This window comes from Gastrolobium bilobum, unplaced genomic scaffold (assembly GCF_033153095.1).
Source record: "Gastrolobium bilobum isolate Gb01-03AN ecotype WA unplaced genomic scaffold, APGP_CSIRO_Gbil_v1 utg2182, whole genome shotgun sequence".
NCBI lineage: Eukaryota > Viridiplantae > Streptophyta > Magnoliopsida > Fabales > Fabaceae > Gastrolobium > Gastrolobium bilobum.
In genome coordinates, this window is record NW_026899651.1 from 666293 (window position 1) to 775318 (window position 109026).

A 109026-nucleotide genomic window follows, 5' to 3' on the forward strand; every position below is an offset into this window, starting at 1 on the left:
TGTAAGAATAATAAATCTTACACCAAATCTTAACCGTTGATTTCCGTGCATCTAACGGTTGAGATTTATTGGGAATTAAAAATTAATTAATGAGTGACACCTAATAAATCTTAACCGCTAGATGCAGAAAATCAATGGTTAAGATTTGGTGTAAGACGTATTATTCTTACACCGGTGTAAGATGATCCTGCCCCTATATATATATATATATATATATATATATATATATATATATATATATATATATATTTTTTTTTTTTTTTTTGGCAATGAGATATGAAACTCTTCAAAGATGAAATTTTGTTGATGGGATGTGACTATATTTTTTCTTGGTTTAATGGGTCTTGGGTTTAGAAATTTTTAGGCTATGATTAGAAAAAAAAACCCAAGTAAGTAGAAGGGAATTAATATATTGGATCAGTTTGATTGGATCGATTTTCTTCAAACCATCTAAAAACCGATCCAATCCAATTAAAATTTGCGATTTTTTTTTTTGTTTTTGATTTTTTGATTTTCGGTTTATTCGGTTATCGGTTTTTCGATTCGATCACTGCGGTTTGAATTGGTTTGAATCGGTTGATGAACACCCCTAGTATATATACGGTAAATATTTGACTATTGCACGTATAACAACTGCGAAAATGAAAATTCTATATATATATATAGGGGCAGGTTATATTTACAAACTTTTTTGTTTACAAACTCTTACAAACTAAACTATGTAGGACCGGTCCTACATTAATCACACAGTGTACGACCGGTCCTACATTAGTGTAATTGCAAAAAAAGTTTGTAAACGGATCCTATCCCATATATATATATATAGGTTTGTTTTTTCTAAAATTACTTTAGATAACTTTATCTAATGTTCATCGAAACGACGTCGTTTTGGGACGGAAATCATGGTGTTTTTGTAATTTTAATTTATTTCTGGGTTATAATAGTCTTTATCATTATATTTTTTTAATTTTTCAATCCCAAAACGACGTCGTTTCGATAAATATTAGACAAAATGGTTTAAAGTAATATCGGAAACTTTTTCCCTATATATATATATATATATATACACATATATATATAGGGAAAAACTACTCTTATGCTACATGTGATAAATTTCTCTCCTATACATCCTTCGATAGTTGTGCCATTTTTTTATTTTCTTTTTATTTTTCAAATGGTGGAGCTCATAAATTTATCTATATGACATGAGATAACTTATCTTCTTTAACATGAGATTAATAAAAGGGAAAAATATTTCTACAGCCACTTTAAATAGGGTTATCTACTGCTACCATTTTTAACTATGTTCTCCCGGGAGAACATAGTTATAACATTAAAGTTGCTTTTTTTTGTCTCTCTACGTCTCAGCAATCAGGTTATGAAAAGTAACTAAGGGGAGAGAGAAAAAAAAATAACTTTACTGTTATAACTATGTTCTCCCGGAGAAATAGTTAAAAATGGTGGCAGTAGATAACCTTATCTAAAGTGGCTGCAGAAATATTTACTCCTTAATAAAATTCATATATATATATATATAGGGAAAACATTTTCTCATGTTGCATGAGAATTCAATTTTCATGTTGTGACCCTTCAATTTGCGTGCAATTTTTTTTTTTTAATCAATGTGGGACCCACCACTAATTGAGTCACAACATGAAAATTGAATTTCCATGCAACATGAGAAAATCAAACCTCATATATTATATATGAGGCAGGATCCTTTGACACCGGTGTCAAAGGAAAAGTTTGACACCTCATCTTAGAGCCGTTAGATTTAAAAAAATAATGGTGTCACATGCTTACAAATCAGAATTGTTGATTTTTTTTAATCTAACGGCTCTCAGATGAGGTGTCAAACTTTAAATTTGACACCGGTGTCAAAGGATCCTGCCTCATTATATATATATATATATATTAGGAGGAGAACCAGGGTTCACGCTTGCCCCGTTGAATGCGTCCCTGTTGTTCTTTAAGCATATTTTACGACATAAACAAATACGAAAAGTGCTATGATTTGAAAAGTATATTATGGGTCCGCCCCCAAATCAAACTGGCGAATCCGTGAGGCATCTCAAAGTGTATGTAAGATAAATCATTGAGATTAATGAAATTGAAGGTAAATAACTAAAAATGAGAGAGGAATGAAATAATCAATTAGGCCACAAATTTATATATGGTCCTAGATTGCATAGTTTATCTTTTTTTCTTTCTAATTTGACATGAATAAAAAGTTATAGCTGAATTTGTAATTATAATTATGTTATATTTATTACCTCACGTACTTTAAAATATTCGTCGTTTAAGATTTCTTCCAAGATTAATAAAATCATAATATATCTTTAATTTTAATAAATATAATTTGACTATTATCTTTTCATATTATTAATGATTTTTTTATTCTATTTGATAAAAAATATCAAGAAATACGAATAAAAATAAAAAATTTCTTTTTTTAAGTGACATGTAAAAGAAAATAATTTTTTTAAAAAATAAATAATATTCTAAAAAAAATATTATGCAAAATGATTTTCAGATTTTTACCTTTGTTTTCAATTACTGCTTCGCTCCAATTTTTCATTTCAAACCAAGGGGCACAGAATGCAAAAAAAAAAAAAAAAAAACGATGTGCGTGTCAAATCTTTAATTAAAAATGGCTTTGACTATGTACCATAAAAAAGAGTCTTTGACTTGTCATAATCCCCTTGGGCCAACGCACGGGCACGAAGCAAGTGCAGTTGAATTTTGTCTTTCTCACTCCTGTCAGTTTATGCTTGTCTGAATCTCTGTCCTTTTAAAAGCATGTTTTTATTTTTCAAATAATAAAAGAAAAACATCATTTTTGGTTTTTCAGAAATTATAATCTCTGTCTCCTTTTTTTTACTTGTAAATTTTTCTTTTTCGTATCCTTCTACTTGTACTTTTTATCATTGTTACTATTTGTTTAGTTTTTATCTACAAAATGAATATAAAGATAATAAATCAAAGCAATGACAGAACCAAAAAATTTTATAAAGGGAAAAATTATAAATTATATTCTTTTCAAAGTTACAATTACTTTTTATATATATATATATATATATATATATATATATATATATATATATATATATGAGTTTGAATCTCTACAGCAATAACACATTTTAAATCTTTGCAAGCATACACAAAAATATGGTGAGATCCAATAGGGTGGGATCTAGCATGTTCCTGTGTTGAGATATATAGTCCCACATTGATTGTGTAGGCAATTAATGTGACATTTATAAGGCATTGGGCACTCCTACCCTTTGAGCCAAGGCTTTTGGGGTGGTGTATCCCAAAGTTCTTTACATGGTATCAGAGCCTCGCCGCCTCCCACTTTCTCTTGTGGCGTTTCTTAGCACAGGTAGGCTGAGCCTGTTGTATTGTCCACTCTTCAAGCTCAACGTGCAACTAATGCGGAGTTTATAAGGCTTTGGGCACTCCCACCACCCTTTGAGCTAGCTTTTGGAAAAAGCACAAAAAAGGTAAACCAAAAATTGGGCATGTGCAATTTCACGCTTCTAGCCCAAAGGGCTCTTGCGTGAGGGGGCGTGTTAAGATATATAGTCTCACATTGATTGTGTGGGCAACTAATGTGACCTTTATAAGACATTGGACACTCATACCCTTTGAGCTAGCTTTTAGGGTGGTGTATTCTAAAATTCTTTACATCCAGTGATATGAAATTTTAATTGTTGATTTTTTAATAAATTATAACTTTTAAATTGACAGAAATCAAGGTTAGTGCAAAGCTTTTTTGTTTGATACGGGTATAAAAAATCTTATCCCATATATTTATTATATATAACTAAAGCTTTATATAAGTTTGGAAGGAGAAGATCGTATAACGAAAAAAATTAAAAGTAATACTCAATCTTAAAAACTTGTGTAAAATTAAATGAGGCCATCACTTTTTTTAACCCACTCCTTTGCTCCACTTCTGAAGTAAGGGATTTAGGGTTTTCAAACCCCATGCTAGACCAAAACTATTGCTATGTTTAGACTAGCATTTGGGAGTTTTTAATTCATTTTTCAAATCCTAAAGCATGATTTTTTTTTTTCTAAACTAATTATATTTCGTGGTTTTTAACCAAATATGATTTTGCCTTCAAACACAGGTTAGTTAGACTGAAAGTAAAAATTTGAATTTCATAGTAAATTAAGAATTTCATACTAAGTTTTACTATAAATTTTCCTTTTAAGATAAAAACGTTTAAACTCACTTTTAATTAAAATCAATATTACAAAATTAAATTTATCCAAAATTAAGACTCACCCTAACACAAACTAAGTCAACCACTATAGTCATTGACATATTAACACATAATGAAATAATAATATAATTTTATTTTATTTTAAAGGAGAATTGTACAGTTTCAAATATGTAATTTGTGTCTTTTAAAACTAGTAAAAAAAGTTAAATGTAACTTACCTGCACATGAAGCTGATATTGATTGCGTTACCAAAATTGGTGTGGTTATGGACTTATGGTTATGGTATGAGGTTACTTTCGCTATGTTAATTGTTCGCTTTTCCTTTCCTTCACTAACGAGACACGTTTACACGAATTTTTAACCACTTTTGAATTTGATCCAACTTGTTGTAGACGGTCTAAAACCGTGTCCCCAACATTAATCCTCAGCGCCGTACATCGTTGCCAAATTTTCCACGAAATTCACGTAAAGGCATGAGATGTCTCAGGATTCTCAACCAAGAAAACGGCGTGTGTCATTTTTTTTTCTTCTTCTTGGTTTATTAACCAATGAATGATACTCCTAATTAATCTACCCAACATTTATTACAAAGAATTACATAAACCGTGTCCGTGTTGTTCTTTTTCAGTCTAAGGCATTTTTTTTGGTCAAACTCAAACCCGTGCGAACCAATCTTTTCGCTGAACCGGTCAGCAAGGGCGGCTCGACCGCCCCCCGTGGTTTCATATGTAAGCTTTTTCATCACTTCCACCTATTCCATGACTCTGAATCAATCAATCAATCAATAAATAAATAAATAAAAAAGACCCCAAAAGTATAAACACACAACTGAAATTTCAAATTCATTAATATACAACGTCAAACAATTTATCATAATCATACAAACAAATTAAAAAAATAAATAAATAAAATGGAAAGGAAAGCATCATGTTTCAGGCAATGGGGTTCAAGTTCAAGTTCAACTACCTCGTGTTTTTATGAGTTTTGCTCAATAAAGAAAAACTAGTAGCACAAGCAAGGAACGTAGATGTCAGAGCAAGAAACAGATTCATGTGGCTTCCTGTTACTCTTTTTCTTAATCCTTGTTTCAGGTACTTACTCTCTCTTCTTTTCTTTTTTTATATTCTCTGTTTCCTAGGTTGATGATTCTGTTATAAGTTATAACAACCTCGTTTTTTTTGTGTTCGAATTTTTCGCAGGAAAAGTTGTTTCCGGGGAATCTTTGGACACGGACAAACAAGTTCTGATGAAGCTGAAATCGTACCTTGACAACAAAACTCTTGCAGACCGAGGAGGTTACAAATATTGGAACACCAACATATCCAATCCTTGTGAATGGGAAGGAATCAGGTGCAGCAGCAGCAACACGGGGAGGGTGGTTGGTGTGGACCTTTCTAACAGTGTCATAACCGGTGAGATATTCCACAACTTCTCTCAGCTAACTGAGCTCACACACCTTGATCTCTCTCAGAACACACTCTTTGGTGAGATTCCAGAGGACTTGAGGCGCTGCAACAAGCTCGTGTATCTTAACCTCTCTCATAATATTCTTGCTGGAGAGTTTAACTTGATTGGATTGACAAGCTTGCAAACACTGGACTTGTCTCTTAATAGAATCTATGGAGAGCTTGGGTTCAATTTCCCTGCCATTTGTGACAATTTAGTCACTTTGAACGTCTCCGGTAATAACTTAACTGGTAGGATTGATAACGTCTTTGATCAATGTCCCAATTTGCAGTACTTGGATTTGAGCACCAACAATTTTAGCGGCAGCATATGGATGAATTTTGCAAGGTTGAGAGAGTTTTCTGTTGCGGAGAATCAACTCAATGGGACCATTCCTTCGGAAGCTTTTCCTATGAATTGTAGCCTTGAAGAACTAGACCTTTCGGTGAATGGTTTTGTTGGTGAGGCACCAACAGATGTTGCTAACTGCAAGAATTTGAGCGTTCTGAATCTTTCAAGCAACAAATTCACTGGGGGTATTCCCATTGAAATGGGTTCCATTTCGGGCCTCAAAGCATTGTACTTGGGGAACAACAGCTTTTCAAGTAATATTCCAGATACCCTTCTGAACTTGACCAATTTGGTTTTCTTGGATTTGAGCAGAAACGGATTTGGTGGGGACATACAAGAGATATTTGGGAAATTTAAGCAACTGAACTTTCTTCTATTGCACTCAAATTCTTACACTGGAGGATTGATATCTTCGGGAATTCTTACATTGCCAAACATTGTGCGGTTGGACCTAAGCTTCAATAACTTTTCAGGTCGATTACCCGTTGAAATCTCTCAGATGTCAAGTCTGAAGTTGTTAATGTTATCCTACAACAAATTCAATGGATCTATTCCACCCGAATTTGGAAACATGTATCGCCTGCAAGCACTTGACCTTGCCTTCAACGAGTTGACTGGTCCAATCCCACCAAGCCTTGGAAACTTGAGTTCCCTTTTATGGTTGATGCTTGCGGATAATTCATTAACCGGAGAAATCCCCCCAGAGTTGGGAAACTGTTCAAGCTTGTTATGGTTGAACCTTGCCAACAATAAACTCTCTGGAAATTTGCCTTCTGAATTGACCAAAATTGGAAGGAACGCCATGGCCACATTTGAATTAAATAGGCAAAATGATGGAATGGTTGCTGGCTCTGGTGAATGTGTAACAATGAGGAGATGGATACCAGCAGATTACCCTCCATTCAGCTTTGTGTATACCATCTTATCAAGGAAAAGTTGTAGAGGCCTTTGGGACAAATTGCTCAAAGGAAATGGCATTTTCCCCTTTTGCGTACCTGGCTCTTCCTTTCGCTTGAACCAGATATCCGGGTATGTTCAGCTAAGTGGAAACCAGCTCAGTGGTGAAATCCCTTCAGAGATTGGGACAATGATTAACTTCAGTTTGTTGCACGTGGGGTTCAACAATTTCTCTGGGAGGTTCCCTCCAGAGATTGGAGGTATGCCACTTGTAGTCTTGAACATGACCAGAAACATGTTTTCAGGTGAAATTCCACAGGAAATTGGCAACTTCAAATGTATGGAGAATCTGGATTTGTCTTACAACAATTTCTCTGGTACATTTCCCACAAGTTTGAACAAGTTGGCTGAGCTGAACAAGTTCAACATCTCATACAATCCCTACATATCTGGTGTAGTCCCAGCAACAGGACAATTTGCTACTTTTGATATAGATTCATATTATGGTGACCCCCTCTTGATCCTTCCCCCGTTCATAAAAAACAAAACAAATGATAAAAACACGACCCTTCCAAAAGACCATAAAAAGCCCAATAAGTTGTCTGTGTTTTTGGTGTTTTTAGCTGTAACACTGTCTTTCATGGTAATTGGACTTACTTATATTATAGTCTGTGTCTTGGTGAAAAGGCCATCAGAGGAACCAGGATACCTCTTGAGGGATTCAAAACAGTGGCATGATTCCAGTAGCTCCGGATCCTCATCATGGTTGTCTGATAAAGTTAAGGTCATCCACTTGAACAAGACAGCTTTTACTCATGCTGACATTCTGAAAGCAACAGACAGTTTCTCAGAGAACAGAATCATAGGAAAAGGGGGATTTGGAACAGTGTACAAGGGAGTGTTTTTAGATGGTAGAGAAGTGGCAGTGAAGAAGCTCCAAAGGGAAGGACTTGAAGGTGAAAAGGAATTCCGGGCTGAAATGGAGGTTCTGAGTGGTCATAGTTTTGGTTGGCCTCATCCAAACCTGGTCACACTCTACGGGTGGTGCCTGAATGGTTCAGAGAAGATACTGGTCTATGAGTACATAGAAGGTGGAAGCTTGGAGGATCTAGTGACTGATAGAACAGGTTTGACATGGAAGAGGAGGCTAGAAGTGGCAATTGATGTGGCTAGAGCACTAGTCTATTTACACCACGAATGCTACCCTTCTATTGTGCACAGAGATGTTAAGGCTAGCAATGTATTGCTAGACAAGGTTGGGAAGGCGAAAGTCACAGATTTTGGACTTGCTAGAGTAGTTGATGCTGGGGATAGCCATGTGAGTACTATGGTGGCTGGGACAGTGGGTTATGTTGCACCTGAATATGGACAGACATGGCAAGCCACAACAAAAGGAGATGTGTACAGTTTTGGGGTGTTGGTTATGGAGCTTGCAACAGGTAGGAGAGCAGTGGATGGTGGTGAAGAGTGTTTGGTGGAATGGGCTAGGCGTGTTATGGGATATGGAAGACATCATCATGGGTTAAGCCGTTCTGTGCCAGTTTTGCTAATGGGTTCTGGGCTAGTTGGTGGGGCAGAGGAGATGGGTGAACTCCTAAGAATTGGGGTGAAGTGCACAGCTGAGGCACCACAGGCTAGGCCTAACATGAAGGAGGTTCTAGCTATGCTGATTAAGATTTCCAACCCCAAGGGAGACTCAAGTTATGGACACCTTGTTTAGTCGTTTGTGTTTTGTAATTAAATGATCCGGGGGAAAAATGATGCATACTTTAAGCTGTAACATAGTTCAAATTACATAGAAAAAAATGTCATGCACAGTTTATTCTTCTACTGTATACAGAAACTTCATTCATTATGTTGAGGAAGTTGCTCAAATTTTTTGTGTAACACTTATTCATGCAGTGCTTTTACGTCTGTTTTCCCCTTTTGATGAATGTTTTAGCAATCAGCACCTCAGTTCTTTTTTGTCTTAAGCAATTTTGCACCCTAAAAAAAAAAAAAAAAAAACTAAAAACTTTCTACAAACCTTTCATGCAAAATGGAGCAAAAGAGAGAAAGTACACATAGTCAAGGAGCCTTGAGGCAAACAATTAGACTGTCATTTAGTAGAATGCCACTTTGCTCAATACTCTGTCAGGGGTGTGGGTCCCTCCCAAGTGTGGCTATTCTAATTAGTGTTTTATTTTTTAACAAAAATAAAAATAAAAATGGGCCTCCACTATGCAAAAAGGTGAAGTGCGAGGATTGTTTTTTTGAAAAAAGACATGCGATGGTTTAGTAATAGCGGGGAAGAAGACAATTTTAATATCTCCAGACTCTAATCGTATACTTGGTAGAATTACATGCTCCATTCGGCTAAATTTCAATACGTAATTCTTGCCATTAAGAACTTTATTTTGGTATATATTTCTTGTTTTGCCTTCCTTATTGTCCGGGCTTTACTATCTCATTGGCAGGTTTTTTTTATAGAGTAAATTCCTTTTCGGTGCCTAAAAAAAAAAAATACTGTTCTCACCTTAGTTCCTTATCAAAAAAAAATAAAAAATTAATTGTTTAGTTCTTATAAAATTCAAAGTGGACTTATTTTAGTTCTTTTAAGAAATTAATGTGGATATTTTTTAAATTTAATTAAATGAGTCCACTTTAAATTTCTTAAAAATCTCAAAATTATTGTTTTTTTTTGCAATGAGCTAAAGTGGAATTTTTTTTTTTGTTAACTTTAGTAAAGCTTTCTCTTCATATTGGCTCAGACGACCAAGTCTCATATGCGACAATAGCTATTAATCTACTCATAGCTTCCTAAATAGTATGTACTAGCCTTAGTATCGCATGGCAAGAACCTGAGGCTTTAAGAAGGGAACTTGTGAGGTTATTATGAAAGGTAAGACAAAAAAGCATAAAATCCTTTGAAGAATTCAAATACTTACATTTAAATAGAGGTGTTAAAATGGGTTCAACTTCATGGGTAAAGCCTTATATTAGGTCATAACCTATTAAGGTTTTTTTTTTTTTAGGGCTTTTCTTAATCCTAATCCTCAAAGACTTATAAATTAGAGGTTTTGGTTAGGACAAACTCACTGATCAAATTTTTCACTTCATCAAAATTTTTATTATTTAAAAATACAAAAAAATATATAAATTTAAAATTTTATAAATATAAAATAAATTATAAACATAATATAAATATAAATAAATTTTTCAACAGTGATATATTTCAATAGAAAATTTTGTCTGCGCATTAGTACAAATAAAATTTTCTATTGATGTTTAAGCAGTTGTATATCCAAATTTGCACGGAAATATATTGTATATAATACACCTTGGTACTTTTGTGGATAATAATAAGTAAAATTATTTTTGTAATGATAATAATGGAAGAAAATCAATTATTTAACTTTGAATATATGAGCAGTTATTTATATTGAGATCATTTTTTTATTGCTACTTTTAGTTTTCCACCAGAACTGCTTTATTTTGTTACTATTCTTGGTGAGAAAATCTCCATTTAATCACATCCTTTAACAATAAATTTAATAAAAGTAGTAATTAAATTTTTTACTTCTATTAAAATTTTGTTAAAATTACAATTGTATATTTATGTACAAATATTATTTTATTAAAAAATTAAATTATAAAATTTAGTATAAAATATTTTAAGAATGCAATATTTATTTGTTAAAATAATTTTTAATGATTGAATATGATAAAAAAATAAAATTTTATGCAATTATAATTGTAAATAGCTCACGAGCTAACCGTAATCTATAGAATTTTTGGCCCATATTAACTTTTATTATTAAGGACTTTTTAGTTCTAACCCACACATATTAAGACCTAATGAAACGGGCTGATTGTTGCTTTATCTGTCAATTGATAAGAATTAATAAAGCTTTTGCTAGAATGCTGCATGTATGCATGTATATTTCCTGATTCATGTGATTTTCTAAAGTTAAGCAGAAAGTTTCACATCTTTGGATCCTAAATATAGTAAATTTGGTTGTGAATGATAGGGGTAGATAGATGATATACATGTCATGTCAGCACAGGCACAAACGTCTAGGTAGGCGCATGCCAACCTGCAGAGCATATGCGCATGAGATCCTTCCCTCGTTTTCCAAGCAAAATTGGTCTCTCTTGTATCCTTCCAAAATTCAGATTAGCCATATTCCTATAAGCCATAGGCTATAGGCTATATTTCAAGAATGTACACAAAGCACAAATTTTATCCTATTCTGCAAACATGACATGTCAACCCCTCATGATGAATTTTATAGATGTTTTCAGGGGTAGGTTTGATGTTGCATATTTTCCATATAGGAACCGCAATTTTTGGGATTCGTAACCTATGTCAGCAGCTGATGATGTTTGTTTGTCCATATTGAACCCATGCGCAACAGAAAAGACATAGGATCACCATATATGAAACTTTAATAAGAACCATATCAATTTTGATGGAAGATAAATCCTAACTAGATAGGAACAAAACTGGATTCACTAAAGCAAATTAACACGACTGCTAGATTCTATATATATATATAGCTTAATACGACAACAATTAGGGAATGAGAGCAAATTGTTGTTGGGGCTAAAACTTTTATGGTGCAAGTGATTTCAAGTCATGGATGCAAAGATGGAGGCATATCTGCAATACTTCACGTGATCGCTGCCCTACAGACAAACCACTCAAATGCTCCTCCACTATAAAAATTGGTGCATATATTAGCTAGAGAGAAATGTTAGCAACACCTGTACTATTTTTATTATTATTATTATTATTATTATTATTATTAGGTGAAATATATATTAATTTCACTAATATATAAAAGGCATAAGTTATCTGGTGAGACTAGGGTAAAATTTCACTGAGAATTAAAAAGGAGAGTATAAAAAAATATATTGCAAGCAATCTCATTGGTTAATTAGAAATAGAGGGAACAAAGGAAGGGAGCAAGAATCCTATCAAATCTTTCTCCCTTTCTCTCTATCTTAGAACCCCACTCCCAGGTTGTCTATAAATTGGACATGCACAAGCCTTTGGATGAAACATAAATAAGAGAAACCACCTAAGAAAATTAATTAATGGAGTGCACTTATGAGTTTCCTAGAAATACAAGAGATGTTTCTCTTCAGGAGCTTAGCAAAAGGCTTGCTGAGTTTGCTGAAGTAAGAGGATGGGATCAGTATCACAGTCCCAGGAATCTTCTTTTAGCTCTTGTAAGCCCATGCATATATATGACTGAATTGAAGTTGAAAATTCTTTAATGTTTTATGGTTTATAATTATATTCCCTCAGCTATATATATATATATATAATGAACATTATGTACTCCTTCATGCTGCAGGTTGGAGAGGTGGGAGAGTTATCTGAGATATTCCAGTGGAAAGGAGAAGTAGCAAAGGGATTACCCAATTGGAGTTCTGATGATAAGGAGCACTTAGAGGAAGAGCTTTCAGATGTTTTGCTGTATCTAGTGCGTCTTGCTGATGTTTGTGGTCTAGATCTTGGACAAGCAGCTCTGACAAAATTAATCAAGAATGCTCAGAAATACCCAGTTACTCATGATCACACTGCTACTTCCACCAGCAACTAGCTGTTAAATTTCCCATGCCTTTTTCTGCATGTGTTATTATTTAGTGTGCTACTTATAAAGAAATTGCATCTACATATGTAACTTTTGTTTTTTCTTTTTTAGTTTCAAACTGAGTCCAGTACTGCCACTTCAACCTTGGGCGTGTAAGAGCAAACCATTGTAGAAGCAATAAGTATTTGAAAATTTCAGTTATCTGATGTAGTTGTTTTGGCAGTCATTTACTTACCATAAGCAGTGCACTCATATTTCATTCTGCTATTTTTGAAACTCCCCATTAGATCTGTTGTCCTATGTATTAGTGAAATATGATATGTAGGCGCATACGGAATACCTACCTACCCAAGAGATCGCAGGCTTCTTCGTGGACGTGAAGGTTAAGAGAGAGTTCTTGAATTCAACCCAAAAAATTAACCTATTAACTGAAATTATATTAAGAGTAAACACCTTTTTTAGTCTCTGTCAATATCTACGAAGTCCTTTTTAGTCCCTGGCAATAAAAAAGGACCAAATTAGTCCCTGAAATTACAAAAAAAGGGCCATGTTAGTCCTTATGTCAACTCCCAAATATGTAGAGTGGCCCTTTTCTTGTACTTTCAGGGACCAATTTGGTCCTTTTTTATTGTCAGGGACTGAAAAGGACTTCGTAGATATTGTTAGGGACTAAAAAGGGTGTTTACTCTTATATTAATAAATATATATTAATATTTTTAATGCACTCTGTTACGCAATAACTTTTGGGTTTAAATAAAGTAAGTTTATAAGTGATAACATGTTAATAGTTTTATATTAATATTAAAAGGGCAAATCATTTATGCATCTGTGGCCGAAAATTACACAAAACAACAGTGTAAAGAATCAATATTAAAACGTGAATATTGCACCGCTTTTAATTTTATCTTAATGCAATCAATTTAATCCAATAAAGTAAGTTTATAAGTGAGAACATGTTAATAGTTTTATATTAATATTAAAAGGGCAAATCATTTATGTATCTGTGGCAGAAAATTCTGCCATAGACACAAAACAAAAGTGTAAAGAATCAATTCAATTCAAAAGTTTAAATTGGTGGGTGAGATTACATTAATGATTTTAATTATATATCTCTAACACATTCCTTCACACGAGAGCCTACTGAGCTTGAAGGATGAACAATGCACAGATCCACCTAACTGTGCTAAAAAATTTCACAAGAGAAAGTGAGAGCGGAGATGATCGTATCCAGAACATGAGGCTCTGATACCATGTAAAGAACCAATTTAACCCAAAATTTAAGTAGGTTGGTGAGGTTACATATTAATGATTTTACATATCTCTAACAAAAAGGGAGTTCCATGTTAGTGTCTCTCTCTTAAATGTTTGTCTATAAGGTTCGTTTTTTCTGCAGTAAGCCCAATACGACGTCGTTTTGGGACGGAAATCATAGTGTATTTGTAATTTAATTTATTTCAGGGTTATAATAGTCTTTATATTTACAATTTTTTAAGATTTCAATATCAAAACGACGTCGTTTTGAGAATAAATGCAGATAACTTATATGCATTAACTGCAGAAACATTTTTCCCTTGTCTATATTGAGAAAGGGAAAAATGTTTATCCTTTTAAATGACATAACTTATATCCTTTCACTCTCACAAAGAGGTGGGACCCACACCTTTATTTTTTTTGTCAACTCTCTTTCCTTCTTTATCTATTTCTTTATCTCTCTTCAAATGACATAATTTTACATCCTTTAAAATGACACACACTTTTCCAATTGAGAAATGATTTTCTGATATTAAAAACAATGATGAATCCATTGTTGCTATGGAAATTTGACTTATCTCCCCTCACTTCTCACCCACAAGGATTTTCAGAATCATTGGTGTTTGCGTGGTTGGAGGATTTTGTCTATGCCCCAAACATTTATTTTCTTCTCCACACATTTAAAACCTTTCTCAAGTCCATTTCAAACTCTCAAATGTTTTGCCTGTGTTCCTCAACAAAGCATAGTATTACAAATGTCAGGTTAATTCTTCCCATCATTAAGACACTAGTTCATTTGTTGGGGGTGTTTCTCTATTTAATATTTGATGGCTAAGCATGCACTTCATTTATGGGTGCATAGCTCAATATCTGTTCAACTATCTCAATGAATGTTGTCCCAAGACTTTAGAATAAAGTGTAGGATTTCCCTTCACTTATATAAGCCTAAGAAAACATTTGTAAATGAGTTAGTCATTTTGAGAGTTTAGCTAAACATATTTTGAGTGTGAGAATTCTCTGAGGAGAAGTTTGAGTGAGAGACATCTTTAGAGAAGATCTTTGTAACTACCTTTATTGATGAAGCTTGAGTGTATCTTTAATGGGACTAAAGAAATTTTATCTCTTTGTAATTTTACTATTTCATAGTGGAAGATTTTCTGAACTAGTGTTCCGTGGTTTTTATTCTTGTGCCTTAGGAGAGATTTTCCACATTAAAATTAGTTGTATCTTGCTCATCATCTTTTGTCTTTTACATTTTCTTGTTTATACTGTTTTAGACCGATTGGTGACAATTGATCATTTATATGTGTTGACTAACTGGTAATACTGAATTACTAATTGATAAGTTGGAAGACTTCACACCCGTCTGATTGTGTGTGTACCAGGCGGTAAAGCTTGTAGTGCAGACCAGGTTGTTTTACCGGACGGTAAGATTGAATTGTCGTGCTAGTTGTGCCGCCGAGCAGCAAACACTTCCGTGTGGATCATTTGAGGGACCCCATCCCAATAAGTTTATCCAAATACTTCGAAGATACTTGATTGAAAACCCACACAGCACGCATGGAGTATGATAATCTTTAGCTTTCATTGGAAAAGTTATACATGATGTGAGACATGAGCGAATATAATTGCTTCAGGGTTCCACTTCCTTTAAGTCTAAAGCCAAATGGTATGTCTCTTTTTCCATAAAATTTATGAGGGAAATGAATTTTGCAATTGTGGCAGAAATTATTAATCTGCCAGAGTCTTTTTTTTTCCTAAGATAATTTCATATTATATATTTTTTACATTTGAGATTTTAAAACTAATTTAATATAACTGAGTTTTAAACTATATTATACAAAATCTAATAATACCTAAAATCCCTAGTATTATTATCTACCGAAAAAATCCCTAGTAATAAAAAAATGAGCGTAAATGCAAATAAATATATATATAAACAGCATTGATGGGCACTTTCCCTCCATAATAATATAGATTATCATTATACAGTCATTGATGGGCTGTGAAGATGAGAGGCTACTTAAAATTTGATGACCGAATTGACCAAAACAAATTTTTTGGTGATTAATTGGGTAAATGCTCCATTGGGGCACTTCTGCCTTTGCACTTGCTTCATTCCAGAAACTAAATGATTGTTCTTGGGACTTCAGTACTTACTAATTATTGTTATCTTTCTTTTCCAATATATATATATATATATATATATATATATATATATATATATATATATATATGGACTTATCATTTCTTAAGTTGCCGAAGATAACTTCATCTTCGCTACTAAATCAAAATCATACAAAGATGAATCAATGGTGATAAAAGAAGAGAAAAAAAAAAATCATAATCATTCAAAGGTGAATCAATTAATATAAGGAAACAAATAAACAAAACGACATCGTTTTGGAGTGGCCGGAGATAAACTTATCTCAAGTTGTCAGAGAAATATTTTTTCACACACACACACATATATATATATATATATATATATATATATCGATGACCCATGTTAATTATTATCAAGTCACACATGAGTTTGATTAACTAAAACCAAATCATACCCCACCATCTATTTATAAGCTCCACCACCATAATTGTGTGTGCCCTTTTCGTCAGTACCACTAAATAGGAACACACCCGCACACACAAAAAAACGCTAATGAGAATAATGAAACGTGTTAATATTCACTATCAAACATGAAATCATGAGAGTGGTGAAGATAATCTTTAATTGTGGGCTACATAAAACTTTATTAATGAAAAATTTGTAATTAATCTAAAATATTGTTTTTAGTGTACTGAGAGAAAATTAAAGTACTTAGAATATCACATTAATTGAACTTTTCAATTTCATATGAATAAAGTCGAGCAATTGTACAACTTGAGATATTGGACTCCAAGAACTGAAGCAAATGTATAACTGGATAGTGGATGGATCAACCCAAGCCTCTTGGGCTCAAGGCCCATAAATCCGTAGCGTCGTTACTTAGTGCGGATCCAAAAAATAAAAAAAGCCTGATGAGTGATGAATGAAGATATTTTAATTATCCCGTTATCATTTTTTATAAACATTATATAATTCTCTTAATCTAAATATAAGAATTTTACTCTTCCTTTCATTTCCCTTAAAAAAAAAACTCTTCATCTAAACATATCTTATGTAAAGTCATATTCACTTCATTTTTTTGGGGTGAAAATATTCGCTTTATTTTAAATTTTTTATGAGTGTCTGATCGTGTGACAAATATAATATTTTCATATTCTGTCGTATATGCCAAATTAACTAAGGGAAATAGAGAAAATAAAATTATAAAGACAATAATGGATCAGATATGATACTAAAGAGGCGCGGTTTTGGAAAGAAAGAGATATATGAGGAAAATGCTTCTCATTTTTTCATTGAAAAGAAAGGGATGGAAAGGAATCTCATCATCCACGGCAAAGTCATGCAAAAGGAATACATAACTTTAGCTTTCTGAAATGAAATCCCACAATAGCATGAGCATCACATTTCGGCTGATTTGCTGTTGCAAGATATTTATACACATCGCGTAGCGGTTTCTCAGCAAATTTCACGATACCCACTTTAGTCCTTAGCAAATAAAAAAGTTATTTGTGGTTCTTAAGAAATTCAAAATGAACTCATTTAGTTGAAATCGTGATCCCGCACAAATTCAATAAAGATCGATATTAGTTCCCAAAAGGACTAAAATAGGTCCACTTTGAATTTCTTAGAGACCACAAATATTTTTTTTATTTGCTAGGGACTAAAGCGGACATCATAAGATTTGCTGATGACCGAAAAAGGTATTTACTCTATTTTATATATATATATATATATATATATATATATATATATATATATGAACAAGATGAATTTATATCGGTGTAAAAATAATAAATATTATATTCAATATTACCTGTTGATTTCCATCCATCAAACTATTGTAATTGATTGAATTATTTTCATTAATTAATTATTATTACCTAATATATTATAACCGTCATATATATAATTAATTGAATTATTTTCATTAATTAATTATTCTTAATAGCAGATATGACCAGGCTGCTATCAGTTATTAAATTCTAATGGATAATCAGAAGTTACGGTACATTTTAAATAGATACCCATGGTAACTTGTCGAGATAGATAGATAATAATATTCTTTTAACACATTACTATATGAGTGCCCCTGATGCAGAGTGAAATTATGGAACTGGAACCATTACTTATGATTCCTATAGCTTTTAACCAAAATGATGATGTGGTTCACCCTCAAGCGACTTGTATAAAATCTAACTAGTTACTATATTATATATAAGCAATGAAAAGGCTGAATTAACTCCCCCATACAGGGATGTTTTAGCTTGCATTACTCATTAATATGTTGATTACAATGCTTCAACATCCATTAATTGCCTCCCAAGTCCCCAATGTTGTGATGATTTCATTAGGGAAAATATTTTTTATTTTTATTTTTTTTGGGTAAATGATTTTGATTGTAATAATGGTAAAGTATAGGGCAAGTTATGTTAGCTGCAACTGAAGTCCACGAATTTTGCATGCTGTGATGCTTCAAAAATAGGATGGGGGACCCCACTGATGACTACTACACTTATAGGAACTAATTAAAAAAATAAATATGAAATTGGAAAGATCAAGGTAGTTTAAAAAATTGTTTTATGATTCTTCTTGTTTGCAGTAATTTGTAGACAGTGAGGTACTGTTGTCTGATTTTGATTTTGGAATTCTTCTTCTTAGCTGTTATATTAAATTAAATTAAGAATTAAATATTTTTTTTATTTTTAATATTAATTTTAATGAGAAAGCAAGTATGGGGGAGAGAATCTAGAGAGCGTGACCAGGACATGCATATTTTCTCATGCTGCTAAGAGAAAATCCAAAATAACCAAAATAACAAACATAAATGAGAAAGAGACGAGGATGTTGACAACTTTAATGTCCCTTCTAATGTAAGCTTCGTTTGGTTCCGTGGATTTTATTTTTGGGATCTTTCTTTCTCTCTCTCTCTCTTTCTCTTTCTCTTTCTCTCTCTGAAATCTTCATTGAGAGAATGGCCCATCACTGCAGATCCAAATCCCCATTTTATCTGCTTTTCATGGTTCCTTCCCAGAAGAAAAAAATCACTTTTTGATTTCTGAGCTCTTCTGGGTCGCTTCGTTTTTGGACTTGGATATTTTTATGGGTTTCTTCTTTTGGTTTTGTTTATCTGCTTCGTTCTGCAATATAGCAATTGTCCACTCACAATGAGTGTAGACTCCAGTTTTCTTCATCGGGTTAGCTTAATTCGTTTCTGTTTATATCATGCATGCACAGCATTTCCCTAATGATTTTTTTATCTTTGTTATTATTATTATTATTGTTATATTATTTGTTTTCCTCTCTTTACTCCACTGATTTTGGTCGCCCAAGTGGTATCAGTTATTGTGGTTGAGCTTAATTGTTTTCATCGATTCCTTTATCACTTTGGAAGGACGGTTTCAATTTCTATGTATACCACTCACTGCTTAATGTATTTGGCTTTTGTTTGCTTGCTTGCTTGTTTCTTTCTTTCTTTCTTTGTTTTTTCTACTCCCATAGTTGGCCCTCTCACTTTTTGGGGATGTCCAATGATTTTGATTGAACTTCTTCCAGTTTCTGGCAACAACATATATTGCCAAATCCTTTTCTTAGTTTTCGAGAATAAGTACTAGCTTTTACTTTTACTTTTACCTTTTCTTTTCTTTTCTTTTTTTAATTTTTCTTCCCCTTGCTTGATTATTGTGATGGATTTGATTTGATACTGTTGTCTTGGACATCTGATTCTTATTTCAGAGACTTTTCTGTTGGTTTAATAGCATTTGGCCTAATTCTATCCTAGGCCAAATCTTTGTGTTAGGACATAGGAAAAATATCTCGTTATATGTTGAATCTTGGAATAATTTAAAGGATCTTATATGATTAGTTGGGAATAGTTCCCTTATTTTTGGAGCTCAATTGTTCTTTTAATATGCATAAATATAACCTTATTTTTTATTTCGATGCAGGTTTTCTTTCCTTTGGAATTGAGGGTACTATGCTCTATCCTGTTTAATTGAAACCTCTACATTATCATTTACATTATTGAGAATGGGTGCAAATGTGCAATGCAATGGTTATTTTCCGGGATATTATTCAACAAGGGATCTCATCTTTGACTCTGAAGGCAGCATATGGACCTCATCTAATGTTAATAGTGAACTAAGGAATGACTGCTACCACATGGTTTCCATGCCTGTTTCATCATCACCTTGTAACCTTTTAGGCTACAACAAAGAACTTCTTAAACAGACAATTCTCAAGCATGAAGCCATTTTTAGGGACCAAGTATGTTAACTTCATGATTTCTAATCTTAGATCAAATTCTTCCTCTGTGTTTCCTGTCTAGTTCGTTTTCTGCCAAAAAACTGCCATGAACAACTTTTTTTGAATTTTTATTCAAAAGCATGATTTATGGTGTAATTTACTTAAGCCTTCATATTCTAGTTTTTATCAAACATAGATTAAAGATGTTTTAAGATATTTTGGTTGCAGATATCTTGAAGTTGTCTAAAGACTAGACTCTATGATGCATTGAGATGGCAGAGAAGAGTCCTCAATGCAATCTTTTAGGGTTTGAGGTGGTTGCTTTTAGAAGAAATGTATTGAGTTGGATTTTCAATATGTGTAGATGAATAAAATGTATAAAATTATTGTCTTATACGTTAAAGTAATGATTATACTATGAATAAACAGTAAGGAGCGAAAAGGAAACCTTATTTAGTCCAATCAAATTGATTTTGAAAACTAATTAATTCTTTTTGTTACCATTCTTAGTTCCTTGCTTATGGTAGTTATTTATTTCTGAAAATGTGGCTCTCTATTATTATTGGATACTCTCCAATTGCTTAACTAATTTTAAGTCTCTGAACTGTGCATTGCTCTTCAGATTCATGAGCTCCACCGGGTTTACCACAAACAGAGGGAATTAATGGATGAAATTAAAAGGAATGAATCGTATAACCATAATTTAAGGTTGGAGGCATCACGGTCAAGTTCTGCCCAACAGATATGTTGCTCACCAAATTTTCCCTGGTCAATTGCTCAATCATCTGTTTTAATTGCTGAAAGTGTCCAGTTGCCACTGGCTTCTGCTGAAGAAAAGAGAAGGCAAATATGTCCTGCTCCTGCTCATGCTTCAACTGTAACTGAAGAATCTTTAAAAGATTCTAAACTGTTGGAGTCCAAGTACAGAAAAGTTGGTAAAAAAATATTGGATCTTCAACTTCCTGCTGATGAGTACATTGATAGTGAAGAATGTGAAGAAAATGAAAGGGTTACTGTAGTGGCCCAGGTGTCAGCTTATTCTTTAAATGGAATTTCTCAGGTTGTGAGTGACAGTCATGAGAAACCATATGGAACTAATTCTAAGGGTTACACTGACTTAAATGTACCATTTAAGCTTAAAGAAGAGGCAGCTGCAAAGCCTTATGATTTGGGCCCCCCAACACATCATAGGAACAATCCCTTTTATGATCTGTCAAGGAGAACAGAACTGGGATCTCAAAATTTTCCCAATGATGTCATCCAGCATTTGAACAAGAGACAGGATCTTGAAGCTTGCTCACATAACCCATTACCATACCATGAGAAGAAACATGAATGGCTGTCCTCACGTAATAGTACTGGTAAGACCTTGTATCCTAGATTGTATTGAAGTTATATACTCTTTTATTTTTAGATTTGTCAACTGCTTAATTTAGTCAGTTCATATACTTGTACAATTATAACTTTGAATGATAAATCATTCATTTTTCAGGGCATAGTGGTGGTTTATCGGATTGTTTTCCCAAAGTCGTCTATACAGACAAGCAATCTGTTTCAGTCGATTCATTAAGTAAGAATATGGAACAATTCAATGACATTCCATATTTTCATTCATTATATCAAATCAACCGAGGACCTTGGACAGAGAGAAAATTTTCTAGCAGTGAGAGCTCTACACAAACTCAAGGTTGCACCAGTAGTGGCTTGCTTGAACCAAACAGTGCATCACGTAGATGTGCTCTATATCAGAATGTTTCTGGGGCTGATATGATAGGTTCTGAGATTTCCCCAGCAGAGTTATGGAAAACACCTGTATCTGACTTTGGCCAAAGCCTGCTAGCAGTTCAAGCATCTTCTGCATCATTGGGTCAAAGTTCTAAATCATTGATGGGAATTTCTGGGTTCACTACAGGTGATCTTTATCAGTGTACAAGTGTTAAATCTGGCCCCAATTTAGATGGCCAAAACTATCTTCTGAGCAGCAGCCTTTGCAATAGGTCCAAGCTGTTGGATCTTCCCTCGATTAGTACTAATGATCCAAACAACTGTGACAATCTTGGTTCATCACATAGCCATGAGCTTAGGAAGTTTGTTAAAGGTTCTGAAGATGTGGGGACTCCCAAGAACCTAAACCTGAATATTATGCCTGCTGGTTATTCTGATACAACAGCATTACAAAGCTTTCAGATTACAGGTGAAGAAAATAAATTTCAGGATTCAACGAGGGGGTTGCCTTGGCTTAAAGAAAAACTTAAAGGCAAAGGAAAACCCAATGAAGTAAGTAAAATCTCAACCCAGATTGAATCTGTCTTTTTAAATCCTTATAATACAGAAGGTATACATTGTTTGAAGTTAAAGAAGATTGAGGAAAGAAACTTGAGCACAGAGAAGACTCTTGCATTTCACAGTAATGGAAAGGCTCATATGTCAACTGATCCGGAATCTTTTCAAGTCTTCCCCTCTGAAGTCTTCCAGAACCAATCCAAAAATCAAAGGATTGAAGAAATTGAGAAAGGCAGCATATCTGATGTAAAGTCACCTTGTATTCATGCGCCTGACTTGGCGGAACAGATACCTGCTGTTGAGCATTTGATGAAGAATGAGCAGAAGAAACATGAATCTTTTGCAGGTATTATTGACCTGAATTCACGCATGATTGAGGATGAGAATATGCCAGTGGATGTTGATTTTCGCGCACCAGTGAGTCCAGAGAACAAGGAATGCTCGCCACCTAGAGGAGAATCCGATGAAAACCAGCTTGAGATGCCCTGTCAATTGGTGGAACAAGAGGATCCAGAAGTGCGAGAGGAGAAAATCAGAATTGCAGCAGAGGCGTTGGTTTCCATATCAGGATTGGTGGCCCGTAAAGATCTCCAAATGACAACTTGTTCATCATCTGACTCTTTTGTCAGTAGTCCTCTTCACTGGTTTGCTGGAATTGTTTCCACAACAGTGGATCATCCAGAGAATGAGATTAAGGCTAATGATCTTGAGGAGTTGCTGCCTGCTGGAATTGATTACTTCGAGTTCATGACCTTAAAGTTGACTGAGACAAAGGTCCTAGATTGCTGCTATAAGAGTATGGGCCAAACTGAGCAAGTGGGTGGATCAACATCCCCAACTCAGCCAAGGAAGTGCCGGGCCAACAGGGGGAGGTGGCGGAAGGACTTTCAAAGGGAAATCCTCCCAAGCCTTGCTTCTTTGTCAAGGTATGAGGTGACTGAGGATCTTCACACCATTGGAGGCCTTGTAGCTGCTGGTACTCGCTCAGAAACAGGCTCTCTAAGAACTGCAGGTAGAAATGTATTGGGTAGGGGGAAGAGAAGATCATGTGCTTCAACTTCTAACATCACAGACTTGCTGTTGAACTTGAAAAAGCTAACTAGTATCACTGAAGTGGGCATTGAGAGAAGGGGCCTAATAAGTTGGGGAAAAACATGTAGAAAGCGAAGGGGACAGAGATTTCCCACCACTAATCCCAAGTTTATTTTGAGTCCAAGTATATAACTTGTTCCAAGACTATGTTCATGGATTTTGGATGAGGTTTTTATTGAATATAGGATGGTCTTGTAAATGTCCTTGTATACAATAATAGGAGTATAGTAACTGAAGGATAGAAAAAGGACTCTAATATATATTCTGTTTGTTTCTTGGGATTGAATCTATTCTCTCCTGCCATGCTGGAGATGGAATAGCTTTTATTTCTTTGTTGCCAAACATAGATGAAGAAAAAAACAAAGTCATCTTTTTACTTTCCTTTTTTCTTTCTTTTTTTTTTTCTTTTTAGAGTTAAGGTGTGTTTAATAATACCCGTGAGGCGTACAGGTACCGGTACATTTTTATTACCAACATTTGAATTGAATTTCCAAACATCTTAAAGATATGTTACACTATTTAATTCAAGCACATTCATTTTTTTTTTCTTGTTTAATTTCAAACAATTAGAATATGGTTGTTCCATTATGAATATAGTTACTTGAACAATCACATTTACTTAATCATACACTGTATTCATTAGATAAACAAAACTTAAATTTTGTAATGAAGTCTCTAAGTTAAATTTTATTGATCTCTTTCGTTCATACTTCGTTTGGACTCTTGACATTTTATCAAGTTAATATAATTTTCGAATATTTTTTCAGATTCGACATAATTTATAAATGGCAATTTGTATTCAACAAGTACTGTTAAAAGACATGTTTGTTCAGGATCATTATGAACACCAACGTCCCGTGGCACATTTGTCCATAGTATTGGTGCGTTCTTTTTTGGTGTTGAAAGGAAGTAAATGTAATCCTCCGCTCAGTGAACAAGGTATAATAAATTTTGCAATTAAAAGCATATACTAAATATTTCTACCAAAAAAAAAAAGCATATACTAAATATGTTATAATAAATTTACATAATTTCTAGTTTAAGTTTTATGAGGTATATTCAACTTGTTTATTTGCTTATTTTTGCTATATAAGAGGTATAAATAGTGAGGTATGAATAAAACAAAAAAAGTTGTAAAGGATTAATAAAACCTTTAACTAAGTTTTAAGGATTAAGCTAGTGTTAATTAATATGCAAGTTTGTTGAAAATTCAACTCAATCATACCTGATTTAATAATTCACAATGTTGATAGGTTGATTGAGCAAGGTATACTATTTGTGGTAACTACTTCGGTTAATATATTATTAGTGCGGAACTAAAAGAATCTGATATATCATAATTCATAAGGTAGCTATTTGATGGAGACAGGAAATCCAACCTACCAAACTAGTGGCTAGTACTGTACCAGAAGTCCTAAACCTTATTCTTGCCTAAGCTGTAGGCGGCGCTAGGCTAAATTATTGAAAACTTTTATAAGATTATTTTTAAAATTATTTATTAATTAAATTAATAAGTTTTGCAGGTGATTTTTTTTTTTTTTTAAAAAGAGAGTCTCTCTTAATAATTTAGGATAATATTTGACTACGTATCATACTCATTCATAATATAAATATAAAAATATCCTTAATAAGTGAGATATGTAATTAAATATTAATCATTAATTCTTCAAAGTAGTAATATTCTATTAAAAACAAAAATATTGAAGAAATTTCTTTAAAAAATTTCATAAGTAAATGCTATTAGCAAGGATTTGTGAAATGGTACGAGATATTTTTCGGCAACCCTAATTTGTTTATTTAAGATTTACCATCACTAATTATGAAAACAAAAAAAATTACAAACTCTAATATTAAAAATATATATAAATTCAATATCAAATAATTATAAATTAAATCTTAAGTGATTATGAATCAAAATTATCTTTAAATATTAATTCGTTGATTTATTCATTAAGTTAAGACACTAAGCAATCGGTTCTGTTATTTACTGTCCAAGTAAGTCAATCAAAATCTCCATGCACCATTTAGGATTTGATTTATAATCAATTAAGATTTTTTTTTATATTTTCAATAATAAAATTATAATTTTCTGTTTCCATAATAATTGATTATAAATATTAGATAAATGAAATGAGATTATTGAGGAATTTTCACATCATTTTACAAATATTTATTAGTTGGCGGGCTAAATGGACACGCATGTATAATGCAACTTTGCACACCAATAACTTTTTGTCTTAAACAAAACTATTTCTTATGTACTTTCATTGGCGCAATGGTTTGTCCCAACTCCCTACTCTCAAGTACTCCTAATTTCTTTGTATTTGATTTATTCGAGTGTAAAGTCTACTACCAGTGTCATTTGATTCTCACACAGCAAAAAAGGACAAGTTATAGTCATAAAAGAAAGATAATTTAAATAATATAAACATAATGAAGGTTATACTTAATTACAACATATTTTCATTTACGACTTTTTACAATTATATCTTAATCGTTGATTTTCGTCAATCAACGGTTATTATTTATTGTGAATTAATAATTAATTAATGAGTTTGATTTGTGAAAATAATAACTGTTAATTGATGAAAATCAACGGATGGTTAAGATATGATTGTAAGAGATTGTAAATAAAAATAAATTATAAGTATAATTTTCTTCTACAAACATAAGTTAAAAAAAAAAAAGTTTTAAAGGTCATGTCCCTACAACAATTAGATGAAGCGTCATTATACTGTATTTTCATACTTGTGATCAACACTAGAGTAAGAGTTACTTTAGCTTTTTGGGTGATATGTTTGTAACATAATTAAATCTTCTCTACTCTAGTCTTTCTTTTCTTTTTTTTTGTCCTTTTTTCCCTTTCTTTTCCAATTAACTATCGATACAAATGAGTTTTAAAAAAAAAAAGTTTATTTCTCAATTCATAGAACCTTCCCTTTTAATTGATAATTTTGTATGCTGAGTTATTAGCTTTTAATTAGAAAAATAGAACAAAAACAGGAAAACAATGCATGATATTTGAATCTTATTATAATAGGACATTAGTTTGAAATTTCATAAAATGTGAAGCATACGTAAATTTGTGTATATCATATTATGGTCCATGGACAAGTGATTTTTTTTTTAAAATTTATTATCCATGATTATCACTTATACTTTGTTCCACTAAATACAGAGAACACTAATCACTATATGTCGAGAATTCAAATTCGAAGTTAAGAACGAAGTGTGCCTTTTGGATAAACTTTAAAAGAAAATTCTTTTATCATATAATTTTTTATAAGATGCTCTTCTTAAATTCTAATAGAAGTTCTAATTTATTTAAAGATTTTTAATTTTTTAATTTTTTAATTTTTATGAAAAATATTAAACATGTTTATTAATTAAAAATGTTTTTCTAAAAAAACTTAAATAAATGGACTAGCAAATATATTTGATGCTCTACACATGGAGAAAATTAGAGGTACAATTTTAGAACAATACACCAACGCAGCGCAAAACGTTGGTATATGTATCAACCCATATTTGTGTTTATATTATATATTTTTTTGGAGATATGTTTATATTATATTTATTTCAACCAAAAATTGACCAAAAAATAAAAATCATATCATATTTATGTTGTTAGGAGATTCGTGTTCGTATCTATATATAATTGATATATTTAAATAAACGGAAAAGTAATTATTTATTTAAATCACATGACATGGTATCTTTTTGAGTGAAACATAGTATTTCACTATAATATTTAGTCAATTAAAAAATAAATATTTTGACAAATAAAAAATAATTAATTAAATATTATAGTGAAACATCATAATTTCATTTAAAATGACATGATATTATATCTTTTAAAAAGATAAATATTTTTTCCTTAAATTAAATAATTATATAATTATTTGTGAAAAAAATACTTATTATATTAAAGAATACAATTTTCTATCATTTTAAATGAAACAATTATGTTTTGGCAGTTTTTTACCTTTTCTCTTCTAGAAAGTCCTATCTTTTTCTCTCTTCCTAATTTTGTGGAGTATAGAAAAGGTAAAAAATCACCGGTCGTTTCACTCAAAATGATATAAAATTATGTCATTTAAAATAAAAAATTTTCCATTATCTATTTACCTCCACTAGGAACCATTAAATCATTTATGTAATTTCAATTGAAAAAATAAAATTTGTAAATTATTCATGTCATACGTACCAAGAACATCAGCGTAGTAAATTGATATTCACGTTACATTCAAGTATTCATTTTCATATCGACTCAAACACAAACCCAAATTTTCATCCCTTACCTAAAACCGAATGTGTTCAAATAACTTATATCTCCTGTTGTTCCTTTATAAATTTTTATTTGTTAATAAAGAGAAATACATGATGAACTTATAAAATGAGAAATAGCTAAACACATTAATCAGTTGAAAAAAAAAATCGTTGTCATGTCATGTTCATATTTTAATATAGTGGCTTGTAATAAACGATACCAAAAATTAATACAATTAAAACTAAATTAAATTGAATACATGTTCTTTATGATTCGATGAAATCACAAAAATGCTTCTGTCATGAGGTTGGGTTCGAGATTTTAAGTATAAACAAAGTAATGTAATTTATAAGGGAAAATTGTCTGTCATTTTAAATGATGTAAAGTTGTGTCATTTTAAGAGAGAGAAAGAGATAGAAAAAGGAAGATAGAGAGTTGACAAAAAAAGTAAAAGTGTGGGTCTCACCTCTTCGTGAGAGTGAAATGATATAAGTTGTATAATTTAAAAGGATAAACATTTTTTCCAATTTATAAACATAATAATAGTTTATTTGAGAATATATATTGTAAAGAACTCTGGGATACACCACCCCAGAAGCTAGCTCAAAGGGTGAGAGTGTCCAAGGCCTTATAAAGGCCACATTAGTTGCCCACACAATCAATGTGAGACTATATATCCCCCTCACGCAAGAGCCCTTTGGGCTAGAAGCGTGGAATTGCACAGGCCCAATAGGATCGAACGTGTGACCCATCCTAAAAGCTAGCTCAAAGGGTGAAAGTGTCTAATGCCTTATAAATGTCACATTAGTTATCCACACAATCAATGTTGGACTATATATCTCAATATATATGAATTAGTTCACGTAGAACATGGACATACGTGAAAAGCATGATATAGAGAAATAATAATATAAAAAAAAGGTGTTAGCTAGATAGATAGAACACTTTGTAACATCCTTTTTATGAACCAGAAAATTTGAACTGTTGACACTAAATGTTTCCAGAAGATTAATTTAGTTTTTTATATGAAAAATGATGAATGTGATATGAAGTGTATACTATATTGTAAAGCTAGCGTTTAATATAATTAGAAAAAGGAAGTGATATAGATGAAAGCTATAAATAGGTAAAAGTTGTTTGCAAAGGAAAAATGGTTAAGATTAAGATAATGGAGGTTGGATTGCATGGTGGATGTAATGATATTGCATGGTTAGGGTGACAGAGTGTTATTCATGGTGGTGGGACTCTCTCTTTCTCTGGTAGGTTACTTTTTGGAAACAAACGAAACGCGTTGGAAAAGCCACCTCACCCCACCTCACCTCACCCAACAAACAACTCAACACCACCCTTTTTTTTTCACTGTCCAATCTCATCTTACTATTCCTCCTCTCACCCAGAATTCCAGATTCCTTTGTTGGCCTCTCTTTCTTGCATCCTTTCTTTTTACACACACAAAAGAAGGTTTGCTTTGAATATATTTTCTATTTGTTTCCTACTTTGTTTTTCCTTTGGTCAATAACATGATAGTTTACCATCATCAATGATAACCGCCATCTCATTAAGGATATGTGGTTATTATATTATAATCTTCATCGTTTATAGGGATTGATTGTTTTCTCGTGTGATCAGATCATAACTACAATGGTTAAAGAGATAATTAATAGGGGTTTGATCAGATAATTCTGTTCTGTTGTTTTACTTTTGGTCTAAAATCTGAATTTGTGATGATATGTATCTGTTTAAGATTTTTTTTTTATTTTTTCAAATCAAAGTTAGTGTTGGTGTTCATTGAAACCATAGTTTGTTGCCTTCACGTGAATGATTCTGTGTTGTTTAGTTTGGAATTTCCTTCAAACTTTATAATATCCTTGAAGTTGTCCAATAATTGGTCAACTGTTTAAAATTTATTTCAAATACTTTTATGGTGTAAAATTTATTATTGAACTGGAAGATAGATATTATATTATGTGCAGTCTCCTAATCATGGAAATGAATGATGGACAAAGGCAGTAATTGATGTAAAACTACGTTTTAAGGTTATTGTCTATCTAGTGGTAGTGTTGGTGAAATCCTTCAAGTTGTGTCACTTTAATGTTCTGTTTCATAAATTCACTCAATCACAGAGAACATAAAGTTTACCAGATAAGCCAACCAATGTCACTGTCTTGGGGGTTGTTCTATTAGAATAACATGCTTATGCTTAGGAGTTTCTTTGCCCTAATTTTTGTATATAAAATCTACATTGATAGGAAGTTATTAAAATAACTATCGTTCCAAGTTTTCAGGTTTGACAAGTGGTGCTCAATAAATGGATCGAATTCTGGTTGGAGACTAGACATGGTATTTGGTGCATATTCAAGTTCTTAATTCTTATTTTTGAAATTTTTAAATGTAGTGTTGTCAATAATATGTGAAAGCTAACTCAGGTTCTGAAATTAGAAGCTTTGCACCATTCCAACCAAATAGATTCCAGAAATAGTTTTACATGTCTCATGTTGTTTTTACCAGCATCCTTCCCTTCCCCCTCTGCCTTGCCTCTAAATCTCTGAAAGGATTCTTATCTGTTGCAGGAGTCTCTGAAATTGTTGCTTCATCCTTGATCAGTGATGGCAGAGGAAACTATTATTGACCAGGATATGCCTGAGACTATTGAGCCTGAAAATGCTGATAAGATAGCAAATCCTAATGAGGGATTAGCCAAGTCCAAGACAATTGAGCCTGAAGATGTTGATGAGAAAGCAAATCCTAATGAGGGATTAGCTAAGTATGAGACAATTGAGACTGAAGATGTTGATGAGAAAGCAAATCCTAATGAGAGATTAACTATAACAAAAGGTCCACCTAAGATTCTTTCGCGTTATCTTAGTGGTCCAAAGGGTTCCTGCCATGATTTATGCAAATATGGCATTCAACATGCTGTTGAAGCTAAACCATGGAGTAGACCAAATAAATGGGTTGCCAAAAGGGAAAGGAAAACCAAAGTTCCAGACGAAAATGTAACTTCTTTGGCAGTGACAAAGAAACCAGGAAGCAGTTCAAAGCCTTCTCTAACTTCAAAAATTGTAAAGCCCAATTGTCCTGTTGACATCAAGGAAGTAACAGATGAAAAAACAGCCACTTCAGAGAAAAATTCACCACCTTTTGAAGAAACAGATGTTTCCATGGAACATTATAGCAGAAACCTAAGCCAAGCAAGTGAGCCATCTTCTCTCCCAGTGCAGGAATGTTCCAAAAGTCAAACAAAAAGGGGAATAGCCAAACACAAAAGTCCTTTAGGTTCATGCAGCAGAAAGGAAACTGAAAGCAGAAGCAAACAGGCAAGGACATCTTCAACTGGAGGCAAGGAAAAATCACTGCCACCAAGTATTCCCTTGCCTTCAAAAAATAATGTCAAGAAACCTTCAAGCTCAAGTGCTAAGACTGCCAAGAACTTAACAGGTGTGTCTTCTCTGAAAAATCATGAGAATGTTGAAGAAGCTAAACCTGAACTAGCCAGCAATGACACTTCTCCAGACAAAATTTTGCACATCATTGAACCTACATCCGCAAATTTATCTGAGGAAACTACTGTGGCTTGTGATGCAACTAAGTTGTCTTCACCCTCACCTTCATCATCAAGGGACAAAAGCTTGAAAAAGACCAATAAGAAAACTGGCAAGTCTGTGGTGTCTGCATCTTCAAGGAAAGGCCTTAGACATGCTGGGAACAATGGCAAGTCTGTGGCACTCTCTCATCTATCCTCAGGGAACACAGGCAAGACAAATATGCAGCATAAAGTGCGTAGTGCTTCACCATCATCATCTATTTCCCCATCCAACTCTTCCATTGGAAAAAAAAATGGTGCTACTTCTAAGTCCAACAATAAAGGACAAGGTGAAAATGTGAAAGTGGGGTACAAAATCAGGCCAAAAAGGAGTGCAATAGTTGGGGTAGCAAATAAAGCTATTCCAGCCTGGAAGTTAACTTTTAGGAGAGGAAAGGTGATTGAAATTCAGCCTCAAAGCAACAATGTTCCAAGGAGACTCAAATTCAAGTCAGCACGCTTGCTTGGTAATGACATCCGGAGAGATATAAATGGTACTAGAAATAGGATCATTAAGAGTAAAGAAGTTGATGATGGTGAGTTAAATGCTGCGAATATCAAATCTGAGAAAGTTTTTGTTCCCAACCTCCAAATTGTGGAAGGAAGTAAAAGGAGAAACGTTGGGAGGAAAGTTGGTGGAGATAGAAGTAAAATAGATGGCTCAAAATCAATACCTGATGAGAAAGTGGTTTTGAGGCATCAAAATGTGGAAGGGAAGAAACAAAACCCACGTTTGTATAATAATGTGATTGAAGAGACTGCAAGCATGCTTGCTGAGCTAAGGAAGAGCAAGGTTAAGGCTCTAGTTGGTGCATTTGAAACAGTGATATCTCTTGATTCTCCTCGAGAGGCCACACCCTCCGAAGTAAGCACACCTTGTTAAGTTACCTCAGGTTTGTTATGTGTTCAACAACATATAACCGTGTTATGTATAGATTGATAACTGTGTTATATATGGGAGAAAAACACAAAAAAGATGTGTTTCTGATAGTGACTTTGGTCATAAGCTTTGGCCTTTGTGAAACTGAAAATGTTTGTTATTGTGGCGTGGGTTTATTAAGCTCAGATTGTTAATGTTGTTTTCCTGTGTTTTACTGTTTCCTTTTTGATGTCATTGAGATTTTATGAATGAGACGTTTGACTGGAATGTGTTAAGCTGTTGGTCGTTACTGATATAACGTTTTTGCTTTAAATTTTCTGGATATATGATATCTCTTTCGCTATAAACATTAGATTTTACATCAATAATCATAACGAAGAAACGCAATATCTGATAACAAAAATATCCTATTAATATATTAATCAGATATATTGCAATTCATATGGCCAATTGATCAGATATCTCGATTTTTACTCGAATAATGCATGTCTTCCAGCCAGAACATTTTGAGTAAGCTATCATTTCATTAAATATGAAATTTAAATACATATACCTGTGATATATAAGAACAGTTTGAGCAACAAAGAAAGATCTCATGTCACTTGTATAAAAATAATCTTAGTTGGAGATGAAATAGTTAAAACAAGCATGACATTTCAGCTATACTGGTTCTATACATGCTGATGATCACTTGACAGAACAGAAACTTCAACCATAAACTGCAGAGGTTCCTTATTCCCTCATAATGGAAGAGTATAATGGCACGTTTACAGGCTGGCTGAGACATGAATTATCTTTTAAATAAAATCCAGTTACATGCATACAAACAACCTACCTCGTAAGCTCTTCTTTACTCTTATGCTTTTCAATCACTGGGAACTCCAAAAAATAAAAATTCCAAGTATTTTATATCAACTAAATCTACAAAATGCCTTGCAAAACTCACCGTGTAAAAAGATTGATATTTCAAAAAGGTTGGTTTGAAGTTCACCAGACAAAGTCCATACCACCATATTTAGCCACAATTACAGTAATGGTAGTTACTGATGGCTATTGTCACTAGCCACTTATCTATTATTTATATATAACAAAAATGCTCAACCCGTACTATGTACATTTCCCAAACCGTTCAATATTTTTGGCTTTGACCAAGAAACGAGCTTTGGTATGTTACTCGAACAGGTTAATCTTCAGAGCCAGCTTTTTGGATGTACATGTGACCGTACTAGCAGTGTGCAACAATTTTCAGTAGCCATGCGTGTGACCATTAGATTTATCAATGAAAATAAGATTACAATGTTTGAACTCAGACTTCATCAACCCCATTGGCAATTTCCACTGAAAAGAACTGCTCTACTTTATCAATGAAGGTGTGAGGAAATCTACAGTGCAACATTAAATGTGAGGTCTCTGAAATAGGTAGATTGTGCTTAGAAGCCGTTTCTTCAGAATTCTTAGTTGCCTTGCTTCTTATTCTGCCATTTTTTGTGCTGTTTCCCAAAGCACCACTCTTTCCCAAGGAAGCCCGAGTGCCTTTGCCATTGGAACGGCTGTTTTTAATAGGAATGTCCACTTGAGACTTTCTAAATTCAGTAACTAATTGATTACATTCACTTGATTCATCTGTTGGAGAATTATCCAAGGCTGAATTAAGTTGAGTTGCTGGAGCAGCATTTCTGCAAGATCTTAGCAAGGAAAGGAGCATGTCAACACTCAGTTCTTGCTGAACTACAAACTTGTTCTGCTCACAACCGTAGCATGCAGCAACTAATGTGCCAGCCAAGATTGGCATCAACTCTGGGTCACTGAAGAAAACGAATGGCAGATCGCATACCTGTCATCATACAGAAGAACATTAGATTATATCAACAAAACTGAACATATAAACCAAAATTTCTTAAATGTTCAGACCTTATGGAGGATGGTGGGACTCTTTCCCCATCGAAGGACAGCTTGATTCCCAGGATGAAACAATGCAAAATGACCGAGAAGAGATAGAGATTCAAGCATAAGTGAACCAACCTGAGAAACAACGCAGATCGTGGCATTAAAGTGTTATTGTAGCTACGTATCCCCCAACAAATTAATTTAAGGCATCTAATACCAATAACGCATGAAGAATAAGGCAAGGTGTTCATCCCTGCTATAAATGCTTCCTACGCACAGCACTCATTAGCACTAACGTTTTTTTTTTCTTTATTTTTTGGGCAAATTATGCTGACCTTCCTAGAGGTTAGATGAAATTACACTGACCTCTCACAATAGTTTTCGAATTTGCATGTATCCCCCTGTTTGTGAGCAGAAGGGGTGCGTGTCCTAAAAATTTATTTTAAGAAAATGGGAGTAATTAAAAAGAAAAGGAAGAGGAATTAGTCAGGTGAAACTTCTAAGTGGAGGTGGTCACTTTAATTACGGAAAATAGAGGGGAAATTAGTGTAATCTTATCACATCTCTGGAGGATAGTATGATTTACCCATTTTTGTTTGGGAAGCTTCCACTCATGAACACCTTGAACACAAATGAGTTACCCTGCCCATGTTGTCTACCCTACACCAACACTAAATGTGAGGTTGAAGATATTTCGTTTTAGAAGGTCCTAGAGTTAGGCAAGCCAAGGTTTCCAAGGCCAAGATAAGCCTTTCATCATTAAAGTATAAAGAATCCCCTTTACGAAATTTTTGAGTCGTTGGTGGCTCACCTGATCATTAGGAGCTTTCCACCTGCTGGCACAATGAGAAAGAAGGAAGCTCATCAAATGGAAAATTTCCATTTTCAGATCTGGCCTAGCCTGTGAGCAAAACAACATAAGTAGGAACATATCAAGCGAGATCAGCACCAGGAAAAATAAAGAGAAGTAAAGACTCTTACCAAATTGAACTTAAATACCTAAGCATTATTAAGTTTAACATACAGCTGCTTTAAATATAGATTATAATCATAAGGGGAATCAGCAAATTTACCAGCATTCGCTGCAAAAATAAAAGATCCAAAAGAGCCACATTGTTCAGCACCTTCAGTACCCCAGCTGCCACCTCTTCAAAATTAGACGGAAGGATAAATGAAGCCTAGAAGAAAATGAAGTTATTCGACTTAGTAAGAACAAAGTAGTAAGAATTTCAACCATGATTTTAAAATCCAATACTTGCAGCTGCTTCAAATTTAACCATATCATTTCTCAAGGGTTAAGGCTAATGACCAACTCAACTTAAAGCAAGACATATTACCAATTCAACTTCTCCAATCATGTATCATACTCTCAGGGAAACAGCAAAGATTAAGTGTCATCATAAAGACAAATTTTAAAATAAAAAATAAAGGAGACCAGAAACTAATCACGAAGTCAAAACAAGGAAAGCCAGCAAACGGTAACTGCTTCACGAATTGTTTTAATTAAAGGTTCCATTAAGTATTTAAAAAGTCCTAGAGACCAAAGGCCAAATTGTGTAAAACACAGAATGCTATTTTTTTTTCCCTCCTAAATAAAAAAAGGCTACGTATTCACTTAAATTGAGATTCAATTTAGAAACTCCTGATAAGTACATCACTACATCCCAAATAAATGGTAGGAGATATGCCGTATTAGATCAATGCCAACAGAATAACGCATGCCCATTCTCAGCTTAATAGTAAACTAACTACTAGTTCTCGACTATTTTGCAGCAAAATGTTTTAACCACAACATATACAAACAATACAATAGAAAATGAAAAAAAGGTATAAAATAATGGCAATGTCAGAAATCTATTGAGTTTTCACAATAAAGATTTTCAACATTAATTATTACAACTTGTATGAATGAATTTGCAGGTTGGAGAAAGCTTACCTGTTCAGAGGATGATCTATTGTTTGCCTGCAGAAGAACAGCAGTCAAAAGAGAAGGGAGACTGACCAATCCTGTTTCTGAAACAGCTGAAAGAAGAAATACTACTGGCTGAGCCAAAATTGATACTTTTTCATTTTTCTGTGCTGTAACATTTATCACCGTATGTCTTTCATCCTTCTGGGGAACAGAAGAATTAGCAATATCCCCACTCTGATTTTTCTTGGATTCATCTAGATCATCTATCTTTTCCGTATCATCATTTTTCAGCTTAACAGAACTATCATGCTCCAATTCACTATCCTTGCCGATAGACATAGATTCATCATTCCTGTTCACCTTTATTATTTCATCCAATGGTCTGTCCTCAGGGACATCAGGTAAAGGCATAACTGAGCTGTCAATGATCACTGATAAGGGACTGTTATCTCCCCAGGAGTTATTCACTACAGAATGTGTAGAATCAGCAAGTTTAGCCCCTTCACTGCCAATTTCCTGCTCCATTGCAACAGGGGAAGATTCCCAGTCAATATAACTCATTTTTCTAGGTCTGGAAGTCAAAACCACCAAAAGTTGTATACTTAAGAGAATAGAGGCAGGAAAAGCTGACCCTTCCATCTGAGGCCTATCATGAAGTGCAAAAAGATCTCTTAACCTGTGAATCACTTGATAGGAAATCAGTAACTCCAGCAAGCCATCCCGCATCTGAAGCTGTCTTTCTTCTGAACTTACATGACCAAAAATTGCAGTAACAGTCAACAAAAAATTATTTAATATTTCAGAAATTGATTCGAAGTTCTCATGGGATGCTTTATTTGATGGCAAACTAAAGTTTCCTGGAATACTTAAAGATGCTGCAATCTTTATATAGTTCTCAAGAGCTGCTGACAGCATCGGGATGATTGGGGGCAAAAAATTCTGTGCAAGGAAATAACTCCTATTTGCAGGTGCAGATAGTACGACTCTCAGAAGTTTTAACAAGTGCAGAGTAACCTGGCATGCTTCAGGTTTTGATATGTGAGAAGCAGGCAGAGCAGAAGCAATAAAATCAAGTAGACCAGCTTGACGAGATGCCTGGAGCTCAGGATCCTTTCCCTCCAAATACTAGAAAGTAATAAATAAATGAACACAAGCACAAGTTTAAAAATTAACTAAAGCAATTGAAAAATTAAAAGATTATTATCCATAAATTCCACCATTCAAAGGGGCATCACACACATGTAAACTGTAAATAAGTCCCAAGAAAAGAGGAATTCGGTTCAACATCTAGTCAGGAACAAGGAGTTGGTTGGACAGTTGTCCATAAAAGTTAATGATCTATAATTTCTGATTAAACAAAAACAAAGACCATATGCAAGCATCAACGAGAAAGGAACATAGTGAAGCTCACCATTAACGAGAAAGAAACAAATACAACAGCAAAAGTAGGAAAATTTTCCAGATGAACTTATTCAATAACTAAACAAGAGCTCTCCAAGAAGGGCTATCTAAATCAGCACAAGATTCATATTTCGAAGTGTAGGAAAAAATTTCAATGCACATAAAACCTTATCTTACAAAGCAACATTCTTAACTTTGAAACAAGATGTTAAAAATTTCTGGATCCAAAGATAAGGAGACATATAATTTCCAGTGAAAGAAAAAAGAACAGTGAAGCTCAGTAATAACTAGAAAGAAACAAATACAACAGCAAGAGTAGGTAATTTTTCCAGAAAAATATTTATTCACTAACTAAACAAGAGCTCTCCAAGAAGGGCTATTTAAAGTAGCACAAGATTCATTATGAATTGTAGGGACAAAAATTAAATGCACATAAAATCTTATCTTAAAAAGCAACATTCTTAACTTTGAAACAAGATGTTTTAAAATTTATGGAGCCAAAGATTAGGGGACATAATATCGTGAACAAAAAAGAATACCTTGATCATTTCTGAAATTATTAGCCCTATACTTGTGGCCCCTTCTTTTCTTGCTTGCCTAAGTTTTTGAAGTTCTTGAAGCCACCGGCCAACTTTTGCCCTAGCAGCACCCACTGCTACTCTATATCCAATGCCAGCACTTTCACCACCAAGAGGGGGCTCAAGAAACTCATACTTCAAAGCCATAAGCCTTTGTCGAATTTTCTTAATTCTTCTCTTTATTGAGTGTTGCAATGTGATATTGCCAATTCCAAGACCAGAACCTACACCAGAGGCAATGTTTGTTTGAGAATCATCACTGCCGTTTGTGGGTGTAGATCTACCTTGCCCATCTTTATTTAATGATCGACGCAGCAAAGGAGATGATTGATCTCTCAAATTTGCTCTCTCCCGAATTTGCTCCAAGTAAATCTTACGACGTTGTTCACTTTCATTAAGTCTCTCTGCCAATTTCTGGGCCAAGAGTTCAGCTTCCTCTTGTTGTGCTTTGGCTCTTTCTTCCTTTCTTCGAAGCTGTTCAATAGCTCTTGCTTCCCGTGCTGCACTTGATGCTTTTCTTTCCTCTTCCCTTCTGACTTGAGCCTCCTCCTTTTTCCGCTGTATCTCAGCAAGACGCTGTAACTTTTCAGCCTCAATGAGTTTTCGGCGCTCTAGGACAGCTTCTTCCCTTGCCAAGTCCTCCTTTTGCTTAGATTTTATCACTTGAAGCTTTTCAGCTCTCCTCAACTCTGACTCATGAAGTTTCTGTCGCAACATAAATTTTTTATTTTCTTCATTCAAGGAAGTAATAAACCGAACCTCATTTACCTTGCTGCTTTCATCACCAGCTCTCTTCACCACTTGAGCTAGAAAAGCTTCATGACGAGATTCACTGCGTTGATGGCGGGCATACATGCCCTCCCGTAACTTCAGATGACGAACAGCATGCCATTCATTGACACGATTTAATTTTTGTGACGTACGTTGAAGCTTTTGAACTCTCTCATTCTCTAACTCACTTCTGATCCTCATAGCACGAGCGTGCTTTTCTTCTGCTTCCTTTTTTAAGTCTGAAGAGGTTTTCTTCTTTTTGTCAGGAGACATCAGTTTATCATGCAGAGTACGTACCCGCTCAGTACTTTTCCTGCTCAGGCTTGGTGAATACGACGTGCGTGAAGAGACACGAAATGGAGATGAAAGTATGTCCTCCCAGTTCCTCTTCTCCTTCCAAGCATTCATGGACTTTCCCGGTGCAGTACTCCTCTTTTCCTTATCTTTTTCAGGCAGTGGTATTTGCCTCCGGATGTTATCTGTGGATCTGGGGTTTTTATCATTAACAACTTCTGTTGGTGGTTTATCTTTCTTAGAAAGAAGCTTGTCAGCTCCAGATCCAAGATGATCTCTTTTACCCTTGGTGGTGGCAAAAGCAGAAGAATTTTCAGAGGGAGGTAGTTTAGATAAATTAACATCCGAAGTTAATAATCTTTCTGGTCTGTTACATCCACCTTGCACCATGATTGAATCACGGGGTTTCCCCCCTTCAATATTATGCTTTTTTTCATTTAGATTCCTTTGGTTAACATCTGAAGATCCAATATGCTTTCTTGACTTTGTCACTGAATCTTTGGCACTGTGAGTGCCATCACTGATCCTAGATTTTTTCGCATTGCAAACAGATTCAGAAGTTGAACATTTAGACATGGCATTTTCTGTGTTATTAGCTGATTGTAAGCTAGCACGCTCTTGTTGAATCTTTCTAAAAGCCTCAAGAGACGAAGATAGTATATCTGCCCTATGTGGTGAAGTTGTCATCCGTCGGACCTAGAATCAGATAAAAGCAACTGAACTTCTGAAGCATAAGAAAGCCAGATTGTACACATTTCTAACACGTAATATTCATAATGCCATATGTGAAGTCAAGGACCAGCATCTTGGAAACCATAAAATAAGCAAGCAAACAAGTATAGACCATAAAGTGGTTGCATGCTCAAATGTATGTTTTATTTATATATTTTTTCTGTCAGAGTCTGAGATGGGAAGATGAACCAATGGCTGTTAGTCTAAACTACAACAATGTTTAATAGCACTCATGGTTCAGTAAATCCAGTTGGAATGACATGAATTAAATCATGTATAAGTTATAAAATAAAAGAAAAAAAAAAACAAATAATATCCAATGGTGGGTGAGATGATCTTGTTCCATAGTGTTCGGCTAGTAAGTTAACACTTGTTTGATTTGATCCTAACATCTCTATACTTATCATACAAAGGAGAGATTCCAAATATACATACACTCACCACAAAGCTACACATTTATGCAAAGATACAGATTCATCACAGAAAATTCTATCCCTCTGAAATATACCACATAGGGCAAAAAGGAATAAACTTGTCTATCAAATTACCATAATCAACTTCAATCAAAGAAAAATAGAATGGAAAAGAAAAGAGACTGTGCATATATCATGTTGTTAGAGTGTAATATAAATCATTAAAAAGACCCTCACCCAACACCTTAAGGTTTTGGGTTGAAGTGGTTCTTTACATGGTATCAGAGCTTCCTTGACCACAAGGTCACGAGTTCGATCCTCACCGCCCCCCACTTGTAGAATTAAATAAGCATAAGGTAAAACCAAAAATTGGGCCTATGCAATAATCCACCCTTCAAGCCCAAAGGGCTCTTGCGTGAGGGGGTGTGTTAGAGTGTAATATAAATCATTAAAAAGACTCTCACCCAACACCTTAAGGTTTTGGGTTGAAGTGGTTCTTTACACATGTCACTCAATGAATGATTATTCCCCATCTGCATAAGTGTACATGCATATTACACTCACATTGCCCCTCACATTCAATGATAGTGAGTGCAATTATCTTTAGGTTTCATCCTTTCTGAAAGTTGGAAGACCAATCAGCTTATCAAACCTTTGCTTAACATAACACAGGCAAAATAGAGACATTGCTTTTCAAAAAAATGGTGAATTCTATATTAATGAATAAATTTTTTTTCTTTAGCAGGGGGTCCATAGTTGTCACTTGTCAGGCACAACCTATAAAATTTATGAAAGGCTCATTGTAGCATCTTGGAAGTTGGAACCACAAAATATAAACCTGAACAATGGATGGAAACAGACTAATAGCAACAGTATGTGATCAAGCATACCATACCTCCCATGAGAGAGCATGTGGCCTGCGATGATCACTCTTCAAGATGACAGGAACTCCATCAATTATTTGTGAAGACTTTTTAACCTTTTCAAATTCCTCAACTCTGGTTATTAGCTCTCTAAAATCAGATGCTGCCTCCTCAAGAACAAGAATTGCCTCTTTCATCTGTGTCAAATCACATTCTAGTTCACAAAGAAGATAAAGTTCATCAACAGACCTATTAAGATTCTCAAATAGAAAGCACCAAAGCCTTTGCCTGAACCTTTCTTTGCTTTCATTTGAATCACCTTCTTCAGGAGCACCCATATTATGAGAGCTCGAAACAACATTTTCCAAATTACCATCCTGTGGACCCCTAAGCTCTTCAACAGAAGCTGCAGAATCACTGCCAATTTTAGGTTCTTCTGACTCAGTACCCTGGACAGTAACTTTTTTGCTTAAGCTGCAATTTTGTTCTGGCACTTCAGAAATTTTGATATCACTTACCACATTGATAGGAGCATCTGCCTCATTTGCAATCATCGCAGCATCTTTTGCAGGCAAAAAGTCATTGTTAATGCCCTTATCATTTGCTGTTTTATTGACTTCATCATTTTTCTTATCGCAATATAAATTATCATCTTCTGGAACAATTGTTTCCCCATTCATTTCTTGATTTTTTAAATGTTCAAAAGATATATTCTTAACATCTTCACCACTCTGTCCAAACATTTCATCCTCACATCTCAATGAAGGGATATGATGAGAAACAATCTCTGCATCAATATCAGTTGCCGTCAACTCTTTTTCTTGGGATTGATATGAAGCACAAGGTAACGCGTCAGAAATATTTTCATGCTTTCTACGGCTAAGCAAACTATCATCTCCAATACTACCAAACTTGATTCCAACTCCAATCAAGTTTTCATGTGGCAGTGCCAAGCCACCCTCCTCACAATCACCCCATCTTGTTTTCGGGGCTATGTCAGCCTTATCAGTTTGGTGTAACTTCCTAACTTCTTCAAGTTCACCTTGAGAATCCGGAGTAAGAAGTGGAGCTGACTTCTGACTTTCAGTATTATGTCTAACCACACTTGGATTAAGATAGCTTGTGCCCTCTTCTTCGTTTGACACAGAAGGAGAACTCATAACACTCACAGGGACAGGGTTCTGTAAAAAATTATCCCCTGACCTCAAAAGATGAGTTTTCTGCTTGCTATGTGAATTGTCATCAGTTTTATTCATGGATTGCTGAGTGCGAGGAGAGTTAGAAGCATTTTTCCCTGCAAATCCTCCCACCCAGCTCTGCAAAGAGAATTTTGAAATATTTCTATGCTTCTGGATAAGAAGGAAACAACATTAATTAGAGCGTGCAATCAATGTAAGTAACCAAATTACAGAAAGTAGGATTAAAGCAAACATATGGATGCTAAAACACTGAGCTTCCTATTGTGAATGAATAATAACTATAGACAAAGTCTACATTTTTCTTCCTCTTGTCTTCAACTTTATCTCTCATTAAGTACTCTTTGGGAAAGGAAAAAAAATAAAATAAGGAGCAATAATAACAATAATAATAACATCGAAGAAAACGGTCATAAATCAAAGATTCATAATAGAATGCATCAACAGTGTTAAAAAAAATTAAAAAAAAAAAAAACCTTTTTGACTTGGAACCATCCTGAGTTCTGATCATCAACTACTTCACCGTCCTCCATCACGAAATGATCAATGCAGTGAGTGATTTACGTTTAGAGAAGTTAACGTTCCATCAAAATTCCCACATGGAGGATACAACATGAAGTTATTGAAATTGATAATCATTGAACTGCTACAGAGAGAAATATCAATTGGGAACGATTTTCAGAGCTAAACTAAAATAGTGAGAGTGAAAAAGACGAACTTGCAAAGAAAGGAAGTGAAAATAGTGAATGGAAAACATAGGAATTTGAAGGGAACTAAGGAGGGGGAAAGGGTTTTTTTTTTTTTTTTTAGGGTTTTGAAGATGATTTATTGAAGGAGCGAAGAGAAAGAGTAGAAAAAGAAACAAAAGGAGGGAATGAGGTTTATAGGTGGGAGTTGAGAACAGCATGCAAGACAAGACTTTGCCTTTTTCTTTCTTTATTTATTTTCCATGTATGGGTCGGTGTTGCTGTACTCTACGCATGTTTGTGTTTTGGTTTACCTTTGAGTGTGTTTTGGTTTAACAAATTAGTAATTAGTATTAGTTAAAAGAGAATTTAACCATCAAAATGTTTATACTTAAAATTAAACTGCCTCAATTTCGTAGAGATAGGTTATTCTACCTATTATTTTTTCTGTCTATCTTTACTTATTACTTTAAAATATCATTAGATCAAAATCTTAACTAATATTTATCTTTCTTTCTTTCTCTTCTTAGAATTTTGATCTAACGGTGTTAAAGAGTAATAGGCAAAGGTAAAAATAATAATAATAATAAGTAGAATATACTATCACAATTTCTTAATCAGAAATTATATTTAGGTTGACTTAGATATGGAAGTGAATTCTCCTATTTATATGGGATATGGTGATTTGGAGAATCTCAATCATTTTTATATAAATTAAGAATGGTGGAGGAATAAATTAAAATTAATAAAGAAAGAAAATAGTCGCTGATTTGTATTTAGAGGATTGATTGAGATCTCATATCAAATACAGGAAAATTTCTATTGTGCAGCGGTTGTATCCACTAGGTACAATTTTTTTTTTAAAGAAGAAAATTTTCTTCCATTTTGATCCATTTTTTTTTCAGTTATTTTCATTTAAATCTCTTTTTTTAGTGCACCAAAAAAAGTGCTCCAAATACAGAATCCACTCCTTTTAGTAATTAAATAATTTTTTTCATAGCAAAAAAGTTTAAATTTGAGAAGGACACGCCTAATCTCATTGATATTTTATGAAGACATTACATATTAACTACCAAAAATAAAAGCATAATAATTGAACCCAAGTCATTGTTTGTTAGCAGTTAGCACTCACCAAATAATTTGCTGCTCTTATATTTTAGTGCAACAATATAAATACATTATCATGTATAGGTGGTGAAGTCCGGTCAAAATAAATAAATTTTGCCCTTAAATATTTTTTATTTAATGTTATGTTTTGTTTAGAGGGCGAACCTATATTGTACTGACATGAAACACGACACGAGACTGCAATATGTTAATTTTAAAAAATATTAAATTTTGACACGTTAAGACATGTTTTGATATTAAATAATATTTTTAATTTATATAATGTATATTATATTTAATATTTAATAATTTAATAAAAAATGAAGTTAAACTTATAATACACATCAATTTTGCAAAGAAACATAAGATATTATAAATAATATTAAACTTAATAAAATGATAATCGTAATCCAACGAATCTAATAGTTTAAACAAAAAACGCAACGCAACTCAACTTTTGAACTCTGCAACGCATGTTGAAATATCGGGGAATGTCAAGAGTGTCAGACACGACACATTAGATTTTTTGAAGTATCGTACATTAGATTAACTATTAATAAGATTGCTCCCACATGGTTAGATGCCATGAAAGATGAGTTGAAATCTATGGAACAGAATAAGGTCTGGGATCTTGTTGAGTTACCAGAAGGGTGCAAGAGAGTTGGTTGTAAATGGGTCTTTAAGACCAAACGTGACTCTCGTGGTAACTTAGAACGTCACAAGGCCAGACTAGTTGCAAAAGGATTCACTAAGAAAAATGACATTGACTATAAAGAAACTTTTTCACCAGTTTCAAAGAAGGATTCTTTAAGAATCACTATGGCATTGGTGGCTCATTATGATCTAGAGTTACACCAAATGGATGTGAAAATTGTCTTTCTAAATGGAAATTTAGATGAAGATGTGTACATGGACCAACCAATGGGGTTCATAGAAAAGGGTAAAGAGCACATGGTGTGCAAACTTAAGAAGTCAATATACGGACATAAACAAGCTTCACGACAATGGTATCTTAAGTTTAATGATACTGTTGTCTCTTTTGGATTTAAAGAAAACATCGTTGATCGATGTATATATCTGAAGATCAGTGGGAGCAAGTTTATCTTATTGATTCTGTATGTTGATGATATTTTGCTTGCAACTAACGATCTTGGTCTTTTAAATGAGACTAAGAAGTTTCTCTCTAGTAATTTCGAAATGAAAGATATGGGTGAGGCAGCTTATGTGATAGGAATAGAAATATTTCGTGATAGATCACAAGGACTGTTAGGTTTGTCTCAGAAAGCATACATTAATAGAGTTCTAGAGAGATTCAGAATGGAAAACTGCTCATCATCTCCAGTTCCAATTCAGAAAGGAGATAAGTTTAGTCGTATGCAATGTCCTAAAAGTGAATTGGAACGAAAAGAAATGGAAACAATTCCGTATGCATCATTAGTTGGGAGCTTAATGTATGCTCAGACTTGTACGAGACCAGATATTAGCTTTGCAGTTGGGATGTTGGATAGATACCAAAGTAATTCCGGTATGGATCATTGGAAAGCTACAAAGAAAGTTCTGAGATATTTGCAAGGAACTAAAGGTCACATGCTTACTTATAGAAGGTCTAACAACCTTGAAGTGATAGGATACACAGATTCAGATTTTACAGGATCCGTAGACACAAGAAAGTCTACATGTGGTTACCTGTATCTTTTAGCTGAAGGAGCTATGTCATGGAAAAGTGCGAAGCAAACTGTAATAGTTGCGTCCACTATGGAAGCTGAATTTGTGGCATGCTTTGAAGCTACGATTCAGGCTAAATGGCTACGGAACTTTATTTCAGGGCTTGGATTGGTCGACAATATTGAAAAACCGCTGAAAATTTATTGTGATAATTCCGTAACAGTCTTCTTTTCTAAAAACGACAAATATTCCAAAGGTGCTAAACATATGGAATTAAAGTACTTTGTCGTTAAAGAAGAGGTTCAGAAACAAAGAGTGTCTATAGAGCATATTAGCACCGATCTTATGATAGCTGATCCCTTGACGAAGGGATTACCGCCCAAGACATTTACTGGTCATGTATGTAGAATGGGTATTATGTCAGCTAGTGAATAATGATAATCATTGTTATGTATTAAGTGTTGACACTCTGAGCTCATTGATGAATGTATGTTTCTGTTATTGTCTTATTTTCAATTTATGAATGCATGCAAATATATGTGATGATATTGAAAATATTTGTGGTCCGTAATGAAGACATTATTGTTGGACATAATGTGTACTTCCTATTAAAGTATCATGTTAGAAAGAAGAGTCAATATAGTAGTACATGAAAGGGACTATGTCGACTTGATAGCATACAACCGCCATGACTCATGTTGATTTTATTTCTAATAATGAATTATGGTGAGACAATGTATGGAACCTTTAGCCTAGTAAATGCGCATTATAATGAACGTTGATTAAATCATGAAGGGACACCTCATGACATGAGTCAAGTGAGAGAATGTAAAACTATTTGTCTCATGAGTAATATTATGTGTCAGTTGGTTTAATTAATAAAAAGGGCATTATGGTAATTGACGGTACAAGGGAGCTAAGGGAGTTATTTATAACTAGTAACTGGTGACATGGTTCAGTTACGTTAAAAGAAACTGGAGTTTTCTCTGATAAAAGGTCTTCAGAATTTCTCTCTATCATTGTCTACCCATAAAGGTGTTGAGATATTCAAGTGTGATGAGTCCCACATTGGTTGGTAATGAGCTAAGTGAAGAGTATATAAGTGAAAGGACCCATGAACCCAATGCCTTAAGGTTTTGGGTTGAGACATGGTGTCAGATCCACTTGCTACGGTTGGTGTAGCCTTAGCTCATTGGTGGTGGCCCCCTGCCACGGGCTTCCCCTAGACTCGCTTGACATTGGAGTTTGAGGGAACGAATTTCCCAACAGTGGTATCAGAGCCGGATTGGGCTCGAGCTAGCCTAGTGATTGGCTAGGAGGCGGGTCAAGTACTTTGCGCTTCGGGTACTCGGTTGAGGGGGAGCATACCAATGGTAGGTTTCACACTTGAGGGAGAGATTGTTGAGATATTCAAGTGTGATGAGTCCCACATTGGTTGGTAATGAACTAAGTGAAGAGTATATAAGTGAAAGGACCCATGAACCCAATGCCTTAAGGTTTTGGGTTGAGACATGGTGTCGGATCCACTTGCTACAGTTGGTGTAGCCTTAGCTCATTGGTGGTGCCCCCGCCATGGGCTTCCCCTGGACCCGCTTGACATTGGAGTTTGAGGGAACGAATTTCCCAACAGTGGTATCAGAGCCGGATTGGGCTCGAGCTAGCCTAGTGATTGGCTAGGAGGCGGGTCAAGTACTTTGCGCTTCGGGTATTCGGTTGAGGGGGAGCATACCAATGGTAGGTTTCACACTTGAGGGAGAGATTGTTGAGATATTCAAGTGTGATGAGTCCCACATTGGTTGGTAATGAACTAAGTGAAGAGTATATAAGTGAAAGGACCCATGAACCCAATGCCTTAAGGTTTTGGGTTGAGACATGGTGTCGGATCCACTTGCTACAGTTGGTGTAGCCTTAGCTCATTGGTGGTGCCCCCGCCATGGGCTTCCCCTGGACCCGCTTGACATTGGAGTTTGAGGGAACGAATTTCCCAACAAAAGGTTGTATCCAATCCCTGTCAAAGAAGATACAAGTATAGAAGAGGGTCAAGACTCTGAGAATAGACGTTCCACCATTTAAAGTTCTTCCGCATTAATGGAGAAAGGTACATCTATGTGAAACTCATAAATTCTAAAGGTCCTCTTTCATGTTCTTGAATGATTATGTTTGAACATGAATGAATGAATTACTGATGAATTGCTAACACATAGTTGTTAAAATCTCGATTTATCACTTCGATTCTACGTTTTTACGAATTTTTTTCATCAAAACGATTTTACCCATATTTCAAACGCTTTTTTCGTTTTTAAGATTTTTTACGATTTTTTTACCTTACGATTTTTCATTTTACGATTTTTAGTCCCCTTCCGATTTTACTTAAAATCTCGATTTTAACAACATTGCAAATAGCAATAGATTATCTATAAAAAAAAATAGCAATAGATTCAGGATGAAACCCATTTTATGTTGCTTCAAATCTGTTGATGATTGTCTAAATTTAAAACTCTACAATTCGAATATGGATTAAAGTTTTCATATTTTATAGCATCTCAAATTAAATCCGTGGAATGGTATACAAAATAACTTCTTTTCAAAATCAATGGAATATAAGAGTCTCTTGCATTGTTATGTAAACTGTCGAATCATATGTTATTATATTTAAGTAAATTATTCTTTGTTAAAATATTAATTTTATTAACTTTTATTTCTAATTTTTCAAATAGATTGATATTATATTTAAAAATGACGAGTGTGGAGTCCTAATAAAATTATTTCTTTGTAACTGAAAGATCACATATTTGAATGTGAAAAATAGTCTCTCTCTCTACAAAAATTACTCTCACTTCTACCCTCATTAGGAGTATTTTTATTTTTTTAATAGATATAACAAGGGACGTAAAGGACACACTTTTGGTTTTGATGTTTTTAGAGTTGTTAAAAAATGTTTTAATAAAAAAAAAATATGACTTCCTAGTGGAGAAATCATGGTACAATTATAATATCATAATCAAAGTTTGTTTAAGACCTAAACTTTTAATATACGAGACGTATTCTTCAATTGTACGAAATTACGACAGTTACATCGAAACATATTTGCAGGGCAAAGTTCAACCAAAATCTAAACCTAATTGACACCTTTTCTTTCACTTCTTAATGAATGAAAATTGAATCATATTAGGTATAAAAAAAAACTATATAATTATATTTAAAAAATATTATCAGATTAATATTATTTTAACATATTTTATTCAACTAATGGAGTTAGTTGCACACACACCTTATATGCAATTAGTTGTGCATGTATCATATGCACAACTTCTATCTAGCAAAGCATGGTGAGTTGTGCAACTAACTGAATTTTGCTATATGGTACCATCGTGTTGCCGGATGTGCAGTTCTCTACTATAATAGTCATAATCTTTTCCTATCTTCTAATTCTCTAATCTCAAAACTTATTTCATAAAGGTGTTGATATTTATGAGATAAAATTATTTTTTATAATCTCAAAATTACATAGTTTTGGGGTTTAGAATAAAAAATAAAGGATATTTTAATAAGATACATGTTACAATAGGATAGTAAAACTTTCAAAATATTTTTTATTTTTTTTTAAATTTCAAAATAATGTTATTTTGGGATTGGGATTGTAGGAAATAATTTTATCTCATGTGATAAAGAAACATTTTTTCTTTATCTAAAATATAATAATCTTTTATTGTGTTCATATCAAAATGAGTTCAAATATACAATTAGTTTGTGTGATATGCTAATAATGGTAGAAAATTTGAAGATCGAGATGGCATGGGATGATATTCGAAGGTATAAAAAGACCAATACGTATTAAACTGGTGAATAAATTGAAGATAATAACGTTGCATACATGATGTAATCAAATTTCACAAGAGATGTGAGGTAGCAAAATCGAGTTAATTGCACCCACATAATGTGCAACTAAATGCACACCAAATTAATTTGTATGCAAATAAATACATTAATTGAATGAGGTATGATATTTTTACTAGTAAATATTTTTAAGTATTTGAAAAGTTTTTGAAGAGAAAGAAGAAAAAAAAAATTAATATATTTCTCCGAATACATAATTATATTAAAATAATAATGGATTAATAGTAAAAATATTTAATAGCAAGAATATTGGGTAAAATATTTCAACTTTTTTTTTGCCATTACATATGCCTTAAACTTTGAGTCAATTGCGGAATACCAAACCCATACGTACGACATTCTTCCTGCCACCAAAAGCAAACAAAAAAAATAAACTCTGCCATGTAAGAAGGTATAACTTCTGCATAAAGTCAAAACAAGGAAGATTCACATAAGCTCTCGTAAAGCCACTCCTCAATCTCCTTTTTTCTTATTTAAATTTTTTTTTTTTTTATCACAAACAATGTATAATTTTCCATGTACAATTTAAAAGAAAAAAGAAAAAAGAAAAAAGAGAATTGACAGTTGCTTGCACCTGTTTCCATTCCAAAACTGATGGTGAGGCTCAACTACTCCAGCATAACGACACCTAATTTTTGAAAGTTTGGAAGCAGCAATGACCTCGTGAGGAAACATCCTCAACTAAATTAATATTAATAAACCTCTGTCTATGTGTGTGTGTGTTAGTGAGTTGTATCTGAGACAGGCCTATCCTATCCAAACTACAATCACCACAATGTTGTCCTTGATCATTCTCAATGCAGGTGTCTCACAATCATTAACCTTCCTATTGGGACAGTGAAAAGCAAAGAAAGTTCCTTCTTTGACACTTGACGATCCAAACAAGGTTCAGAGGTTGGTCCTCTTGTATGTTTTTTTTTTTTTTTACACCGTTTTTTCTCTATCTGGGTGTTCTTCAAGTTTTCTCCTTTCTTTCTTTTTTGCATGCTTTTGCTTTTAATTTTAGTTTTTGTCTTCTGGGTTCGTCTTGTCTTGTGGGAAGATATAGCGTTTTAGCATTCACGGGTGATAGCAGGTGAAAACCAGTTTTCCTTATTAGTTATTTGATCTGTCAATGCTATTAATGATTTATATGAAGGAACTCATTGTTGATGGCATTCGTTTAAATTCTGGTAAGCTGTTATAAAACTGGATAAAAAGCTATAAAACAATTCCTAGTTGGTATGTGTGAAATAAGGAAATTCTAGGTTCTTGAAGTAATGGTTCGAATTCAACCTTACTTTTGTTGTTACTATTCTAAATTCCGCGCTTTTTATGTGTGTCTTCAAGCCTGAAAATATGAAAACACCCCATGATTAATTAATGCAACCTAAAAATGTTAGCACATAGAAAAATTCATGCTCTCTCGCTAAGCAACCCTCGATTTTATTATTCCTTATGTTTATTATTTCTTATGTTTATGCTCAAACTTTGCTAGCCACTGGTATCACAATATTTTTTTTTGGGGGGGGGGGGGGGGGGGGTTTGGATAGTTGTTCATTAGGATTTTTTTATTTAATAAACATTTTCCTTTTTTGCAAGTAATGGGTATAATTATAAGTTTCCAATTTCATTTTCGCTTTTTTATTTTTTTATTTTGTGGTTTCTAATTTAACCTTGGACTAATCATTAGATTGTATCACTTCAGTTAAAAGCTTAATTTCATATCTTCGAACTGTCAGATAAATAAAATTGCAATTATATAGCTTCAAAAGATCTGTGTATAAATTAGAGGGTGTTTGGTTTGTTTTTTTATTTTCATTTTCATCTTATATGCTTTTATTTATAACTGCAAAAATGTCATCTTAGTTTCACCATTTCCTTCATAAAATCATGTAAACAAAATTAAAAAAATATATAGTATTTTTATAATTATTAGTGAAAACATTAGCTAACCTTTTATCCTTTCTACTGCAGCGAATTTGGATAAGTTGAGTAGGGCTTGAATGCTGTTACAAGTGATCTATTAATGGGATTCCACCTTGCCTTGTTTCTTTTCCTGGCTTCTCTTCCTTTGACTTTAACTCAAGATGTTGAAAACGGTTCCATTATAGTAGATGGAACCCAAGCAATTGCTGAAACTGATGATAACTTTATCTGTGCTACTATTGATTGGTGGCCTCATGATAAGTGTGACTACAACTATTGCCCCTGGGGGAATTCTTCTGTCGTAAATTTGGTGAGTAGCACATGAAATAAGCAGAGAGAATTTATATATCCCTTCCACCCCAAATTTTTCATTTAGAACTCTAGAAAGCTTTGAAGCAGTTTTAGTCATTATTCATTGTGGACTGGTTTTTCAGGACTTGTCTCAACCTTTCCTTGCCAAGGCAATCCAAAGTATGTATATTCGCATTATGTATGTCCATATGATTTAGAAAATTAGTTCCTCTGATGGCATTCAACTATTTTGTGGCTTCCTAAAACTGCAATGTATTTTGTATTAGTAGTATCATTTTCAGAATATTTACTTCAAGCATGATGTTATTATTTCCATAATGGTTGCTTGATAGCTTTCAAGCCTTTGAGGATAAGAATTGGAGGTTCTTTGCAAGACCAAGTGCTGTATGAGGTAGGAAGTTTGAAGTCCCCTTGTCATCCATTTCAAAAGATGAAAGGTGGATTGTTTGGATTTTCTACGGGATGTTTACACATGAAAAGGTGGGATGAGCTGAATCAGTTTTTCAATAAGACAGGGTGAGAATTTTAACATTGACATTATTGTTTTCTTCACCACCTTCCTCCCCTTTTCTTTCAATACAAAGATAAAATGAGAAAAATAAAATTAGGTCTCTTATGTAGGGTACTGTAAGTCTGTGTAACAAAGTCATAAGATTCATTTGCTAATGAGTCGCTTGCTATTGGTTTTTTTTTAGCCCTGATAGCAACCACAGGGAAAGCCTGTTTCTGTTTAAAAGTTCATTATAACAACATATGCAACTAGACATATCTTCATTGGTTTAGGAGGTCCCTTTTAGCATACTAATTTTGACTTCTGCATACTTATAAAAGTCTAAGCCTACAAATTTGATACCACATCTTAGACCAAAATTTCAAAACATTGAGTTTGAGTCTTTTTCACTTATATTTTCTTTGCTTAGTCTATTCTTGTCTGGTGCAAAATTTTTATCACTCAAACTTAATTATCAACAGAAATGAGGCAACCTCCCTTCCTCCTAAACTTAGAAGAGAGAGAGAGAGAGAGAGAATGGATCTGATTTGAGATTTTGTCCACATGCATTTTGAATGAGTAGTTTTCATTTAGTGTGTGTGTGTGTGTGTGTGTGTGAGTAATTTAACTTACTATCTCTGTAGTATGTGCTAGAATAAGCATATTTATGCTGGAAGAAAGCAGAAACGGGTGGGGAAGGGATGATTATCTGTGGTGTAACTTACTTGGGAGTTTGACACTTGCAGGGCCATGGTGACATTTAGCTTGAATGCGCTACGTGGGAGACACCAGATTAGTCCTACTGTTTGGGGAGGAAACTGGGACTCTACAAATGCTTACGATTTAATAAACTACACTATTTCAAAGGGATACAATATTGATTCATGGGAATTTGGTAGGACAGCAGACAGGGCTATTTGTTATGTTCACTTTTTGTTTCATTGGAACTTATTCTTGCATATGCTGCCGTAGGTAATGAGTTGAGTGGTAAGGGCATTGGTGCTAGTGTTGGCGCTGCACAGTATGGGAGAGACTTGATAAAGCTTAAACAAATTTTACACACATTATACAAGAACTCCAAGTTCAAACCTTCACTTATAGCACCTGGAGGATTCTATGAAAAGCAGTGGTTTGATAAGCTTCTTCAGGTTTCAGGTTCAGGCATAATCAATGTGCTGAGTCATCACTTATATAATTTGGGCCCAGGTTTGATTGTCACTTACCTAGTTCTTCTACTATATGTTGAGTAAATACCTTTTTCGGTCCTCATCAAATCTCACGACGTCCGCTTTAGTCCCTAGCAAATAAAAAGGCTATTCGTGGCCCCTAAAAAATTCAAAATGGACCAATTTAGTTAAAATCATGGTTCCTCACAAATTCAAAAAAAATCCACATTAGTTCCTCAAAAGGACTAAAATTGGTCTATTTGAATTTCTTAGGGACCACAAATAGCCTTTTTATTTGCTAGAAACTAAAGCGAGCATCGTAAAATTTGTTGAGGACGGAAAAGGATATTTACTCTTAAAAAATTTAAACTCATCTTCTATGAAAGATTATGCATTGCGTGTACTCGTAGAGAAAATGCTGTTGTCTGTCCTTTCTAATTAGTTTATAAGTTAGTTTTTCTTTTTCAGGTAGCGATGAACATCTTGAAAGGAAGATTCTAGATCCTGTGCGCTTGAGCAAGGTAGAATCAATTTTTAGCAATCTTTCAGAAACCATTCAAAACTATGGTCCTTGGTGTTCTGCATGGGTAGGAGAATCTGGTGGGGCATACAACAGTGGTGGTCGTTATGTTTCTAACTCATTTGTGGATAGCTTTTGGTAATCTTGGTTCTTCCTTCCATCATTTTCTGTTCCTCTTTTCAAGTGCTAAATTAAGAATTATAATATTTTACTTTGCAAAAATATCATTGAAATTAATTTACGAGTTTTGAAATTTAAATGACTAACAGGTACTTAGATCAACTTGGAATAGCTTCCAGATACAACACAAAGGTTTATTGCAGGCAAACTTTAATAGGAGGAAACTATGGCCTTCTCAATACCACCACTTTCACTCCAAATCCTGACTACTACAGGCATGTGTAAATTGAAAAATGTACAATGAAGGGAAAAAAAAAAAAAAGAGAATGTATATTTTTCCAAATTGTTGAAGAGTTATAATTATGTATAATACATACTGCTTCACATATCTAATCCTATGTTCTGCTGTTGTTTTGAGTAGTGCACTTTTGTGGCATCAGCTAATGGGGAAGAGTGTTCTTGCGGCTTCTAGTGATGTTTTTTCACCTTTTTTACGCACTTATGCTCATTGTTCAAAAGGCAGAGTAAGTGCGCTATCAACTTAATAGAAGGATACAACATACAAAAGAGGACATGAGTATATATAGGATTCATTCTTCTATATCTGATGTTTGCTTACTAATACTAACTTTTTAAAATTTTAATACAACATCATATAAAGCTTAACATACTGACATTTGATATATAAATTTGATCATAAGCATCATGAATATATGTGTATATGCACAAAAGTATATGGTAGATTAGATGTTAGGCATCCTAGTGATGTATTGCCACTTTCAATAGTACTACTAATAGCATTCCTCTAATTCTTCTTAATATCATGCAACAGGACGGTGTAACAATACTGCTGATCAACTTAAGCAATCAGACTCATTTCATACTCACGGTTCATGACCGTATGAATTTGAGTAATGGAGGAAATGAAGATGCTAAAAACATCCATATAGAAAATTCATTCTTTAGTCATCTCAAGAGGGCATTTTCTTGGGTTGGAAAAAAAGGATCAGATGTCACATTCAGGGAAGAGTACCACTTAACTCCAAAAGATGATTACCTTAGAAGCCAAACCATGTTGCTTAACGGTATTCCACTAGAGTTAACAAATGATGGTGAAATTCCAATATTAGATCCAGTACGTAGTAATGTACATTCTCCAATATACATTGCTCCTTTATCCATTGCATTTATTGTATACCCCAACTTTGATGCTCCAGCTTGTGTTGGACACACAAAATTTTAATCAAAAGGTTTCTTGAATCTTGTAGACTTAGGTATTAGGACAATGGGATTGTGAGCTCAGTCATTAAAATTGTATGTAGTAGCCATGTATTGTCTTCATAGCAAAGTCATAACCACCTTTGCCATAATTTATTAGATGCATTATCACCTCGTGAATATATCGTTGGTTCAAATGATCAAAAATAGTCATTGCGTTCCACTTTTCTTCCGCGTCCAACTTAAATCCACTTAATATTATATTTATATAAAAATAATAAGTCTTTATTTCCATAAATTTAACTGTTATAATTTATTATATCATACTTATTACTTAATTATTAATTTTAATAAATTATAATAATTAAATTTACGAAAATCAATAGTTAAGATTTGATGTAAAACTTATTATTCTTACGGCAGTATAAGTTGATATAATTTTGTATCACTTTCTAATTATAAATAAAACCAAATTAGTATATGCCTAATAAGTGATACTTTAATCATAACCTCCACTACTGTTTTTTTTTTCCTCTTTTTTTATACGTCGGAATAGAATAAGTATTATAAACGAAATTTGATCCCTAAAAGATGAATGTATTACATTATATTCCTCCTTAAAACATTTTAATCACCGGTATAATCTTTTAGGGCTGGTTTAGTGGATAAGACAGATAAGAAAAGGCCTATTATAAAATATCACTTCAGTCTGGTTGTACATTGGAGTTGGTGACGGATCAAGTCAATAAAGCAATCAAATTAAGGAATTGCAGTTTTACATAAAAAAAATTGGGTCCCTCTTTTCTCATGTTGTAGGAGAAAGAATTCTCCTACTATAGATATAATAAGTGATGGGTCCCACCTCTCATTAAAAAACAAAAATAAAAAAATTTGTTGCACACATTTCGATGTCTCTCTAGTAGCAAAAAAATTTCTAGTTAACTTCTATAAAAGGAACGAAACATAAGAAAATGAAAAGGATTACAATACCAGTTATGGAGTGTTATAAAATACTCCCACTTTTCCTTATGTGAATTTTTTAAAGAAAAGGAATTGTTTCTTTTTATGTCTATTTATAAATAAAAAAAAAACATTAATTGGTTTTTTAATGTTACACTTAATATATTAATACGAGAGAAGATTATTAGAATAATAATAATTTAAATATTTTAATGAAGAATAAATTAGTTATTTGAACTTATTTTACATATAATTAAAGTTATTTAATAACTTTCATAATTTTTTAAAAAACATCAAACGACAGAATAAAAAGGAGGGAGCGAGGGAGCATGTCATAATTCCTAGGCATTATGTAATCTTCAACAGTGTTGGCTGATTAATTCGATTCTTAATATGCAATTAAAGTGTATAAAAATTGGCTGATTAATTCCTAGGCATTATGTAATCTTCAACAGTGAATCGTTGCTATGAAAAAATTGTCTCACCACAGATTATGAAATCCATTAGTGTATAAAAAAACAAAGATGAAAAAGTATTGAAATCAATCTTATTTTCCAAGTAAACGACGCCCGCGTTGATTAGCACCTTTAATTCGGAAGTTCACCTCATCCACATCATCGGATACATGAATGAGGGCTTTGTTATGCCTGCAACATTTACATAAAAATAACTATTAACAATGAAATCCTTCTGAATAGAATAATAATACAACTAAGTACACACACAGCCAGGTCAAACTGTCAAATAAAAACTATCACATTGTTTTGCAAGGAGTTAGGGGAGAGAGGGGAAAAAGATGAAAATGGTTCTTGTTTGATTATGTTCTGGTTTTTTTATTTTTAAAACTATTCTGTAGAATAGTTATTCAAACAGGTGCTTTTTTTGTGTGTTTTTTTTTTTATTTGCAAGTTAAAAATCAAAACACAAAACAAAAACAATTCGAACATGTTTTCTAAATTTGATTTTAAAAACTAAAAAAAAAGTTACAACTTTTAAAATTATTTTTTACAAAAGAGACCTTATCAAACATGTTTTTAAAAACAGAGAGTATTCAATCAAGGCCTAGTGTTCAAGAATCACTTTAAGGTAAACTTAGAGAACCAATGAATAGAATGCAAATTCACTAACCTCCCAATTTCGAATCCCATGTCAACAGCCATCTCTTTAAGCTCTCCCAATACATCACTTAAATCTGACAGTGCATCATCTTGCTTCCCTTTTTCAAACTGTTTCATGACATTTTATTAAGTAGCTGAATTCAATATTAACAATAAATATAGTTTCGTGCATTTCTACCAATAGTGTTGTGCAAGGCAAAGAGGAAAATCACAAATGAAAATTACAGTATACAGGTTTGGACCCAACAAATAACAATGACTAGAGGGTCAGAGTTTGCAAAATTAATAAAGATTGTAAATAAAACTGGTTTGTTGCAAACTAGTGGTCTGGTCATTAGAGCTAAAACTATAGTAGAAAGTCACCAACACAGAATAATCACAATATTAAAAGCAAAGCTTTGTCATGTTCAGCTGGCTTTAAACAACAATTTAATCTTCACAAAGTTGATACGAACCTCAACTTTTTCAATTGCATTTGTTGGTTCATGAGGTGGTGTCCGCACCTTGGACTGTCCTTTGGGTGCAGAAGTCAATCCCAACTTCTCTCTCTGTTCCAAGTGGTTGCCCTTTCTTCTGACCGGATCATCTGCATATCATGAAGCACATTATGCCTATGATACAAATAAAGGGCAAAAGGCAAATCCCGGTGCACAAGGCTCTCTGACTGGCGAGAATAGGGATAAGGGTCAATTGTACATAGCCTTATTCTTGCATTTTTGCAAAGATGCTGTTTTCCGTACTCAAACCCATGACCTTCCGGTCTAAGCCTATGATAATGATACAAACCAAATTAATTAAATTTAGAAAGGAAAACACATGCATAGAAAATATTAACCTCCAAAAATAACAGGGCCTCTTATTGCACGTGTCTTCTTTGGTTTCCAAGTCTTGGAGAAGAAGCCACCAAGGCTTCCCAAAAGCTTTTCTCCCTGTAAGCAGCAATAAGACAGTTAAAATTTGGTCCAAAATAACAATTTCAATACAGGGTTTTATAACAAAAGAATGTTATGTAGCAAAACAATGTTTTCAAGGTAAACCAACATGAAGACACCATTCATATAGGAGCATTGAAATAAATGTATTAATTAACAAAATTTATACCCGACTTAAATCATGTTCAATGTCAGCAGCAACATGGTGACTCCTGGTAATTTGTTCACCCTGTTGATGAAGGGTGACCAAAGTCTTGGTAGCATCCCCTCTTATGTTCTCTGCTATCTTCAAACAATTGTTGACTGATTTTGTAGTTTCTTCAGCCTTGTAAACAGCATAACTTTCCAATTCTTGCACTGACTGATTCTCTAATCCGCCAGAGTCGCGGAAATCATTCTTATACTTGTTCCGGTCTGCTGATTGAATGGCAAACAAAGATGATGAAGATTTCTTATTGGCATCAATGTCATCAAAAGGGTTGGTATTAACTTCTACTGTATTAAGTGCACGTTCTGAAGAAGTCTTCCTTGAAGAATTATACTTTTTGTTATCTTTTGCCTCATCATCAGAATCAAATGGGTTCGGCCCAGATTTAAGAGGATAGACAGGACCAACAGAACTAGGTTTAGCAACTTTCAAAGGAGATTTCTTTGAACCAAACATTCTCTTTCTTCTTGCAAAACTGATTCAGAAGCAGATTAAGGTAAACTGCTCAACAAATAAGAAACAACAATCCTGTGTGGCTTTAATAGAGGCAAATTTCTCACTGTAAAGGCAAAAAAGCGCAATTCAGTCACTGTTAATATACGAACCTATATATATATATCAAATTCTTAATCCACTTATCGCATAAGCATTAATTTTATTAGCCTACAAGAAACTACATTCATGACATAAAAAGCATTTAACTTGATAAAAAAAATACCGTAAATAAAAAGGGCAAAAAAGATTAACTAAGGAAAAGAGAATGGACAAAAGATACAAGAGTAAAGCAACACAAAGAAAGGGGATCACCAACCACTGATAATGACCGTAAAGAAATTAATAAGAAAAAAAGAAGTAAAAACAAAATAAAAGAAGAGACCATAAATTCAACAAATGAATTGCTTTGTTTGGTTGCTCAGAAAATGAAAGAACATTTTGCAGAAGACTATTAGACGGAAAAAAAAACACAAGATTTTCAATATAAACGGGAAACCCCTTATCAAGAGAGAAAATTGAACTGAATTTGTCTTACAAAAACCGCATATAAACCCAACAAGATAGAAAAAATCTCGCAAGACCCAGATGGATTTAAAGGCTTCTCTCAGCAACAGAATGATAAAAATCAAAACTTGCAGAAGAGAAAACAAGATGGTACCTGGAGAAGTAGACGAATGTGCAGAAAAACTCGTAAAGAACCAACAATTTTAAGAGCTCTAAATGGATAATGAAGTGTGAGACAAAGAGGGAAGGTTTCTATAAGAACTTGGTAATGCAGAAGCCCTGCAAAATCGCGTCAAGAAAGGTCAGAGTCAGAGGGGTGGAAAATTCAGAGAAATCGCAGTTTGCAAGGCAAAATGCTGAGTGAACGTGTTCTTTGAGGGCTTGGTGATGCGCTTCATGTTTTTGTTTCGTTTTGTTTATTATTTTATTTATTTATTTATTATGGCGTTTTTTTTGAAGGGAAATCATTATCTCCTTCTACATGAGATAAGAACTTTTTCCTACACAAATTCATTTTCCGTGCCAATTAATTTTTCTTTTCTTTTTTAATTTAAAACGTGAGATCCACATTTAACTTATCTCTACTTTTTTTGTCTTCTTCTATCCTACAACGTAAGAAAATATGCACCTTTTTTGAATTGAAACGTTGAATGAATCAAGATCTAGTGGGGACCTTTTCAGATGTGATATGTGGAGTCATTTCAACTTTCAAGACTTTGACAACTTCTTTATATTACGGAAATTCCATTTTCCTTTTTTTTAAGAAGTATTCGGGTGAAAAAGATTAAAAAAGAAGAAGGAGAAAACGATTATATCAACTTATGTACTTAAAAATATAAAGAAAATGATATCAAGGGAGGAAAAGATTTGTTGTGAAAGTTACTACTTTTCTACGGGGCATGATATTCTTATATTTATGTAAAATTAAAAAAATTTATATCAATTTTGATTATTAATTTACTTGTATTTAATGATTTAAATATTTAATAAATCAGAATCATTAAATATAAATAAAATTAAAAATGAAGATTAAAGATGTAACTTACAGATCTGATACCCTCTATTCTAATCAATCTCTTGAATGGAAAGAAAGAGAATGAAAAGTAAGAAAAGAATTTTTGTGACTCTATTTTATTAATAGGTTGTGACTTTATATTTACATGTATTTTTATTCATTTATATATATATTTTCATTTTATTTCTTTATCAAATCAAACACAGAAAAAGGCTTTTTTTCACTGAATAATAATAAATTAGAAAAGAAACAACGCGTTTGATTTTCTCTTCCTTTTAATTTTTTAATTCTTTTCTTTTCTTTTTCTTCATGATATACCAATAACATCATTTGGCATAGTTTTTTATTTTATTTTTCCCTTGTTCTATTTTTTTTTGAAAAAAAAATCATTAACTACATCGCATAATTATGTTTCTTTTTTTCTAGTGAAAGGAACATTCTAAATAATTAGAAAATTGTTGCCGGCCATTGACTTAGCATATTGCTATATTACTGGTTGATTAAATATGCGTCCCAAAATGTCACCAAAATCGACGAAGTATTTTATGGTTAAAACTTAAAAGAAGCGGTGTAATAATTATTATTTTTGGTATGTAAAAGGGGTGAAAACAATTCTTTTATATATTATTCATGATCAATTACCTAATTCAATTTGAGCCGAATAAGATCACGTCAACCTTTTAATATGATAATAAAATAATATAGAGGCCTTATGTTACCAAAATAATAATAATAATATAGAGGCCTTTGTTCAAATCCATCTCATTTGCTGATAGAGAGACAATAACAAATCGATACAAATTAATCAGACTATTGAGGAGCAATACTTGTATTGTGAACTTTGATGCAAATCATGCAATCTTAATTATAAAAAGTTGTAATAATAAAAAGTTTAAAATGTAATCTTAATATTGATGTGCATGTATATGATGGTTGTAATTTATTAAATTGCATTCTTGATTAATTATTAATTTTTAACAAATTATATTCATCGAATTTTCATAAATCAATGATTAAGATGATTCTTGTTCCGGCCAGCCTAATCGAATGACCCAACAAGGCAGGCTCAACCCCAGAGCATCAAGCCATGTTAGCCCTAGTAGCCCCTGTCATGCCAGTACTGTTATCGCTACACTCATGCGACAGATCCTCCAACATAAGACACTTTAATGTCTTACATTGAGATATTTTCTCCATCCTCTCACCCCCTCTGACCTCTATGTGGATATTCTCTCACACTGCTATTACACCAACAGTTGTTACTGGCGTAACAGTAGCTGCAAAGTGACTTGCCCCGGCAAGGCATGGCACATTGAGCTCTTCTCCAAGAGAGTTGACCTGACTCGCTCTCCCACAACAGGCAAGGCATCAGCCTTTGCTATAAATACTTTCCCTTTTTCCCAGAGAAGGGATCTGAGATTCATGAGCCGTTACCCTGCTGCATCGAAGAGCCACTGTTGCTCCTAACACACCTCCTTTCACTGCACTTGAAAGATCATTGCTTAGCTTGGGTCTATACCTCTGCTGACGGTAATACCCCTATTGTGACCATTTCACCCATTCGGGTTATATATTGGACTTTTAGCCTGCCAACGGTTCAATTCTCTTGAAGATAAAGCTTGATCCCAAACTTGGATCATGGGTATGTTTAAGAATAGATTATTTTATAAAAAAAATACAATTTCTTTTTAAAGTTATTTATTAAAAGTTTTAAATAAAATAATATTGGGGCTTTAAGCCCCTCCCCTCTACCAAAAAATAAAATGAAATATAAAATACTTTTTAATAAAATAAGTTAATCTAGACATGGTATGAGACAAAAACTTGATATTGAAATTGAGATTTTTCAATGGATTAAAAATAAGACTTATGAATTTGGCCAACCAAAAATAAGTGGGCGAAGGTAGGCCTTAGGAGTCAATAGCCACCAAGTCCAAATGACTTGCTCCACCATAACAAGTTATGAACAATACTAACATCTGTACCTTTTAATACATGGAAAGACTTTTATGTAAAGACTCTTAATACATGGAAATAGGTTAGCCTTGGAGCTAAACAATTCATATAAAGGCTTTCAAGTTGAAATTAAAATGTACGTTCTGAACAACTATAGAAACCAGGATTCATGGAAAATTATAAGGAATGCTATTTAATATGCTAATATTGCAATATGAAGATATTACTTACAGACGTGCTCAAATAATTCAATATCATGGTAACTTGTAATTTATCCGTAGAAATGGGCTATTTGACCATTTTGTCCCTCATTAATTAATTAATAACCATTTTGTCCTTGATTCAAAACTATCTATCAATCTGCCCCTCTTTAATCGACTAATTTGAATTTTTAATCGACTAAATAGTTGTTAGGAGATTTAATCGACTAAATCTCCCTACTTAATCGATTAAAAAATCATACTGACTTGTTTTACTTTGTTGTCTGTTGGGAGATTTAGTCGACTAAATAGGGAGATTTAGTCGATTAAATCTCCCAACAGCCATTTTTGCCTGTTTTGACCATTTAATCGACTAAAAATGCAAGGTAGTCGATTAAAGAAGGGCAGATTGATAGATAGTTTCGAATCAGGGACAAAATGGTTATTAATTAATTAATAAGGGACAAAAGGGTGAAAAAGCCGTAGAAACGTAAGAAAATAATTTCTTTTTTTTTTGGAGTTACCCAACCCTAATTACCTCTTTGAAGTGAGTTGGCTCCCTCCGGTATCCCCACAAGCTTCGACTCTTTGAGCCGGCTATGGGACTAATCCGGAGTGCGGGGGTCAGTAATGGCTAAAGGTTCAGCCCCCTCCCCAAGAATGCATTCAGCGAGAATCGAACATATGTCCAACCCCACTAACTCAGCGCCAAGGAACCAACTGAGCTGCACCCATTGGGTTTGACCAAAATTTTGGTTTCTAAAAACTCGAATTTCAAAAATACCAAAGCATGTTGACAATTTCAGAAGTTTTAATTATTCTTTATACAAGAATTGTCCCGTTTGTTTTAGATTTAAATTCCCAAGATAAAAAAATAAAAAATATTTCCCAAGATACACTGGATACAAAAACTTGACATTCAGGACCATTTTTGAGACCTGAACATGGGCCCATGGAATCACCATATTTTTTAGTTTTTAGCATGCTCCACAAACCATGTGGCTCCTTTCTCTCGAGATGTGCATTTGAAACCTTGCAGATTGTTTTTTTTTTTTTTTTTTATAAATTACAGATATTCTCCACAAGAGGTAATCATGTTCGAACAGAGAAGATTCACATCATGATGGAGCTAGTTCTCCTAAACCTTGCAGATTTTGTACTTAAACCAAACCAAGTACAAAAAAAGACGTTTTAGTTTGGTCGTCAACAATTAATCATTAAAAAACATGCACTGAAACCGGTGAAATTATACCAACTACATTCATAGGTGGATCATGTACAATTACTCCACACAGCCCCCAAAACAAAGAGAGAGAGAAAAACTCCGGGCAAGTCCTTGCACGCACCCCATACTTTCAAAAAACCTTGCCACTTACACATCCTCTTAAGTGATCATTCTCTGGCCTTCTATACAACCCACTTTGATTCTTTCGGCTTCGATGGAATCTTTGAGACTAAGGCACAAGAAGAAATCCTAGATTTCAATTTTCCTTCAGAGAAAAACACACCGTTGCTATCCAGAATATAACAAATTTTTTGCCAGGATACTTTGCAGAACTATACACCCTGAGAAAGAATAGCAATTCAAATCAGTGCAACGGAAGGAGGAAGATTGACAGTATATAAATATTGTAAACGTCAGAACGATTGGGCCTAACTCAATCCAAAAAGCTAGCCCGTAAAGTGAGGAAAAAAAGGGTACTCATTCATTATAAAGGGTACTCAGCCCATATATTTAGCATATGTGGGATATCTTGACACACCCCCTCTCAAGCCCACGATAGGTTATCTCGAGCATGAGGTTGACTGGAACGCCTCCCCTCAAACCTAGGACTGGTTATCTGATGCATGAAATTCACAAGAGGCTTTATTAAATATGCGGGACCGCTAGGCAGTTACCATTATACATAACACTCCTTGCACTTGCAATTGCTACCTTATTATCATCGTGGTCAGTGGATACAACCCTCAAGGAAGTTACAAAGCAATTTGACTACCCCACCAACTCTATCCGAGGCAACAAATTATGCTTTCATGGTTGACCTTGTAATATATGTTTACTTGGATGATTTCCACGACACAACACCCCCACCAAGTGTATACACATACCTACTTGTGGACTTGGTTTCACTAGAGTTGGTGATCCAATTTGCATCACAATATCCTTCCAGTATCGCAGGATATTTCGAGTAATGCAAAACATGGTTTTGAGTATGCTTGGAGTGACCCGAGATACATGTCACTTCTTTCTAATAATTCCCATTTGTGTTGCTTGTATATCAACTTAGCACGCTAATAAAAACCTTGGGATGCACCACCCCAAAAGCTAGCTCAAAGGGTGGGATTGCCCAAGGCCTTATAAACCCCACATTAATTGCCCATACAACCAATGTGGGACTCCAAGTCCCATACCTTGCAAATGGGTCCCTAACATTCCACCACGCTCTGCAGTCTCGGCGCCCATGCCGGCTGGCTTTGCGCTAGTCTTTTACTAGCCCCGAGCGAACACTGCAATGCCGGCGTCACCACCCGCGCCGCTCGATTGCAACCGGGAGACATAGTGGAAGGCTCTGATACCATTTGATAAAAACCTTGGGATGCACCATCCCAAAAGCTACCTCAAAGGGTGGGAGTGTCCAAGGCCTTATAAACCCCACATTAGTTGTCCATACAACCAATGTGGGACTCCAAGTCTCATACCTTGCAAATGGGTCCCTAACACACGCTTATAACATTTGATATGTTATGTCTATTGCAGTTCATGACATACATTAAAATGCATAGTATACTAGCATACTCAACATGTTTCTTAGCTTGACCATTATTCTTATCCAATTTATAAATTAATATCTCCTGGAATCTTTCCCAACAAGATAAGGATTATATACTGGACTATGAACACAATCTAACAAGTATTGAGTTCAATTTCCATTTTGATGTTTTAAGCACTTAGCAAACTACTTTTATGTTGAGAGGGAAACTTTTGAGATACGTTGAGACAAACCTGTAAGGTCATTCTCTATCGCTGAACCTGAAAGACTTAAGACAATGCCAGCCTCTATGAGTCTATGTTTCATGGAGATGTCTGGCAGCAATTAAGGACTTTTGTGCTCTCTTTGAAGCTTGAATAAAAACAAAAAAGGAAAAAGTAAAAAAGTTACTCCTTTGGATGACCTCTAACTGATAAGAAAGAGAAAACAAAAAAGAGAGGTTTTTAACTTCTAAATTCATATTCATACCTGAGCCTCTAACTCAGCAATTCTTTGCAAGGACGCCTGTTCAATGCAAGCACGGCGCTTACATTCCTCTTCTAGCAAACATGTAAATTGGTATCTCAGCTCTGCCATTTCCTGAACTAAGTCCTCTGCTTCTTCTTTGGCCTTCAATTTTTCTTCTCTTAATTCTTCCTAGTAAAGGAAGTCAAAATACCATATAAATCTCCAAGCTTAAGCAAATGACTTGAATCACGGAGTTATGTCAAACAAGTCCTGTTCTCTTACTTTCGTGTTTAACAAATTCACATAGACCACTTCAATTATTACGCCTAGATGGATGGCCATACCTTAAGTTTCTTCAAAAGAAATTCATATTCTTGGATCTGATGTGACCTCTCCTTCTTCCCTTCTAAATCTGCAGTTGGATCTACAATCATTGCCAATCTTCCATGGAGTGGACCCCATACTTCTCCACAAGTGCTGAGGAAATATTAGGAAGACATTGCCAGAAAGTTTAGTGAAAGCATACTTCAAATTGTAAAATTATAAATACAAAAAGGAAAGGAAACAATCAGACACCTATATTATCACTAACGATAGTGAAAAAGACACATAATCAAATCTTTTCCTATACATAACTATAAGGTAGACATGTTTAGTTTCTCTTCTTTCTTTTTTTGGTACATTGAGGGGCTCAGCCCCTATAAAGAAAAGCAACTAGCAAGAAATGCAACGAAGTTTGGCGACAGAAGAATAATTTGCTAACAAGAAGGTCCTAATATCAGAGGGGGGATCAGAGAAGACAATATAATCTTTCTTGTCTATATGTTTAGTTTCTTTTAACATGCATGTTTGCTGTGAAATATTGCATTTAAAATATGATTTAGAACTACATTATCAGAATAAGGAATAAGGAGTATTAGAGAAATATAAAGTTATTAATGTAGCCTCACCCATGAGCTTAAGCTTTTGGATTGAATTGGTTTTTTACATGGTATTAGAGCCTTCGTGACCACGTGGTCACGAGTTCAATCCTCACTGCCCCCATTCAGTTAATAAATAATTGCATATTGTGGAATTTCTTAGCACAGGTAGGTTGAGCCTGATGCATCATCCACCCTTCAACCTCAATGGGCTCTCATGTGAGGGGTCGTGTTAGAGAAATGGAAAGTCATTAATGTAGCCTCACCCATAAGCTTAAGTTTTTGAGTTGAATTGGTTCTTTACAAGGAGCAAAATGGAACATAATTCAACTTACATAAACTAGTAAAGGATTAACCTATTTCTTTAATTTTCTGAATCCGTCCCATCTATATTGGAATTATATAAATTCAAAATACCAAAAGGTGCAAATAAGTCTACTTAATAACACTTGTATCAGACATACAGTTATTAACTATGATCATATTAATAATGTTATGACTTAGTAAAAGTAGCTCTCTATTTGTTTTATCACCAAACTAAAAATGGAAATTTATTATGATGAGAGAAGGAAAAAAGTAGATTAAGGAAACCCCATTACTGTTGTATTGACTTGAAGTAGCAAAAGTGGCAATCTCACTTTCAGAGACTATCAAAAGAAGATCAAGCCAATTTAGATGGAAGAGTTGTAAAGAACCATTTCAACCCAAAAGCTTAAGCTGTTGGTAGAGGTTACCCTAATGGTTTTATATATCTCTAACACGCCTCCTCACACGAAAGCCCACTGGGCTTGAAGGGTGGACAATGTACAGGCACACCTACCTGTGCTGAGAAACTCCACAAGACTTACTTAATTATTAATTAAATGGGGGGCGATGAGGATCGAACCTGTGATACTGAAGCTCTGATACCATGTAAAAAACAATTTCAACCCAAAAGTTTAAGCTGTTGGGTGAGACTACCTTAATGGTTTTATATATCTCTAAACAAGAGTAAACAGTAGATCCCAATGAAAACACCTACCTGTGCTGAGAAACTCCACAAGACTTACTTAATTATTAATTAAATGGGGGGCAATGAGGATCGAACCTGTGATACTGAAGCTCTGATACCATGTAAAAAACAATTTCAACCCAAAAGTTTAAGCTGTTGGGTGAGACTACCTTAATGGTATTATATATCTCTAACAAGAGTAAACAGCAAATCCCAATGAAAACATCATCCTTCACATGTCACATATAATTAAACAAAACTTCAAAATATGTACCTTTCGTCCTCTGGTATGGTAGAATTGCTCCCTTGTTCACTCAAGGAAGATTGATTCTTGAGTTGTGATCTGTCCTTGTTTTCCAGCCAGTATTTATCCTTTTGAGAAAAAAAATTATTGTTCTTGTTGGTAGTATCAAGCTTCTCTTTAAGTTCCCTATTTTCTTCATTTAGAGAGGTGATGATTTTTTGTGCATCCTGCAATGCTAGCTGTAGCTCGTCAATTAATCTACTCATTCTATTATTTTCTTCTAGAGTTTCATCCTGGATTTTCTTGGCTTCGAAAAAACTCTGTTCCAAGGCCATCATATCAAGCTTCATACTCTCTACTTCAAACTGAGACTCTAATGCCATGGACGAAAACGATTCCTCCAATTTCTCTATGGACAAAGCTGAATTCTCTAAATCTAATTCTTTAGTCTCTAATTCCTGGATCAAGGAAAATTGCTTTAACTTGGATCTTTTCAGCTCCTCCCTTAAGCTGAAAACCTCTTCTTGTAAACGTTCCACCTCCTCCAGTTTCAATTCAAGGCTGCAAACACGCTCTTCTAGATAGTTCACCTCTGTGTTCCTTGCACTGAGTTGATCCTGAAGATAATCTGTATAATATATAAACAAATTAAGCCCATGAAACAGTACTAAAACCTCAAAATTTCAGTGCATTATTCGATAAATAAATGCATTCCATGAAAGAGTACCTATTTCTTGAGAACAATTCAGCAGCTCTTTTTCCAACCTCTGGATGTGTTCCTTATCTTCAGTATGAGCTTCTGATAATGACTTCTCATGTTGTTCTAGTATCTACATCAATGTCATAAATCAGATTGGTATCAGGTGTTTGTTTAAAAAAAAAAATTGTAGTCATTTCATGTGTCTATCTATCTGGCTGATGTAAACATCAGAGCATGCCTTTATTTTGAAGTTCAGCAGGATGAGTTTGTGTATAGAAATTTCCCGCAGGATAAATGCATGGGGAGCTCTCTAACAAGCATTACAGTATTATATTATTGCCTTCAAATTGCCACAAAACCAAAATATAGTTATAGTATAGTATTGCACAATATCACCTCTTTTTTGCTGCAGAGGGCATAGAGAGACTCATCTTAGTTTCTTGAGTAAAGCCATTTTACTTTCAGATTAAAGAGTTACAAAACAAAACACATGAAGATGCCAAAATTTTAAAAGCAAGTTCTTCCTGGTCTTTCTGGTTATGACTTATGAGTTAATTACAGATATTATTGATTGGATATCTTATAATGATATCTTAAACGTTTTGGGATAGAGAACGTTTTGAAATGTCCTTCACTTTTCCACGCTGCAAATCACAGACAAAAAATAAATTGGTAAAAAGAGAGAAAAAAAATGATACATCATGCATAAACTACATTTCTAAAAAAACATGTCAAACTCAACCAATATTTGAAAAGCTTACAACATTGACATAGAAGTACTACTTCATTCTAGTGGGTAGGAGTAACAGCGGAAAAATGATAAAGCAATCCAAAATACATATAAGGTGTTTCACCCTCTTAAGTTTCATGTGAAAGCCACTAATAAATTGATAATGCAACAAGGGGTAACAAAAAATGACATAACAAAAACCAATCAAGAGTCAAGACTACCAAACACAGCAATATTAACCAAGCTCAAGGAGAAAGAGAGATAATTAGGTTAAAAAGGGGGATGGTACCTCTCTGCCTCTTGTTCCAAGTTGAAAAAGTTCTCCCGCATTAAAGGGAGGATCACTATCACTTCTGAAGCTATTTGACATTTATGTAAGCAAATTCAACACAAATGCATTGGACTAAAGGTACCTGATTGATGTTCATTAGCAAATGAACCATGTTAAAATTTTACAACAATAAAGAGAGAGATAATGAGTGAATGACCACAACCAATACACAAAACCATCCGCAACTAATGAAATGGAAATTCGAGAATCAAAACCATAAGGAATGATGAAACGCTGCTAAGAAACTTATTTTAAAATAAAATAAATAAAAAATAAAATTGGTAGTTACAATACAAGTAAAAGGGGATATACATTAATTTTGATACGTCCTTCAAAATAATGACTAACTTTACGAATTTATAAAATAAAAAACCCCCATATAGAAATTCAATCACCAGAAAGTAGGATTTGGAAGATGTAAAAATCGAGATTTAGACCTAACCCGAATAAGAGGAAGAATAGCAATGGTGGCGGTGACAGAGCCACACCACTATGGTGCTTACCCAAACATTCGGTTCCAAGTTCGCTGCCACCCATCGAGGACATTCTTGTCCTTTTGTTATCTCTTCGATCTTTGGGTAACACTGCTTATTTTTCAAAATACCCATTCCTCCCGTATGAACTGTTTTTTTTTTTTTTAAATAACTTTTTCATTACTACTTGACAGATAAATTAAAAATAAATAATCTCAATTACATTATATCATTTTTTTATTTTGACGTACAACTTATTTATTATATTTTCAAATGAATACTTGGATAACGTGAAATAAAAATATTATTTTGGTTTCGATATATGTATGATGTATCCAAATATTTGATATTTTAAATTATTACTTGACTCAGTCAAATATATATATATATATATATATATATTTTTTTTATTTTTTTTTTTTGAAAAGTTCAAAAACTCCCCTATAGTTTTGCTTTGAATTATGGGTTCGCTTTTTCTGCAGTTACTGCAGATAACTTATCTGCAGTAAGTCAATACGACGTCGTTTTGGGACAGAAATCATGGTGTTTTGTAATTTTAATTTATTTCAGGGTTATAAGAATCTTTATATTTATAATTTTTTAAGATTTCAATACCAAAACGACGTCGTTTTGAGAATAAATACAGATAACTTATCTGCATTAACTGCAGAAACATTTTTCCCTTGAATTATTTGTACTTTGTACTTTTTTTCAATCACTTTCCTCCTATAATTCTTTTCATTCAAACTTATTCTTAATATTATTAAAATTAAATTAATATGTCTATTTTGCCTTTCTCAGAAGAAGAGAATAAATTGAGGACCAAAAAAATAATAATAATAAATATGTTGAAAACTTTGAACATTTATAGTAAAGACTAAAAATAAAAAAATGAAAATAGGAGGACAAATATATCAAATATGTCTAAATCAAAAAGAAGAAAATAGATTGAGGACAAAAAAAGAATAAGAAAAAAATGTTGAAAATTTATACCAATAATAGAAAAGACCAAAAGTAAAATAGTGAAAATAGTTTAAATCAAAAAGAAGAAAATAGAGTGAGGATAAAAAAATAAGATCAAATATGTTAAAAATCTATAACACTAACAAAAAAGATTAAAATTAAAAAGAAACAAATAGACTAAATAAAAAAAATAGAACAAAGAAATAAAAGAAAAAGAAATCACTATTGTTAGATTTTAACATATTTTATTTTATTTTTCTTCTATTTTTTTTTATCTTCAGTATAATTTTTTTATATATATTTATGTTTGGTTTTTTTATTTTATTTTTTAACTTTTTGTATTTTCTATCACTATTAAAAGAAATGAAAATAAAAAGGCGAAAAAGAAATCATTGTTGTAGATTTTTAATATATTTTCTTCTTTTTTATTTAGACAGATGCCTTATTTTTTCTTTTTTTTCTTTTTTTGTTTTTATCTATTTTTTATTTAGATGCCTTATTTTTTCTTTTATTTCTTTTTTTGTTTTTGATCCATTTTTTATTTAGACTTTTATATTTTTATTTATTTTTAGTCTTCTCTGTTATTATTGTAAGTTTTCAACATACTTGATTTTTTTTTTTGTCTTCTCAGTTTATTTTCTTCTTTTTGATTTATACATATATGATTTTTATTCTATTTTCATTTTTTAGTCTTTTTATAAATATTTAAATTTCCAACTTATTTCTTCTTTTACTTATTTTTATCCTTGGTCTATTTTTTTCTAAAAAGGATGAAATAGATAGATTAATTTAATTTTTAATGGTGCTAATGATATGTTTAGATGAAAAAACCATAGCTGGTAAGTTATTAGATATATATATATATATATATATATATATATATATATATATATATATATATATATATATATATATATAGGGAATAACATTTCTCCGGCCATTCCTTATAACTTTGTACTCCAAGGAGTACATAATTATAATATTAAAAAAAAAATCTCTATAGAAAACTTTTCAAAAACTTGTCGGCTGATGTAGAGAAGGAGAGAAAAAAACAACTTTAAGATTATAACTATGTACTTCCGGAGTGGCTGGAGAGAAGCTTATATCAAGTGATTGGAGAAATATTTTTCTCATATAAATATAAACGATTGAACGCAAAATCATAGGGGATTTTGAACTTTATCTTATTTTTTTTCAATAATATTACATCTACAAATACTTGCACTAAATAGGAGAAGCTATAGAGTACGAGCCTAGAAAGTCTGCCACTGCATTCCCTTCACTTCATGGTGAATATGCGACATATGGATATATCAGTCACGTTGTATCATATTACTAATGCGCTGCATCAAGTTTGCAGAAGGATGATCTTTATGACAATGATGAGTTAGTGTTGAATGTTTAAGTTCATACTAAATACATTTATTCTCTTCGCTTATCGGTTTAGAAAAAAATTCAAAATCAAATAAGGGTAATTCAATTGACGCCAAAAAACTGAGCAGATGTAAGTGAGAGCATATGTTCGATATTTCCCAATACTTTATTTGGAAGGGATTTAAAATCTTAATCTCGATATTCATCCTGAATTAGAATATTTGCGGAGCAATGAACCGATAAGAATATCTTAAAAAAAAAATTCAAACAAATCTCATTTTTTTTCTTTTGTTATTTATTTATTTATTTGTCAAAATGATAAATTAAGTGTAAGGAATGATGTATGAATTTAGATGTAGATAATAATATATTTTTTCTTTAGTGAGTGCAAAAATATGGGGTTAAAAAACCAATCTTGTTTTTTAAAGAAAAATTAATTATAAAAATACCAATACTTTCTTCAATTTTCCATTTACTAGAAGTCTAAGATAAAGTTAATTCATTGTTAAACACGTCAATAAAAATTAATTCATACGGAGCTTAATTAATAATCTCAAATTCAAGTCTAAGATATGTATTTGTGTTCAAAATTTTATGGGTAGAATTTTGCTCTTTATACGATGTTGCTGAACTTGATCTGACTAGTCGATTAATAAGAGAATTGATGGAGAAATTAAAAAAAAAATTGAAATAAAAAGGTAAAGTCGAATTCAAAATAGTCAAAAGATATAATTTTGTTCATTATTGTTTCTCAAAATAATTTAATTGGACACTCATTTTCAGTTTTTACATTAAGTCCATTGACGCATTTTCGTATGCATGCATTCAAGGCCAACACCAGAAACGGGCAATACATCAAATATAAACAACAAAATGAAGCAAATTATTTCTTCCGAGATATTTGCTTTAGCAATTATTGCAGTGGCACCAGCACCGGCACTAGCAAATATGACATTTATTTACTTTGACACTTTCTCTAGGTTCTACATGTATTTCTTCCCAGACAACTGTACAATATATACCATTTTCCCCAAAAACTAATACCGTAAAACTTGGATGCTGCCATAAGTGACCTGCAGTACTGGATTTAGAAATATTCCTCACGTGGTTCCCCACAATTGCGTCAATAAATGTGCAACTCAGCAAAACGAATGTAAAGAATAGGAGAAAGGATATATTTATAAAAAATTTATGGGTTTATTTTTTTTGCGGTTACTGCAGATAAGTTATATGCAGTAAGCTCAATACGATATTGTTTTGGGGCGAAAATTATGGTATTTTTGTAATTTTAATTTATCTCATGTTATTATAGTCTTTATAATTATAATTTTTTAATTTTTCAATCCTAAAACGATGACGTTTTAGAAGTAAATATAGATATTTTATTTACATTAACTCCAGAAATATTTTTCTGATTTTGTATTTATAAACTCTTATAAATTACTCTATGTATTATGGGTAATATATATTGTTTGAAAATATACTATTCATAGTATATAGTGTAGTTTATAAATAAAAAAATTTGTAAATATAATTTACTTCATAAAATCTATATAAGGAAATAATTATCTTATGTTGATAAATAGATCACACACACACACACTATATATATATATATATATGAGGTAGGATCCTTTGACACCGGTGTCAAATTTGAAGTTTGACACCTCATCTGGGAGCCGTTAGATCAAAAAAGATCAATGGTGTCACATGTTTATAAATCAGAGTCGTTGATCTTTTTTGATCTAACGGCTCTCAGATGAGGTGTCAAACTTCAAATTTGACACCTGTGTCAAATGATCCGGCCTCTATATATATATATATATATATATATATATATATATATATATAGGGTTCTATAAGAGTTATGTTGTAGGAAAAATGATTGTGTAATGTTATAGAGATTCGTTTTGCGTGCCATAATTTTTTTTTTCTTCAAAAAGTGTGGCCCACAAATATTGTGTGTGTAGGAAAGTTTGTTGTGTCATGTTAAATGACAAATGCAAACCCCATATATATATATAGGGTTTTACAATAGTTATATTGTAGGAAAAGTGATTGTGTAATGTTATAGAGATTCGTTTTACGTGCCATAATTTTTTTTTTTTACTTTAAAAAGTGTAAACCCACAAAATGTTAGATAAACTACACTATATATTATGAAAGCAGTGATTTTTGCGTGCCATGTATGTATATATATATATATATATATATATATATATATATATATATATATAACGACTTAATTGAGTTTATCTAAGGAATACAGTCGAAAGACGAACAAAGCATGATTCAATTGCAAGCAGTTCAATATAGAATTCAGAATTCAGATGATCAGTTGTCAACTTGTCATGACAATAAACAATTAAAAAATCTGAACAAAAGTACACAACCCCGAAGACTGTGTCACTCTGTGCATTTACTTTAAACTTGGCCTCCAAAACCAAAACCATTTGACACTTGTCCTGGGATTCTGCGCATTTGATTTGGTACACTTGCATGAGAGTTTGGGGACATCGCTGTATTACTCATATTAGTTTGTAACTGAAAATTCCTCGTGTTTCTTTGATGACAGTACACAAGTCTCATTTGAAGAATCAACAACTTGCATCTCTGAAAATCTTGAATTAAAAAACACAGTGCAAATCCGAAATTGCTAAATAAAAGTCAGTGCCTCGAGATTAGACAAACTCCAGCAGCCATATATTATAATTCCACATTTGGATCAACAAACTAATATTTTATTTTATTTTAAAAAGAAAACCTCTTTCAAATTTTCAATATTATAAAAACTAATCCGACACTGTAGGTTTGATCAGTTCACTCATAAGTCGGTCCCAACTGGTTAGATTTAGATATTGAACTGATTATGTTTTTGACCTGGTTAAAATAGGTGAACTGGTTTTGAAATGGGTTCAATCGATGTTAAACTGACATCAATTTTTTAAAAAATTCGATTTTATGAAGTTTTGGATAAAATACTTGAAAAATAACGCCAATAGAATTTTATTCTAGACTATATGGATTATAACTTACAACACTTATCACTAAATCAACTCTATTTATTAGTTACAAATCTTCTCATTTTATATTTAGTATTATATATATATATATATATATATATAGGAAAAAGTGTTTGTCATTTTAAATGACATAGCACTCTGTTCTTTTAAGAGAAAGACAGACACAGAAAAAATTTTATTTAAATTTTAAATTAAAAAAAACCACCCACTTTTTCTCTCCCATGATTTCAATTTTTTTGTGTCTTTCCCTCTCCTAAAATGACATAACTTATGTCATTTAAAATGACAAACACCAAACCCATATATATATGTATATTGAGTTTTAATTTTCTCATGCAATAAAAGAAAATTTTCTCATAATATTGACATATTTTTTGTGCGGCCCATATCTATTAAAGTAAACAAAAATATATAAAAAAATATTGTAAGAAAAATGAAATGACACTGGTAGAAAAAAATAATTTTTCTATAACATAAAAAAATATTTTTCCATATAATATTTAATTCAAGCACTTGAACCAATGATCCATTAATTGAACCGGTTACGCGTTACTCCCTAATTGATGACCGGTTTCAACAAGCATTCCGATTCAACAACTTCCAAAATGGCAAAATTAACAACATTTTACACGGAAAAAATCTCCATGTATACACCTATGAAGTACCGACACTTCAAAAACCCCGACGTATCGTGTCCCACACTTTCCGACATTCTCCGACACTCCAACACGCGTTATAGAAATTCAAAAAAAGATTCAAAGATTGCGTTGCGTTGAGTTTTTAGTTCCAACTATTAGATTCGTTGGATTACGATTACTATTTTATTGAGTTTAATATAAATATTTGAGATATCTTATGTTTCTTTGAAAAATTGATTAATATTATAAGTTTAATTTTATTTTTTTGTTAAATTATTGAATATTAAATATAATATACACTACATAAATTAAAAATATTATTTAATATCAAAACGTGTCATAACGTGTCAAAATCTAACATTTTTTAGAATTAACGTGTCGAAGTGTCGTGTCGTATCGTGTCACATGTCGCATGTTAGTATCCGCGTTACATAAATATACGCGGAGGCACTAAACTGACACATGACATAAATCAATAAAATTCTAATGAATGAATCATCTGTATTGACTATTATTACATATTTTATAAAATAATTTAAAAATATATCAGTAAATGAGTAGAAATAATATTAAAGTCATATTATCTCCTTTATTTGAAACTGGAACAAAAATATTTCTTCATTAAATAATTGTAAATGACTAAAATGTCAATAAGGTTAGTTTATTTTTACAAGAAGCTTATGACCATTTTTGTCTGAAAAAAAATGTAGAACTATTTAACCTTCCACTTGAAAAATGTGAATCACATGTGTGGTAATTAATGATCCTATTAAATATTAAATACTAATTACTACTATCAAATGTTAAAAAATAAATTAGGAAGTAAAGAAAGACATCAAACACACACACATATAATTAAATGTAAACTATCATTTTTTTATATATATATATATATATATATATATATATATATATATATATATATATATATATATATAGGGTTAGGATCATTTTACACCAGTGTAAGTTACACTCTTAATCTTATCCGTTGATCCCACTTATATCTATGGGCTCAAATTTTTTAATAACTTGAACCATTGGATACAAGTGGATCAATAGTCAAGATTGAGTGTAAGACTTCTAACTCTTACACTGGTGTAAGAATATCCTGTCCCATATATATATATATATATATATATATATATATATATATATATATATGGGGAGGGATCTTTTGACTCTAGAGTAAGACTTACAACTCTTACTCTTCATCTCAACCGTTGATTTCCGTCCATCTAACGGTTATCTATACTAATTAATTAATTATTAATTTCAAATAAATAATAACCGTTAGATGGACGAAAATCAACGGTTGAGATGAAGAGCAAGAGTTGTAAGTCTTACTCTAGAGTCAAAATATCTCTCTCCTATATACACACACATATATATATATATATATATATATAAGAAGTTATATTTACTATCTCATTTTCGTATTATCTCTTACTACCAAATTTTAACCGTTAATTTCCGCCAATCTAACGGTTATAATTTATTAAAAATTAAAAATTAATTAATAAGTATGACCCAAAAAATTACAACTGTAAGATTGACGAAAATCAACGGTTAAGATTTAGTAGTAAGAGGTAGTAAGAAAAAAAATAGTAACTATAACCTCCCACTATATATATTATGGGAAAAATAAATTTCTCCTGCAACATATCTCGTATAACTCCAAAACTATATCATTTTGAGAGTTTGGAAAATTAATGAAGGATATTTTAGAAATTTTTATTTATTTTTTTGTTATATAAATTTATCAAAACATCCTTTATTAATTCTCTCAACCCTCAAAATGATGTAATTTTGGGTTGATAGAAATAATTTTATCTCATATATATATATATATATATATATATATATATCATTAAAGTTGTAGCATAATCTAAAATGATTCATACACGACTAAATGAATTTATGTATATAAATTTAAAAATTGTAGATAAATATTATGATAAATAAATCTAACATAATCAGTTATGTAACTATCAAAGTGTAAATATGAGTTTTTTTTTTATATTTCGTGAAATTATAATTACATTTGAAATAATTATTTTACTTTTAAACTATTAAGATTTAAATTATTTAATATTCGTTCATTAAATCAAAATATTCATATCGTAATTAAAAATAAATTTTTTAATAATTTCATACGAGGGACGAATAAGTTAATTATTTGTTTTGATAAATGGAATGGTAGTTATTTTTTCCCACTTTTTATTGGGAAAAATACTTATTCTTAGCACAGGAAAGTTCAGAATAAACTTTCCTTTTCAAAGTTTTAACCCCCCAACTAATTATTTTAGGTTGTGTTCTGATTTTTTTGTTTTTGAAATTGTTTTGTAGAATAGGTATTGAAACAAGTATTTTCTTTGTTTTGAAAGTTACAAGTTAAAACACAAAACAAAAATAACTCAGATATTTCTTTAAATTTGATTCTAAAAAGAAAAAAATAGTTATAATTTTTTAAACTTTTTTTACAAAGTAGGCCTTGTCAAACAAATTTTTTTATTTTTTATTCTGAAAATCAAAAAATTGTTTTTAGAAATAGTATTCAAATAATTCCTTAGGGTGTGTTTGATTATGTTCTAGTTTTTTTTATTTTAAAAACTGTTTTGTAGAATAGTTACGAAAACATGTGTTTTCTGTGTTTTTTTTTTTTTGTTATTTAAAAACATGTGTTTAGAAAGTTAAAAGTTAAAATACAAAATAAAAATAACTAAAACATGATCTCTAATTTTTTTTTTATAAAACAGATCTTATCAAATAGAATTTTTTTTATTTTTATTTTTCTGAAAATTAAAAAATTATTTTTAAAAACAGTAGGGCCTAAGTTTCTTTCCCTTGTACCACTCCAAACAAAATGGCCCCGAAAACATTGAGTTCCTGTTGGGCTTAAATTACAAATATCCACAGTGAAGTTGGCCTAAATTGAATTGATTGTTAGCTAAGCATCTGTGGCTTAACTTGGTTTCCTTTATATAAAAATTTTGTTGCTTTTGCTTTTTCTTTTTAACTGAAACTTTCCCCCACTTGGAATAAGTGTTGTGTGATGGAGCTATACCAAAAAATTGAATTATCAAGGGGGAAATGAAACTAAAGTCTTAAAAATAGGAAAGTCACATTTTCAATAAAATATTATTGCTTTAGCAATTTGGGAAATCATATTTTTCAATTGAATTTAAAATTCAATTGATAATAAAATATATTTTTGGGGAAAATTAAGTGATAATCAACCATTTATAAGATGGAAATAGCCTATTGTTAGTGCTTAGAATTTCAGAAATTATCGTCAAGATATATGTTGGAAATCGAACATCAGAAATTTGTGTAGGGGATAAATCCTCATACCCAAAATAACCATTGCTTTCAACTTTATGAAAATGGGGGGAAAAGTGATTCTTACATTAATAATATAAGGATGGAAATGAAATCAATGAAGCTTAGATAGAGAATTCTAAGAAAAGAAAAGTAACTCCATTAAAAAGGAAAGCTTAGTGCAATTAGAAGTAATGACTAAGGTAAATTGATCAGAGTGAGAAGTGGGTAGTCACAATGTTGGCTCATGTGTCCATAGACTAAGATAAAAGCCATACTTTATAAAGAACATGATCAGAGTGGAGAGTCACAATGCAAGGTTTTGTTGTGTGTTAGGTGTGGAAATGATGCTATGCCAACATTGACCAAAACGTAGCTATGACACTCCTTAGCTAAATTTTCAATAAGCTAGGTTTGTTTTTGTCAAACTTGATTTGGGAATGGCATTACAATTTACAACTCCCAATTGCATAAACTACTTTAGTGAATCAATAAGGTACAGCCAGGGAAAAACAAAATCTTATACATATAAATGTTTCTTTACAAAATGAGGTGTGATTCATAGCAGTTTTTCTGCAGGACATGGTTCATATGGACTTTAAGACTTATCAGTATTTGCACAATAATTTCATTGGTGAATGATGACATTGTTAGCGTAATAAAACAGCATTGTTCAGGCACAAAAATATAACCTCAAGCAAGCTCAATTGTATATTTTTTTAATTAACGGTGCAATTCCTAGTGTTTAATTCAGAATTCTCTTTCTCTCTCTCTCTCATTTTTTTTTTCTGACATCAAGAACTGTCTCTTAATAAATTAAAATTTGAAATGAAAAACCCAAGATCCAATAAAAGCTGAACTAATCATTTGTTGTTTATTTCACGACATGTAGCATGTAATAACAAAGGTAATCGCCACATGTTCGATTTGTAACGCATGGGGCACATTGTGATCAATACTGCATCTGATCTTAACCTCCATTTTGTTATTATTTAAATCGTACCACTATGACATTTTTAAGAATCAAACTTCCAAACGAATCCCTTTGACTCTATAAATTAAGTTGACAGGACTGCCAAATATTTTAGATATTTTTCTTGCTTCGATCCGAAACAGACTTTATCTATTTTATTTTTTTAAAAAGAAAATTATGAGTTGATGTAAGGCTGTGGATACAAGAATTTAATACTAAAGTAGTATTAAGTTTCTTGTAGTACTTTCATTGAGACTTTATTTTTCATGAATTAAATTGTAACCGTGTTATGTCAATATACACATCACAATATAAAAAGAAAGTACAACTAGAGCATGCTATATTAAAAATTTATAATTACTAAGAATGAGTTAGCAACTATATATGAATCTAGGCAATTTGTAAAAAGTGTTATTACTAAATAAAATTTCATTTCAATCATCTTGTCTTAACATGTAGAATCCTCTAATCATGTTTACCGAAAAAAAAGAAAAAAGAATCCTCTAATCATTAATTACCAAATTATTTATTAAAAATACCATACTAAAAAACATTTATTTTTCAATTTACTATATTACACAAACGACATTTAAATAGATACAAAAGTAAAAATATAAAATAATTAAATTATATACATATATCTATAAATAAAAACCTTGATGTCATAGTGCACACACACTTAGAGATAAACATAATGATAAAAAACAGTGCACATTTTTATATTTATAAACAATTATTCATTTGAGAGAAATAGCTACCTAACTAGTAACTAAATAACCACTTTGCAACTTGTCTTTTGCAATAGTCGACAAAGCAGTAAACACAGTACTCACTCCATATGTGCCGGTGACCAAACCCTACGCCAAGTTGCAAGCAAAATGCTTTCTAAAATGTGCAAAATAGTTATGCGTGACACATTAATGCACACAGATGTATTGCTACACTTCTTTGTATTGGTAAAGCATAAATAATAATCCAAGCCAATTGGTCAATGGTCCCAATTCGTGCATCACACCCTTCCTATGGTTAAATGAAGTCCATCATAGGATCTAAGTTTCTATTTACCTTCAGAAATATATTATGCTTGAAATTCCCATTTACAATATATTGATATTCTATATAAATAAAATCTATGTCCCAAAATTGAGGTCATTCTAATAGAAAAGAAAAAGAGTGATCTTTAACCGCTGAGTTGAATTTACAGTAAGGTGCACTTTGCGTCAATTTTGTGGTGCTTGTAATATCACTGTGTTACTTAGTAGTGGTCCAGCCATCCCCCTCACTCTCTCTTCATGAATTATTATGATATTTGCTACTGAGAGAACATAGTGATTAGTGAGAAAGATTTATTAACACACCACTTTTTGTGCCAAGTAAGAGAAGGAAACAACAGATAGATGGGTGGTCAGGTTTTATGGTAGGTGACTAAACAACCACCTTGAGCTCTCACATGCCTTCTTTATGTGTATTATAAAATCTACCTTTTTATCTCTTCATGTCTAATGACTTCCGGTACCTATCCCAATTTTTCAACACCTCATTCATTTCTCTTTGATGCAAAGAAAATCAATTACCCCACAAACATGTCACTTTTGGAATTCATACAATAAGTACATCTCTAAGATGCAAGATGGGAAGTGAGTGAAAACAACAGAACTATAGAAATCTGTTAGATTTCCTGGGATTTCGAAAGAGAACTAAAATGATGAGCTTAAACTTTGCAGAAATTGAACTTATTCTATGAACATAGTAATAAACATATAGCATCCCCCCCCCCCCAAAAAAAAAAAAGAGTACTAGAAAACAAAAAGGACAGAAAGTTCATCTCATGAACCACTTGAAAAATCAAAAACAGAACAGAAATACCATGAAGAAAACATGAATCCAGTAAAGAATTAATGAAATAAATGCAGAAGTATTTCTATACAGTTTGAATCTTGACTCTGAAGTTGAACCACTGATGGAATAAACCATGAGGTTTAGCTAGACATGAGGCCTACCAGTGCCTCCTGTTTGTGATTGTGGTTGTCTTCTACTACCCACCAGGGTCTGTTAGAGTCAGCATGGCTATTGCTTTCCTCTTCTGTAGCAGCAGGAAGATTAAGATCAAGGAAGTCCCTAACTTCTGGGACAGGTTCCTGAACTACAACTGTTTGAAAGTTTCTACTCTCAGACCCACCAACCAAATGAGATCTCTTATGGCCACCCAAGGCTTGACCAGATGGAAAAACCTTAAGGCAAATTGGACACTCATGCACTTTGCTCTTCTTGAACTCTTTAACTATCTCTTCCTCATTATGAAAACTAGCAGCCAATTTATGTTCAACCATATATTCACTGTCACTGTTCTTCATGAGCTTGCTTTCAGTTGTTGTTGCTGCTGCTTCAGGAGAGAGGTCAGTTTCAATGCTGTTTTCACTGCTCTCATTTTTTGAAGCAAAACAGCCTTTGATCTTCTTGTGACTAGCTCTATGACCTCCAAGAGCTTGGTAGGAGTGGAAGACTTTGTTGCAAGTAGTACACTCGAACTTACCCCTCTTATGAGAGTTCTTGCTGAATTCACCTTCAGAAGTCTTAAGGGAATTTGACTTCAATTCGGAACCAAAAAACTTTGGCTTGATTGAATTGTACTTGTTAGTAGCGGATTTTGATGAAACTGATTCTATTCCATTAACTCTGTTCTTCCCAAGTTCACCTCCAGAATCCTTCAATGCAGATGGAGAATCAAGCTCAAGCTTAATAGCCTTTTTATTCATCTTAAATCTGTTTTCAGAAAACTCAGTAGCCAAAAGCTCTGAACCTTTCCCTTTGTAGTTGGGATTTGCAGAAACAGATTTGCCAAACTCCCACTTCTTGTTATCACTTTGTTTTGCTATCTCAGAACCATTAAGGGCAGGTGTAGTCTTCTTGTTGCTCTCAAATTTAATAACCAGATTAGTTCGAACTGAAGATGGAGCTTCGAAGTAAGCAGAGTAATTGTCAGAGGATTCAGCAACAGAATGAAGACCAATCCAAGGACTAACATCCCTACTAAGCATCATCAAGCTCATAGCAACCTCTTCTTGCTCTTGTTCAACCTCAGAAAGAGAAGATGAAGAAGGATAAGCAAAAGACACAGAAGAAGTTGCAGCAGTACTAACCATGCACCTTGTTTTTCTCTTTGATCTTGTTCTTCGATTTGGAGCAGTGGCTTCATTATCAGATTGGCTATCCATGACCAGCTTCTGTGTAGTAGCACTAGCATTATTGTTATTAGTATTATTATTATTAGTCCATGAATCTTGATCCTCAAAGCTATTGGAAACTCTTTCTTTGTCAGAGTGGCATTTCATGTGACCAAACAAAGCTTTCCAAGAGTGAAACCCTTTGCCACACTCTTTGCAGAATTTGTCAGAGACCAGAGTGTCTTCACTTGAATCTGCAACTCTCCATGTCTTCTTTGGGTTTTCTCTGAGACCATAGCCAGCGTTAGTTGCAGCTTCAGAACCCGTGTCTCCTCCTCCTCCACCATTGTTGAGAGATGGAAGAAGCTTCCTCGTTGTTGCAAGCTTTTCCTTTTCCTCTGTCTGATCAGTTGACAAGTTTGTGATATGAGACCTCATGTGACCTCCCAAGGATCTACCACAAGGGAAGCTCTTGCTGCAGAACTTGCACGCGTGTTTGAATTCTTGATCTTCTTCCATTGAATTCAAGAAACCAAAGAGAACGCGGATCAGAGAAGAAGAAGAAGAAGAAGAAGAAGAAGCAAAAAGGGTTAGTTTTATTTTCGATGGTGAATCAGTAGAGAATATCAAAATCCAAGAATGCTGAATTGTTCGATCTCATAAACACAAAATAGCAAGACCCCAGATCAGATTATTGAGGTGAAACCCCGAATACCGCGAGAAAGCTGCATCACATCAATGGTTTTCAGTAAAATTCCAAGCAAGTGCAAGATCTAAGGCACAAAAAGAGGAAAAGAAGAGAACGAGTAGTAAAGCAAAGCTTCTTCCTTTGGTTACTAGTATAGCTTGTTTGGTAGTTGAGTTTATAACAAAAAGAAAATAAAAAGAAAATAAAAACTTGAAGAGGTGTTAAGAGAGAGTTGTATTGTGTTGTTAGTTACCTTTGTTGCTAATGATGGCTATGAACAAGCCAAGCCAAGAAAGAAAAAAAAAATTATAAAGAGAGTAAGTGAGCGTTGATTTCTCTCTCTATCTCTCTCTCTCTCTCTCTCTCTCAACTTGACTATATTTGGAGGAGAAATCCATGCATGGAAGCAAAGATAAAAAAAGAGGGTGAGTGGTAAAGAGGAGGGAGGATAGCAGCACGTGTACTCAACTGAGGATACTACGCCACTCTTAATCCAACGCTTGAGATTGTTCCAAGTCAGCATCCCTATACCTCAGGAAACCTACTTAAACTAACTCCATTTCCAACTATTCCTTTCTTTGTCTTGCTATTAAGGAAATGCCCTCTCTCTCTCACTTCAAGTGAAAGGTTCCACTCTCTGGCCGTTATTCTTTGGACTTTCTATTACTGAATGGCTTTTTATTTGTGGGATTATAAAATGTTTTCAAGTGGGTCCCTCTTCCCCCTGTATCCACTTGTTCTTCATATCCCAATCAAACCCTCCTGCCATCCCACCGTTTCTCTGCTTCTCCCCCAGTGATTAAGGAGCTACGTCTCAAGGGCAATTTGGTCAACTAAAACTCCTCAAACATTTTGTGGGTCACTCTCAACTCTCAAGTGGGGTTTGCTTCTACTATCTTATTTTCAAGTTTTTATTCTTACGAGGTCGGTTATGTTGCTCTTAGTCTATATATATTCGAAAAATGTTTTGTATTTTAAAGAACACAAGTTTGTCCTTTTAAGTACTTATAATCTTGATCCCAGATGAATTTAAGGGAGTGAATTGAATTTTATAAAAATAATTTGCTAATTAAAAATTAATTCAAAGCAATAAATTAAGTTAAAGATAGAGAATTATTGTCACAGTAATATTTACATGGAAAATTCAAAAGGGAGAAAAATCACGGGCCATAATATCGAGTATTGAAATTTAATGGGCAACTCTACTATGAAACTTGTGTACAAGAAGTTCTCTAGTTTCTTAGTCTACCCCTTATACAAATTCACACTTGGTATCCTAGTTTCCCAGTATGAAATTCTAACCCTTAAGGACTTCGAAACCCTATCACACAAGTGTTCTCAAGTCAAATTAAAATGATTTACCTCAGTACTTCTTCTCTTCAAGCAGATAGGTAATCTGAATTTCTATGGAGAAATATTCATTTTGCCAAAAGATGAATGTATGAATGATTATTCTTCATAAAACTCTTCAATTGATGCACAAAAAGAACCCTAATCTTGAAAAATCTAATTCTCTCTCTTCTCTCTTGTATTTTCTTCCTCCTTTATAATATGCAATGAGCCATATTTATATTAATAACAATTTATCTCTCCTAAAATCCCAAAAGATATAATTTTAAAATTCAAAATCTTTTCCAAAAACTAACCATAAATCTTTAATCAAAAACTAACCAGAAATCTTAAATGTAATTTTCAAAAATAATATTTTTGATTTTTTCCAAATAAAAAATATGTAAAACTTAAATATCTTATTCTATTATGCAATACAATTCTAATCTAAATCTTTGGTAAAAATATTTTTTTCTCTTACAAAAAATCTAAAAAAGATAAAATATATCATAAACTTTATTTGATTGCATGTTTCTCTCTTCATGATAACTTTCATATCTTCTCTAATCTTCATGTAATCTTCAATTATCTTGAATACTATTACATATTAGAATAAATATTATTTTGAAATCTCAAACAATTGGGGTATAATAAATAATAAATATCAAACATATAACTATATACTCTAGGGAGTATAGAGTTATAATATTAAAGTTGTACTTTTTGTCATTTTTTCACGTCAACTGACAGGTTCTGAAAAGAGAAAAAAAATACATTTTTAATATTATAACTGTGTACTCCTTGAAGGGCAAAAAAAATTATTTAATGTTTTTTAATAAATTAATTACGTATTTATTACAGTTTTGAAAATAATTACACATTTATTGCACAATAAGACGCCCATTTTAGGCGTCACCAATGATGCCTAAATTGGGCATCACTCAAGAGGCAATCACGCCTAAATTTGGGCGTCACTTATCAGGTGTTGACACGTGTCATATTTTTTTTCAAAAAAATAATAATTTAATCATAAAACTTTTGAAGGCCACAACTTTTGACTCGGGTATCCAAATCAGATAATTCTTTTTTGATTCCACATAACTTTTTGAGATCTACGCAATGACATCTCATTTGACATATTTTATTTCTCACAAACACAATTTATATTTGCAAGAATGATATTATAAGAGCGGTTAAACCCAGAAGCCTCTGAGTTCTGAGTTTGTGATTTAATATAAAAAAATAAATAAAATTTTGATTTATGATTTAAATTTTTTTATAATAATTTTTTTTTATTATAACAAAAATTTAGTTTGTGATTTAAATTAAAAATAAAAATAATTATTAATAATAAAAACAAAATAAAGATTTGATTTTTGATTTAAACTAAAAAATCAATTTGAAAAATCTGTAGAAATAAAGGAAATAATTAAATAACTATTCTAAATCTCTAAGGAAGAAGGATATTATTTTTGAAATTAACAATTAATGCTATAAGCTTCTGAGTTATTATTCGTGGTCTGAAATTAATGATGGCTCATGAATATTTTTCAAAAATAAAATTACCTAAATTAGGCGTGATTGCCTCTTGATTGAAACCCAATTTAGACGTGATTGGTGACGTGTCAAGTGTTGACACGTGTTGACATGTGTCGCATTTTTAAACTCAGAAGCCTCTGAGTTCTGAGTTTGTGATTTAATATCAAAAATAAATCAAGATTTGATGTGTGATTTAAATTAAAAAAATAAAAATTTTATTTTTATTAAAAAAAAAATTGGGTTGTGATTTAAATTAAAAATAACAATTTTTATTAATAAGGAAAACAAAATAAAGATTTGATTTGTGATTTAAACTCAAAAATCAATTTGAAAAATCGGTATTAATAAAGAAAATAATTAAATAAATATTCTAAATCTCTAAGGAAAAAGGATTTTATTTTTGAAAAACATTCATAAGCCATCATTAATTTCAGACTACGAATCAATTCACAAATCAAATCTTTATTTATTAATTTTAATTTAAATCACAAATCAAATCTTTATTTATTTTTTTATATTAAATCACAAACCCAGAACTCAGAGGCTTCTGGATTTAACCGCTCTTATAATACCATTCTTGCAAATATAAATTGTGTTTGATGAGAAATAAAATATATTAAATGAGATGTCATTGCGTAGATCTCGAAAAGTTATGTGAAATCAAAAAAAGAATTACCTGATTTAGATACCCGAATCAAAAGTTATGGCCTTCAGAAGTTTTATGATTAAATTATTATTTTTTTAGAAAATAATATGACACGTGTCAACAGCTGATGAGGTGACGCCCAAATTTAAGCGTGATTGCCTCTTGAGTGACGCCCTTGTACAATAAATATGTAATTATTTTCAAAATTATAATAAATGCATAATTAATTTATTAAAAAACATTAAATAAATTTTTTTGCCCTCCTTAAAGCACATAATTATAAAAAGCTAAAATAACACGACTTGTATCTTGTAAAAGGACAAACTCTTTTCTGATATACATTTGTTGCAACCACAGTTGAACTATGTGTGATAACACTAAACCTTGTAATCCTGGGAGTAGTAATGCAACTAAAAATTGGCAGATTTATGTGTGTCCGAGAGTGTATCACTATGATCTGCCTCTTTATATCTTATTTTTGTTTTAATAACTTTTGGAATCGTCGATATAAAGTATTTTAAATGCCATCTTTGCTCCAAGGGCCAGAATGATACAGCTAACTTCTCTTGGCATGATAGGAATTGTTTAAATTGGTTAGGTAGCCAATGAAAATGCATATTGGATGCAGATTAAGAACTTGGAGTTGGATGCTACCCATTATATGAGGAGTGTTGGCTATCCACAATGCCCACTCGATATGCCAGTTAGGCACTTGATCCTTTTTTTGGTTACCCTTATCTGGGAAAAGAAAAAAGGATCAAGAGAAGTAATCTAAGGCAACTCTAAAGTTTTAACTTCTTGGAAAAAAATGTTATTGTTATCAATGTTGTTAAAATCGAGATCTTAAGTAAAATTGAAAGGAGATTAAAAAATTGTAAAACGTAAAATCGTAATGTAAAAAAATCGTAAAAAATCATAAAAACGTAAAAGTGTTTGAAATATTAGTAAAATCGTTTTGATGGAAAAAAAATCATAAAAATGTAAAATAGTAGTGATAAATCAAAATTTTAACAACAATGACTGTTATACACTTGTCTTTCTATAACTTGTAAAGGGTATTTAGTCCACAATGATAAAAGTTGCAAATCAATTATTTCTTTGGAGTTTAAATTAGTGAATAAGCAATTCAAATTTGGATCCAGTAAGTTTGAATGCAAAGATGTTGAGTCTGGCTCTTCCCCTGTTTTGAATTTTTTGTTTTGTTTTTAATTATATTACAGCAGCACTTAAATAAAGTATGAGAAAAAATAATTTGGTAGAGGATCAATCTCCAATATTGACAATATGCATAAAATCTTAAAAATTTGAGTCGTTGTCACTTGAAATATTTTCAATAGAAGAAATTTGTGATATCATCCAAATAATGAAATTTGTGATGCGTGGATTTGTATTATGTGCCATGTAAAAGCCATTCCTACTGTAATAAATTGCAGGACGAAATTTATCAATTAAATGATACATTGAGATTTTCCCTTCCCTTAATTGAGAAGTCTATTTAAATACACGTCACAGTAGGACAGAGCGAATATATAATATTATATATGCTGGTGAAACAATAAGAGCTAGGTCAAATATATTGTTGACAACTGACAAGAAAACATTACATAAATGAAAATTTTATGGTGAGACTTTTAAAATTTAGAAATTGAAGTTCTCATTACGAACGAAGACTAAACTTTTTCAAATAAGTTCTACCGGTTATGCACGGACATAGATTAAAATACATAATTGGTTCAATTGAAATGTCAAAAATTATTACTATTGTCAATGAGCTTAAAACTCAATCATACTATTATAATTAGCACCTTCTTTATTTCATCAATTAGTAAAAAAAAATCCTTTATTTCATCAACTATGGTAATTAATTATTGAGTTCATTTTTGTTATGCAATTAACCGTTTTTGTCTGTTATATTTTTAACGTAATCTGCAATAAGACTCAAATATATTCTCAACTTTTATTAGGAAATTAAATCGCTTGTAGAATATACAATTTTACCAATATGATATTCATACACCACTTTTCTTATATCAGTTTTACATTGGTGAATGATGTATAAATTATTGATAAACAATACATATCATTTATTTAACTAATTAATAATTGATCACCATATATGGTAATTAATTGTTAATCAGTTATTCACAAAAAAAAAACTGTTAATCAGTTAACTAAATAAAGGAAGTTGTTAACTAAAATTTTATACAATTAATATATAGTGTAAAAACAATATAATAAAATATATAATTGATAAGTAAGAAATAATTTTAAGTGCTTATTTTAAATGAATTTGCCTCTAACAAGTTTCAAACATTCATATCTTCACACTCTTTATACGTTAAAATTGATTTTAAAAATGTAAAATGACAAATTACTAATGAATTCATGCAAGCCTCACAATCTAATTGGGTTAAGCTTTGACAAATCAAGTCACAAAATGAGCTAATTTTTGTTCTTAATTATATGTAGGATTATCCACATAATGAATAAAATTGAACGTATTTCTATACACTTTTTCCTAATAATTCATCACCGTTTTAAATAAGGAGTAAATTGTTAGAAATTTTTGTTTATGTGGTCAATATTAATTAATTATTTTTATTTTTTATAAGTTAATCGGGTTAATGAATATTCCAATTGTATTATTTTGATAAGTCCGTTGTGATCATGTTGAGTTCGACTTTTGGCATCTATTGGTATGGGGCCTAGTTGGGAAGCAGAATAGGCTTTAGTGTGACCTTGGTTTTTCTTGATGGGTGGACCCAGTGGACACAAACTCTTTTTAGGCTCTCTAGCCTATTTATATTGGGATTAAGTCCCATGAGCCGTCATGCTCCCATCGCAGAAGGCTGTCATTTTGGAATAGGTCATAGAGAGGAAGATTCTAGTCGTGAGATCAAGGTTTTTCGCTCAGTAGATAAGATGACTCAATCAAGTACACAAATTCCTCTCAGAATGTAATTGATATGTGGTGTTTTATCTATCATACATGTATCGATCTTTGTGTTGAATTATTATATAAAAATTTATTACATAAATATGAAATATTCTATAGAGAAAAAGGGATAATACATTCTTATTACTTGTTAACAACTTCGCATGAAAAAAAATAAAAAAAACTTCGCATTTGATCACTAGCTTCTACTTAAATGTGTGTATAAGTGTGTCAATTGTCTATATTATGCATGTTTCTATGTATAATACACGCACACCATATCTGAGCTAATAATTCCAATATAGAGAAGGTTAATAAATTATTAAATTAATGCTAATCATATTGTTAGAAATAATTTTATCTCCTACACACATAAAAGTATATGAGACTCATGTGGGACTATATGAATAGAAGAGATGGAGCCCACATATTTTTTTTTATGAGTAAAAGATAAAATTTATCTCCTACAACATGAGAAATATTAATCTCATAAATTATATATAAAAGTAGGTGCAGTTATATATGATTAACAGCTTAATTACTTTAAGATATCATCTTAGATTAGGCATCAATAATAATTCCTTGATATACCCCGAATAAACAATTAGTACAAGCTGTCTAGCGTTGTGAATTGGGACTGCTTTGTTATTTTAAGACAAGGGTACATTGGATCTTAGTTCGTGCTCATTGTTGAATTGCTGATTATAATATCCTTATAGATTGGCCAGCATAATAGCAAAACTTATAAGGGGGTCAAGACTCAACAAGTGCCGGTAATTTTTTTTCATTGATCAAGCCGGCCACGTTCATTGCAGTAACCGTAACATGAATGTCTTATTAGTAGCTATGGGTTATGACTCGAACAACTTCACTCTAATTACTTCACTCAATTTGTACCCTTTTTGCCGGCAACTTAGTACAGTGGTGAGCTGTATTTGTCAATACTTATCACCCTTTTTTTTTTCTCTCTCCGTTTTGTTGTTATAATGGATGATTCTCTAAAGAGAAGTTTCATATGCAAAGGGATAGAGTTGCTAAATATTAGAATATGAGACTTTCAAATAATAAAAATAAAATATGATTAACTTTTTTATCATATGTATTAATTTTATACTTAAGGAACACGTGCATGCGCATAATGTATGCTGTTTGCCTAGCAGCTATTACACCTTCACTGGATGTGCACTTCATATTTTTTATCCTATATATGATACGTTACACTTTTTTAATTTTTTTTTGTTAAGAATATGTACTGGCTTCAATTATGTCTTGGATAGCTGGATTGGAGAAGAAATAAGCACATTTTGAAGTTGTTTGAGAAACTACTGAGTAGGTTAGTGAGAAAATTGAGTAATTTGATGAAAGCCATAAATTCTTCAAACTTGCATATCCCCATTGTTAAAATATAAAATAAAATTAGAACACTACGAAAAAATTACATCATGAAGGTAATCTACATGGAAACTTAAATTTACATAGAGCATAAGTCACTTAAAGTAAAGCTGTATTGAGATGCAATTTCAAGCATCCAAATCTATGGCAGAACTCACACAGCATTAAAGCGTTTAGTATCTGTCAGTCTCTCTGTGGTGCCCCCAAATGCTTCACTTGAAAGGGAAGATTGTTGGGTTTCCAAATATACAACTAGAAAAAAGATTTGACACACTCAATAGTCACTATTTGTGTTCCACTCTATAGACTCTTTGTGTATTTAGTGTAAGATGCCTCCCTTAAGGTTTATGCTAGCTATCCGTGATCAAGTCCTATAAATGTTGTCGGTGGCAGATGGGGTTTACATATGCTTTAGAGTTTAGGCAGAGCTTAGATTTGCTTTGTTTTTCCACTAGGTTTAGCTTTTATTTTTATCATAGATCTTGATTAATTTCTGTAAATAATCTTAATTTCTAGCTACCCTAAGGTTGCTCTTGATGAAGTTTTATAATGTACAGTAGAATAATTCAAATGATTCTCAATAGCCTAAATACATAAGTAAATTCAATGCATATAACTTTCTGTCAAGAACTTGATTTTGAACCTTTCTTTACCTATAATTTTTTCCATTATTAACATTCACTTGGGGTTTTAACCTGGTTTTTTAAGATACCCTCTTCATGTAATTATTAGAAAGGGAAAAAAAATAGACAAAGGTTGGTTGAAGATGTAATAGATATCTTAGCCACTTTGCTGAGGTTTCAATTTTTCATTAGTCAGTTTAATTAGAAGTGGCTGAAATATCAGTGATTGAAGTTCTAAAATGCTAAGAAAGTAGAGCTTTCTTTTTCTTTGGTGGGTGATTAGATAGTAGTAGACACTAATTTGGTATAAGCATGATAAACTCTAATCAAATCACAAGATAGTATTTTCTCTGGCAGTTGGAACCTTATAGCTCAATTTCCTTTTCAGAAAAGTTCAGTTAAAAAATGAGTTAATGTCCTCACTAAGACAAATTAAAAATAGATGACGGTGGATGATGAGAGAGGTATTGAAAAATGAGACCATAGACTTGTAAAACAGCAGCCTTCATTTCTTTTTCTTTTTTATTTTCCTTCACCATTATAGAATGTGTAGCTAAAAGGTGCATGTGTTGCTTCACACAAGTAATAATGGTGCATGTGTTAGGGAGGAAGTTCTCACCAGAAATGCTTTGGGGATACTCAAAGAATTATTAAATTTTCATGTAAGAAAAGTGAATTTTGTTTGAGAAATAAAATAAGTTTTGTGATAAATGTGGGACCAGTCATTTACCCGTCTTTCCTATGAAAAGTATGGTTTGGTATAGAAAACCACTTCTCCCTTTGTATTTTGGTGCAATTGGTTTAACTAAAAAGTACTAACTGCTAATAAAGCTAGATGTCCCCTGCCAAGATATTTGGGCCTAATCAAAGTCACGTACACATAGGAACCAAAGGTGAAGAAGGCACATAAATTGGGCAAATTCGAGAATTTGACACATTTTATTTGTAGTGTTAACGTGTGCTAGAAGTAATAATCATATTAATTGTACGCATTGGACAAGTCTAATGTAAATGTGTTAAGCATTAAATCAGGACAAATGTTTTTTAGTCAATATTTTTGGTTAGTGGGATATAACTCATATTAAGTCACGACAAGGATATACATATTTATCGAACATTTACAAATGAATCATTGACTGAAAAACACGTTACATAACATACATTCTTGTTCTCCAGAAAAGTGGTTACCGAGTTACTTTGTTTCAAACATGCATTCCATAACCTCTCATTATTGCCAGTTAGGAGAGTATGAGAAGGAGCTAAAGTTTGGTATCCAGCAGCAGCATCGTATTAATCTTAATCTTCTGATTATCCGAGCGTTCTAATTAAAAAAAATCTATTAAGGTAAAGAAAAAAGAAAGGGTTTAATGTTTCTATTTTGAAGTAGAATTTTTTTTTCTGATACACTCACATAAAAGTGAGTAAGTTCCACTATTTTTTTTTTCTCTTCTCTTTATAACGAGATTTACTTACTTTTATGTGAGTATGACAGAAAAAAGATTTCTTCATTCCCAAATGAAAAAAAGAAAAGAAAAAAAGAAAATAATTTGTCTTGTGCCGAACAAAAAAGAGGACAAGAAAATAGAAATACTCCATGGCCTTGTTTCTTTTGACGCCTCTGATAGCTGTAAAATTTTGTTTCACAAATTAAGCAAAACAAGGAACTCACTCTGAAACCTAAGAAAAAGAAGAGAAACAAGGAGAAAAAGTTAACAAGTCCCAATCAGTGTCTTTAAAACCATTCATAAAGAGAGGGAAAGAAAGAGGTCTAGTGGCAAGCCATTGTATTTGAAAAGTTAATTTAAGCTAAGTAGTTGCTTCCATTGTATATAAGATTTGTTTGATTATAGGCCGGATATTAGAGAGGCTCTCCATATAAATACTGAAATTAGAAAAGAAGAACTGGTAGCTTAAATTCCTCCCAAAATGAATGAAAGGAAATATTGGAGTAAATTTTTTTATTATTTAACAAATGCAAAATTATATCATGAAATCCAAATCGGATATTCTTACATCCAAGATGGAAGCTTGAAAGGACCTGGAAACTAGGGTAAAATTAAAGAATATAAATTTTACAGTTCTAAAAGGACTTGGAACATGGAAGCTTGAAAGGCAACCAAATCACCTTCCAAAAAACTATTTTACAATGAAGGCTCCTTTTTCAGTATTATGACAAAATACAAAATAAAAGTCGAACATTAGTTACGTTTAACAAAGAGTGCTAGCAGAGATTCATCATACATCAGCCTTGGGTGAAGATCTTTCCCCAAATCGCCATAATTGCAAAATCCAACTAGCAAAATACTAGCACAGCGTCTTCTCATTTATTTGCCTTCTTCAACCTCCCAAAACCTCTTCAATCGCTATAACTGTTGCATTCACCATTATAATTACCATGCCAATGATCACCATTCTCAGTCTTCATCTGGCTCTCCCGTGAGGCAACTCCTGCATCACATGATGTGTATGAATCATCCTGAACTTCTTCATCAAACCTTTCTCGCCAAACAGTTTGATGATCCTGGGGTTGGATAAGAGAAGGAAAACCAATGAATTGAGGCATCTCTGAAGGATCATATTTTGAATCATCATCAATGTTCCTCTCGGTAAAATCTGCAGTTTCATTAACAGCACATGTTTCATCTGAGCCATACTCATCATTATCTTGCATATCATTTTCATGACAATTAGCAAGACAAGCATCATCTTGATATACAGGAGATTCAGTAACATAATCTTCATCTTCCTCTCGAGCTGTAATTCCATTGCCATCACCATCTTGCCATTCATCATCATCAGTGTCAATGAACAATAGATCGTTTCTGTTCTGCTCGGCTCGCCTTCCAAGCATGAACACGTTAAAGTAGTAACTAACTATCTCCTTTTTGGTTTTCAAAGGAAAAGCAATGGAAAGATAGTTCCAGAATGTCTTGCCAAGGGTTGCTGGATTATTGAAGACAACCTCACGAAATAGTTGTTCTTCCTCTGCACTCCATTTGTCTGCCACTTGTTCTCCCATGTCAGAGAGCCCCAACTCCTCAAATTTGTCATGCCCAATGGTTTTCATAAGTTCTTCTCTTGCTTCCACTATATGTTGTCTGACACATCTCACGGATCCCCTGTCTTCACAGCTACAATCAGTTCTTCCCTTTCCAACTTCTTCATTATCATAGGTAGATGATTCCATCTGAGGCATAGGGATTATACAGGTTCCTATCAGTCTTTCTTCATTTTCATCTCCAACGGCATCAGATGCATTTGGTCTACTAGTGGCACCGGAATCCCACACTGGAACATCGGCTTGATGATTGGGTCCAACAGATACAAGTTTGTGAGGAGGGTGCTCAAAGAGTATGGAATAGATGTCCTCATAGCGAACTAATGTCCTCGTTGGACACTCTGGACTGAAATACTCAGGCACAAAAGGGGGATGTACAGATGGTTCTGATTGGACATTTTCACTAGTGCCACTGGTGGCTAAAGAAGAAACAGAAATGCCTCCAGGAAAACTTGTTTCAAATTCCACAGCTCCTCTGGGAAGTTCATCTGTTCAACAAAAATATCATCAGCTACCTTCACTACTACCTTGTCTGCATTCCCCCTCTACAAATTAGGAAGTAGAGTGGGTCAAAATGCATTTTTGAAATGAAAAACATCATAAAAGAAGCAAAATATCATATACTTCAATTTAACCATCTCCTAATAGGTAGAATCTGATGTCGGAAGAAAGTACCACTCAAATGCCTCTTCATATTATCAGACATTTTCATGTTCAAGCAATAATGGATGAATAGGTCCAAAACTTAACAGAGAAATATTAATAAAAATAAAAATATACAAGTACAAGTTAACAATCTAAGCCCAACACAGAATATAAAGTAACCACGACAAAATAAAACGGATAAAAATAGGACATCTTCAACTAGTCCAAAGCACCATCTTTTGGTCACAGTTGGTTGACTACTAAAACAGAGTTGAATCACAGGCATTGCCTCCAAAGTTTAATCCATCAATAACTTTGGAAGCATATTCTTTGATTTTCAAATTGCACAGTTGATTCTTAACTTTTTTTCTTATGTTGGGCCTCAAATTCCCACCTGATGTTTTAGGAATATGGCAAGCATCCTCAGGAAAAACAGATTTTTCAAATGAAACAAGCTGATTACTAGGTCCCACTTTTTTTGGGCGTTTGAAGGACACCTCAAGTATTTCCTCAGCATAAAAAGGACGCTTCTGCACCATGATTACCTGCAGGAAAGAATAAGCTTGCCTCACACTTCAAGCATAAAAGTAAATATTTAGTATTAATGCATCAAAACAACCATTAAGATGGTTAAGAGCAATTAAGAAGCAAAATATTAGGCAGGAGGGATAGGGCATGTTACAACATTTGTCTACAAAATACTTACAATAAAAGAAAAACACAAAAAGGATAGCTATAGATGCACGCTCTCATATATCTTACATAAAGCTCAATCCCTCAAATAATCTGAAATAATTCTAAGCTACTTCAGAGTAATACTCTCAACAGTTGAGATTCAATCTAAAATTTATTAAATAATATTTTAAATTTAATCTATAGGCATATATGGTTATGCTGTCTACGTGCTATGTTTTGGAAGTGTAGTAGTATATAAGAATATCTCATCCTTGCAGGCTCAGCACATGAGCCAACAAAAAAGCTTGTCAAAGTCAGAATGTGCTGTGTGTGAAAGCATGAGTATGTGCATCTATCACTATCCAAGAAAAATCTCATGGATCAATTTTATTTGTTAAATTGTATTAAAAACTCATTCATGAATTTTTTTACTGCAATTTCTACACCATTCCAAACTGATCCTAAGGAGGTAGGATTTAATTAAACAATCAAATCAGAACCCGAAACATTTATACAACGAACAAAGATCAAAACAACTTGAGTTCTTTAGTGTTCCAATCATTACTATACAATAACTCTGAATCTCAGATTTTAGTATTGATAATATATCTTGAAACGGTGATTGGGCCGGGCCCAATCACCGTTTTGATAGTCTACTCAGCAATTATTATATGTAAGGACAATTTGGTAAATAAACAATAGTTGACAAATGCAGGGTGCTGAAAGTGAAAATAGAAGACCAAGTGCCAAAAAATTCAATAAATTGCCAAAAAAAAAATAATGAAAAAATTGATTAATCTATTTAACTAGTCCCTGTCAAATTATATTACAAATTTCTGAATCGCATAATAAAAGCTCGAATTGGAAGTAAGTAATGAAGCCTAATTAGTAATTATTCGATTCAATTGAAATTTCCCCAAAAACAAGAAAACCCCCAATTTCAGCAATCCCTAACCGAGAACGAAAAACAATCACGTCTGATTGAAATCCCGAAAACACAAAACAGTTCAAAACAATAACCCAGAACCCAAATCAAGAAAAAAAAGCATACGCTTTTCTCAGATCCGATGAGGAGAAGACAGATAAAGAATATTTTGAACCCTAACCCTAGAAACGAATAACAAGCACCGAAATGACCAAAGTTAGGATCAATCGATACAGAAAATCGAGAACTGACCGAATCTTGTATAATTGCAGAGTTGGCAGCAAAACTGGAGACAGAATCGGGGAAGAAAAAAAAAACTAAGATCGAAAAAGTGCAAACCTAGGGTTACCTCTTTTTTTTCCTTTTTTTTTTTTGGGCGAGTGGTTGGTCCGAGAAAGGAATAAACTAAACAAACGACACGTGTCTTTTGTTAATTACGAGAAATGGCCCTGGCTCTGTTTCTGTCTTGACAGAGGCTAATGTTCGAAAGCGCTATATATATTGGACAGTGGGAACGGGTTCGCGGTGGCGGCAGACTCTGGATCATGTCTAGCGCAAGGACAATCTGACACGTGGCGCTAGATAAGAGGAAGTTGTGTTTATCTTTTCATTTTTGTGGGTCAATGTGATTATTCTATTTCAGTTTTTTTTTTTATTCATTTATTTATGTGAATTAAAAATCATATGTTCCACTTCTAGCTCTAATCGATTACAAGTTTACTTCTAAAATTTTCTTAATTCCACAAAAAATCACCTAAGTTTTTTATATGTGTTTTTTTAGCATTAGTTGTTTAACTCAACAATCATTAGTTTCCAAATTCATATAATACTTATAGTTTTTCTAGTTTAACTCAAGTCGCATCACGTTTTGCATTATACGGGTTATTTTTTTAATATTATATAATGGTATGAATTTTCTAATTTGATAGACAAATCATCAAATACTTGTATGAATTAATTTATTTTGATTTAAAGTATTATAATTTATTTTTGAACTAATGTATGTAAATTATCATTAACGTATTATACATCTTGTTTTTGTATTTTTTTAATTTAGATTTTTCTACTATTCATCAATTTATCAATTAACAAAAGCGGCAAAACTCTCTCAATCAATTTTTAATTTTAAGGATTTGAACTCGAGAGCATTAATTAAGTTGGAATAATCTCATACCAATTGATGGAGAGTATTTTCGATACTGAACCTACGACTTCCATTAAAAAATTGACACTAGAATTAAAAAAATAAAATCTCTTTTTTCTATACACACATTATAAAAATACTCTATTTTAATTGATTCGTCGCATTGAGTTAGTGGTGCGATTTTGGTGTACCTAAAATATTTCGCAATTGATGAATTGCTGACCTTATATTTTGCATTCATGTAACATGATATTCACTTTCATTGATACAAAATAATAGTCTTAATTGTCTCGAACAATATAGCCTCAAAAGCAGTGACATTTTTTATTTGAACAGTTTATATGAGCCAGCAACAATTAATGCCCGAGCTTACCCGAATAATTTTCTAACACTGAAGAATGCAATTTTCATACCTACGTATTATATTAGGAAAACACATCAAATCACATCATAGTGTTGGGGGCAATGAAACTCTACAAATCCTTAAACATAGAGGGGTGAAATTTCACAAAGGAAAAAATTGTCCTGCTTATTTCATATTCTTCAGCATTTGTTCCCTTGAGAGAATATACCCCATCATGCCTGCTGAGGCATGTTCTTCTGCCACTGATCTAATGGCCTCCCAATTGAGTACACAATGAATCCAATTTCCCTCATCTTGTCAACATTCAATATGTTTCTACCATCAAAAACAAATGCTGGTTTCTGCATATTATCAAATATTCTTTGATAATCAATTGTCTTGAACTCATCCCACTCTGTAAGAATGCAGATCCCATGAGCATCTTTAGTTGCTTCATAGGCATCCCCAACAATATTAACCTGTTTCAAACTTGTGAAACTCACTGGCTGTGGCTGCAGGTGGATTGGATGGTCCAATTCAACTTTATTCAGTGACAAATCTTCTTGAATCTGGTCCTCAGTAACCTGGGGATCATATATGCTCAAGCATGCATTATCTCCCAAAAGACCTTTGCAAACATCAATTGCAGGAGTTTTCCTAGTGTCACTAGTGTTTTTCTTGAAGGCAAACCCCAGAATTGCAATCTTCTTACCTGAAACTGTATTGAACATTGAGGTTACAACCCTGTTCACAAACCGACTCTTTTGGTAGTCATTCACCTTAATTACTCCTTTCCAGTAATTTGCCACTTCAATGAGGCCATTACTCTCACAGATGTAGACCAAGTTGAGTATGTCTTTTTGAAAGCAAGAGCCACCAAAACCAACACTAGCATTTAGGAATTTGGGCCCAATTTTGGTGTTTTTGCTGAGTGCATGAGAAACCTGTGAAACTTCTGCCCCAGTGACCTCACATAGAGCTGACATAGCATTGATAGATGAAATCCTTTGTGCCAAGAAGGCATTGTCAGCTAACTTAGAGAGTTCTGCTGACCAGAGATTGGTTGTTATAATTCTATCTTCAGGCACCCAATGAGCATATATATCCTTCAATTTTTGGATTGCCTCTTGACCTTCAGGGCCTTGGTTCCCTCCAATCAGAACCCTATCAGGATTTAGAAGGTCCTGAATGGCAGTTCCCTCAGAAAGAAACTCAGGATTTGACAGAATTTGATACTTGATGCCTTTGCTATTGTGGATTAGAATTTTCTCAACTGCCTCAGCTGTTCTAACTGGGACAGTAGATTTCTCAACAACAATCTTGTTTGACTTGGAAACATCAGCTATCATCCTAGCTGCACTCTCCCAATAAGTCAAGTCTGCGGCTTTGCCAGCTCCAAGCCCTCTAGTTTTTGTTGGGGTGTTCACTGAAATAAAAACTATGTCTGCCTCATACACATGCTTTTCCACATCTGTGCTGAAGAGGAGATTCTTTCCTCTACACTGATTTACCACTTCTTCTAGGCCAGGCTCATAAATGGGGAGTTTCTTGCTATTCCAAGCTGATATGCGAGAGTGAGAGATGTCAACCACAGCCACTTCAATTGAGGGGCATTTGAGGGCAAAAACAGCCATTGTAGGACCCCCTATGTATCCAGCTCCAATTCCACATATCTTGACCATTTTATTTAGTTACAAATTACAACCTGTGAAGCATGTATGATACTACAATTTGAGCTCAAAATTTTTTTTGCATGCATTAAGACACAAATAAGTGTCTTCCCTCCTTTTATTGCCAAAAAATAAAAAATAAAAATTCATTTGATAGAGTTAAGGTGTGATTTACAGTTGACTAAGCGATGAAGAAAAAATAGAAAGAGTTGTAAATGACACAAAGTGATGAAGAAAAAAATTGAATAGATTGTGTAAAGAACCAATTCAACCCAAAAGCTTAAGCTGTTGGGTGAGGCTACATTAATGGTTTTATATATCTCAACACGCCTCCTCACACGAGAGCCCACTAAGCTTGAAGGATGGACAATGCACGGACCCACCTACCTGTGCGAATAAAGAAATTCCATTTGAAAGAAAGTGAGGGACGGTAAAGATCGAACCCGGGACACGAGGCTCTGATACCATGTAAAGAACCAATTCAACCCAAAAGCTTAAGCTGTTGGGTGATGTTACATTAATGATTTTATATATCTCTAACAGATTGTAACTGACACAGAAGTCACCCTTCCTTTTCCTGGAAAACCATATTCAAAATTTTCCTTTCCTAGAATTTCATATTCCTAAAATTTTGCTAGTATGTGTGTTATGCTTAGAGGTTAGAACAAGAAACATATCCAACCAGGGTATGCATGAGATCCTCACAGTAACAAGCACTGTGTAATATAGATGCTTATTGGAAAATATAAATAACCAAGGAATTGAGCCAGATCATTCACTCAGTTCAGTATGTAAACCTCCTTATTTTATTTACAAGTTGAGGAAAAATAAAATTGAACCAGACTAGTTTCAGACAACAACAATAAGTAACAATATCCTTTTTGATCATATGCATATATAGGCAAACTCACAGATAATGGATGAGTGGGATAGAGAAGGCAGTATCATAAGAGTAAAAAGGAAAAACCAGAAGTACCTTATATTATATTTGTAAATATCTCTGTCTTCAAAGTGAAGGGATACAATACAAGAAACAAAGAGGGGTAGGATGCTGTTAGAGTGGAAGGTGAATCAGTAAAGCAAGAAGACAATCTCCTTAAATACTTTAAAGTTAAAAAAGAATTATTGATTGTGAATTTTTATACAGGTATAATATTTTTTATTTTATTTTATTTTTGTTTCATTCTCAAACTTGACTAGAGTTTCAGTTTTGCTTTTGAGTTAATGACTCTTGATACAAGTGATGAAATATATTATCTACTATTGGTTGGTCAAACAAATGTGTCAAATAACCTACGTATACCAAAATCATGTGTTGCTGACGAATTCCATGTTTTTATTAAAATTAAAATATCTATCGTGAAATTAAAAAATTACATTTTTTAGTAAAATTATCATTTTTTAAAATTTTATTGGGAGTTTCTTTTGTAATTTTCTTTATTAGTAAAAAAAAAATTCTCTGCATTAGCTAATTATCGTATGAGTTGTGAGTCTTACAACTCCATTATAGTGTCAACAACAACAAAAATGTAACGAATTCTAACTTACTTATGAAAACATTTTTGATACTTTCGTAGTACCGAACATTTAGCATATTATTTATTAAAAATAAAATAAAATAATTTATATATTATTATTTATTTTATCTATATGGATTTGTCTATCATGTTTTCGAGGGACCAAAACTAATCAACTTTTTTCTTTTTCTCGTCAAAAGTGAAACTGACCATAAAAATTCCAAGAGTGCAGAGTGCTCCATTCATTGTACATTGTAGAAAAAAAATAAAGGGGGAATGTATCAATCAATTCCATGAAAAAAAAGAACCGCATCAATCAGTGTGTCGCTATTAGCTAGCTCCGGTTTTCCTTTTTCTTTTTCTTTTTCTTTTGGATAAATTATAAGTATTCTTTGTAGAAGACAACTACGACAGAATTTTCTCCTAATCAAGGTCTTCGTCAGGGAGATTCTTTGTCTCCTTATCTTTTCATCCTTTGCATGGAAAGACTTGCTCATTTGATTAATGTAGCAGTTCAAGAGGACGTTTGGAAGCCTATCAGATTGAATAGAAGGGGACCACTGCTTTCCCATCTATTTTTTGCAGATGATCTTCTGCTCTTTACAGAAGCCACAGAAGGGCAAGCTGTTATTATTAATAAGATTCTTGATTGTTTTTGCAGGTGCTCTGGTGAGAAGGTTAGCAAGGAAAAAACAAAAGTCTTCTTATCCAGAAACGTTAATCATACCCGAGTGCAGAATCTAAGCTAGTTGATGGGCTACTCTCCTACAAATGACTTGGGTAAATACTTGGGTGTTCCTCTTCGTCATAGCCGTGTTACAAAGAGTACGTTTGGCTATATCTTAAATCGGATGCAAGCTCGTTTAAATGCCTGGAATCAACGTACTCTTTCATTGGCAGGAAGATCAACTTTGGCTAGGTCAGTTCTTACTGCAATTCCTCAATATCCTATGCAAACTTGTATTATTCCTAGTGGTACGTGTGATCGTATTGAGAGTGTAACTAGGAATTTCATTTCGGGATCAACTTCTGAACGAAGGAAAGCTCACCTGGTTTCTTGGGAGACAGTTTGTTTGCCGAAGAATGTAGGGGGGCTTGGTTTTCGTAAAATTAAAGAGAATAATATGGCTTTTATCATGAAGCTAGGTCACCGAATCATGACTGATCGTAATTCGTTATGGGTTCGGGTCCTTCGTAGCAAGTATAAGGTGGAGGAAATGCTCATTCCAAGTATCTCGGCTTCCGCAAATGATTCTGGTTTATGGAAGGCTATTGTTAAGTATTGGCCTCAAACTCTAGAGAATTCTCGTATCATTTTAGGGGATGGGGTTCATACGTCTTTTTGGATGGATTCGTGGGTGCCAGGATGTCCTCAACTTGTTTCTCTGGCCGTTCAACCTATTCCTCCTATTATGACTCATTGGTCTACGTCTCAATTTGTAACTTGTTATGGTAATTGGGACTGGCCTTTATTTCAGCACCTTCTTCCTACTTTAGTATTAGACAAGATTCGTAGTGTGCTCCCTCCTACAGTGGATCCTTCTCCGGACCGTGTTATTTGGGCAGGTAGCCAAGATGGGGTTTTTTCAGTGAAATCAGCTTATAACTATCTCTTGGGTACCTCGCATTATCATCAGGATAGGATTTGGAAGGTAATTTGGGCTTGGCCTGATCCTGAACGTATTAGACAATTCTTATGGCTTCTCTACAGAGGTTCTCTTTTAACTAATGTTCATAGAGTGCATCGTCACATGGCTACAGATGCAGGGTGTCTGAGATGTCATTATAATCTTGAGGATAGTTTACATGCCATTAGAGATTGTCCTAGTGCCAGGGAATTATGGGAGCATTGAGTTCCTTCTGATAACTGTAGTGACTTTTTCTCCATGGATCTTCACCTATGGATTCAGACAAATCTAGGATTAAAAGGTCCGTTTCAAACTGATCGAACTTGGCCTTTGTATTTTGGGGTGATAGCTTGGTGTTTGTGGGGGGAAAGAAATAAGGCGATCTTTGATCAAACTATCACCTCGAAGTATGGTCTCATTAGGCGCATTACCTATACTTGTGGTAATATTCAATTGGCTAATGAAACCCTTACTAAGATTGGTCATCAGGAGCTTAGAAGAGAGGAACGTCTTATTCACTGGAATTTTCCCTCTGAGGGTTATGTTAAACTTAATGTGGATGATTCCAGCATAGACAGTGGGCAAAGGACTGCATGTGGTGGAGTCATAAGGGATGCTGCTGGGAACTGGTTAACTGGTTTTACAAAATTCCTTGGGAGTGGTACTTCTACTTCAGCGGAAATTTGGGGGTTCTTGACAGGTATGGATCTGGCTTGGCATAAGGGATTTAGGAGAGTCTTTGTGGAGGGTGACTCCAAGGTGGCTTTGGAATTTATAAGAAAAGGGTGTGACGTAAGTCATCCTCTTTCTGCTTTAATCATCCGAGCTCGTAGCATGCTTCAAAGAGAATGGATTATTCAGCTTAGTCATACTTATAGAGAAGGCAATTTTGTTGCTGATTGGCTTGCTACTCATGCACCTCATCAGGATGGACAGCTGATTGTGCTGGATGTCCCTCTAACGGCTTGTTTGAAATTGCTTCGTAATGACTTGAGGGGAGTTAGTCTCCCAAGATTGTGCCCAGTATAGGGCTTTTTTTGATGTTGCTTTAATTTTCATTGTATTTCCAAAAAAAAAAAGACAATTTTGTTTAAGTCGTAAATATTCATATTATGGTGGAACTAATTCTTTCAAAAAAAAAAAATTACAAAAACTTAAACGTAAAACCGTACTTACTCAGAATTAAGTATATATTATTAGGGGGTGTTTGGTACCTACATTCTTTTTAGGTTCCTTGAAAAACTAGGCATGGAGAATTGGAAGACTACTTTTGATAGCAAAAATATTACACTTTTCCTGAGAAACAATGTTGCCCGATTTTGCAATTCATGTATGAAAAGTGGTACTAAATTTCTCCATCCAGAAGATGAAATATTAGTTTTCCCGAGAAGTAAAAAAAAACTAAAATATTGTGGACAATAATAACCCTACTTTTTGGTAATGTTGAATATAATATTAAAAAGTAAAAATAGGGTTATTTTAGTAAAATAATTTTATATTCTCATTAATATTTCACGATCAACCAAACACACACTTAGTAAAATAAACCACAAAATTCTAGAAAAATTTGGCCATACCAAACAACTTTTTAATAACATTCCAGCAAAATATATTTCCTATTATATTTCAGTAATCTATTATTCCTTGATAAATAAAAATTTCACTTCTACGAGACGCGTGAAACCCTTTGGTTTTGCCGCAGTTTTTCTGAATACATGCTTATGCAGACATAACCAAGCCAATGAGGTTGATTGAATAGTACTAGGAGATAAAGATTTGACGAGAGATCAAAATCAAATTGGCTTGTTGATACTTCAAACAATGCCAATAGTTCAACACCGAAAATTTATTGATGGGGATGGGGATGTAAGGGATATGATATATGCTTATTGAATGATATCAGCGGTGCTATTAAGCTTGGAGCTATTTTTCGATGTTCACGTAGTAAGTACTCTTTTTATTTAAAATAAGAAAATTAGGAATCAATTAGGATATACATTTTTCTCATAAAGTATAATATAGAGAATCATATTTAAGATTTAATAATTATACAATTTGATTTTGTTTTATTTATTTATAATGATATTTATATATTTTTCAAATTTATATACATAACTTAAATAAAAACTTATTATAATTGTTTTTTTTTTTGGAAAACAAATTTATAATTGTTTTAATATGTTAATTGGATTCTTTTACAATAAAAAAATATTCTTAAGTTTTTTCTTTATCTTTATCTTATTTTAGAAAATATTTTCTAACTGTATTTTAATTATAGTTAGATAAATTTTTTATACCAATAAATGTTTTTATTACTATGTTATTCATATTTATAAAAATGTTGCAGCATATTACGTTCATGTTATTAGTATACATAAAATAAGATATATCATCAATAAAATATATATATATAAATTAAATAAGGGTTCATTTTTTCTGCAAATAATGCAGATAAGTTATCTGCATTGAGCTCAAACTGACATCGTTTTAAGCGTAAATCAAGGTGTTTTTGTAATTTCAATTTATTTCAGGGTTATAATAGTCTTTATACTTATATTTTTTAATATTTTAACACTAAAATGACGTCATTTTGAGAGTAAATGCAGATAATTTATCTGCAATAACTTCAGAAATATTTTTCTTGATTAAATAAAACTATAATAATATTTAAATTTTTTAATCGCAATTCAAGGGAGGACATAAAGCTGGTTGTGGGGATAGCCGCAAGAAATTCATGGGGAGGGGAAAAGACAACAGGAAAAGATAGTGTATGATAAAATTTGAAATTGCATTTTTTAAAACTTCATCAAAAAGTGGCTTAGGTGGATTCATTCAAATATTTTTACCATTAATACTTACAAGATTATGCGAATAAGGGTGGGCGCGGATTTGATTCATATTTCATTGGGTTCGAATCCAGTGATCTAAGGATCATATTAGATTTTGGTGGGATATCGATGTCTAACTCTATGGAGAGAAAAATTAATATAATTTTGTTTATATTAATAGTGAACCTACATTTCAGAGTGCCATTTACATGAAAAACACAATCTAAGTTCATCCTTTCAACCTAGAAAGTAGGGGTGTCAATATGAGTTTTGACACGCGGGTCGACCCGCGACACGACACGAAAATTCGTGTTCGGGTTGACCCGTAAAAAAATTCGTGTCGTGTTCGTGTTGGAAAAAATGACACGCAAAAAATTCGTGTCGTGTTCGTGTTTATGAATTCGTGTTCGTGTCGACCCGTATTATTTTTTTTTTTTATTTTTTTATTTTTTTATTATTATTTTTTAATTTTTTATTTATTTTCGATCTATTTTTTAAAATTTTTTGTTAATTACCGTTTTGTCCCCTATTTTGCGTGTTATTCGTATCGTGTCGTGTCAACCCGCAAAAAATTCGTGTCGTGTCAGTGTTGAAGATTTTGACACGAATGAAAATTCGTGTCGTGTTCGTGTTGATGTATTCGTGTCGTGTCGAATTCGTGTCGTGTCAAATTCGTGTCGTGTCAACCCATATTGACACCCCTACTAGAAAGCATTGACACGTGATTTTTAAAAAAATTTACGTGTCAGAAATTGACACACGGTTAATATTTTGAGACACATGGTCAACGCTCCGACACGTGTTTCCGACATGCGATCAACTTTTTCCGACACTGGTCAACGCTCCGACATACATATTTTTTTTTTAAGTCTAAATTTTATTTTATTAACTAAAAATAAAAAATTAATTTTGTAAGTCAATTTTTTTCTATTATGGAATTAGACATAATATGAAAAATTATTTTTGCTTTATTTTTATGTTATGGAATTTGAATATTAGATTGATTATATGAATTATTATGGACTGTTATATGTATTAAATATAAATTATATTATATATATTAAAAATAATATTTAATATCAAAACGTGTCTTAACATGTTAAAACTTTACAATTTTTAGAATTAACGTATTAACATGTCCTGTCATGTCTCGTGTCCCATGTTGACATGGGTGCAAGATAGCTTTCAACCATAAAACTAGTTGCCCGTGTAAATCTCACAAAGAGCAACCCCAGCAAGAGAGAGAGAAGAAAAAAACGAGGACATGGAAAACGAATGCTTCTCACCTTGAATTATGCACAACTACCTATAACTACTTTATTTGAAGATTGCGAACGTACTGAAAAACTTCGATTTTACAGCGTGGGGTTTTTTTTTTTTTTCCCCTAGTCTAATAAGCACTTGTGCAATTTTCTATTAAGACTGTCCAGACTGTATTCTTTGGCACTCATATATGTTGATCATCGTGAATGTTCTTAAGATTCTTAATCCTTTGGATTGGTACAAATCACTAAAACATAATGACCCCAACTCGAAAAATTTCTACTCATACTACACACCGTCACTTCTCCAATAATATACAAATGAACAAAAAGTTATATGTAAATATATCCCGGTCGGTCTCCATCATTTTGTTCTCTT

General features: G+C 32.9%; 10 protein-coding genes across 14 annotated transcripts; 5 read left to right on the forward strand and 5 right to left on the reverse strand.

The window, feature by feature from the left end:
• Window positions 1–5259: 5259 nt before the first annotated feature.
• LOC133292291 (probable LRR receptor-like serine/threonine-protein kinase At1g74360) lies at window positions 5260–8674 on the forward strand. The gene is made up of 2 exons (XM_061490692.1): window positions 5260–5323; window positions 5432–8674. Exons 1-2 carry the CDS (start codon window positions 5260–5262, stop codon window positions 8644–8646), a joined length of 3279 nt encoding a protein of 1092 aa, XP_061346676.1. The 3' UTR covers window positions 8647–8674.
• Window positions 8675–12005: 3331 nt separating this feature from the next.
• Window positions 12006–12517, forward strand: LOC133292283 (uncharacterized). Its single transcript, XM_061490685.1, has 2 exons — window positions 12006–12140; window positions 12269–12517. The coding sequence occupies exons 1-2, from the start codon at window positions 12006–12008 to the stop codon at window positions 12515–12517; spliced, it is 384 nt and encodes a 127-aa protein (XP_061346669.1).
• A 7375-nt stretch (window positions 12518–19892) lies between these two features.
• LOC133292261 (uncharacterized) lies at window positions 19893–23729 on the forward strand. Its single transcript, XM_061490656.1, has 3 exons — window positions 19893–20129; window positions 20731–21469; window positions 21601–23729. The coding sequence occupies exons 1-3, from the start codon at window positions 19893–19895 to the stop codon at window positions 23613–23615; spliced, it is 2991 nt and encodes a 996-aa protein (XP_061346640.1). The 3' UTR covers window positions 23616–23729.
• A 6307-nt stretch (window positions 23730–30036) lies between these two features.
• LOC133292262 (uncharacterized) lies at window positions 30037–32357 on the forward strand. Its single transcript, XM_061490657.1, has 2 exons — window positions 30037–30093; window positions 30324–32357. Exon 2 carries the CDS (start codon window positions 30360–30362, stop codon window positions 32217–32219), a length of 1860 nt encoding a protein of 619 aa, XP_061346641.1. The 5' UTR covers window positions 30037–30093; window positions 30324–30359; the 3' UTR covers window positions 32220–32357.
• An 839-nt stretch (window positions 32358–33196) lies between these two features.
• Window positions 33197–42910, reverse strand: LOC133292263 (uncharacterized). The gene is made up of 8 exons (XM_061490658.1): window positions 42740–42910; window positions 41100–42416; window positions 37956–39755; window positions 36040–37140; window positions 35177–35281; window positions 34915–35004; window positions 34128–34238; window positions 33197–34050 (listed from the first exon to the last, which is right to left on the reverse strand). Exons 1-8 carry the CDS (start codon window positions 42794–42796, stop codon window positions 33523–33525), a joined length of 5109 nt encoding a protein of 1702 aa, XP_061346642.1. The 5' UTR covers window positions 42797–42910; the 3' UTR covers window positions 33197–33522.
• Window positions 42911–50386: 7476 nt separating this feature from the next.
• LOC133292250 (heparanase-like protein 1) lies at window positions 50387–55432 on the forward strand. Its single transcript, XM_061490645.1, has 10 exons — window positions 50387–50512; window positions 51575–51836; window positions 51961–51997; window positions 52171–52354; window positions 53075–53223; window positions 53301–53534; window positions 53963–54152; window positions 54284–54409; window positions 54556–54658; window positions 54967–55432. The coding sequence occupies exons 2-10, from the start codon at window positions 51627–51629 to the stop codon at window positions 55375–55377; spliced, it is 1644 nt and encodes a 547-aa protein (XP_061346629.1). The 5' UTR covers window positions 50387–50512; window positions 51575–51626; the 3' UTR covers window positions 55378–55432.
• Window positions 55433–56735: 1303 nt separating this feature from the next.
• On the reverse strand, window positions 56736–70456 carry LOC133292216 (SNAP25 homologous protein SNAP33-like). Of its 5 annotated transcripts, none has more exons than XR_009748887.1 (8): window positions 70378–70456; window positions 69833–69956; window positions 68841–68943; window positions 68144–68741; window positions 66303–66435; window positions 65980–66147; window positions 65745–65862; window positions 59107–59129 (listed from the first exon to the last, which is right to left on the reverse strand). XR_009748887.1 is itself a non-coding variant. In XM_061490596.1 (6 exons), exons 2-6 carry the CDS (start codon window positions 59024–59026, stop codon window positions 56860–56862), a joined length of 918 nt encoding a protein of 305 aa, XP_061346580.1. In that variant the 5' UTR covers window positions 59027–59129; window positions 59724–59902; the 3' UTR covers window positions 56736–56859. The 5 variants fall into 5 exon arrangements, 2 of the variants coding, with proteins under 2 accessions (XP_061346580.1, XP_061346579.1); XR_009748884.1 differs by lacking the exon at window positions 59107–59129 and adding an exon at window positions 63893–64306; XR_009748886.1 differs by lacking the exons at window positions 59107–59129; window positions 70378–70456 and adding exons at window positions 63893–64306; window positions 70317–70327.
• A 12159-nt stretch (window positions 70457–82615) lies between these two features.
• On the reverse strand, window positions 82616–84301 carry LOC133292264 (uncharacterized). The gene has a single exon (XM_061490659.1). It carries the CDS (start codon window positions 84236–84238, stop codon window positions 82616–82618), a length of 1623 nt encoding a protein of 540 aa, XP_061346643.1. The 5' UTR covers window positions 84239–84301.
• Window positions 84302–94903: 10602 nt separating this feature from the next.
• LOC133292239 (uncharacterized) lies at window positions 94904–98711 on the reverse strand. The gene is made up of 3 exons (XM_061490630.1): window positions 98508–98711; window positions 97050–97200; window positions 94904–96498 (listed from the first exon to the last, which is right to left on the reverse strand). Exons 2-3 carry the CDS (start codon window positions 97192–97194, stop codon window positions 95309–95311), a joined length of 1335 nt encoding a protein of 444 aa, XP_061346614.1. The 5' UTR covers window positions 97195–97200; window positions 98508–98711; the 3' UTR covers window positions 94904–95308.
• A 1035-nt stretch (window positions 98712–99746) lies between these two features.
• Window positions 99747–102460, reverse strand: LOC133292210 (UDP-glucose 6-dehydrogenase 1-like). The gene is made up of 2 exons (XM_061490589.1): window positions 102389–102460; window positions 99747–101447 (listed from the first exon to the last, which is right to left on the reverse strand). Exon 2 carries the CDS (start codon window positions 101422–101424, stop codon window positions 99976–99978), a length of 1449 nt encoding a protein of 482 aa, XP_061346573.1. The 5' UTR covers window positions 101425–101447; window positions 102389–102460; the 3' UTR covers window positions 99747–99975.
• Between the last annotated feature and the right edge of the window lie 6566 nt (window positions 102461–109026).

Bases quoted from the DNA above. Each gene is read 5' to 3' on its own strand.
- LOC133292283 (XM_061490685.1), top strand. From the start codon at position 12,006: ATGGAGTGCACTTATGAGTTTCCTAGAAATACAAGAGATGTTTCTCTT. The intron at 12,141-12,268 runs GTAAGCCCATGC...TTCATGCTGCAG, and splicing joins GGAATCTTCTTTTAGCTCTT to GTTGGAGAGGTGGGAGAGTT.
- LOC133292263 (XM_061490658.1), bottom strand. From the start codon at position 42,796: ATGGAGGACGGTGAAGTAGTTGATGATCAGAACTCAGGATGGTTCCAA. The intron at 39,756-41,099 runs GTATGGTATGCT...ATCTGATTCTAG, and splicing joins CACATGCTCTCTCATGGGAG to GTCCGACGGATGACAACTTC. The intron at 35,282-36,039 runs GTAAGCTTTCTC...ATTTTCTTCTAG, and splicing joins ATAGATCATCCTCTGAACAG to GCTTCATTTATCCTTCCGTC.
- LOC133292291 (XM_061490692.1), top strand. From the start codon at position 5,260: ATGTCAGAGCAAGAAACAGATTCATGTGGCTTCCTGTTACTCTTTTTC. The intron at 5,324-5,431 runs GTACTTACTCTC...AATTTTTCGCAG, and splicing joins TTTCTTAATCCTTGTTTCAG to GAAAAGTTGTTTCCGGGGAA.
- LOC133292264 (XM_061490659.1), bottom strand. From the start codon at position 84,238: ATGAGGTCTCATATCACAAACTTGTCAACTGATCAGACAGAGGAAAAG.
- LOC133292262 (XM_061490657.1), top strand. From the start codon at position 30,360: ATGGCAGAGGAAACTATTATTGACCAGGATATGCCTGAGACTATTGAG.
- LOC133292210 (XM_061490589.1), bottom strand. From the start codon at position 101,424: ATGGTCAAGATATGTGGAATTGGAGCTGGATACATAGGGGGTCCTACA.
- LOC133292250 (XM_061490645.1), top strand. From the start codon at position 51,627: ATGGGATTCCACCTTGCCTTGTTTCTTTTCCTGGCTTCTCTTCCTTTG. The intron at 52,355-53,074 runs GTGAGAATTTTA...TGACACTTGCAG, and splicing joins CAGTTTTTCAATAAGACAGG to GGCCATGGTGACATTTAGCT. The intron at 54,153-54,283 runs GTAATCTTGGTT...AATGACTAACAG, and splicing joins TCATTTGTGGATAGCTTTTG to GTACTTAGATCAACTTGGAA.
- LOC133292261 (XM_061490656.1), top strand. From the start codon at position 19,893: ATGGGTGCAAATGTGCAATGCAATGGTTATTTTCCGGGATATTATTCA. The intron at 20,130-20,730 runs GTATGTTAACTT...ATTGCTCTTCAG, and splicing joins AAGCCATTTTTAGGGACCAA to ATTCATGAGCTCCACCGGGT. The intron at 21,470-21,600 runs GTAAGACCTTGT...TTCATTTTTCAG, and splicing joins GTCCTCACGTAATAGTACTG to GGCATAGTGGTGGTTTATCG.
- LOC133292239 (XM_061490630.1), bottom strand. From the start codon at position 97,194: ATGGTGCAGAAGCGTCCTTTTTATGCTGAGGAAATACTTGAGGTGTCC. The intron at 96,499-97,049 runs GTGGGAATTTGA...TTTGTTGAACAG, and splicing joins CCATATTCCTAAAACATCAG to ATGAACTTCCCAGAGGAGCT.
- LOC133292216 (XM_061490595.1), bottom strand. From the start codon at position 69,913: ATGTCAAATAGCTTCAGAAGTGATAGTGATCCTCCCTTTAATGCGGGA. The intron at 68,742-68,840 runs GTACTCTTTCAT...TATATTATACAG, and splicing joins GAATTGTTCTCAAGAAATAG to ATTATCTTCAGGATCAACTC. The intron at 66,436-68,143 runs GTACATATTTTG...ATATTTCCTCAG, and splicing joins ACCATACCAGAGGACGAAAG to CACTTGTGGAGAAGTATGGG.